Here is a 113,642-nt window from a genome sequence, read left to right on the forward strand (position 1 = left end):
CAAATGGTCAGGTCAGTCTGTCTCTCGGGTCATGCCGGGTACTTTTCCCATAGTTGTACTAGGTCCACAGGCAAGGGAAATGACAGATTTATCACTCGCACACCTGTGCTAGGCTGACAGTCCTTTAATTTGTGTGCCTGCATGGGCCAGAGGCCATTATTTCTGATTACCTTTTGTCCTCTGGCAGTTTATCTGTCTTTCACACACACAGCGAATCTAATCTTTGGGTAAAATGATCAGGTGGATTCTCCCTGAGTCGCCATTAGACTGTCTTGATAAACCTTAGTAAGGTAAGGGGAAAATTGCTGATGTCAGCAAAAGTTGAAAGTTGACGGGAGTACTTTAGTAACTCTAGGTAGGTTATCACAGGGTCTTTCCTGGGATTCTTCCAAACTAGGTCCTTCCATGATTCACTCCTTAAAATGTAGAAGTGGCTTCTTTCCTCATCACAAATGATATAATCATAACTTCTAGATTTAGGGGAAAGGAGGATGATGGGAATTGAACCCAGGAAGAGAGAGGAGAAGCTGGACACGGGTTAGCCCATCTATGGAGATGGGATTGAGGAGTATGGAATGGGGAACATGAAAAGCCAGGTTCAGTCTGCAGATGTGGCATTACACCATCCTGTGTCACCCACTGATTTTGGACAGGCCATGTGTTTCTCTTCTCAGACTCTTTGCTAAGCCATTGTGAACAGGAATACAAGAGCAGCAGAGGTATCGAGCTTCAGAGACGAGGCAAGCAAATGGTGTCTGTCTGTCTTTGTACCCATCATTTAGAGCCAGGGCCTAGCAGCTAACACTCTGGATAGAAGGATCCACAGATACACTTTGCTTCTCCCCACTGGGCTACTACTTCCATCCCCTGGATTCTACCTGTGTTCTCCTGCATATGGAGCCAGGGCTTGGAGATGAGGTGACAGGTGAGGCAGCATCCTTGGCCTAGTGCAGTGTGAACACAACAAACATGAAATGACAGCAGTAAGAAATGTCCCAAGGAAGGCAAGGATATGATCACAGATTGGGACTCAGCCTGGGAGACAAGAAAAAGCCATCGTGGGGACTCAAGGTCCAAAGAAAGAGATGGTGGAGGAAGGGTGTTCTGAGACAGAAGGCTCAGCCCCCAGAGATGGAGCAGGACATCTTACCATTCAAAGGAGGCCAGAGGATCAAGCCTTTCGTAAGAAATCTTTACTAGTTTTATCTCTTTGCAGTGTTCAGGCAAAAGCTGCTAACAGTTACAGCCTGAAAACAATGAAGGCAACCCCATCTGTGAGGGACCCGGAGAACAACACAGAGAACCACATCTGTGAGGGACCCTGAGGACAACACAGAGAATCACATCTGTGAGGGACCCTGAGAACAGCACAGACAACCACATACATGAGGGACCCTGAGAACAATACAGACAACCACATCTGTGGGGGACCCTGAGAACAATACAGACAACCACACATGTGAGGGACCCTGAGAACAGCGCAGACAACCACATACAGGAGGAACCCTGTGTTCTTGTGCACAGCATATGGCAGGTACAAAAGTGGGGAATTAATTTGCACAGTAGTCTGGTACCCTTTCCTCTCTCCTTTCTGTCTCTTCCTCACTTGTTTCCTCACTGTTTTCTTCCTTCTTCTCTCTCCTTTTATCTTTCTGTCTCTATTTTCTGTATGACACCTCTGACCTATGGCAGTAGGTGCTTCCAGGAGTCAGGTATTCAGTGTTATGGCTCTGCTGTGGAGAATCTGCCATCTTCAACACACTAGCTTCATTCTTATTCTAGAGAAAATAAATTACTTTATTTATTTACTTTGAGACAATGTTTCACTATGTAGCCTTTGCTGGCCTGGAACTTGTAGACTGGGTTGGCCTAATTTTATCATTTTATTTTTTACATGGAGGATTGAACCCAGGGCCTCATGATTAATGGATAAACTGTACCACCAAGGTATTCCAACTTATTTTTTAAAAGATGAATTATAAATTGTGCTCCAGTATAATATTTTAGTAAAGTGAAACAGCCCTCAAAAACATCAGTCTTTAATTGCTGGGATTTATGAACACTGCTGTCCTGAGTTTCTTTTCCAGTCACTGTGATAAAATACGAAAGCAGCTTAAGAGGAAAAGATTAGTTTTAGCTACTGTTCAATATTGGCAAGTCAAGGTGACTGGCGCCGGGGGCAGCTTGCCTCATGGCATTTACACTCAGAGAACAATGAATGCTGGCTGCTGCTCAGCACCCTTCTCCTTAGCCAGGGAATGGTGCTGCATAGTGGACAAGACTTTTCCTCTCATCATTAATGCAATCAAGATAATCAATGAGGTATGCCAAAGGCCCATCTCTCCATGATAATCAATGAGATATGCCCCGAGGCCCACCTCCCCAAGATAATCAATGAGGTATTACCTGAGGCTCACCTCTCCAAGATAATCAATGAGGTATGCCCGGAGGCCCACCTCCCCAAGATAATCAATGAGGTATCCCCTGAGGCCCACCTCCCCAAGAAAATCAATGAGGTATCCCCTGAGGCTCACCTCCCCAAGATAATCAATGAGGTATGCTCGAGGCCCATCTCCCCAAGGTAATCAATGAAATATCCCCCCACTCACCTTTCAGGTGATTCTAGATTCTATCAGAGTGACAATGAATACTAACGATCATAGTTACCATGTCAAATAAAGTGGGCTGCTTAAAGGATGTGATTGAATATTAGCATGAAGAAACCAGCCTGGATTATACAGGGAGCCATAACCCTAATCACAAGTGTCCCTGGGAGGAGAAAGGCCAGGGAAGTATTACATACTTCCAGGAAGAGAGCAATGAAGCCCTGAGGCAGCCACAGAAATGCAGCCACCAGAAGGGATGCGTGATCCACTAAGACCTCTGCCCGGTGCCAACCTTAATGGCAACCTTGCCTTTCAGAACCTCTCTCCAGACTCTTGGCCTCCAGAATGTGAGAGAAGAAACCTCTGCTGCTGTAAGCAACTGCTTACCTAAGATGACATATTAGTCATCTCAACTGCTGCTGTAGGGAGCTGAGACAGACTGTGAGGATTGGGGAAGATGAAGTGCAGGGTCCAGGGTGGTCCCCATGAGGACAAACATGGCTATCATGGTGACCATTCTGATTTATGAGCCAACCGAGGTGTATTAGTTAAGGTTTCTATTGCTGCAGATGAAACACCATGACCAAAAAGCCAGTTGGGGAAGAAAAGTTTATTCGGTTTATACTTCCAGATCATAGTTCATCACTGGAGAAAGTCAGCACAGGAACTCAAACAGGGCAGGAACCTGGAGTCTGGAGCTGATGCAGGAGCCATGGAGGGGTGCTGCTTACTGGTTTGCTCTACATGGCTTGCTCAGCCTGCTTTCTTATAGAACCCAGGACCACCAGCCAGAGATGGCAAACTCTTGTGCATATGGTAGGTGAGCTGGATGGAGCCTGGAGCCCATCCCCACCCGGGCTATTGGTTCTGAAGACCTCACTCATGCTCAACATGTGGTCTCCAGCCTACCTCATGCCTCCAGGGTGCTGCTGAAGACTCTAAGGTCTTCCGGACTTACTAGGCCTAGGAACCTGCACTTGAAGGTCTTCCTACATAGTTCTTGACCACTTCAAAGCAGAGAACAGAATTCTAAGGCCTTTCTGGAAGTGTGTGGGCTTCATGTCTGGACTCATGAGGAGAATGGTGTCAGCTTAGCTTTGTCTGGACTGTAATTAGAAAAATCAAATGAACAGTGACTGAAGCAGCAGAGCAGCAACTTCTGTCTTATCCACACAGGTAGCCACCTTTGGGCTTTGTCTTTTCTTCTTTCTGTCTTTGCATGGCTTCTTTTCTTTATGACATTCCATAGTCCAAGGAAGCATCTAGAAATCACCATCAAATCCACCTGCCAGTGAGCAGAAATGAGAGGGCTGAGTCAGGGCACACTCCATCTTTGGTTTGTTTTGTCAGGCTCATCTGTAGTCTGGGCTGAACTGGAACTCATCTTGTTCAAGGCCCACACAGCCTTGAACTTACAACAGTTGTGCCTCAGCCTCTGCTGACATATGGGCATGAGCTGATGTGTCCAGGCAGTTCACAGAAGTCCAGTGAGCTATTTCCCTTTCCCTTCACATGCCCAGAGGAAACGGAGGTCCCACTGCCCTCCTGCAAGGGACAGGGCCTCTAGCTTGGGCTGTGGTGTACCAAATTTAAACAAAGGGAGGTGGAAGAGAACATTATGGAGATGCCAGAGGCCTCTCGACCCCAGCAGCAATCCTGGATCCTGAGATTGGGTAGAGGGACAGAGCTGGAGAGAGTGAAGTGTCCATGTGGGAGGCTTGACCAAGGGTGGTCTGCTGGTCACCTATGGGCAGTGAGCACTAAGTTCGTGTCCTTAGAGAAAAGTGCAGAGGTGGACAAATGAGCCCTGTGGGCGTGGAAAAGTCAGGGAGGCAGGGAAAATGAACGCCATGCACTGAAAATGTGCATTGTCTTATTGTCTCAGATAAAGCGAGCACCCAGGGTGGGGGCGGGGGAGGTCTCACAACAAATGATTCCGAAATCTTTGCCATGAAGGAACAGTAGGGAATCAAAACATAGTCAGACATGGGGGGAGAAATGAACATCGTGACACTACATGTATTTCACCTCTGAGGACCAGGGTATACTTAGTAAAAACCCCTGTATGGATGTGGATACATTACTTAGAATCTTTGGAAGCTCAGTCTTATGACAGATAGTAGCATCTTACAAATACACTCTGAATCCTATGATCATCCAGTGATCCGCACAGTTGTTGCTCTGTCTGTCAGCTGTTCCCTTCCAGCTTCCTCGCCTTGCATCATCACTGCGCCTTTATCCCCAGGGCTGTAGACACCCCAGATTCACATCTTAGCAGGAAGAAGGCCTGATTTTAGTTTGAACTTCACAAATCTTTTGGACACAGTAATCTCATCACTGGCAGCTGTTTATGTCCTTTCCATGATGTTGAGTGTCTGAGTCTCTTTAAGTATGTGCCAACTCTTGGAACACTGACAGAACAGTTAGAAGGGTTGGCATGGGAGACCAATGACACAGGGACAGGAAGGGCCTCCTAGGACAGCTGTAACAGCTGATGTGGGCTGACTCATAGCTATGGCAGGCCCATGTAAACAAGATTTCTGACACAGGTGGACAACTTTGTCACAAGTGACAACTTTGGTCGACTATGACATGGTTAACGTGGCATGCTGTCCAGCTCTGACCATGAGGTCACCTGTCACTGTGGCTCAGAAAGCAAAAGTTGTGAATGCTACATTTGCAGATTCAAGACAAGTATGGAATGATTCGATGGCAACTTCCCTATTATCATGCTTCTGCATAAATCTTGGTCTATGTACACACTTATTCCTGAACTACTTTTCCAAGTCCACTCTGAATCCCTGAGTCTCCTGGTCCGTAAATGTATTTCTATTGCACTGCCGGTGCTCAAGACTCTGTGTGCTATTACAGCACTGAGGTCCTTGGTCATTAGCCATATAGATGATATGGATGTATCTGCTCTTCTCATCCATGGGCATCAATCAGATTTGGTAACTGTCTCAGAATTATTCTTAAAAAACACACAGCAAAATAAACATCTGTCATATCAAGTCATTGGAATTCTGCTATCTTACAGCTAGGCAATCTTACATCTAGACTTTTAATCTCAATCTTCCTACAAGTTTTAATCATTAGAATAATATGTTTATAATTGACAGTTTATGTTTGGAGCACTTTATGTTATTATTTAGGCTGAATGCAAAATGCTGTTTCTTTCAAACATATCTCTCTCTCTCCATGCTGGGATTATATACATATATTATATACATATTCTACCACATCTGGCTTTCAAATACTTTTCTTGAATTCTGACATGCATCATACATCTCAGCTACACAGCTGACGCACAATCTTCACAAATAAAAATGTCTCAGCTCAAGGTCCAGCTTCTGACAGAGTGCGTAGGCGGCTTATTGGAAATTGGAGTGGGTAGCAAAGGGAGTGAAGCAGCAGGAAGACAAGCTAGCACAGGCCTGGTGAAAGCACTGGTACCATGGCAACGGTGACTCAGTCCCACAGACCTTCAGAGAAGCTGCTGGAACACAGGAGAACTGTCAACTGGGGGATGAGGGGGGAGAGGGTACTTACCTACTGATAGTTGCCTATTTGGGGCTTTAGGTAGATCTGTAGGGGCTAACCCATTCCTTCTAGAATGGCTCCTGTATGGATCTATTTAAGGCTTGCACAGAACTGTTTGGGGCATCAGTACCTGAGATATGAGGGTGAAACAGAATGTGAAGCTGCCATGAGAGGTGCTGCACTAGAATATATGCTCAAACATGCACAGTGCATGCTGATAGATTGTGTTTTATCCAGTCTCATCCCTTCCCCCAGATCTATGGCCTAGAGTATATCAGAGGGTCCACAAGACCAAACCTATTTTCTAAATAATAGTAAGATACTGGTTCATCCTCATTCTCTGAGTGTGCAGTGTTTTCCAGAAGTTTCTCAATGTGTGCTAATGTACAGATTGACTGAAGGCACAGGCACAAGGCTGAGCTTCTCCCATAATCCAGGCGTTAAAGAGATTTGCAAAATTTGAAGATGATTCTATTTGAGCCACAAATTTTGTGCTTGAAAATACAGGTATTTTTCATAAAAGTAATTCATCTTCAGTTTCATTGTTTTTGACTAGGCTTATGATTATAACATTGTTTTGGGTTAAATTATGTAACATAGTTTTTTTTGTGTGTGCCCATATGTGTGTGTTGCATGTATATGTGTTTGTATATATATATATGGGCACATGAATGTGTGTGGGTGTGCATGAGGCCAGACGCTTATGTGGTAAAAGGTGATGATTGGCAAAACTAACTTTATAACCAAGAAGAGATTGGCTTATTTTTGGTGTGTACATGAGTACTCGGGACACTGCATGTGTGTGAAAGCCAGAAGACAACTTGAGGGAGTTAGTTCTCTCTTGGGGGTCAGACTCAGGTTGGTGGGTTTGCTGGCAATCATCCTCACTCAGCCAACCATCTCACTGCCCCACGACCATTAGTCATAACAATAATACATAAAGCACACAAGCTCTTTAGAAGCTCCCTCTTTGAAAAAATATCTGAAGGTCCTGAGATTATTTAAGAGAAGCCTCAAAGTTTATTGTAACCCTCAAAAGAAATACAGCCCATAGCATGAAAAGCCCTGGTCGCGGACAACCCCTTAGGAGACATAAAGACAATGCGTTTGAGGGACAGAATGAAAATCTAGTTTTGAGACTAATGTGCAGGGGAGTCCTAGGTTTTACTCCAAGTTATTTGAAAACCTTGCAGGCCCATCACTATCCTTCGATAGAACAAGGGTATTGCAGGAACCTTTCCTACCCTTTGTGTTTGCAGTGGAGCTCTGTGATTGGCCAGTAGAAGAGGAGATGGAGCTAGGAGTTGGGAGGAGAAAGGAATGGAAAAGGAAGGAGGATGAGGAGGAAGAAGAGGAGGAAAGATGGCAGGAAATGTTACCCTCATGTCTCTAGCAGTTATTCATATCAAGATTAGGAAACTGGGTTTACCATTCTAATTATGTGGGCATCTTGTGTATTGAGCATTTGCTAATATTTAAATCCACTGGATAATTTTTAAGCATTAAGAGACTTCATTCTACTGAGTACCGTGAGTGGCAGATATTTTCTGGGGTTGAGCTAAGCATTATGAGGGTGGCAGAGTTGGCCCAAGAGCCATGCTTAGAGCTGTAGATTCCACAGAGCTGACTGGCAGAGACAGCAACCACACTAATGGCTTGTGGGGCCAGGGCCACCAGGGAGCTAGCCGGAGCTAAGCTGTGCCTCAGCTTTTTCAAATACTTCCCGTTACACAAAGGAACACTGTGAACTGATTGGCAGCTCTGACTACTTCCTGCTCTTTCATAAACATTAGCCACAGTCTTGCTGGACCACCAGCTCAGCTAAGGACAAGCAGACAAGACAGTCATTTCCATTCTGGCTGCATGTTAGAAGACTTGGGAGACATCCATTCTTGGTTGCTTTATGTTAGGCTGGGAGATGGCTTAGCGGGTAAAGTATATACTGTAGAAGCACGAGGACCCAAGTTCAGATCTCTACACCCACACAAAAGTAAGGATGGGGTAGGAGGCAGACAGGTAGAGTCTGGAAGCTTGTGGGCCAACTAGCCTGGTGTAAGTGGCAAAGTGAGGCCAATGGGAAACCCTGTCTCAAACAAAGGGTGCCTGAAGAGAGACAACCTAAGTTGTCCTCTGAACTCTATGTACACTGTGCATTTGTGCATTCACACACCCATGAACACATGCATGTGTGCACACAGAGATCTACTCAAGGCTCATTATAGTATAATGTATTTTATTTATTGTTAATTAAAAACTCAGTTGAAAATATTTACAATATCAATTGAACTCAATGTAAGGAATCAACTTTCATGTTTTTGCATGTCAATATTGGGTATTAAAAGGATAGTCAATATAATTATGTTCAACATTTTTCAGCCCATAACTCTGAATGTTTGGTTTTAGGATGTTTATATACAGCTCAGTTTTAGGTATTGAGTTCTTTGGCGTCTAGGAAGAACATTTTGTTTACTTCACTAATGGGAACGTCTCTCAGCGCTGGGATGGCGTCCTCTTGGTAGTTTTTCCTCTGTTGGTTTTTAGCATAGTTATCTGCAGGAAAAGAAGAAAAGCTCTGCTGACCAAGCAATTTCTTTCTGTAATGTCTGTGGTTGGTTGAGACCTGTCGCACTGCGCAGCAGGCTGACGTGCAGATGGCAAACACCATGAGCTATTATTAGCTATTTATCTCATGCCACAACAAAGTCCCTAACAAATGCAACTTAAGGCTTAGTTGTATGGAGATAGTTCACCACGGAGGGGAAGGCATGTCAGTAGGAGCAGGAAGTGGAGGGTCACATGTGTCCACCATGTGTCCATTAGGAGGCAGGCAGGGATAAATGCTTATATTCAGTTTATCTTCTCCTTTTTATTCAGACCTAGAGTCCATGGAATGGTACATACCACATGTAAGGTATTTTCCCACCTCAAAAAGCCAAATCTAGATAAACCTCATAGAACGCTCAGTATTTGTTTCCATGATGTCTTTAAATCCCTTCGAGCTGCCAATCGAGATGAATCATCATGCCATGTTGAGCGTAACAGATGACTTTCTCCCAATGTGTTTCTGAGACCTATTCTTTATTGCTTTTTTTCTTCACTTTACAAGGTTTTGCTTTGTTTGACAGCAGTTATGGGTTGACGGGGCACACAGGCCTGACCCCCTGTTTTTTGCTTTTCTGATAAAAGTACTAATATCTCCTTCCTTTATGCCTCATCATTTTATTTCATATAAACGTACCTGTGATCGTATGGATGGAGTCAAGTGGAGAGGTACTCATCATGTTGATTCCAAACAAGAGCACATAACCAATTACAACCGTGATAAGGAGGTAGACAGGCAACGCAACCGCCCAGTATCTGCAGAGAATTCATGCATGTCAACAAACTTGTCAAGGAGTCATAATTCCCACAAATCAGTCCAAAACACACTTTAACAATGTAGAGTATTATTAAAGTAGCTGATGTATGCATGTAACAGATAGCGCTACAAGGGGTCAGTGAACAGCTGCAGACACCTGTCTCAGCCAGGCCATCCCAACCCTAGAGTTTTATTCTGCCCAAACAAGTCCTTCATATCTGAGCTGTTTCTTCTGGTATGTACATCCTCATTTCCATATAACATGCCTACATTATTTCTTGGTTTTCATCAGCTTCAGGCATTTTCTCTAGATGTTCTAATATGAAAATGAGATATTTACTTCTTCCTCACACTTTCTGCATATGCTCCATTCACTTTTATTATGCCGGCAGTTAAAAACAACTGGCTATGTCAGCAGTGTTTGCAACTGAGAACCTTAGTGTATTATGTTTTCTTGTGTTTTTTTTTTTCCTGAAATTATGCATTTCTGTCTACTGTTTTCCCAGTATCTAGTAATACTCCAGAATCAAATTCTTATATGCCGCTCAATTTTCCTCTCAATACAGTTAAGCTCACTAAGTGCTATCTTGCCAGGTCTTGTTAAATCATTTCCTCCCTACTGTTTTCCCTTGCTAGAACTTCTAATAGATTTTTGCACCATTATACATTTCTCTGTTTCCATCTCTGCTTTCTGTTCCACTGTCTCAACAGCCAACTTTCTAGATAACATTTTAATTACCATGCTTATAACTTTTCAATGGTAATTTAAAACAAATATCCCCTTGGACAGCATACCATTCAGGATTAAACCCTTTTCCCCTTCTGTAGATGACATTATCTCCATTTAAGTATCTTCTTTTCTTTTGTATTTAAGGACAGACTTTTCTTTTAGTGCTTGGTTTTTATGACAGTGTATTATATTTATGATCCAAGTGATAAGTTGACAGGAAGTAAGGTATGTAGCTGGGCAGAGATGGCAGAAAGGTTAGATTACAGATGCTGCCTTTTACCCTGGTCAGCTTCCTCAGAAAGGCACCTCCCACCTTTCTCTGGGAGAGGGCAAAGCCTGGTAAGAGAAGGCGCTGGGGAAGGACAGGACCTTAAGAAGCATAAGCTTCTTAATTATCATTCCCTGTGCTTCATTTTTACAGACAACCCTTGTAACTTCCAGACTACAGACTCTGCCTAATACTTTCCACAGGATGGAACTATTTTCTGAAGGTCAGGTCAGAGGTCTAATGCATTTGAAGCACACTTCCGGTTCAATGCAGAATTACCATTACCAAGAGATGCTGCTGCTTCTGAGGTCTGAGTCCTTTTTGGAATTCCAGGGCACAAATGTTCTTGATGGGTTCCCTTGTTCACCGCATGAAACAAAGAATTCTTCTATCTCAAAGAATGTGCTAAAATTTTGTTAATATCTTATCTGCTATCCTATTTTGTGTGCTTATACCTTTAAAAGGTTTTTCAGCAACAGTATGTATGATTTTAGCATGATTTTAGGAGGAAGCAGAGATAAACGTTTGCCCCACCACCTTTAATTAGTGATATGTTAACGACCTTTAAACCTTTCAGCTGCTGTTGGGGTATGGCTCACTGCTTGCAGCACCTGCCATCAAGTGTGAAGACCAGAGTTTGGATTCTCAGCCCTAGGTATGTGCTGGGCTTATGTGGCCGACCAGCCGTAAGTGTAGCACTCCGAGGCAGACACATGGGATTCTGGGGTGAGCTGCTAGTCAGACTACCTGTACTATAGAACTCTGGGTTCAGTGTCAGGAACTTGCCCCCAAGAAAGACCCCTGACATCAATTTTGAGTCACTACATGCACATGCAAATATGTTCACCTACACACACAACCTGGCCACACACATGTGAACAACCCCACTACCCTCCCATCCCCCAGCACAAAAATAAAAGCAACTTTCAATTTCAACACAGATACTCATGGATTTTAAAGCAATAATGATTTGAGGCTTGGGTTTTAGAGAAGAGTATTACCCTTCAAAACAGTATCAGTTTTACCCCCACTGAAGAAATAGTAAACTTACTTTTGAGGCCAGTAAGTTAAGCCTAAGGAGTGTAACCAAGATTCAGGAACGAAAGCCCATACAAGGTAAAGTACTGCAGGGTAAAGAGGGTAAGGGAAGAGAGAAGACATGTCAGTGAGGCATGATCCGGTCTGTAAGGTTCAAATGCAACAAAAACGCTCCCCAAAGGCATGCTTCACTCAGAGTTCAGGATCTGTAGCTCCTTACTTGTACCAGTCCTGTAACACTTACCACAATTGCCTACTAACACATTTTTAGTGCCTTAGCCCTTACACTGCACTTCAAAAAGCCTATGGATACCACCCAGAGCTCCCAGGGACTAAACCACCAACCAAAGAGTATACATGAAGCGATTCATAGCTCCAGATACACATCCAGCAGAGGATGGCCTTATCTGGCATCAATGGGAGGGGAGACTCTTGGTCCTTTGGAGGCTTGATGCCCCAGCATAGGGGGGATGCTAGAGAAGTAAGGAGGGAATAGGTGAGAGAGTGGGTGGAGGAGCACCGTCACAGAGGCAAAGGGGAGGAGGGATGGAATGGGAGGTTTGTGGATGGGTAACCAGGAAGGGGGATATCATTTGAAATGTAAACAAATAAATAAAATGATTAATAAAAAGTCTATGGACATATTTCTTAGCAACTTATTGTTAGAATTTGCTTTTGCATTCTACGTGTTCAGTATTTCTCCACAGGGAAGATATAATTGCATTTAGTTGCTTAAACGGGAACTTGTCCCCTCTGGTTCTGATTGTCCACATACAATCTTCTTTCTACCAACACCCAGTCTTTGTGGTCTCCTTTTCTGCTGTCGCCATGTGGTAACGATAGATAGGTTCTGGACTTTTCTACATGCACCAACTCCCTTAATCCTCAAAACAGTCCTGAGACATGCATGTATATCTTATACACGAGAAAGGACTCACTGTACAAGGGAAGTGGTGAAGACGGGTTTCAAGCTACATTAGCAGTGATAGGGTTGCTTTTTTTTTTTTTTTTTTTTCTTAAGAATGAAGTGTTACAGAGCTTTATATGTCAAGACTGGAAAACAGTAACTCCTGAAGAGATGGCTTGTGCTTTCTGTATGCTTCTGATGCTGAACAAAGATGGTTAAATAGATCTTTTCCCTTCTGCGTGGTAAGTTGTTGTATTAAAAGACAGCATACAGCAGCACACGAGGAGGGCTCCTCCTGCTCCTTAATCTCCTTCCCCACGGTTTTCCTTCCTGGATATGTTTTACTTATCTGCCATCTCCAACTATGCAGAAAGCTCAAATGAAAGCAGACAAGGCTTGGCTATTTTGCCTTTCCCTGGTCTGTAACACTGCCTGGTACATAGTAAGTGCTCAATAAATATTTCAATTAGTTTTTGGTTGTATCTAATATGCTTGTATAGTTTCTAATCCTTAAAATCCTCTTTGAATAGGAATTTACAGAAATAAGTGGCAGCTTCTTTGTATAAATCACCCGAGTTAATACAAGAGTCAGAGGACTTGAGTAGAGTGAAGCCAGTACACTGTTCTAACTCCAGTCCTGTTGCTTACTGGGTTTGATCAAGTTACTTAAATCCAGTATTCCCATCTTTAAACTGAGGAGGCAAGGCAGTACCTACTTCACAGGTTCACTTCAGGCAAAACAAAAACCTCTCAGGCCAAACAATGATTCCACGAAAGAGCCAGTAACTGTAGCTTCTTCATTCCACACACTCCGCTCCACTACAGCTAAGCTAGTACTTTTCACTTAAGAACTGGGAAGGACACCTCCTTATAGACACTCTGACTTCTATCGGGTACCAGAAGGTTGGATTGTGGGCATTCAATTTTTACCATTTGATTGCCTACCTTCCAAACTTTTTGAGGAGGGACTTTGGTCCTGCTTGTTGAGTTGGTCATAATAGGGTTTTTTTTTTTTTTTTCTGTTTTTTTGTTTGCTTGCTTGTAAGCCTCAGTGGCCTCATCTACAAAATGGAACATTATGGGGATCAATGCAGATCCAGGATGATATGGGTACATTCTTATACCTGACTTCTCCGGCCCATTATCTTCACTCTTCAACTTCAGCATGCTGCTCTGGAGCTATAAACGCCTCATTTCCAAACCTTCACAGGCCTTCATTCAGGGACTCTCCCCATGGTTCTTCCTGACTTATTCTGATATTATTGCCAGTGAGTGGCCTGGAGGAAGCTAACCCTGATTTCTAAACCTTGCAAGGCTCTTCCAGAGCTCTCATCATGCTCTCTGAACTGTGGCTTTACTATGTTTCTTCACAAGACCATGACCTCAAGGGTTGGGACCAGGTTTTATTCACATTAGCATCAAGCCTAGTGCTAAGTAAATATTAAGAGATTTAATCTAGTACTGGGTATATAAACCGAGCAAACAAACGGTACCCTTCAGGACTCCTTAAAAGACACAGGTAGAAAGAATCAACAGTTCATGTGTGTACGTTCTAAGGACAAACGCATTATTTCCTGGTCCTCGAATACCATTAAAGGCCCTGGCCATTCATCATCCCAGTACTTACTGAAGCCAAACTGTGAGCTTAGGAAAAGAACAAAGCCATAAATCGCTCTTTCTGGCAATGGCGACGGTGAATTTTCCACCATTTTCCCTGTGGCTTTAGACAATCTGTGGAAAAGGAACACAATCGTGGTCAGACATCCCCTCCTCCCTTCAGCATTGGTCTGTTACATAATCTCATCACTTGCTGCTGCGGACACAGCCACTGCGAATGCTCGAGCGCGCCCGCCCCAAACAAGGACCCCTTCGCGTGCGCGCGCCTCTGCAGCTGAGGGGGCGGCGGGAGCGCGCGCTGCGGGGGAAAATGCGCACCTCGGACCCTCTGAGGCGAGGAAGGAGCCTGGGCCCGACCGAGGTCCCGAGTCCTGCCCTCTCACGAAGGGTCCTGTCCCCGCCTGCGTGAGGATCAGAGAAAACCGGAGGTGCTGGACCTAGAGTCTTTCGAGCACCAACGCCCACCGTCCCCACCCCTCAGCCCCTCCGCACTGTCCATTGCGCAGGCGCGGCCTAGACTCCCGCAGTGGGGGCGGAAAGAAAAAAAAATTTAAAAACCTGAGGAAAAGCAGGGGCTGTCAGGCGCCCCCGCCGCTTCGCGCAGGCGCACCGCGACCGCAGCGCGGGGGGCTAGCGCGATCTCACCACCCACCCCGCCGAGCTGAGGGGGCGGTGCGGCGACTGCGCATGCGCACCTCCAAGCCACGTGACCCGCCCGCCTCCGAAGCGGCTGAGAGCTCGCTCTGCGGGTCTGGTTGACGTAGAGGGCCGGAGGCGTCGGCAGCCCGTGTCTGAGGCTCGCGGGCTGCGGGCCCGGGTGAGTGCAGACCCTGCGCGCGGCGGGGCTCACGGAAGCGTCTGCGCGTCCCGCCGCAGCTGAGATGCCCGGGCATCGGGGCGCTCCACACCTCCCTCCGTGGGTGTGTGGTGAGTGTGGGTGTGCGCGTGGCCGCGCGTCTCGCCGAGCGCCCGCGCGCCGAGGGGGTGTGGCCGCCCTTGCCCCAGTGGGTGTGTTCCCTTTGTCCCGGGTTCCTCCGGCGTCCTTAACGGTAGGAGGGGGCTTTTGTGTGCGCATCGCCTGGCGCGCGGGTGACAGCCCCGGCCAGGTGTCGGCTGCCGTGTCTGGAGCGCTCGGGCACGCGCCTCGGGGGTCTGCGGCTGGCCCGCTTTGTTCCTATGCTCGCCCTTCCCTGGGATGCGCGCCCTTCCCTGCGACGGCGTCCTCATCTTCTGGTGATGGTTCCCCCCCCCCCCCATCTTTGTGACTGTCTTCCCTGTGGTGTGCGCGCCCCCTCCTCAGCGCTCGCGCCCGCCACTGCGGCAGTCTGCAGTGGCGGGCGGGCGTGCGCGCGGGTGCGTCATCGCGGGTCCCCAAAGGTGCGCGGTGCAGGGGGCCTGCGGCGTGCGCGGGGTTGGGCTCTTGAGCGCGCGCGCGCGCGCGGCCCCTGATCTGTGTGTGTGCGCGCGTCTCCGCCTCCCTCCACCCCCGTTTCTGGGAGGGTCCGAGAGGGATGCAGAGCTGCTCCCCCACCCCACCTGCAGCCTTTTCCTACGCCTGCGCAGGGCTGCTGCCCCAGTGCTAGCGACATCAATAAGGCCTGGGCCGCCATCCCCTAGTGGGGAGGGGGCCTAGGGGGACAAAGGACCAAAATGAAGCCGAGGGTGTGTCCGAACCACTGCACGGTACCTTTTCCAGAAGCTTGTAGTTTTTTGACGTCCTTCAGCTTGCAAATTCTTCCCACCGTCTGTGCTTGCGCCTTTCACCAGGCGATGGCTAACACTGGTTATTGCAGGGTGTTTTATAGCAGCCATAGAAAGCTCTGGATTCTGGCGAGGAAACAGGGTTCAGGGAACCAGGGTTGAAATCATACAGGTTTTACTGCTCTCTCCAGGGCAGTTTTCTCAGAACCACAGCTCTAGTTAGAACACTTATTTCAAGAAATTTGTAATTTATTTTAAGGAAATTGTGTTGATTATAAGGTAAAACTCCCCTAGGGATTCAAGTGCCACTACTGTGCTTGTCAGGGGTTTGTGCTTTGCGCTCAAGGGCTGCGGATTCTTTCTCTCCTGCTCAGTTTCTTTATTGTTGCCTAATTTTCCGTTTTTCTCTTTTAATTTCTGGAATACTTAGACGTTAAACACAAGTAGATCTAACCAAACCAGGCCATTTTGTTTATTATTTACTTATTTATTTATTGCCAAATTTACTTCAGACTCTCCAAAACAAAACCAAAAAACAAACAAACAAAAAAGGTTAAAAACATTTTGGAGATGCTGAGAGTTTGACCCCCTCCTTACCTAGAGATAGCCACTGTGTTCAGGTTTTTGTGTATCATTTCCTCGCGTAATTTATAATTCGGTAATGGTGAATATATAAATAATACGTAGTATTGGTTTTTAACTAAAGTGATACAAAATTGTATCTTTTTGCAACTTGCTTTTTCACTCAGCATCACATTTTGAGATTTATATATGAATAAATCGAATAACTGTGCTTTTTTGAATTATTATAATTGTTGGTATAGCACTCATTGTATGAATATACGGTTATTTATTTTTATACTCCTTATGATGGATTTCGGAATTGTTTATAGTCTTTACTCTTTAAAACAGTCCTGCAATAAATATCTTTGTACCTGCTTACTGTGCACACTTTTGGAATTTCTCTAGGAAGTACCCTTAAGCATAATTTTGCTGGGTAATAGAATATATACATCTTCCACTTAACCAGATATGATTGAAGCTCTCAAAGTGGTTGTACCAGTTTAACAGTCACTAGTATCAAGAACACCCATTTCCTCACATGCTTGCTAACAAACTGGTTTTTTTCCCTCTCTTTACTGACCGTCTTCTTTATGACTTCGGCTTTCTGCTAAATTTGCTTATAGACTGGCTTTTGTCTAGCCATGTGACAGCAAATGGGTTAATCTCTGACAGCTGATTGGTTTGGTCTTCATTAAATTTGGTCCTCATAACATTAATTACAATGAACAGTTATGTTATCTAATGTTGCTGTGGTGGATGTAAAGATAAGATTTCATGGTATGCTATATGTACCTCTCACATAGCAAGTGAACTAATTGAATTAAAAGCATTTTAAAGGTATGATGTTTTTCTTTAAATCCTTTCCTCTTGGGTGTAGTATTTGATATATTCAGGATACATGTAACATATTTATTTACAAGCTGTGAAGTAAAACAAATGAACACTTATAAGTCTACCAGTGGAACCAAAAATCAACCTAACCAGTATTGAATATGTTCACTTTCAGAGGTGATTATCCTAAGTTCATGTTATTATTGTATTTTACACATTTTTAATCAGATTTTTGTGTATCATTTAATGTTGAATTGTGTGTATGGCTTCTATGTTTGAGTAAAACACATGAATTATTCTCGGTATAGTCTTCTGAAACTTGCTTTCACTAAATGTTGTGTTTCTAAGTAACTAATACTTCATAGAGATGTAAGCCATTAATTCTTTACTGCTTGTGTAATGGTGGATGAATATAATGCAATTTACTTGTGTTTCTGTTGGTGGGCATTTTGACTGCTATGTTTTCCCATAAGAAATGTAACCAGCACACCCACTTGGAATAACTATGGTATAGCTGCATGTAGGAAAGCGAAAGAATAGTTTAAAATGCTGTGTACAATGCTGGAAAGGCCTCTTTTAATTCCAGCACTTCCTCTGTTCGCTTATTTAGAAAATGGAATCATTTGTTATTTCTGTTAATTATTAGTCTTAATAATTTTATTCAATTCAATTGTTTGATGAAACTAGCTATAATACCTACTACGGTTTGACACCTATTTATGTGTGTGGGTATATGTGCCATGACACATGTAGGGAGCCCACCTGGAGGATGCGTGGATGGGGGATTGGGCTCTGGTGGTCAGGCTTGGTGGCAAGCACTTCTACAAACTGAGCCAACCTGCCGACCTAGTTATATATTTGGAAGAATCATAGTTTTACTTTAAAATGTCTTTATGGTATTCTAGAAATTTATGCTTTGAAATGCTGAACTCTTTTAGACATCATTAGTAGCTCATGGAAAGTACAGAAGTTTCAAAAGCATTTTTAGTGCTTTGTGAATAGGTTGGAGTACCCAGTATCATGAGCTATTCACTAGGTGTGGAACTGCTGGTATTTAGGGGTATGAATGTTCAACTTTATGAAATGATTTCAAATTGGTTCTGAAGTGCTTGTACCAACTTGTGTTTTAGTTAATAGTTTTGTCAATTTACGTACCTAGATTAGTTTTATATGAGAGTTATAGGCAACCTACAACCTGTTCAATACTTGTTATCTTAGATTTTTTTTATATTTGCCAGTAGTATATCATTGTGGTTTTAAATTTGCATTTATTAATGAGATTGAGAATCTTCATATAGCATCAGGTGCTTCCTTGTGTGGAAAACATGACTTTGTTTTTTCACCTAGTTTTAAAGAATACTGAGTTGTCTTTTAAAGCTGACAAACTGGTAGCACTTTTTATTAAATGTGCAGTGAAAAGACTCAGAGCATGTGACACGAGTTTTCTACCACCAAACTACATCATACAACCCAATTCTTAATTTTAATATAATCTCATGGAAATGTCCCCTGCTCTGGACTTATTAAGATGTCCACTGTGTTTCTTTTTAGAGATTTTTAAATGATGAATTTCTCATTTAAATTCATAATCCACCTGTAATCAGTTTCTGTGTGTGATGTGAGCTAGTGACTCATATTCATCTTGTCCTGTGTGGCTCACCTTGTCTATTCTACATACTGAATTTGACTTCTGTTTACCAGAGGTGCAGCATCTCACTTGCCTGCTGAGTGTTTCTGTGTATGGATCTGTTTCTGGTTTGTCTTTTTGTCACCTCATCTTTATCTCTATTGGTACCTACTCTTTCTTAGTTATCACCACTGTAGCTTTACCTGAAACCTGGTATGTTTGTTTTGGTTTGTTTTTTGGACGTAGATAGGATCATATCAGTATTTGTTAAGTGGTGCTGTGATTCAACCCAGGGCCTTGTGCTTGCTGTACCATTGAGCGGCATTCTTAGCCCTTCAGTATTCGTGCTCAGGAAACTCTTGAGTCTCACCTGTTCCTGGACCTTTGACCTTTAAGAATCAGTTTTGAAAAACCCTTTGGGGCTTAATGAACTCAATCCAATCAGTTTTTGGAGAATTAAATTGGTTGCTGTTATAAATAGTACTTTTTTCCTCATATTTTGGAACGCCATCTTTTTTTCTCATTTGCAGTGGTAATGTTTAGGGTTTTTTTTCCTTTTCACTTTATTGTGTGTGTTTTCATGTTCTGGCATACTTTTAAATGTGCTCAATTGAAGTTGTTATGGTTGTTCATTAGAAGTGATTACAGTAGTGCACATGCTCATTTCCAACTTCAGAGAAAGGGATTAACTGTTAACAGCATTTGTGGGAGGTTTTGTACATTTCTTGTAATGTTAGGGGAGGCTTTCCTATTTTGTCATATGCTTTTTGCATCTTCTGAGATTGTTTCATCTTTTCTCCAGTCCATCAAATGAAATTAATTACAAATTACATTTTTAAAAAAATATTTTTATTTTATATGTATGGTTGTATTACTTACATATGTCTTGTGTACCACTGATATGCCTGGTGCCCACAAAAGCCGAAAGCGGGCATTGGAGTTATAGGCAGTTGTGAACCACTGTGTGGGTGCTGGGAATTGAACCCAGGTCCTCAGCAAAAGCAGCCAGAGCGTTTCACTGCTGAGCTATCTCTCTGGCCCTTCAAATTACAGATTTTAGTTACATTTTTATCTTTTTATTTTTCTAGAGAGAGATCCAAATTGGCCTTAATATGTTATATTTTTAATGGTACTACTGTTTGATAATTGTTTTGTTTTGTTTGCGACAGTATTTCTTTGTATAGCTTGCCTGTCCTAGAACTAGTTTGGTAGACCAGGCTGGCCTCAAACTCACAGAGATCTGTCTGCCTCTGCCCCTCTGCCCCTCTGCCCCTCTGCCCCTCTGCCCCTCTGCCCCTCTGCCCCTCTGCCCCTCTGCCTCTGCCTCCCAAGTGCTGGGGTTAAAGGCGTGTGTCACCATCACCAGGCTTGGTCATATCTTATCCAGGATTTTGTACCTGGTTATAAACATACCCCTCCCCCATTTCTATTTTTGACACAGGATCTTGTTCTCTAGCTTGGGGTGGCCTGGAACTCTTGATATAGGTCAGGCTGGCATCAAACTCACAGAGATCCACTTGCCTCTGTTTTTTGAGTGCTGGGAGCAAAGATGCTTCTCTGCCCGCCCTCCCCCTCCCTCTCATTTTTCTGTTTTGACTGATTGATTTGGGTATTAAGGTTACAATAATCTACCAAGTGAGTTACTGAGTGGTTAGTTTGGATTAGAGTTTCTTAAAATTTTGGTGAATCTTGCATACAGAATGACTTGGATATATAGTCTTTTTGTATATGCACAGTTGGCAGCAATTGTACCGATGTAGAATTGTTCTGTTTTCTTTCAGTTCTCTTTTGATAGTTTCAGAAATTTGTTCATTAAAAGTTTAAATTTATCAAATTCATGCCATTTTAATGACTTATCAGTTTTTGTTTTGCATGCTCGACTTTTATTTTCTCTCTCCTTGTTTTGAATATTATTTATACTGCCCCTGTCTTTTTGTTTGTGACACTGGGGCTCATTCTGTAACCTGGTCAGTCTTGGAACTCAATCCAAGCTAGCTTCAAAAGCAGTGTAATCCTACTGTCTCAGCTTCCTGAGTGCTGAGACTACAGGCTTGTGTCACCATAACTGACTCTTTTTCTTGTTAAGTCTTGTCAGAAGTTTTTGTTTTATTAATATTGGCATAGTAGTAATTTTATCTTTGCTTTTTTTCATTGTTGTTAAATACACAGCTTTTTATTTCATTGTTTTGATTCTTAACCATGTTGTCAGAATGTGGTCTGCATTTCACTTTGTCCCTATGAAAACAGTTTTTACCCATGTTTTATGGCATTGTTCATATGAAATTTAATAGTTGCTCATGATGAATAATTTTAATGTTTTATGTGCATGTACGAAGTCTGTGTATTTGGTAATTGCTATATATCTGTTAGATAAAGAATAGAAATTGTATTGTTCAGTCTTTTTGGTTTTTTTTCTCTTTTTCATCCTACTTACCCAAGACTTCTCATGCCTCTTCAGTGGGCCAAACTAGAGTCAAGCTGAACAGGGTCATCTTGGCCTGCTCATTTGACCAAGCTGATAGTTACTTGGCTGAGGATCAGTGGATAGTAGTTAGGAGTTTGAGAATACTGTTAATCCCACAGGACTTGTTAATAGTTCGAGCAGTTTCTCTTGTTGTGTATGCTGAGACTCCTTTATTAGATGCATGCACGCTTAACATTGATGCTTAACGTTAACAGTTCTTAGTGAATTGGACCTGTGCCCTATTCTTGTCTATCCTAAACTGTCTAAAAGTCTCTCATTTGGTAGAAATTACCCAGAATATTTTTATGTATTTATTTATTTTATTTTTTTAACTTTGGCTGTTTTAATTTCTTTACAATTTAGGGGTTTCTTACAGATAATATATTTTTGGATTTTCTTTCTTGGTCCATCAGACAATATGTCTTTTAATTGTTAAGTTTAGAAATTCTTCTTTAATTCAGATATCTTGATTGATGGTCAACTCATTTTTTTCTAAAATCATTCTTATTTTACCCTTGAATTTGAAAAGTCATTTTGATATAGTTCAAGGCTCTTAAAATGTCTTTTCTGTTAGTATAGCAAATATATTCAGTCTTTTACCAGTTTTATTTATTTATTTTTTGAAGAAAATAATGTTTTACTTTAGCTACATTTGATTATCTCTGTCTTTGGGAGTGTCTCATTTTACTCCTAAGTTTAAATATACTATTTGTATTACTCAAGGTTCTCTCTCCCTCTTTTTAAAAAAGATTTATTTATTGTATGTATATGAGTACACTGTAGCTGTCTTCAGGCACACCAGAAGAGGCCATTGGATCCCATTACATATGGTTGTGAGCCATCACGTGGTTGCTGTGAATTGAACTCAGGACCTCTGGAAAAGCAGTCAGTGCTCTTAACCACTGAGCCATCTCTCCAGCCCTTACTCAAGGTTCTTTAAAGGGCCAGGAAAGCCTGCGTGCGCATGCGCATGCGCACACAGACACACAGACACACACACACACACACACACGGGGTGGGGGGGGAGAGTGTGTTAGAGTGGCTTACAGAGTATGGTCCAGGTAGCCAACAATAGCTGTCTCCCAGTTGAAACGCCAAGAGTGTAGTTGCTCAGTCCACATTCAGTGCTGGAAGTTTAAGCACTCTCTCTCTAGAGTAGTAGGAGTTCTGGATTCATAGAAACCTGCTGGTCTTTAGTCTACATTGGAATCCCAAGGGTGTAGGTTCTAATACCAGCAAAGGAAAGCCTCAGTAACAGGACAAATGAACTTGCCAGCTAGAGAACAAGTAGGCAAAAGCACAGGCTTCCATTTTCCATATCCTGGGCTGCCATTAGAAGGTATGGCCCGGATTTAGGGTTGGTCTTCTCACCTCAATTGATTCAGTCATAAAATCCCTCACAGATATGCCCAGATGCTTGAGTTTTAATTAATTCCAGATATAGTCAAGTTTACAACCAAAATTAGCCACCACTATTTTTTTTAAATATTTATTTAAAAGATTTTTTTACATGTATATGTTTGTGTGAATATATGCCACATGAATACAGGTGCCTCTGGAAGCTGGAACAGGGCATTAGAATCTCTGCAGCTGCTCTCTATTCAGCTGATGGATGCTGGGAACTGAATGCAGGTCCTCTGGAAAACGAAGTGCTCTTAACTGCTAAGCTGTCTTTCTAGCTCCAGCTTTTTTAATATAAATTTTTGATACATGGTCTTTCTTCAGTTTGAATTTTTCCTTTCATTAAATCTAGAAGATTGTAAGTCCTATGTTATTTAAATAATATCTAATTTTTATCTATTTTTATGAAATTTTATTCAGAAAACGTGTATTCATCTCTTTCTTTGTTACTTTTCCTCTTTCAAATTTCTCATGTCTTTGTTTCATCTCGGTGCAGGATAGTTTTAATGAGTTTGTCATCTAGTTAACCAGTTTTCCCTTTAACTGTGCTAGTCTTTTCAATTGGTTTTTTTTTTTTTTTTTTTTTAACTTTTAACACCTATCTACCTGTCAAACATTTATCTATCTGTATTTGTTGAGACAAGTTAACCTTGCATTTGTACATTTTTCCACCTCTCCTGAGTTGCTGAAATTACAGGCATGTACCACTACTCCTGGCTTATTTTTAAAAGTTCTATGTGGTTCCCTTTCCACCATATTTAGTCATCCTTTAGTGTGATGTTTGTGTTCATTTTTAAATCTGTAGCTGTTCTGTGTTCTGTATTCTGTGTTTGACCATCTCAGTGTCTGAAATTTGGGGTGGGGGTTTCTAACATAACTTCTTTTGTTGTCTCTGTCATGATGGGTTGTTACATCCTTGTTTGATGATGATTGGTTATGGATTGTTTTATTCATCTTTGTTAGAATTTGAGTTTAAAATTGGGAGCATTTTGTTTCTGAAAGCATTGTATCAGTTTTGTCTAGAGTCTGAGATGAACTGGAACCATTCTCAAGTTACATTTGGGCTCCTGGGGTGGGGTTTAACCACCCTGCTCCATTGTGGCTTTTGGTAGCACTGGCTCTAGCTCTTAGAAGTCAGTTTAGTTTCTAGCTTAGGTTTGTTGCTTTGGAGAGAGAGGGAGTAGCTTTAAGTGTTTTTCTCTATGAATGGAGAAAACATTTTTTAAAAGTTTAAAAAAAAACCCGTAATCTGCCTGACCCGAGGGCACACACCTTTAATCTCAGAATTTGGGAGGCAGAGATAGGTGGCTCTCTCTGAGTACAAGGGCATCCTTGTCTGGTCTTCATGGTGAGTTCCAAGCTATCTAGGGCTGCAGTAGTGAGACTGTCTTAAAACCTGTGCTCTATCCCTCACTACCCTTTATTGCTTGGGTTCTTCAGTATCTAGTAAGTACTTTGTTTTAATATGTAACTATGGTAGTTTTAGTTTGTATTAGAAAAAAATTTCATCAGATAGGATTTCTTATTAAGATATTTTATATTAAAACAAGTTTAAAATTAAGGCATAGGTTAATTTATTCTAAAGGAAAATATTAAGTAACTACACATGTTGAGTTTGTTAGCTTGTTAGATGATCAAATAGTGTGAAAACTGCTATCAGTGGTTTGGGCATGATGCTCTAAGCTTGCAGAGCTGCAGACATAAACTCAGTACATAGAGATGATCAGGGTTTGCTTCCTGAACTGAGCAGAACTGGTAAGCATTATGTGCTTGCAGAATGAGGTTGCTAGGGAATGACCCAACAGCCAGCTGTGACTGAATCTAGGCCATGTGTTGTGTAGTGGTGAGATAGAAGCAGCAGTGGTATTATAACAGGCCTTATCTGCATACTGTTGGAAGAGAGTGCTATTTTGATACCAACGAGAAGCTGTTGAGTGGATTTAATCAGTGGGATGATAGGCTGGGTTTCCGAGGATGCTGAGGTGAAAGCAAGCCACCACTTAGGAGACTGCTTATTGTATTACATTAGTTCAGAGGAGAAAAGGCATTGGTATTAGACAAGAAGTATCTGTGTGGTTTATTCACGTGGTTTTGTTTTTTTAGGGAAGTAGTGTAGGTAAATGGATGGAAGTGTTTAAGGAGAGTGGAAGTCAGTGTTGACCTGCATTTTTGGTTTCCTTCACATCTTTTAGTTTGGATTACCATTTGGTTTTTAGAGTAATAATTGATAAATAGTATACAGAAAGAAGAAAGGACTTGGCTTCTTTTGACAGTTTTTGTTTGAGGAAAAAAAAGTTTTGCTTCTGAACTTTCAGAATCTGAAGGGCTTGTGAGATATTTTGGTTAAGATCTAGTAGCAATTGATGTGGAAGTTCTAGAAGTTGAGAGATGTGGCCCAGCCTGGAGAGATTTGGGAGTCTTCAGCATTTGGGAATTTGGAATCCAATGTTTTCATCTGAGCTAATTTAAATGGTACATAGATAAATACCTGGAAGGTTTTAATAGTGACTTAATGTGCATGAAAAACTTGTATACCAAACCTGTGATGTCATGGACATTATTATTTAGGCAAAGTAAACATGAAAGGGAAATATTAAGTAAAAATTCATGCTATAAATGGAAACGGCAAAAATCATGGTGAAGCTGTGCACATGGTGAAAGTTCAGAAAGTACTGCTGTGAGCCATGGGTGTGTGGGTAAGGACACTCAGAGAGAGAGTAAGAGTGAGAAGAAAAGAGAGTTGACATTGAGTGGCAGGGAATGGACAAGAAGAGCCCATGAAGGAGACTGAGGAAGAGCAGCCAGACCAATAGGAGGAGAACCAGAAGATGGTCTTTGGAGTCCATATGAAGAGTCCTCAGGAGGAGGAAGTGGTCCACAGTGTCAAGTAAGTTGTAAGCTGAAAAGTCCTCTTTGGATTTAGCAATTAAGGTAGACTATTTAGCTGACATCGTCTAAAAACAGCAAATTTTAAAAATTCATCTCCAGTGCTAATAATAGCTAGTATTTATTGTATTTCTTAACATGCCTGGTACCTTGAAAGTACTTTGCATGTAATAGCTGATTAGTCAGGAAGGTAGTATTGTTAATCCCTCTTGGTATGTAAAAGAAACTGAAGCACAGAGAAGTAATTTGCCCTGGATTACACACTCAGGCAATGGGAGCATCAGAGTTCCAGCCCAGTTATTCTGGCCCCAGAATTCATGCTCGGAACCATTTTGCCACATTGCCTCTCTAGTTAAACAAAATGGAACATTAGAAACTTGCACCAGCATTGTTACCACAGTGCAGTTGTTGCTGTGTGTGGTGTCATGAGATCTGCTAGACTTGAATGACTAGCATCATGTTAGAGGGACTTGAGTCTGTCAATTGTATTGCAATTTTTATCATGGTGGTGATTTTGTGGGTTATGACAGATCTTGTCTTTTTCTGTATTTATAGTAAAAAAAATGTGAACTTAAAAGTGTACACACACACACACACACACACACACACTTATTCCTGAGGATAACATTTTCCATATTATGTGCCTTATTTTGGCTGCTGTGGTGTTTTCAATTTTTCAGTTTTATAAATTTCTTACATTTTGGAACTATTTATTGTTCATGCAGAACAGGCAAACTTTTCAGATATAGATGACCAGTCTATTGTAGATGGCCTTCTTAAAAGTAGTTTCCCTCAAAAGGTAGAAATGGAACCAAATTGTAGGAAGCCAAGAGGGGATGAAAATAGAGGACTCAGTAGGAAAAGGAAGAAAATTCTTGATTAGGTTGACGAGCAGGAGGTGATGGAAAAGAAGACAGCTATAATGATTGTTGGGGTAGTCAGAGAGGACTTGCTCAGAGTGAAGGACTTAAAAACAGTAGATATGGTGTGAGAAGTGGCCCTGGGAAAGAGGACCCTAGTGAAGTAGGCAGTACATTTATGTTGGTTGAGAAGGGCATCATCAGCATAGGCCTTCATATGGCTGGCATGGTGGACTTGGAAGAGAGAAAACTGATCGCCAGTGTTCTTAAATTTGAAAACAGTTAAGAGCGAAGTAGGTGGCTGTGATAGGGAAAAGTAGCTGTGGTGAGTTACGGTGTGTGAGAGATCGTGAGGCCAGAGCACTGGGTTTGAATACTTGGTGACTAGGAGCAAATTATTATACTGAAATGGTTTCAAAATACATTTGTACAGGAGAGATGGTGGCCTGAGTCTACTGTTAACAGTTACTGTGAGGATTAGTGAGAAGATGGCTTGTAGAAGCACTCAGCACAGTGTGTGACCTGTAGTGTGAATAGTTTGTGAGAAGGCTGGCTCTTCACTTTTATTTTGTCAGATTTTCACACATCAAATTGAACATACTGTTTGATTGAAGAAATAGGTGTATATTCTAAGAACTGGTGGTGGTCTATTTAAAGATGATCTTGACCTAACAACAGTAAGGTTTGAAGAGATGGAGGGAATTAATGGTAGCACTGGTGATGGAAAGACAAGACTGTGACTATTTGGCAAGAGCTAGAAGTAATGAGATGCTGAGTTCTAAGTGATACTTAGTGTACTGCTCTGAAAAAAAAAATTCATTATTGAACTTTCTTTAGGGAAAATCAGAAGCCAAAACTTGACAATAGTTTTCCTCTTTCTCCACTGAAATAGATATTAAAAATATTTTTTGATAAAATAAAGATGTTTTTTCACTTGCAGTCTAGCAGCACAGGGTATGTTTGTAGTAGTTGGGAGAGTAACAAGCAGGGATGATTAGGGTGGTAAGTCTGGATGTAGCCATGGAGAGCAGAGCGTTACAGTGAACCACTCCAACTTTGCACCTCTGTCTTAGAGAGAGACTTATAGAGAGATAAACAGAACTAGGAAAATATGAGCAGCTAACAGGAAGTGATTGTTCAGTAGAGGCAGGATGGTTGAGAGTATAGCAGTTTGTATGCTGTGAAATGGTATATTTTATGGTATGTCATATAGCAGGTAGAGAAGTACACAGTAGGAGAATGTCTTTTCTACATTCAGCAAACACTTTCTGAAGATGTATCTTGCTAGGTACATAGAGAGTCAGATCCTCTTAGTTATTTATATTCTACCCACGGGAGACACATATCTGTTGAGTTCAGAGTAGAACTGGTGCATATGTGAACTTAAAAGAAAAAACAGATTAAGCTCTTTGGAAAGAGCCTAGGAAAAAGAATAGTGGATTAGGTATGAGAATATGCAGACTTCAGTGGTTGGAGTTCCTTCCTTAGGATACAGGACCCAACATGGTTCTAATATACCGTAGGGAAAAGTGCTGCTGCTCCATTACCTCAGGTGATGTCACTGCTGACTAGAATGTCGCTGTCTCCTTAGGATTGTGCAGCATGGATGACTTTGCTGAGGGAGGTCTCAGTTTGGCAGATGATATCTTACTGGAAGATTACCCTTATGAGGATGACTGTATCTGTACTCCTGACTTTACCACTGACGATTATGTTCGAGTAACCCAGCTTTACTATGAAGGCGTGGTGAGTAGGCTTGCTAACTCTACTTTAGAGCAGTTTTTGTGGCATGTGTATTGACAGGACAGTACCCATGCTTCTGAAGAGATGAAGGGAAGGGCTGTGTCACCAGAGTGGTGAACAGTAGTTACTTTGACTGGAAATCAACCAGGCTCCTGAGGAAAAAGAACAAACGCAGAGCAACCCAGTGAGAAGGCCCAAGATGAGTTCAGAAACCACAAATCATACATACTTTCACATTTTACCAGATAAAAATCAGAATAATTTTCTTCTTTTAGGGTATGCAATATAAAGATTATGCCCAAAGTGAGAAAAATTTAGGTGAGTATATTAATACTTTAATGCTAATTTGTTACAAGACTATTAAGGGAGGTCTGTCCATCCAGTCATACCAACATAACAGATTTATCCTTTAAAGTATATCTTTAGCTTGATTTGGTTATATAGGCCTGTAATTCCAGCACTTGGGAAGGAGGCTGAGGCAAAAGGATTAGAAGCTCAAGACCAGCTTTGATCAGCATGCTGAGACTCTTGTCTCAGACTAGAAACTAATCTTTTGTAAAGCTACAGCCAATACCTAAATTTTCTTAATATCTAATAGTTGAATATTTTATCCCTTCAATTTTTACCCTTTTATACTTGTTACTTTTCCTCTATTAATGATGTAGATTCATTTGAAAATGCTAATTTTAAACTTTTTAATTTAATTAAGAATATGACATCTGCAATATATGGTGCAGTAAGCCACTCTCCATCCTGCAAGATTACTGTGATGCAATTAAGCTGTACATCTTCTGGCCACTTCTTTTTCAACATCAACACAGTTCTATAATATCAAGATTGCACCCCTGTGTAGAAGCCATGTAAGTTACTATGTGATAATAATTGTTTAAGAACTGTGTTAGCATGTTGTACAGTCCTGAGGATACCAAGTACAGTGGGAGGCCCATGCCTCTTTCTGGAATGTTATTTATCTTTGCTTAATCAGATAGAAAAAGTAAAGACTTGGAATTTGAGTATAAATGAGTAATTATAACATTTTAATGAATTCCCTTAATAGTAGTAGATTGTAAACTTAAAAGCTGAGTGCTACAGAAAGGAGGAAAAGATAGCACTGTCTGGTTTGCTTATTGAGTACCTGATAAAGAAAAAAAGAACTTTCCACATAGTTTAAGTAGACCTATAAATATAAAGTTCATATAAATGTAACATTCAGTAAATAATTACATTTGGGATCCTAATCTTAAAAAAACATTGTCTTTAAGCCGTTCTCGTGCTGCTGAGATAAGTTTGAAGAAATTACAACATCTTGAGTTGATGGAAGACATTGTGGATTTGGCAAAGAAAGTTGCAGTAAGTGGTAGAATGTGGGTCCCACTCATTTGAATGTAAATGAACAGGATCTGGAGAGAGGGCTCAGTGGGTAAGAGTGCTTGCTGTGCGGACATGGGGGCCTGAATTTGGATCCTGGCCTTGTAACCCAACACTGGTAAGGGGGTGAAGACAGGAGGATCTCTGGACTTCTGGCCACCAACCTAGCTCCAGAATCAATGAGAGACTATCTCAAAGATGGAAGGTGTTAGAGAGCAGTCTGATGCCCTCCTCTGGCCTCAGCATGTGTGTATGCATAAACCGTAGGTATATGGCTCATCACACATGTTCATATGTCAGTTCATAGACTATTACTGTGTTCCCATCCATCCCACATACAAAAGAAAAAAAAAGAGCAAACATTCAAATAAAAATAAAGTTAATTCATTAATTAAATGTAAATAGATGGCATTTACCTTGTAGTTCCAGCTTATAGCAGTTAGCAGACAGTGCTTTTATTTGTGTTTCATCTATGGACATGCTTAGTATTGAAGTGACAAGGCCAATATACTGGTTCTCTGTGCCAGAGTGTGTGTGCGCGGTGGTGGGGCATGTCAGGATTGCATCTTGCTAAGGAATAGAAGCTGGAATTGATCATAAATGAAAGCAAACCCTGGTTTGTGAAAGCTCCTGTCACAGGCTCTTAGAGTGATGGGTTACCTTTTGTTGTACAACACCACCATTAACAAGTAACTTGTACTTGGGTAGAATTTGTCATGAAAGAGTTGATGGGGTGTTTTGTACTGTGTTGTGGATCTTTATATGATTTTTTAATTTGTGTCAGTGTTTGGTACTGTTCTAGTTGAAATTTACATTTGGTAAAGGTGCTTTCTGCTGAAATCAGCTGTAAGTTATTACAAATGATGCATATGCCTTTATTAAAAGACTAGGTGTAATGGACTTAAAAAAATCTCTACATTTAAAAGTTATACAGTATAACTTTTAACTTGACCTGTATGAAAGACCATTTCTGAATTATATTAGGATGCTAAAGGGACAAATGAACCCTATCAATACTGTGGGGAGGACACTGCTAGTCATGTAGAGTAGTGTAGTTAGACATCAGTGACTGGGACACATTCTGAGGACTGAGTTGGTAGCTAGTTTCCCTGTTGTCTGAATCTTTTAGATCTAATGTCGAGCCAAGATGATAGTGGCCAATCTCTTGATGAAACAAGAGACATCTGAAACTGCAGCCAGTACAGCATGACATGCTGTTCTACTGTTCTCTCTCTCTCTCTCTCTCTCTCTCTCTCTCTCTCTCTCTCTCTCTCTCTCCCTCCCTCCCTCCCTCCCTCCCTCCCTCCCTCCCTCTCTCTCTCTCTCTTTCTCTCTCCTACAATGAGTAGTCTAAAATAATGGTAGGAAGTGTGCTGCAGTAAATACTCGGCCTATAGCATGGCTGTTTATTGTAGCCAAGTACTGCATCACTTATTTGATTATGCGCACTACACCTGCATAACTCGTATGCATGGGCACAGACTTGGGAGTGCTGTCTTGGGAAATCACAGTAGCTGGAATGTAATGTGGGTGATAAGCTTTCAGGTTTCTTACCCTATCAGGACTTTTGTCCTGGCTGTGGTTTCCTGTTAACTGAGATGTCATTGTGTAGCTCACAACTTTTTCTAAACTAGAGGCATTCAGTTAAAAGGCTAGGAAGATGCCAGGCCAGAGTGAGGCTTGAAGTTTAGATCTTCAGCACTCATGTAAGTGCTGGGTAGACGTGGTGGCCAGCTTTTGTATTCTTAGCACTTCAGAAGGCAGAGACTGGATTATCTAGCTGGCTGGCTAGATTAGTGAAGTAGTGAGCTCTGGGTTCAACTAAGAGACTTTCCTTCCATATTAAAGGTGGATAGTGATTAAGACATCTGTGGTCAACTTGTGGCCTTCACACACATACAAGTGCACATACACATGTGTACACCCCATACACACATGCCACCCCATCCAATCCTCCAAAAAGAAAAGAATTCAAACAAAATTGACAGAATAAGGAAAAATGTGTGGTTTTTGTTCTTTTTTTTTATTTTGCAGAATGATTCATTCCTTATTGAAGGCTTATTGAAAATTGGTTATAAAATAGAAAATGTAAGTGTTAAACATGAGAACCCAGCATACACACTGCAAATGATCGATAGTCAATCTCACTGCATGTTTCTCAGATAATGACTCCATATACCCAACCTTTTACATGTAGTATTTGGTAATACTGATTTCTATATAATAACTGTATTTTATAGATTAGCCTCATTTTTAAGATCATATATGTAGTATAGTTTTAAGCCTTTGCAAGTTACTCATTCCGTCTGTAGATTATTTGCCTCACATATATTCCTCCAATAGGATTAAGTCCTTGGTATGATTGATAAATATATTGGTAATACTCATGTGCAAAGATAAGTTTTTTTGTAATGTTAGTGGAGACAGAAATAACTGTATTTCCTTTAAACCTAATAATAAGCATTGGCAATTCAACTATTCAGATTCTTAAAAATAAAATAAAGTAAAAAGAATATTTTGCGAACTCTTGATGAGTACCATTGGACTGATTGCCCTTTGCCAGCCATATGCTACAGATCATGTGACCCTGTTCTGAACCTTGATCTGTGCCTTTACACCTGGTGGTCAGGTTAGATCCCTAGTCAACATGTGACCTGAGAATCCTCATCTGCCTTTATATTACTGTATTTTCCTGCTACCTCAAAAACCCAGGGTTATAGCCCTCAACTTCCATGTCTGTAATCATTGCAGAAACACTCTTCATCTGTGAGATGTCCTATGGTCACATGAAGATGTGAGTCCACAGTGACCGATCTTAACTTGTATGTAGGCGTCCAGCTGTTCTCCATTGCATGATGGAGTAATGAAAGTCAGTGTATGAGATGCGTAGTAATGGTCTGACATGCTACAGAAGGCAAGCGCACAGCGCTACATACATTAGACTTAAACTTAGATCCCCCTTTTCATTCCTCTTTTGAAACAGAAAATCTTGGCAATGGAAGATGCTTTAAATTGGATAAAATACACGGGTGATGTAACAATTCTACCTAAATTAGGATCAGTTGACAGTTGCTGGCCCATGCTAAGTATTTTCTTTACTGAATGTAAGTATAAGTGCTTTAAATGTTGTTTTGTTTAAAGAATATTATTTGGGAAGATGGGATATGTTCATAAATGATATTCAGTTTATCTTAGGAATGGTTAACAGTGTCTTTCTTCAGGTATAATGCTCAAACAAGATAATTTTTTTAACACCGCAGTTAGTTTATTCTCTATTTCTTGTCTCACTGGTGCTGTGGCATTATAGTCTTAAAGCTACTGATGATCTGCTCTTTGATTGAGATGGAACTGCCTTCTGTGCTTCACTTTAAAAAGTGTTTTACTTTAAAGCATTTGAATATTAGTGTTTTTATGGTACACTTACAGTCTTAAGACAGGAAATACTTGGCCCTATAATAGATGATGAGAGTAGAAATTTGTCATCATGGTTGAGAAGAATGTGTATTTTGTCAGTTGGTTTAGATGCTTATAAGTAAATAGAGACAGAACTTTGTGTTAGGATTGTTGAACACTGGGGTGTGTTGCAGCTAGATAATGTGGATTTTGTTTTTATTGCTGTTTTGAAGACCTGTAATAACAGTGGAAGAGCAGAGAAACAGCTTATCATAGGCACTGATGTGGGCTCATTTCTGATCCTTCTCCTGTAATTGTTTTGTTTTCAGGGGGAAAGTCATAATTTTAGGGTTTAGAACAGTGGTTTGTCAGTTGCCTAAGACCATCCGCATATCAGATACTTATGATTCATAAGAATAACAGAATTGCAGTTATGAAATAGCAACAAAAATAACTATAGCTGGGGTCACCATACAACATGAAGAACTGTATTAAGGGGTTGCAGCATTAGGAAGGTTGAGAACCACTGGGTTAGATAATTTTCCTCAGTCTTGTAAGTACTAGAGCCTAGACGAGAACTCACTCATGTTCTCTGAAGTAAGGACACAGACTTTTTTTCCAAAACTTAACTCTTTGTCTTAATACTCTTGTCTGGTGACCATCCCAGAGTTTGCTCAACTCTTAAATATTCCTTTAATCTTGGAAATGAATGATTGGCTACATAGAAGCTTAACTATAATTTTGTTGTAAGTTTTTAAATCAAACTTTTAAAATCCTTTTTATATCATAGCTTAAAGTGCAGAAAATGAGGCTTGATAACCTTTGGATACCAAGTTTATCTGCTTAATTTTTATTAGTTTACTAACTTTTCTATTAGAATAATATTTCAAATAACTTCTCACTAACTTTTGTGAAGCCAGATATTAAAACCTCTTAAATACTTTTATTACAGTAAGTACATTTTAGAAAATAGTTTTTCAGGGTTTTGTTTTTACACATTTTTATTGAACATTCTAGTATGTTGAATACTTGATATTGTTTGTTGAATTGGCTTTGGTAATTAAGAGCCCTAATCACAGTGTATTATGAAAGAAGGAAAAAATAACACTCCAGTGATAATGTAACAAATTTAATTGCTAGAAATAAAAACATTTTATTCACAAAAGCAATGAAGTGGTTTTCTGTTACTTTTTACCATGTTGATTGAGATCGCAAGGATAAACCCAGGATCTTAAACGTGTTAGGTAATTGCTCTTATCACTGAACTGCATTCTCAGCTCCAAGTTTCTACTCTTTCACTATTTAATGTACATGTAACATTACAAAAACATACAAATTACTCAAAAACATTTAATAGTAAAACGAACATCATAATAGACTTGCCTGTTTAAACCAAGAATTAGAATATTATCATTACCGTTTTAAAACTAATACTTGCTTTCACCTTCTTCTAATACAAATTTCAGATAAGTACCATATTACTAAAGTTGTTACTGAAAATTGCAACTTGCTAGAAGAATTTAGAAGGCATAGTTGCATGCAGTGTGTGAAGGTAAGGATACTTACCTGTAAATGTATTTTACGATTTGTCTGTTAAACTTTTCATAGGCTTGAGTAATAAAATAATGGAACTACTGTAAAGTAACATAGTAACATTCTTAAGGGGAAATGTTGAGGAATTCTGATTTAGGATTTTTTTTTTTTTTTTAAGAAGAAATGCTATCTTAGTCAAAATTTCTAATGATTTAAAAGTTAGTATTTTTTTCAATCAGGCTTGTACTATATTGAGCAAATATGATTTTCTTTGGTAACAGCCTTACTGGGATGTAGACCTTGTGCCACAATTCACTCAGGAAGTGCTAACTCCTAGCTTAGTTTTAAAGAGAATATTTAGAGATATTAATTTCTATAGAGTTTTGTAATTAAAGCCATTGATAATCATTTTTATTAATTGAAAAATGTGAGTATGAAGTGAAAAATTCAGTTATACGTGTAGCATTTTTTATGTATATGCTTACTAACCTGCTACATATTTTTAGCAGTCAAATTGCCTGTGAGTCAATGATTCATGTGTATATGAGATACCCAGGACTATTGGATACTACTACACTTGCTAATAACTCAAAGCTACAATTTTACCATTCATCTCATTTTTATTTATTTTTAACTTTTATTTAATTTCTGGCTTTTCAAAACAGAGTTTCTCTGTTTAGCCTTGGATTTCCTAGAACTCACTCTGTAGACCAGGCTGGCAAGAATTCACAGAGATCCACCTGCCTCTACTTCCCAAGTGCTGGAATTAAAGACATGCACTACCACTGCTAGATACATCTCATTTTTACACAACTATACATGAATAAATTTTATTTAAAAGTGTGCCTACAAAATACTATACACAACAGAAGGTTGTTTTAGTAATTTATGTGTATTTATAAAGTATACATTAATTAAATTATTAACTAAATTAAAAATAATTTAGTAGTTATAATGTGTTGGTTCAGTGAATTGTTTGCTTCAGGGTCAGTGAGAGACCGTGTCTCAAGGGAATAAGTTGGAATGACATAGAGGAGAGCATGTATGAACCTTCCTACACACACACACACACACACACACACACACACACACACACACACACACACACAAATACATGTACCTGTTCTCTCTAGATTCCTTCCCCTGACCTATATATGCATGCCACGTACAAGGGCATGTGCATACACTTCTCCCAGCATATGTTCATGAAGGCATATACTACACACAAGATAACAAAACAGAGAAACCCTGTTTTGAAAAGCCAGAAATTAAATAAAAATTAAAAATTTTTTAATGACAAAAATGTACATGTTTAGTATACTTTTTTCCAGATCTTTTTTTAAATCTGTATGGGTTTCTGCATCTACAGATACAAGAAGCCATGGATATGTTTTCAGTTCTAATTGAATGTATCAAAATACTAGAGATTACATTCTTATTTTCTATGTAAATAACCCCCATGTTACTTTGGTAGCAAGGGTAGAAACCAAGATGTTTCTTCTGGGAGTTGGCTTCTTGATTGTCTTTGGAGGTAATTGATGGGTGTTCTTTTACTTTGGTTTCTCAGCAAGGAGAACTAATGAAAATGAGAGGAAATGAAGAGTTTTCAAAGGAAAAGTTTGAAATAGCTGTTATTTATTACACCAGAGCCATTGAATATAGGTAAGAGAAAGTAGAAAAATGAAATCCTTTTTATGTGGCAGATCAGGCTAAAGTCTTAGGAGAAGTAGAAGCAGATGGATTATAGAATATCTTCATTTGCCATGCAGAATAGGTTTCCTCATCTGTAAGTATTAGGAGCAGTGCTGGTAGCCTGGATACATGAACAAGCCAGGCATCTTAAGCACACCAGGCAAGACCATGAATCTTCTCCACTCTGCCCTGTTTCCATGGACTTCAGAGACATCTGTCTTCTTTCTTTTCTCTATCAACTGTTCCTTTCATACTATTAACTGATTATGAGGATGTAGTTCCCCATACTGCAGGTGTTCTCGTTGAGGAAGCTCTGCTTTCTTGGGGAACTTTTAAGGGAAGTAGTTGTAGTTGTTGAGAGGATGGGTATATGTACTCTGTCCACACCTCACTCAGATGTTGCATCTTCATAGCTCCCTTTCAGGTGTGCCTTGCTATGTTTATTCTACTTGTCTGAGCTGGGTGCTGTGTAGACTGCCCCCTTTCCTACCTTCTTCACAGGGATTGAGAGAATCCAGTTGGATAGCATACCTAAAGCATACCACTCCCTACTCTGTTAAGGAAGAAATAGGGTTTGACAACCCAGAATCGGATAATGAAAATTAATAAAATTTGAAAAAATCTACCTGTTAACTACTGTTGCATTTGCAAGTTTCTTTTGTCTTTGTCAAAGTGCCCAGCTTGACTTACACAAGTACTCTTGTGATGGACAGTTATATACTTCGTAGTATTTAATAATAGTTCTCACAGTGGTACTATGAACTAGAGACATTAGTGATTACCTTTTCAACAGTGTACTGAGAATGTCAAAAACATGAATTTCAGTCAGTAAGACTCTAAATCCTTTATTTTTTCTGCTCTGCCACATAGTTGTAAAGTTCTAAAATTTTTAAAAATTTCTCATGTTTTCAATATGATTTTTGTTCGTTTCAGATATAATGTGTTTTACTGACTAAATGTTACTTCTTTTTAAGACCTGAAAATCATCTTCTTTATGGTAACCGAGCTCTCTGTTTTCTTCGTATGGGGCAGTTTAGGTAAGTTGGTTAATTACTAATTGCTGAATTATTATGCCTAATACTTATCTTAGGGAAACATTTATCTGTCTTGCAGGTATGCAAGAAAAACCCTGAATAGTTTTTTGAAATAGTTAAATGGGTAAAAAAGGTTTTATTTATGCCTGCAGCAGAATAATGTCTGTCATACATTATTTTAGACACTTGACATGTTATTTAAGTCTCACAGCTCCCTTCCTTACTAGGCGTGTTATGTTGTGTTCCACATTTTACTCGTGGACAGTTCCTACAGCTAGCGAGTGGTGATGATGAGATTAAACGTAGGCCATGCTGACAGTTCCAACATTGTAACATCTATAATATATTCCGTCCTATTCCTCCATCTAACCTGTATAGTGTACTTTTGCTGTTTATTTTGTCTTGTTACACAGAATTAGGTAAAAATTTTCATAAGTGAAAGAATGCATAGAAAATTAATAGTATTAATGGAATAGAATCATAACTTAGTTCCTTATGTTGAATTTGAACTTTGCTTTTATGAGTTGAGAAAGACTAAAAAACTACTGCCTTTTTATTGCCCTTCATTTAAAAAACTTTAGTATATAAATTGTGTTAATATTAAACAATATAGATTGTTGTATTCAATTATGCCGTGCCTTAATGTAAAAGAATGGGTCTAAAATTACATCCTTGCTGAGAGAAATACTCAGAACACATCAAGCTAGAAAACCAAGTTAGAACCTGGGACTCCCAGAACAAGGCTGCCTGGCCCAAGGTCTTGTGTAGATACTAGTTAAAGCTCATTTTTGCCCTGATTTTCTGTTGCCTAAAATAAAGAAGGAAACTTTGAAAAGTCATGAAATTCTCATTTCTAAAGAAACATTTATGGTAATTGGTTGAAGGTGGTTCCTTGTGATTAACTTAGAAATTACTTAGGTGGGTCAATAATTATGTTAATTAAGTGATAGAGAAAAATTCCAGAAACGATAGGAAAAACTCTGAAGAATGCAGTTTGGAGTTTCACCATAGGTTTCTTTGTGAAGTCATGAAAGCTCAGAGAACCTGTACTAGCTGTTTCTTAGTGAAAACACTTTTACCTGGGGATGGTGGGAGAATGGGAGTGGGGAAAGGTGTAGTATCTTCCAAGTGTGTAGCTTTTAAAAAGTAACATTTATTGTGTTTCTCTTTTATTGTAAACAGAATACATTCTCATGGTAGAAAATTTGGAAAACACAAGAGTTTAAAAAGAAGAAAATAAATATCACCAGTAATCCAACCACCTTGGAGAATACCGCTGTATTAACGTTATGCAGCTGTTAGATGGCTTAAGCCGTGGATAATCCGAGGCTATCTAGACTAGAGGAATGGATGGGCTTGACACAGTCTTCCATCAATACCACTGTTCTCAACTGGTTCTGACAAGAAATGAGCTACAAATGTCTAGGTTATTGTTTCTGGCTAGGTCCAGAATTAACAGATAATCTGTACTGTTTAAAGGTGAATTTGTGCGCTTTCAAGATCAGTTAAATAGGTTTATGACATGACTAGCCTCTTGTGAAAACTGAAATCTAACTGAAATCTTGGCAGGCAGAGGGTCATCTATTCTCCAGCTCTGAAAGCTGAGAGATAAACCAGGGTGATTCTGCTTTTATGAGTATTTGAAAGATAGACACATGAGAAGGATTTTCCTAAACCCCCGCTACAAGAGGTGGCAGTAGAAACAGCCTCTAGATAGCATGAGGCGAGAGCCAAGTGTAGAGCAGCCCCCTGTCCATGTACCTCGCTCATATCCCAGCTTGTAGTTGAATACATCTGGTAACAGGCAGCTTAGATTGTGGCAGAGCCACTGGTTCTTACCAGGTAGTCACCAGCATGGATCTGATACTCCTTTAACATGCAGAACTATTCTACACTGCTTTTGCTATTGCCTCCTGCCTTCTCACATACTGCTTATGTGATTTTGCTCAGTAATGCAGGAATGAAGTTTCCAGGTCTTTACCTGCGATGCAGTGACTAGATGATACGACATAGGAACATGCTGCCAGTGATTGGCATGTGACTGGATACAGGAGGACTCTTGCTCTGAGAAGAACCTTTTAAAGCTGAATAACCAAGGTTGAGACATTGTGAAATTCTCACATCACATGGATCCCAGCTAGACTTGTTATGGGAATCTGGCCAAGCAGCTGCAGGGACAGCGGGAGATAGAGTATCTACCTACTGAGCCTGGGAGACGCTGTCATCCCCAGTCAGTCACAAGGCCAGGCTAACTATTTGTTGTTATAAAAGCAGTCGTCAAACTACAAAAGAACTGAAATGGAAAATGATTAAAGACTTGGATGAATGCTCAAATGCAAAAGTGATCATGAAATATTTTAATTCTAAAATAGTAAAAACACATTTCATTTTAAAAATAATTTCAGCAATATTATGCTCTAAAAAGGTAAAAATGCATACATTGACTCATGACAGGCTCTGTCCTTTACGCATATGCCTAAAAACCTTTACAACCTTGGGGAGCAGCTGCTGCTGTCTCTTTCAGATGAGAAAACCGAGGTACAGTGAGGCCCAGCAGTGTCCGGGCATGCTTAGGTGGGTGTGATGCAACCAGAAGTTGAGCCCAGTGGACCTGGATGTGTCCTCTATTGTTAATCACCTTGGAAAGGTGACAGTAGAATACATGGGAATGTGAACGTTGAAAACATTTAAAAACTAATGATCCGAATAGTCACACACTTATGAGGACCTGCTTATCCTTACATAACATGCAGATTAAAAACTACAAGTTTCTCTTTCATACCCAAAAGCTTCATAATACCAAGTGTTTCCGAGGATGTGGAACAAAGGAAACTTTCATACTCGTCTGGAGAAAATATAAATTGGTACATTCCCTGTGGAGAGCAGTCTGACAAGTGAAGATATGCACACTCTGCAGTCCACATCTAGGGTCATCCCTTCCCAGCTGTCAAGTGTACTCAAGAAGACATGTACAAGCCTTCATTGTAGCATTGTTTGTACGATTAAAGATGTGCACCAACGTAAATGTCCATCAGGAGAGGATGGATAAATGAATTATGGTATATTCATACAAAGATGTTTTAAACAGCACTTAAAATGAGTGCAATGTTGAGTGTCAAGCAAGTTGCAGAATGATTTGTACAGTGTGATGCCATTTATATACTGTTAAAAGATACAGTGTGCATATTTATATTATGACATGAATTTCAAGTGTTTTTAGAATGTATGGACATGTTATAAACTAAATGAGTGGCTATCTCTGGGGAGAGAAGGAGGAGAAAGGGTTTTGAGATGGGAGAGGTGGTACACAGTGGACGTCAACTATAACAAATCTGCAAAAAAGAGTCGGAGTAAATATGGCAAATTGTTAATTTTTTGCTAAGTTGGTACATGAGTGTTCTACCTGTTAATATTATGTTTTTTGAATTGTGTGTACTTGAATTATTTGATAAAAAGCAAAATAAGTATATAATTTAAAATACACATGGGGGGGCCCACTGAAAACATTGAGGTTAAAATGAGAAATGATCCTGAAAAGAGAGAAACCATGATATTATGGTTAGTGGTGCAAGGAAGAAAGCCAAAGATGGAGGGATATAGTCTGGGAAACAGAAGCTTCATCCTGAAGTGATCTGTGGTGATTATAAACTAAAATAAACAGACTCACTGGAGACCTTTGAGAGGACGTGGGTGAGGCCGAGAGCCAGCGTGTGCCCCTCTTGGGCTGGATGTTGTGCTTGTGAGGTAGAGAGCCAAGCATCGAGTCACTGCTGCTTCATCTTCTCCTGTGGAACCCTTGAGTCTGAGGATGTGTTTCATGGACCCCAGGACTCCTGGCTTGGATGAGATTCTTCTTTGTCGTGGCCTTCTAGAAGCACACTTTTCAATACAGTTGTAACCATAGGCCATTCTTAGAATAACAGTTATAATTGAAGTAACCAGAACATTTCAGTTTCATACACAGGAAAAAGAATTAAGACATGTCTAGGTGCTTATAAAAACTTATGTAATGTACTGAGTAAATTTACCCATTCTGATTCGTTTTTTTAGAACTCATTTGGGAAATTAGTATTCTTCTGGGGGAAGAATGAACATTTCTAGGGGGAAATGTAATCGGAGATGAGGACATATATTCCCGAGTATTCTAATTTGCTCTGAGAAATCTTTAGCCTTCTAATATTTGTTTACCTATCTTGCAATGTTCCTTTCTATTAGACTCCAGATATGATTTGTATAGCAGAGACTTTTAAGTCCTGTTGATCTCTTTTCTGAATTTCTGAGATCAAAGGTATAGCAACCTAACCATGCTTCTGTGATAATTATTTCCTCCTGTGAGTAAGTACGACACACACACACACACACACACACACACACAGAGACAGAGAGAGAGAGAGGGAGGGAGAGAGGGGGGGTACAGGGAGGGAGGGAGGGAGATAGAGAGAGAGAGAGATAGAACACATTTCTGTAAGCCCACAGGTTTAGGTTTAGTCTGTACTGTTTGAATTATTCCTCCTAGTTTTCTCTTAATCGTATGGTCTGTTGTTATTTAGAAGCATTGAATATGCTCTTGAAGAGAACATAATTGCTGGTCTTTTTGTGGGGGTAGGGTAAAGGGTGTAATTCTTTAAAAAAAAAAAATGGGTTCTGGGAACTGAACCCAGGTCCTCTGCAAGAGCAACATGTATGCTTAACCACTGAGTTACCCTTCAATCCCATACGCCCCTTTTTTAAAAAGAACAAATAAGTGCATGTGATAAAATTTAGAACTGAAAAGATCCACTGACATCTCTTGTGTGGTTCTTCATTTCCTACTCTCTTCAGATTCTGTGTGTTTACATGATACCTCATGTCTGTAGATGTTCTATATATAGTTCTATATACTCGCAGAGTTCTCATATACTCCACATATACATACATGTTGTAGTTTAAGAATGTTGAACCAAGTGGATTGCCATTTTATGAATCAGAACATAGCCAATTCAAGATTGAGTGAGACACACCCTTTAAAAACCATGAGTAGAAAACATACTGTACTGCACATGCTACCGTACAATTTGTTTTTTTTTTATATGCAAGTCTTAGAACTTGTGTATCCATGTGTATCAAGGTCTTATTTTTGTTTTGTGGGCAGCATTTTATTGGCTGTATACTCAAGTGATCCATCAGATTATGTCAATATATGGTTTGAATAGGCCACTTGAATTGGTCTGTAGATTACTTACAATTAGGATATAGATATTTTCAGGTAAGGTAATTAAATACAGGTTTTTAACAACTATTGGTTTAATTTTATTCAGTATTCAGGTACTAAGGTATCTATAGGATAAATTCATGATAAGCTTTTTTTGTTCTGTTAGATGAAGGAGCATGAACAGTTTTAAATCTAGGTTCTTTGATTGAAAACATCCTGCTTCTGTTGATGGTTGTTAGTCACTTATATTTGCCAATAGCTGAGTGAGATTTGTTGGTAGTTTAATAGTAACATTAAGCTACTTGGGAAATAGTTAATTGTTTCTTTGTTAATGTAGTCAGACCTTGAAAGTAATTACTTGATAATAATGAGAGAAGATCCTTGATAGCAGAGTTCTCACATACTCCACGTACATACCTGTTGTAGTTTAAGAATGTCACTAAATAGTCATCTTCCATGTCCTGTTAAGAGATAGTGCAGAATGCATGCTACCAGTGACCAAGTGCACCTGCATCATTGGTGCAGATACTGGGACTGGAGACTTTAATCTGATTGCTAAATGGTTCATACCCATTCAGCCATAGTCACAGGCAGAACCAGCTAGCAAGGTCCTGTGAACTTAAAGTCTGGAAGAAAAGGTAATCTAATGTTCAATGTGTGTTTAAGGTCCTAGAATAAGAAATAAAAACAAAACAAATTATATGTAAAGTGTTAGATTAGAGCATGTCTGGGCAAATAAACATGCTTTTGTGATAAATATAATAATTTGGAACATTTGGGCTAGAATACAGTTCTCAGTGGTTAATAGTAGTTGACACTGCAAGTCTTCCATTGTCACAGACGTGTGTGTACAATGTCCATCCCACTTTCTTGACTTCAGTGGTCTGGATTAGCAGGGTTGCACCTACTCTGCTCACATGTTGTAGTTATAAGATCTGGTCATGTGCTGGGAAATTTAGTGTAATTTACACTCACACATTGCCAGGTGGGTTATTTATAATATGTGTTGTTAGAACAACTGATACACTGTTATGGTACCTCAGTAATCCCAGTCAATAGATGTTATAACAACCGATACACTGTTATAGTACCTCAGTAATCCCAATCAATAGATGTCATAACAACTGATACACTGTTATAGTACCTCAGTAATACCATTCAGTAGATGTTATAACAACCGATACACTGTTAGGGTACCTCAGTAATACCATTCAGCCCAACTTAACAGCTAATGCCAGGGTTCTAGTTATAGCTGATGACAGAAGTGAGCAAAGATAGATACAATCCCTGTGGTCTAGCCAGTGAGCCAGCAGTGTGAAGCCTGAAATTGGAAGTGGTATATTGTATTCAAGAAACTGCTGGTGTGCCACATGACCTGAATTACAGAAGGGAAGTTAGGGTCTAGGCTTCATAGGTTATATAATAGCTGTTGGCTGTTAAGAGGGGTGGTAAGATGCCAAAAATTTCAAAAGAGTTGAATGTTATCCATAAGTAGTGCCCTTAAAAGCTTACGCAGGACACAGAAAATTGCTTTGGAGAACCTGCACCAAGGCTGAGAATGCCAGGCTGGAGGAAGGCAGCTAGAGTAGGCATAGGACAGTGGGAGGAGTCAGGATATTTAGAGGTGATGTTGACAGAATGGCCCATGGTTTGGTTCTTAGATGTGACTATGACTGCTTTGTGCTCTTACCAGATTCTTCGATTTTGGCCTGCTTATTAGCAGTGTGATCCATTGGAAGAGGAATAAACTTTTAGGGGGTGGAATCTGACTTTCTCTATAGGGAAGGAAATGACATGTTTGGGATAGATGTCCAAGAAGATTGAAGTTAGAGATGCATTTGATATTATTGCTTAGGAAAGTAGGTTTCACCGTTGACTGAATATTGGAATCATTTGAACTTTGAATCCCAGACGTTCTGGTTTAACTGATACAGGGTAGAGCTTCCAGAGTAGGCTTTGTGAAGCTTCCCCAGTAATTAATATTACTGTTTGTGCAAGATTGAAAACCTTACAGCCCTTTAGGTGAGGAAGAACTTCACCTAAAGGTAGAGAAAGAGGAGCCAACTTGAACCTTGAATATCTATTAGGGAAGGGTGATACCTGGCCTGGAAACTATTTACAAGTGTCCAGAAAGGCAGGAAATAGTTGTATGGAAAGAAGTGAGAGGTCACAAGTGTCTGGCTGCCAAAATGTGTGAGACCGTTTGGATTTAGAAATTTAGACTTCATCCAGTAACCAAAGGAGCTGTCAGTGGAAGGCTTAGAGCAGAAGATAGTTGGTGTGAGCTGAGAACTGTGAGGAGCTTGAAACAGTATCTGTATGTAGACAACTTCTAAAAGTGCTCGGGCCAAGAGACTTAATGCACACAAGGCTGGGTCTAGCTAACAGATTGACCTGGCCTAAAATGATGAAGAAACAGAATCCTCAGGCTCCAGAAGAAGGTGTTTCTGAGGTGTACAGTGGCTCTGCACTGTCATCTAAGGCCTCAGTTTTCGGCCTGAATGACTTGGTCAGAAAGCTGCCACCTCACCTCCATGGTGGTAGGGTGACTCCTGTGATTCTGCTGTCAGGCCATCTGTTACATTCTCCAACAGAATAAAAAAGCCAGGTGTTTCTTGTGATCCTTTCAAAAGTCGTACACATCCTAGGAAATACATATATCACAAGAGAATAGACAGGATTTTCCAAAGTGGACAACTTGAAAACAACATCCAAATCACAGCAGCAGCCAAACAACGCTTGCTGGCTCTCCCAGTCACTGCCCCCTCTCTCCCCACACGTCTGCCTGGAGCTCCATCGAGCAGTTTTATTTTTTATGCCATGTAAATGTGTGTGGCTTTCAAAACTGTTCTCGGGGGTTTATGTTGTTGCATGGACTTGCATTTACCTACTGCATGAATATACCATGTTTTATCCATTGTGGACATTTTGCTAAGTTTCTAGTATTTGGCTGTCAGTGGTATCAAATTCTGTTGAGTGTACAATCAAGGAGAGTGGGCATACTTGTGTTTTGCTACAGTTTGTAAGTTTCCTGTGATTATCATTTTAGTCTACTGCAGAGTATGAGAGTTTCAGTCATGTTCTCACTGACACCTAGTTTCATTTTAGCTGGGTATGGAGTAGTATAAGCCTAGTCTTAGTCTAGCATTTTTGTATGCTGGTTAAGGATAGTTGAATATTTCCTCATATCCTTATTGTTTATTTGGATATCTTCTTTTGTGAAATGCTTTGTTGGTCATTTGTTCTCCCTTTGCCCCTGAGCTGAATGTCTGACACTTTGACTTTTGAATGTGAGTCACTGAGATAGAAGTTTTCCAAGTATCTTCATACTCTGAGTGGCTTTTCCCTTCAGTACTTGGTCTTTGTTTTCTTGGCACCAACAGCTGTTCATTTTAGGGATAATGAAATGGTCCAGTGAGTAGAGGCACTGACACTGAGCTGGGAGATACAGGTTCGATACCCAGGTTGCACATGGTAGAACAGTTCTCTAAGTTTTCTTCTGACCTCTATCTACTCTTGACCTTTCTACAACATAGAAACATACACAGACACACTTAATTTTAATATAATGAAGTTTACCAGTTTTTCTTATGGTGAGCACTTGTTTCGTATTCATAATCTTTATCAGGCTTTAAGCTTTAAGGGCTTGGCTTTGCCGTTGAGCCCGAGGCAGTGTCTGGCATTCGTGTGAGCGTGTAAGTGGGTCAGCACCACTTATTAAGTCTGTTTGCCCCATGCACTGTGCTATCACTCTTGTTATAGATTGATGGGTGTAGACTCTCCTGCCTGTTCCTCCGTCTTTCTCTGCTAACCTAATTGTCTGTCTTTAAGAAATTTTGTTATTTTGGTTTTTCTTCTCTAATAGTTTGTTATGTACCTTTAGTCTGTGTTACTGTCTGATGTTACCTCATTTTCTTCTTCAAAATTTTTTTGTAAGTACAGTGCATTGATGTGTGTGACTTTGAGATGAACCAGTAATTTTACACAAGACATTTAAACTAGAAAAACAACAAAACCCCATAGTGAGTTGATCACTGAGAAGATAAAATACTAAAGCCAGTGAGAAGGGGGTATGTGAGCTCACAGGAAAGAATAGGATATGTGAGCTAGTGCTTTAGGCATTTGAACATTTTTGAGTGGCTCTAGGTGTCTGTGTGCATGTAGTGAGGACTTGTGAAACAGGCTGTTAGAAATGTTACTGCAGACACATGCCAGGCCACAAACTAAGGTGTGGACCTTCTAGTGCCTGTCAGTGTAACACTTTGTAACGTAGCATGTACCTCAGCTGAGCAGCTAGCTACAGGTGAAAAAGTGGACCCAGAGCCAGTGACATCCTTCAGGGCCCAGGAGAAGCTGCAGTCTAGTTAGATTACCGAGGACTCATTCTAGAGCAGTAGTTCTCAATCTTTGGGTTATGACCCCTTTGGGGCAGTGGAACATTTTCATAGACCTTCAGAAAACATATTTATATTATAATTCATAACAGTAAAATTACAGTTATGAAGTAGCAATGAAAATAATTTTATAGTTGGGGGTCACCGCAATATGAGGAAGATTAAAAGTCTTTGTTCTGGTGTCTGTGCTCCGTTGAGTGTAGCTGAACCCATCTGTTGTGTGAAAAGCTGGGGAGTTACAGTGTTGAGAATCAGTTTTGTTAAAAGACAAAAATAGTGTGTAAAACCATATGAATAATAAGTCAAATGTAGATATTGGAAAGCTATATAAGGAACTCTCTAGAAACACTAAATGTAATTTCTGAGTAGTTATGGGGTTCTGGGTGACTTCTCCCTTTTGTTTTATTTTTCTGCATTTTCTAACTTTACAGTAGTGGAAATTTGTTATATGGCTTATTTTTTTTTAACTAGGCTATATTCATGTAAAATTCACAACATACAAGGAGATACACGATATATAGTACTTTAAAAGTAAAATCATGAAATTCTTAAATATTTTATTTCTTGTTTTTCTTTTTAGAAATGCACTTAGTGATGGGAAGAGGGCCATTGTTTTGAAGAACACCTGGCCAAAGGTAGGCTTCTTTTATATTCTACAATGAGCAAGTCCTTGAAACTTACTGTGAGAATCAGTGTGTGGGATAATGTATTTGTATGTAAAAATGCTGGGTGACATTACAGAGAACTCAAGGACAGGAAATGGGTTGAAGAGCTTAGTCAGTTCCAGGACTTTGTATGAGAGGCTGGCTATAAGAGGTAAAGAGCATCCTAGCTAGTTAGACACCTCAGGGTTAGTGGACTAAGGAAGTAAGGGCCTGGAGGGGAGGAGGGAGGAACACAGGAGAGACTTACTTGCCTCGCTGTTAGATATTCTGAGTTCTTCCCAAGTGTTCATTTTACTTTTATTGAGGCACATTCATCAGTGCGTAAGCATTTCCTTTCACTCCAGCCCCAAGGTTTTCTGAGTAACACAGGGCACAAAATCAACAGCAGAAAAATGTCTACTTTGTCACAGCTCACTGTGTCAAGCTTAAGACTTGTGTATGTCAAGACATTGAATGTACTCAAAGGCTAGGGTGAGGTCGTTTGTTATATAGATCCCATACATAGCTGATGGGTTATATAGACTGAAAATGCAGAGTACTCTGAAGGTGAGTGAGAAGCTCAGTAAGACAGTGGGCTAATAAAGTCAGTAAGTTTTCACAGAAAACTAACTCTGAATGGCTAATAGAAGTGAGAGAGAATGGAACTGAGTCCTTTGTTCTATGTCAGGTGTCTCACAACTGCTTCTGACTCTAGCTTTAGAGGATCCAGTACTCTCTTCTGGTCTCCCAGCCACCCACACAAACACCCCTTTACACACATACATATACAAAAACTTCAAATGTAAACAATTTTTTTTGAAAATGAAGAACTCTATTTCTCTGTTTGTAGTAAAGTTTTAGGGCATAAAAACAGAAGGAAAAAAAAACTGAATGGAACAGAGCGGAGGACCTCAGGACAGCCCCAGCAGATAAGGGGATGTGATGGTCTTGAAGTAGTTTAGGTTGGCAAAAATTGAAGAGACAGAGGGTCCTGAGTGCTGTCACTGATGGGTGTGTGAATTCCTTAAAACTTGGAAAGAAATATGATATACACACCCCATAATACTGGGTTCTGTATGGGTATGCCTTAGAAGATTATGATCCTTTGTGTAAGTACCCTGATAGTTATTTGGTTTATATACACGCACCCTAAAAACCTTTTTGCACATCTACACTTGGTAAAATGCACAAAGTAATTGAAGCATTTTTTATTTTTTATTTTTTGGTTTATATATTGATTGATTGATTGATTGAGGTAATGGGCATTGGACCTTGGGGCTCACATGTTGATAAAGTCCCCACCCCTGAGCTCTCCCTTTGAAGCCTTCTCCTTTTTTGAGATAGTGGTTTTACTAAGTTGCCCTGGATGCCCTTGAACTCATTTTGTGGTCCAGGCAAGGCCTTGAAGTTGTCATCTTCCTACTTTCTCCTGAGCTGCTGAGGTGACTGGTCTCTGTCAGCAGCCTGTCTCACAGCATTCTTCTTGCCTAATAGTCTAGTGATAAAGCAGTAGGTGGGTGCGGCAGTTTTACTTGGTCATAGTTATCATTGTGATTCTCCCCCCCACCCCCGCCCTGTTCTCCTGTCTTGAGCACACTCGTTCTCCCCACCTCACTCTGTCACTCTTTCTCTGGTTCACTCGGTCTCCTCACTTTCCTCAAATGTGCAGGACCAAGTTCACTATGTTGTTTTCCTTTCATCTTGAATGCTTTTCCCTCAGCATTGGCTAGCTCTTTTATTTCTGGTCATTCTTTACTCAGTGTCCCCAAGTCCACTTTTCCTGTTTACATCAAAACACCAATCCTGACTTGTAGGTATGTCCTATTCTTTTTTCCTCTTTCTCCCCTTTTTTTACCATTTTTAAAATACACCATGTGTCCAGTTAAGTAACATTCTAAGGCAAAGTGTTTGTGAATTACTCTAGAATCCAAACTTACTGACACTAGAACTAAAGTTGTAGAGAGCAGTAGACAGATTAGAAATGACACCAGCTGAAAGAGAACCTCCATGACACAGAGCCACAGTCACAGCTGGCTCTAGTGACATAAGCAAATACACAGTTGTGTTGGTGACTTCATGGATAAATTACCAAATACTACATTAGAAATGAGTTGACTGCTTCATTAATATTTATGGAATTTAAAAAGAGTATTGAAGGGCTGGAGAGATGGCTCAGCAGTTAAGAGCACTGACTTCTTCTACAGGTCCTGAGTTCAATTTCCAGGACCACATGGTGGCTAGCAACTATCTGTAATGGGCTTCAATGCCCACTTGGTGTGTCTGAAGACATCAACAGTATACTCATATGTAGCAGAGGTATTAGAAAAATCGGTGGCATGGTCCTGCTAGCTCCTGGCCACCATGTTCCTTCTCTAAGTTCCCACACAGAGGTGCCAGCCTGGGACCCATGAGACATTGGTGTGGCTGCTGCCTCTGCCGGTCAGCTCCATGGACTCCAACTCTAAGTATGGCTCTTGGGCCAACTCCGCCACCCTCATAGTGCTCTCTCTACTCAACCCCAGACAATAACTGACATCCTTGCGGTACCTGGTAGAAAGAAGACTCTTAATGCTTAAAGATTAACCAATGGATTTATATATTAGCAAATACTCAATACACAAGATGCCTACACAATTAGAATTGTTAATCCAATTACCTAACCTTAATAAGAGTAACTACCCTAGACTGCTAGAGACACGTGGACATCTGCAGCTATCTTCTCTCCTCCTCTCTCTAGTTCCTTCTCCTCACAGCTCCTAGCTCCACCTACCTCTTCTCTAGCCAATGACTGAGATCCACTGCAAATACTATAGGCAGGAAGAATCCTGCCACACTCATATACATTAAATAAATAAATAAATAAATAAATAAATAAATAAATATTTTTTAATAAAGCTGTATTGAGCAAAATGAATCAATAAAGGCAAACATAACAGGTCCAGAGAACACTTACACTGTTGATAGTCTTTGCTTCTGAGTAAGAAAGGGAAAGAGTCAGCAAGTTACTTAGAAGGTTGCGGAGAATCTGAAACGTACATATATTGAAACATAGTTTTCTCTGTATGTTACATTAGTCTTTGTTTTCCTAAATCATAAATTTATTTATGTATTTATTTTAAATGGGGTTTTAAGGCAGGTGAGATGGACCGTCAGGTAAAGGCACTTTCCCTATAAGCCTGATGACTTGAGTTTTTATTGTTGACGAAGAGAACTAACTCCTGAAAGTTGTCCTCTGGCTTCCATTTGTGCACTATGGCATGTGTGGACGTGTCCGCGCGCGCGCACGCACGCACGCACGCACGCACGCACGCACGCACGCACGCACACGCAGTAAGTGTTCCAGATAGATAAGATTGTTCAGCACTAGTTGCTCCCTTGTTTTGAGGCTGCTCAGCATCTGCTCTTTTAATATTGATCACTCTCTTGCTTGAAATCAAATTTTGTTGATCACTAAAACTTGGATTTCACGAGTATTTAATAAGTATTTTGTAAAAGAAGTGAGAGATAGAATTCTTAGTACTAAAACCCAGATCAATTTAGTTGTCTAAAGATCTCTTGTCATATTTTAGGAGTATTAAAGCTTCCTTCCTTCATTTATTTTTATTTGTTTGTTTGTTTGTTGTTTATTTATTTATGGTAACTGAGCTAAAACTTCTCTCTGTAGGTGGCTTTTTTCTCTTCAGACTCCTGCCGTTCCTGTTTCTGTGCTGAGTTTTAGACATACTCCTCAGTAAGCTGAAGCAGGCTTAGGCTTGCCTGCTCCTCTTCTATTTTCGATCATTTTATTCTGTTGCCCACAGTCACGTGTCCTTTCTAAGCCACAATTTCTTATCTTTTTATCTCTGTTATTCCCTCTTAGCTAAAACTATAAATTAGATCCTACGTTTCTTGGTTTTAAAGACCTTTTCCATGCAGAAAGAGCCTTAAAACGTACAGTGTAGTCCAGGGAACAAGAGCCCTCAGTTGTCTCTCATTAACCTGAGGGGGTGGCCTCAGAGTCCTGACATATTAGGTGCCTGCCTGTCTGTAGATGAATCACAGCTGTCCCTCAACTGCATTGTCAGGGTAGAATACTAGAATTGATGGTTCTGCCATGACAGAAAAGTTAGAAATAATGGCTTCTAGTTGAAGGAAGGAGAGATAGGCAAACAGTGGGGAATTTCTTCTTAATGCCATAGATAGGCAGAATGTCAAAGGAAGAACAGAACTATAATAATTGGTTGTGAGAAAGAGACACTTTTAACCTTAATTCAAAAAGATCTGAGAAAACTCCTGTAAATCATTACGAGTTAAACTGAATTGTATAGAAGTTCTGGATAAGGACTGGATAGAAGTGAGAATCGGAGGAAAGGGGAATGAGGGGAAACGGTCAGTGAAAGTATAGTCTGAGGTCTGTTGTCTTCTGTGCCAGCTGCGTCCTCCTCTCTTAAAGGCATCGTCTAAACACTGTAGTTGATCAACGTCTAGAGGTAGGATTCTGACCTTGTAGCATGCCCGAGGGATCTCAGATGTCAAGAATAGAGCATCCACCCTTGGGGACAAGTAGAGTTCAGCAAGGTACAAAATTAGTATCTCTGATCTAAGACTAGACATTCTGGCTAAAACTTCTTGGAACTCATAGACAGGTCCCCTGGACATAGCACAAAATCTTCATACACACATATCACATACACATGCTACTGACTTCTCTTAATAAAACTGAGGTTCTCTCACTGAACACTTGGATTCTTGCTAAAACAAATGTTCTCAGTAAAATAAATTTTAAATAAGGAGATGTAGACAAGGTCATGACATCAGGTTCTTTGCTTTGCTCATGTGATATGCTGTAGGTTCTATTGCTGGTAAATCATCTTGTAGTAGATTTGTGCCTAAAATGGGAGTTTGGTGTGTAAGTAGCGTGGATAGGGCTGTAGTTGAGCTTTAGGTTTCTAGAATAAAAAGTTAATTTTGGAGCCTGCAAAGATCTTTGGTTTTGTAACAATTAGAATCCTTAACATTGGAATTAAGAGTAAACAAAAGCAATGGCTTTCAGACTCTTCTTATGGAAACCGTGTTTAGAGATAAAGCATAAGCAGCTCAGAGGGAGGAACCCTGCGCAGAGGTGGCCCAGCCACAGTCCTCATTGGTTTCTGTGTCCTGGGATGTGATGGCAAAATGACACGCATCCTGGTGGCTCCTTGCAGGAATGTTTTGACTTCAAAGTGTAGGGGATGTCGTGACTTAGAGACATACTGCATTCAAATATTTTGAAAGAATTAAGTTATTTACTTATAACTAATCACTGCTATACTTCATTTAATAAAATAATTATTTTGTTCCTTAATAGTAAACCTTAACAAAAGCTAGACTCTTCTGGGGGTTCAAAAGTCTCTTAAAAATGGTTTCTAGTTATTAAAAATTACTTGCTTATTTATAACTTTTTACTTAGTTCATTAGCCACTTTGTTTTCTAGGATATTAATATTTTTATTTTTTATTGATAGGCCTAAACTAATCCATTTCAACCAAATATTTTTCCTTATCTATCTATTTTAAGCATTTTTTTGAGAAAAAAATTAAATTTATTTTTTTGGAACAGGGTCATTATCGTTATTGTGATGCTCTTTGTATGCTGGGGGAATATGACTGGGCCCTGCAAGCAAACATAAAAGCTCAAAAACTCTGTAAAAATGACCCTGAGGGAATCAAGGATCTAATTCAGCAGCATGTAAAGTTACAAAAACAAATAGAAGACCTACAAGGTATTTCACCTAAGATTCTTTTGGTTACAGTGGAATTCCCTTTAAGACTTTTGAGAGTGGATTTCGTGGATTACTAAGGACCACACCAGGTCTCGGGTGGTTTGTACTTGTGCTTTGCTTGGTCAAGTCACTCAAGTGTTCTGCTCCTGTCTGTGTGCAGCTATGATAGTGTTATGTTCAACTAGGTAATTGAAAGTGATTTGGTAATTTGAAACACAGTAGTCAAAGTTTTATTTGTTCTGTAGAGAAATCCCCCTCCCTGCACTTTCTGATAACTTTATAAAGTAAAATTTTTTTTGTTAATTTCCTAAGAAAAGGCCCTTAAGTGTTGCTTGATGTTTTTGCACCAACTTTACAACTAATTATGTAGTATGCTAAGTATCCATCTGTCCGTCCGTTTGTCCATCCATCCACCCACCCATCCATCCATCCATCTCAGAATTTGGCTGTGATGGTCAGGAATTGAAAGGTCTCACTTAATAGTTACTCCTGCCCGTTTTCTTTTCTTCCTCATTTTTCTTTCTCTAGCACTTAGAGTTCCTTATGCCCCACTTCCAGCATGTAGATCTTCCTTCTGTTGGGTTTTTCTTTGGGTGTTTAGTGTCTGTGTAGCTGAGTTGAGAGGTTCTTTTATCATCCAGCATCACATGATTCTAAGATTGTGAGCTCCTTGCAGACAGGTACTGCCTGGTTCACGTTTATGTGTAGCTGGCATCTTACCATTGATCACATGTAATGGGATATCTGATGAGATTATGTAGCAGTTTGTTGATACCCTGAAATTAAAAGCATCTAGAATTGTAAAAGTGCTAGGATTTATTCCTCAGCTTTTAAACTTTATGTTTTCAACGATCAGCTGAAAGAAATTTGAAAATCTTTTTCAAGTCTTTGTTGCCAGTCCATTGATCACTGTGTGTGTGGTTGGCTTTTGTAGGTCGGACATCAAATAAGAATCCAATTAAAGCTTTTTATGAAAGCAGGTGAGTTAATACCAGGTCAGTGGCTGCTGCTTGGAAAGGCTTTGCCTCATGAATTTAAGGATCAGTGTGCTTGTCAATTTAAGAGCTAATAGCAGCTTTAAGTGATGCTAGGAATCAGACCTAGGGCCATGTGTGTACTGACCAGGTGCTGTATCTACCTCTGAGCTGTGTACCTGGTTCCATAGTGGGAGCTTCTCATTAGGGTGGAAAAGAGGCTTGTTTTTTTTGTTTGTTTGTTTGTTTGTTTGTTTTGTTTTTTTTTAAGCTTTTTGTTATGTTTGGTATGTGTGCATGTGTTTGTGTGAGTGAGAGAGTATGTATCTGTGTGTGTGTGTGTTTGTTTTAGTGTATGTGTGTGAGAGTATGTATGAGGGTTTATGTGTGTGTGCATGTGCATGTGTGTCAATGCATGTGTGAAGAGTTAGTGTGTGTGACTGTGTAGGTGTGTGTACATTTGTATTGGTGTCTTAAAAGTAGGTGGCTTGGGAGTTGGTTCATTATTTTACTATTTTCCTGAACCTTCTGGGAAAAAAAGTATTACTAATGTACACATATGGGCAAGAATAAAATGCGATTTTAAAGTTACCAGACTTGAATGGGGACCAGTATGGCCGTGGGTCCTAGCCAAGGAGTTGCTGGGATGGAGCTTGTGCCTAGTGCCCTTCCTGTCTTGGACACATGACTTCTGGCTTCCCAATGACTTTCAAAGGCTACAGAAAGACTTGAGTGTGCTTACAGGTAAAGATAGAGTAGCCAGTGTTCTACATTTGATAATTTGACAGTTAAAATAGATTGGGGAGAGGAAAAAATATGATCAAAATATACTGTTTGAAAATTTAAACAGAATGGGAAATGTAATAAAAACTAAAACAGATAAAGCTTTTTCTGAGGCTTTGTTTAGAGGCACTGGATATCAAAGCTGTTAAAACAGGAAGCTGTAGTTACTTTATCATTAGAGTCAGAAACTGTTGAACCACTTGTCACTTTAGGTTAACTAGGTTAAAGAACTATTCACGTGTAAAGCCTCTTGTAGTACTGTGAGTGTGTAAAGCCTGCCATAGTGGTACAGACCTTCTCAGAGTGATTCTTGGGTTTCAAGAGCCAGGGGCTGTGTGCTGCGGCCTGTCTGAAGAAGGCCTGCGGCTGTGCGTCAGCGTGGGCATGGCGTGCGTGCGTGGGCATGGCGTGATGGCTCCTGTTGTTTATCACCTCCAGGGCTTACATACCTAGAAACTCATCAGCACCTGCTTTTAGAACATCACTTAACTTTGTGGAAACAGAAAGATGTTTCAGAAAAACTAAGTACAAAATGGCAAATGGTGGCAATCAGAATCAAAAGGTAAGCTTAGCTAAAAACTGATGATTTCTGGTACGAACAGGCTCACTGTTCACAGTGATGCTTGGATATTAGATGTTTTGGTCATATGTGCCTTTTTTTTTTTTTCTATTGATATCAAGAAAATAATTCTCCCACATCAGGCAAGCTGGCCATCTCATAAGCTACATAAAGATAATGTTTAAATTTCACAGGATTTGCCCTGAAGTCATAGTTATTTGTCTTAAAAATAATTTTCCACATACTATTTTGCCACTTAGTTCTGTCTGTATGTCCTCTGTTTCTGTCTCTCAACCAGTCTCTTTGGGACAAGTGACAGTATAGTCTAGTAGCTGGGTCTCCACTGCTCCTTTTTCTTAGTGCTGTAGGTTGCCTTTTCTTATCTCTTATCTGTGGGATAATGGTTCCTTGGTGTTCTGCCAGCCTACCACCCAACTGCTGTTGTTTCGGTCCCAAGGTATTTCTGTCATTTTGTTGCCCTTGGAAGCCATGATTTTAGCCCTTAGCTGTGTTCAGTAAGTGTCTTAGTTTAATGTTTTGGGTTTTTTCCCAAATATCATAAGTTCTCTAGCCTGACTCTGATCAGATGCCTCAGATACATGTGTCTGAGCCTTCTCAGACTTGTAGTATACAAACCTGGATTTATATTTATGTTTAGCTTCCAGATTTGAGAAAGGAAATAAAGAGGGAGGGATTGATGTTGGGTGGGTGATAGGCAGAAAAGGGAATTTTTCTAAATCCTATATGTACTCATTTTGTAGATAATATAGAAAATGCCCACAAAGTTTCATTCCAGTTAGCTGGGGAAGCACACAGGCCTTATTCAACAACCTCTCCATCAGGCACCATGCCACGTGCCTCAGAAAGAGGACTGTTGTTCTAGAATTTGCCATTTCTCTTGGGTTCTTATTGTTAGTTATCATTATGTTTGCTTGTTTGTATAGTTAGGAGTCATAACCAGCCGTGATTTTTAGGTCTTGAGTAAATTCTATCCTATTCTAGTTAAATTCTATGTGATTGATTGCTAATTCTTTGGCTGTATTGACTTTAAAAACCTCACTAGTTTTATTTTCACGGGCAGGTGGCAGATGAGGCTTTGAAGGGGGACGATTGTGACTGTCATCCTGAATTTCTGCCACCTCCAAGTGAGTAGTCTTTTACTCATTGTTGCTGCCCAAACCTCTGTCTGAAAGTTTATGCAAGCCTCAGTTGGTTTTATTGTAGCTCTTTTACATGGTGGTACTTCTAGTAGTATTTAATACAAAAAGTAGTAACAATACTTTCAGTCACCTTTTCACCACTCCAGTGAAATACCTGACGAAGATTAGTGATTTGGTAAAAGCCCTGTCTGTCTGCTCGAGATTCTGGAGGTTCATAAAGCAAGTGGCCTGTGTTGGCTTAGTTGTGCTGAGAGCTGTAGATGACATCAGAAGTGTGTATAAAAGCAAACTGCTCATATTGCAGACCAGGAAACACAAGAGAGACACAAAGCTGAAGCCCAGAGCTCCTCTAGGAGTTTCCTCATCCACGGTGACAAAGGTTTCCCTGGGTCACTCTCAGAACTTTCACAGCGTCCCCATCCTGCCACCCTGTGGACTTTGTGAAAGTAAACTACAGCAGTTTGTGTTTCAGGAAAGCATGGACGGCGCTGGTGAGAATGCTCAGCGGTCAAGAGCACTTCTTGTTCTTGGGGAGCACTTAGATTTGGTTCCCAGCTCCCTTCAGTGAATTCAGTTCCAGGGGACCACGCCTTTTTCTGACCATGGTCAGGCAGTAGGTACTCAGATGGTGCACAGACATGTGTGCAGCATGAGTGTATGCACAGACGTATATTCATGTTAGTGAACAGTACTAGTATTAGCAGCATTGGTGGCAACAGTGAGGTAGTAGAAGTTGCCAGCTTGGCAGTAAGCAAGCAGCAAAAAACAAAAAAAAAAAAAAAAAAAATGTTTTTTTTTTTTCTTTCTTTCTTTTTTTTGGTCTGCCTCAGGAAGGAGATGCCCATGGTTAGGGTAGGTCTTCTCACTTTATATAATTTGATCAAGAAAGTCTTTTACAAGTATCCCTAGTTGATTCCAGATCCAGTCAGGTTGACAGCCAAAGACAACTGTCAGATTGGTAAGGTGGTTCTTGAACAAGCATAAGGACCTGAGTCTGATCCGTAGCACCTGTTGGAAAACCAGTTATAGTGACACATGCCTATAGTACTGCCACTTGCTGTGGAGGGACAGAGACAGCAGTTCAGCTGGATCTACAAGGTCCATGTTTGGTGAGAGATTCTGTCTCAGACAGTGCTGGAACATGATTGAAGAAGACAACCAGAGTTGATAGCTCACCTCCACACACATGAACCCACTAACAAAAAGAACACATTAGATATTTATTTCAGATGAGTTATGGCATTTCATACTTAAATAAGTTTAATTTTGTAAATCCAGTAAATATTACATAAAGATAAGACAAATTGCTTGTGCTTGTCCTTCAAGCATTGTCTCTCACTAGTGTCTGATCTAACTACAGGAGTCCTCTGTCAGTGTTTCTTTTTTAATTGACCTCCCTCATAAGGTTTTAATACCACAGGAATGCCTGTTGAGTTTTTGAGAAATAGTCTTAGTTTGTAACCAAGGTTGGCCTCACCCTCTTACATGCTAGGGTTATAGTGGTGAGCCACCTCACCAGGTTTTGATTTGTTTTTTTATACATAAAAGGTACTGTTTGTTGGTTTCCTATCAGAACATATATCTACTTTTGGGTGTGTCTAGGGATGATTTTACCTTGTTGAAAAAAGATGTTCGTTTGAAGTACTATAACAAAAATTCCACAAACTGGGTAGTTTATTTCTGTATGTAAGAAGCCCAGTGCCCTGGTTCTAGCAGATTTAGTGTTTAATGAAGCGCTTGTCATGATCATAGATAGCTGTGTTCTTGTTGTATGCTCACATGGTAGAAGGGGGAAGGCATCCGTCCAGGGCATCCTGAGAAGGTGTGATGTCATCTGTAGCCTGATCAATACCTGGAAGGGTCAACCTTCCAACGCTGAGTTTTCAGCACTTGACTTGCAGGGAGCAGGGTGTTCAGATCATACCGGTTCTTTCACTTTTGGGTCACTTGGCTCGGTTTAAGTGTGTCCACTAACTGCATGTGCTCGTCTGTGGATAAGATGTGGATATGCATGCTTTGTGTCTTTCTGGGTCTCTCTTTGTATTGTATTTTGATGAAAATCTTCTAAAGCAGAGTGTACATTTCTGCTTTTTACAACTGAGAACATACAGATTTCATGATGGTTGAAGGTTACTTCACGCAACAGTTACTTACCTCAAGCTTTTGTGGTGTTCCTTTCAGGGTTCTTGACATGGAATTGTTGGCCTTCCTGTTACTGATATCCCATCATTCCCCTTTCTTTCCCTTGTTTGTTGGTTTTTCTTTTCAGTGGTTTGGCTGGCTTCTTTCATCCATTTGTCTTTCCTGCCTGCAGTTCTGTCTTCTCTTGGGCTCCATTTCTGTATATCTACACACTTAGTGATAGCAGTTTCCATATGGTTAACATGTTAAACACAAGGTTTGGAATTCAGGCTATTGTCTTACCTAATGCAATCTAACAGTATGTGAAACAACTTTAAGGACAACACTTTAAAAGTTGTATTAAGTTATTATTAGGTAACATGCATAAATAGTTTAAATCTTTTCTATCCATTGGCATTTATATTCAGGGAAAGAACTTGAGGCCACAGAATTACACTTTGATAGCTTTGTCCATGCCCACACAGCAGAAATCAAGTTCCCAGTACCCATAACCATTGGTAACTCCACTTCCAAGAATGTCAACATCTTCTGACAACCACTGACACTAGGCACACATGGTGCACAGGCAAAACACACATAAAATGAAAAGAAGTAAATTGTAGCATTTAAAAAAACAAATGAAGCCAGAATTCTGCTTTTTCAGGTTTTTACCCTTGAAGACATCGAAGTTCTCTTTATTTGACATGTTTGTTGCCATCTCTCCACCTTCTATCACATACACCCTGTCCTTCTTGCTGTACTATCTTCTAACACAGCCGTGAGACCTCCAAACCCCCCACCCCCCAAGAATCAGTAACTTTTTTCTCTTGCCAATGGAATAAAGACTGACTTATAGAGCAGGGATCTGCAGTGATCTGTAACTTGCCCTAATGTCTACCTTTGTAGCCCGTTTCTGCACTCATGGGTCTCTTTGGATAGCATATCTACTTAGTAGTTCTGAAATGAATGCCAGTCTTGGGTTGAATAGTTTCAAAATCCTGATTATTCTCAAAACCAAACAGCTTTTCCAGTATATTCCAGCTAATGAGATTTTTCTCTCTTATAGGATTTAGAAGGGGATTAATTATATCAGCGGCAACTTTTTTTTTTGTAATGGTTTGCTTACTAAATTTATTTGTGTTTCTTCCAGTCTAGTTGTAAACTGCCTAAGAACAGGAACTCTTGCCCATGTCTCTTTTCTGTAGACCCAGAGAGTAACCATACTAATTTTAATACATCCTTACAGCCTTGCACTGTCACCAGCTTGTCCTGACTTACTTGAAGTTGTAGCATCTCTGAGTGTCTTATTCCAGTTTGTGTGTTGTTTTCTTGCAGTCCGGTTAATATACACATTTATCTTTTTACTTGTAGTCTTGGAGGTTTTATGTGCAGGTTTCAGAAACAAATACTTTTATGTTCACAGGTCAGCCTCCAAAACATAAAGGAAAACAAAAATCACGAAACAATGAATCAGAAAAGCCCAGGTTGGTTCTTCTCCAATTTTGTAGGGAATTAATGGCAACTACCTTGGATATACAGTTACAGTTGGGGAGGATGGCAACTAACTGCCTTGGATTTATACTTATAATTCGGGGTAGAACCAGCATGTTGAATATTTCTGTTGAGAAAATGGGATGATTCCCTTTTTACTCAGTATTTGAAGTGACATCTGTCAGTGCACTCATTTCTTTATGTGAGTAGAACTGCTGTATTTTGACAATGTTTTACAATGCATGCTTTTTTTTCTCCTTCAGTTCTGATTCACAAGTGACTTTACAAGTAGATTTGAAAAGCATTTTGGAGAAACAGTTTTCAAAATCTTCTAGAGCTGCACACCAGGTAAGAGAGAAGGCTTTTTCTGTAGAAAGAGCAAATTGTTTCCCCAAGATTTAATAATAATACTAGCTTCAAATATTTTTTAAGTATTTAATAAGATAGGTAATTACTTACAATTTCATTTTGCCTACTGTAAAATCATTAGAGTTACCTCTTCTGATTGATTTAGCATGAGTCAGATAAATGTCCTCTATAAACAGTATAAACTTTGTATACAAATTCTTTTAAGTTATATAGTGATAAAATAAGTAAGTGGGATATAAAGTGAACAAATAAGAAAAAAAAATAATAAATTTTTTAAAAATGGCATTTTAAAGTGGCTAAAGCTATTTTTTTCTCAATATGTCAGTTAAAAATTGGTTACTTTAGATCTACATAACAAATCTTATAAATGACTAAAACAAGTTTCTAATTGTTTATATACAAGGCAAGTTTAGAACTTCTAACAGACTTTAGTTATATGCTAATTGATCTTACTGAGTCTAAAACCATGGAGGACTTGAAACAGGCAGTAACTTTTGAAGATTCAAAGATTGTTTAAATATTCACTGTAGCTATTGAAGCCTAGGTTGTTCATCCAGCATGCTTGTGGTAGATCTCTTCTCTGTGATGAGAAATTTGGGTCTGTAGTAAGAAGGTTCAGCCTCCTCATTGGAAACGTTCAGTCCAAAGAATCTAATTTGGGCTATATTGAGGGAAATAATTTCCAATAAAATGGTATTGCTCTATTGATCTGTTTCCTCAAGTAACAGAGCAGTTAAAATTGGGTCAGTTCCTACAAAACAAATGAAGGATATTTTTGGCAGAACACCGTATTTTATACTGTTAAGTTCATATCTTAAATATGGTTTTACATTGTATCTTAAATAGTGTTAACAGATATCAAGTTAACAGATAAAAGAACAAAAGCTGTTCTTTTCCTTGGGTATTTCAAGAGCGGGTTCTTCTACACTTGATTTATTGGGTAGAAATCACCAGGAAGCTTGTGTCACCACACCCTCCCTGAAAGAATGAGCTCTTTGGGATATTTGTTTGAAACGTCACACTAAAAATCTTGTCTTTTATCTCCCACTGATGAGCTCATTACATGCATGGCTTCCTGTAGTCCTTACTCCTCCCATCTCTATATGGGACTGTATATAAGCTTAAATATAATCTTACATGGTAACATGTACATATATATCATTAGAAAACTCACCTGTGGAAGTGGTGGTCTTGGTATGTTGTTAAAACTTCAAAATACAGTGCTGGGCCTGGAAAAATAAACAAGATCTATTAAAAATAAGCCGCCCTTGTGATGAACATCAGCTGACACAGATCAGGGTACTGTGCTGGCACGGCACCTTTGAAAACTATGTTGCTGAGAAAGGAATTTCATGACACAAGGGTGTTTTAGTATTTGCCTGTCATTTATAAAATATTACTGATCATACCAGCAGGGTAGCCCAGTGTATAGAGGAGTCACTCCTACAAGGTATCCTTTGATCTCTGCCTACATACAAAATAAATAAATTAATTCATTTCTTGAAAATTTTCTTATTACTGATCAACTTACTGTCTTAAGTTTTAAACTAACAAGATACAGGCTTGGACTCACGAATTTCCCCCACAGGATTTTGCTAACATCATGAAAATGTTAAGGAGCTTGATTCAGGATGGGTACACGGCCCTGTTGGAGCAGCGCTGCCGCAGCGCTGCCCAGGCCTTTACAGAGCTACTCAATGGTTTAGATCCTCAGAAAATAAAGGTAAGCTTGGTAGACGGTAACTTTTTACTTTTAGTAGTTTGTATTTATTTTGTGTATATTGCCATTATATGGATGTTTATATGAAGATGTCTGATCCTGGGAACAGAACTTACCGTTTTGAGCTGCCATGTGGATGCTGGAAATTGAACCTGGGTCCTCTGGTAGAGCATCCAGTGCTCCTAACTGCTGAGTATCTCTCCTGCTAGGACTGTAACTTCGTTAGTAACCGTAATATATCTCAGATGGGTTTAACTTGAGTAGTGTACCCTAGACCTGAGAGATGAGGTGACTCTGGTGGGGGAGGCAAGTTGCTCTCCCAGTTAGTGTGCAGTCCCTGCGGCTGCTCACTCCTTGGCCATGGTTTAGGTCTCTTAGAACCCCTGACCTTTGCCAAGTTCAGGATTTAGACTCGTGTCAATCTCAAGCAAGGCTGTAAGAGCAGACACCTCAGTCTAACTCCAGGCCCTATTACATGCAAAAGAATGTAGCCTTGCTAGTCCATTATGAACTGTGCCCCATGACACTCTGATAGCCTGAATCTGAGTGGTAAATGGTTAAAAGCCATAGTAAAGCTTATTCTGCTAATTTACCTGTTCTGTCAGTAAGATGTCATCATATGCCTGTTGTGTTGTAGCTGGGAAGTTACTATGATGTTGAGTGGACCAGATTGTGTTCAGGTTACTAACTAGTGCATTTTTATTGACAGCAATTGAACCTGGCCATGATTAATTATGTATTAGTAGTCTATGGACTTGCTGTTTCTCTCCTTGGAATAGGACGACCTGAGGTAAGCGGCTAACAGAGATAACTGAAATACGCTATTGAATGTGGAAGGTATTTTGAAATTGTTCTCTTATTTTTGGCTCATTTCTTTCTTGAAAGACTTAGTTCTTTTTTGGGGAGGGTCGGTGTTGTGGGCGTTGAACGAGGTCTTGCTGTCTTCCTAGTTTGGTTTCAAGCGTACCACCCTCCTTCGTCATGCTGCTAAACACCAATGTCAGTTGATGGATGGAATGTTTTAGAGTTAAGTTTGACAGGAACAATACCAGGAGAGACATAAGTTTGAGACCTGCCTGGACCAAGACCTGGTCTTCAAAGAAGAACATTTTCTTTGCATTACTAGTAGAAAAAAGCTAGACGTGGCAGTTTCTAGGAGTCTACATTTTATACACAGAAGAGGTAGATTTCAAAAATGTAATGTCAAGGGAAAGGGCAAGTTGGAGCAAACCATCATTGAGTCTGTTGTTCTATGTGTTTCTGTAAACAATAGTACATTACTTAAGGATATCTAAGTATGTAATGTGTAATAGTAAAAATACCCCAGACCATCTTCACATCACACAAAATAACCATTGTGTACAGTGATAGAAGGTGGAGTGGGCCTGTGGTGGTAGTGTACGTCTTTGATCCCAGCACTTGGGAGGCAGAGAGGCAGGTGGATCTGTGAGTTCAAGGCTAGCTTGGTCTACAGAGTGAGTCTCAGAACAGCCAGGGCTACACAGAGAAACCCTGTCTTGAAAAAAAAAGAAAGAAAGAAAGAAAAGAAAGCAAAACAAAACCAAAAGAAAGTAGAATAGGCCTGGGGAACTTGTTAGTATTGTAGTGTGATGTTTCATTAGAAAAGTCAAACATGAAAATGACCTTGCTGACTGTGCAGTGGGCCCATGATTATGGGATGGCTTCTTGAATTGAGCTTCGAATAACTACCTGTGATGTATGAGGTGTGACTTCTGTGCTTCCCTAGCAGGCTTACTCAGAGTGTTACTTGGTTTCATAGTCTCAGTTTCCATGGTTTGTATTATTTTATGTGAGGCTGAAAGGCTTGCAAGTGTGTCCAGCTTTTTTCTTTTCTTTTCTTTTTCTTTTTTTCTTTTCCTTTCTTTTTTTTTTTTTTTTTTTTTTTTTTTTTTTTTTTTTTTTTTTTTTTTTTTTTTTTGACATTGCAGCAAGAAGTCAAGTTTTTAAAAATCTCATATTTTGGGACTGGGGAGATGGCTCAGTGGTTAACTTTACAATTTTATATGTGGGTGTATTTTTAGCTGTCCTTATTTGCGTGTGGCCTGAGGGTTCTACATAGGTCATGCCTCCGAGAATGACCTCATATACCAGCCCATGTAATATACTTTTCCTGCCAACCCAGCCCCTAAGTTTCCCTAGTTACATACAAGCTTAAATTACCACTTAATTAAAATCAGAATTCATCATTCCCTTCCCAGGGTTCATGGTGCCTTACGCCGTTTTCCTTTTTCTTAACACGACAGCAAGCTTGCCGCCCATTAATTCCTGTCTGATTCCACTAATAGATAGTTGGAGTCAAGACTTTAGAGTTGAAGTTGCATCTATGATTTACTGTAAAAATAGTGAAAGTGGTAAAACAAAACAAAACAAAACTGATACTAGAACTTACACATTCACATGATTTTCACCAGACTAGCATCTCTCATCTCCCTTTTCAAAAAATTAAATGTAATATTTTAATTCTTTAGGATTTTCATGCACATGTGCCCTATATTTTGCTCATACCACACACCCTTGTCCATAACTCCCCCTGGAGCTGCCTTGCCTACCTTGGAAGCCTCCTTGGGAAAGGCCTCAAAGCAGCAGAAACCCCATTTGTCCTCATTTTCTCTTCAGTCACAGAGGTTGCTGTTACTTCTCACAGCTACAAATCTTTTTTTTTTTTTTTAATAGAATGTGTCTAAAGCACAAAGGTGCCCCTTGTTGAGAATGCTAAACATAGACTCTTAAGTTCTGTTAAGTTTTATCACTGAACAGTGTTTGACACAAGTGCCTTTCTCAGCCCATAAAGCCTAATGCCAATGGCACTGGAATGGCAGTTCTTCCGGGGAGCAGCACTTACTTCCATATGTGTTATGCTGTCCTTTACCCCAATCAGCTGTTTTTACACCATGAATCCACAGATGTTATATTGAAAGCAGATCTGTGCATGTTAGTAAATATTTGTTGATTGCCAGTCTGTTTTTAGCAGAATTGCTTTTGTTGTTTTCCTTGAATTTCCCTGAGTAACACATATAAGTTATAAGAAAATGAAATAAAAAGTAAAATTTACAATAGGAGTTTTTTGATACATAGATATTTTTGTAAATAGTAGACAAGAGTCAACTTTAAGATAGTCTGTTTCAACTTTTCTCTCATGTAAGTGACTGTTCTTGCTGCTTTTGAAGGAGCTGTCTGAAGCTGAAAACCAGTTTAAGAGGATTATCGAACACTATCCCAATGAGGGGCTTGACTGCTTGGCCTACTGTGGAATAGGAAAAGTGTATTTGAAAAAAAACAGGTTAGTAGAAACCATGGGAAGCACAAAGTTGATGGTCTCTGTGATGATTAATTAATTTTATACAAGGGATTTTGGCCAGGCCTTGGTTGGGATATTTTGCTGAGCATGCATGTGCATGTATGCAGGCGAGAGATAAATGTTTCTTCTCTTCCTCACTATAGATTGTTGTTGTTGTTGCTTTGAAATATGGTCTCCCTATGTAACTCTAGCTGGCCTGGAACTCAAAGAGATATGCCTTTCTCTGCTTCTCAAGTGCTATGATTTAAGTATGTGTACCATCACATGGGCTAAAGATGTATTATTTTACATATATCAATGTTCTGCGTGCATGTGATTCAGTGCATCTCATGCATGCAATGTCCGAGGAGACCAGAAGAGCGTGTCAGACCCTCTGCAATTGTAGTTGATTGTGAGCTGCCACTTGGATGCTGGGAACCAAACTGTGGCCCTCTGCAAGAGCAACAAATATTCTTAACCACTGTCTCTACACACACACACACACACACACACACACACATACACACCCTTCCTTTTTTTATATATGTTTTTACAGTCTCAATATATAGTCCCAGAACTTGATTTGTAAATCCGGCAGGATTTGAACTCAGCTCCACCATATTTTTTTAATTAACTGTTATTGTGTGGGCCGGGCGGTGGTGGTGCACACCTTTAATCCCAGCACTTAGGAGGCAGAGGCAGTCGGATTTCTAAGTTCAAGGCCAGCCTGGTCTACAGAGTGAGTTCCAGAACAGCCAGGGCTACACAGAGAAACCCTGTCTTGAAAAAAAAAACAACAAAAAACAACAAAAAAAAACCTGTTATTGTGTGTTTGTGCAGACTGTTACAGCACCTCCTGTGACCTCAGGGCACACCTTGTTACACTCTACACATCCACACATTCACATGGGTTCCAGGTGTAAGACTTTGTGTTAGGTGCCTTTATCCTCCAAGCCATACTCTCTCTGGCCCTTCCACTCCAGTGTCTGACCTGGAGCTTGCTGGTTCAGCTAATCTGGGCTGACCAATCATCCCCAGGGTCTGCCGACTCCCTCCACTCCCTAACACAGGGTTCCAGGCTTGTGCTGCTGCACTAGACACGTGCTGGGAATCTGAACGCAGGTCTTTGCTGTGCTGTCTGTCCAGATCCTGAGGTTGCCTTGCTATCTTAGATGTGGCTTATTTTTGTAGTTGTGATTTGCTTTAGGAGCTGCCTTCTCAAATAGCGTAGGGCATGAGGAATTCACATGTTCATAGACTACAAGTTAAGCTAAGGCCTATTCTCTAAACCTTCCTGTGGTTGAAATACTTGCTCTAAGTTTACTTTATTGTTCTGGAAGTGTTTCCTGCTCCTCAGTCTTGTCTCCCTAAATGGGCTGTGTGGGCTGAGGAAATGTATTGGCTTAGGATTTAAGACAAGTCTGTTTGGACCCTTGAATTATTTTAGATTATTTTATAGAAGAAAAATTCTTGATAATTGAGTATCATTTATAATACTTAATTAACCTTAAATCTTTTTTCTACTTTTTAGAAGAACTTTTATGGTATTAGGTTCTCTAATATAGTTTGTCCCTACATCTTCTTTGCAGATTTTTAAGACTAAAGAAAGTCCTTTTAGTTTCTACTTACTGGGATCAAGGATGTAGGCGATTCCAGGACAGAGATATGCTTCGTTTATATTTCTGTAACAAGAAGCAATAATGTGTTAATTACTTAAAAAGAAAATATATTACATTGGATAATTATGTCTATTGATGTATCATATGTGGTCTTTTCAGCAGCTTGAGGTCTTGATGAATTACTGTGGAATAAAATATTATGCCACATCTTAATATCTTCTTTCTTCCCAATTACGTCTTTAGATTTCTTGAAGCTCTTAATCACTTTGAAAAAGCAAAAACTTTAATTTATCGTCTCCCTGGAATTCTAACATGGCCCACAAGTAATGTGATTATTGAAGAATCTAAGCCAGAAAAAGTCAAGGTAACGTTATTTGTTCAAGTATTCCATTCTGGCTTGAGAGCCCATCCCCATGAAGACGTGGGACTAGAAGATGGAGGTAGCAGCACTCCGTGCTCCACGCCTCCCTGGGTGCTCCTGGGTGCTCGTCTTAGGCCTTTTGCTCATTGTCAGGTTTCCTTAAGGTAGTCCTGCAACTAGTAAATCATGATCGTTCCTGTTCACACCTGAGGAAGATGAAGGATAGGAGTTCAGGTGATGAGCACAAGGGTGAGTTCAAGGAAGCAATAGGTTGGACACACTGAAGCAGTGTGTATTGCTGTGTCATTATGGCAGTGGAATTTCATTATAGCCACTATAGTTATTGATTCAGTACTTAACTTAGAAAACAGGAAATCAGTGTTGTGTCGAGGGCCACAAGGATTCATTACTGGGTCCAGAAAGACTGAACCATTTGTGCATTTTGTGAGCAAGGGCATGACCTGTAGTCATGGCTCTGACGCTCTTAGAACTTGATTGTGGGTGAATCACAGTTAAGTTTGAAAACTCAGTAAGAAGATAATTAAGAAGTAGATAGGATTTTAAGATCCATTTCTGCCCAGAAACTATAAATGTGACCAGTCAGCACACTACCAGTTTTAGGGACATACAAATGAAAGCCAGAGCAAAATGCTACTTTGCACCTACTGGGCTGTAGCATGGATATAGGACTAGCAGAGCCTTGATGCATTGCTGGTTCTAATGTAAAACAGTAAATTGGCTGTATAGAAATAGCCTGACAATTCCTTAAATATTTAAATACAGTTACTGGATGATATAGCTGTTTTATACCTCAATATATACAAAGGAAAGCATGTTCTCAAAAGAACTTGAGGTCTGAAAAAGCCATACCAGCCTAGTCTATAATAGCCTGAAGGGAGTGCTGTCTGGAGCCATGGCCCAGTAGGTAAGAGCATTTGTTGATTTTTGAAGGATTCAGGTTCAGTTCTCAGCCCCCACACGATAGTTTACAACCACCCATAACTCCAGTCCCAGGTATCTAATGATCACTTCTGATTTGTGCAGTACCAGGCATACATGGTGCATGTACAGAGTCACATAACAAAAGCACAGAGACAGATTGGGGGTGGGGGGTGGGAGGCGTTTGAGACAGGGTTTCTCTGTTTAGCCCTGGCTGTCCTGAAACTCACTCTGTAGACCAGGCTGCCTTTGATCTTAAAAATCAGCCTGCCTCTGCCTCCCAAGTGCTGGGATTAAAGGCATGTGCCACCTCTGCCCTGTGACAGATTTTTAAAAAACTGAATATTTTAGAATAGCCTGAAGGGAGAAATGACTATAGTGTGTCACGGTGAACAGATAAGTAAAAAGTACTGTGCATGTCACAGGAGGATGAACCTTGGAAACAGGATAAGACACATGAATTTGAATATATTACTGTACTCTTGTGCAAATTGTCAGGTGTAGGCTGTTAGTGAAGAACAAAGCCAAGATTGTCAAGTGTTCATACAAGCCTGGAATAGAGACATAGAGGCGGTGTAAACAGATCTAGCACTGCACAGCATGGCCTGGGTCTATCTCGCGGAGCTTCAGTGCACTAGATCACTTCTTCAGAGGATAAATAGTAAGTCCCCTTCAGAGGGCGGACTAGGAGTGTCGAGTGTAGATGAAGTGACGTGCTGCAGAGGGCCACCCTGAGCCCGCTCTACCTCTGTAAATCCTCTTCATCCTGAAGGAGATTTTTAAGAGCTGTAAATTGTAAAGTGACAGTCCATTTGTAAAGTTCTCTACAAACCTGTATTGATGTTTTTTAAAGAAAAAACTTAACAAAAATTTACCGTTTGCTCTTAGGCTGTCCATATCTGGTGGCAGGTTTTTGAAATCACAGGCAGTTTTGTTGGTACATAGTGTTGTGACATTATTTGTCATTTTTCTTTGTCGTGTTACAGATGATGTTAGAGAAGTTTGTTGAAGAGTGTAAGTTTCCCCCGGTGCCGGACGCTGTTTGTTGCTATCAGAAGTGCCGTGGATATTCCAAAATTCAGATTTACCTAACTGACCCAGACTTTAAGGTAAATAATGAACTTACTATTTTCCAAAAGCATCTCAAAATGAATTCAGAATTAGTTCTCTGTGTGGAGGCTCACAGGTTCTCTTGGTTGGCTGCACTTTTGTGTCCTCTCTCCTCCCATTGCCCTATACTTGTTTGTTACCATACATGGAAACCACAGGAACCAAAGCAATGGTGGGAGTTGTCTGGTGACCCGAGACAGCCGAGCTGGCTAACTGGCTCCATTTTCTCCTTAAGCCACTGAAACACAGGAAACAAAATGACTTGTTTCCTCTGGTTTGTTACATTTCATTTGTGTTGTAAAAGTGGAATATGAGAATTTAAAGGCCATTGAAGCCTGAATTATCCTGTAGATAATTATCCTGTAGAGACTTGAGGACAAATCTGTCATGTAACTGAATGATTTATGACTTTACTTAAGAAGATAGTAGCTAGAGCTGGAGAGATGGCTCAGTGGTTAAAAGCACTGACTGCTCTTCCAGGGGTCCTATGTTCAATTCCCAGGCCCCATATGGTGGCTCACAACCATCTGTAACGAGATCCAATGCCCTTTTCTGGTGTGTCTGAAGAGAGCCATAGTGTAGTCACATACATAAAAAGAAGAAGAGGAAGAGGAAGGGGAGGAAGTAGTAGCTATAGGTCAGATGAAACGATGTTTATCCAATGTTTGGTATATTAGGAAGGGCAGCTAGGTTCCTGCTGTAAAAGTAAAAGTCAAATTTAGCGCAGCCAGACGTTTGAGGAGTAGAAGTGTATCACACCATACAGAAATAATATGTCTCATTATTTCTGTTACTGAATATAAGATTTCTATTTATTTCAGTGATGCTGTTATGAATGTATTGGTATAGACATTTTTTTAATGTATATGTTTTTTTGAACCCCAGGGTTTTATACGAATTAGCTGTTGCCAATATTGTAAAGTGGAATTTCATATGAACTGCTGGAAAAAGTTAAAAACAACAACTTTTAATGATAAAATTGACAAGGTAAGGCATAAGGTTAGATTTTTGCAAAGTCTCAACATTTAAAATGTACGCTGTTGTTTCTCATGTGGGGGTGCTTGCAATTATTGAGAACACTTGAAAAGTATAATTTTATTGTCTAATTTACATTAATAAATTATACATCTGGTCTGTATAATCTGTAGACTTAAGGAAATCTTTCCAAATCTCTCTTTTGGAGAAAAAAAGATTATTATAACTTAGCAGTGGGAATTACTCAAGTTAGGTGAGACAGTTTGTATGTAACTAGAAGAACGCTGTGACTCAGAAACTGCCATGAAGTCTAAATGCCCTCCACCGACTGTCCCCTTACTGTGTCTTGCAATGAGAAATTTAATCTCTTGATTATATGCTTCAAGGTTTTCAGTTGTTGATCAGGGTTGAGTGATGGCAGCTCTGTTCTGTGTGCCAGATTCTCTGTTTCTGAAAGCAAGTTGAGCAGTGGCCTTTTCTGGAACATGCTCCTGTCTCAGAAGGGAGGGACGAGGCTGGGGCTTAAACATGGCTCATGTCATGTGAGCTCACTTTGCTTTGACCAAAGCAAATCACACACAGAATATATATTTTTTGCATGAGAACCTTAGGGCTTACTGAAGGAGGCTATAGTATATTTTAACAATTCTTTGTGGATATAATGGTATTTATATGTATTTATATATATATATATATATATATATATATATATATATACACACACACACATACATATATATATATTTATATTTATTTATCTACTGTAAACATAATCTTTTTCTTTTAAATCAAAAAGGATTTTTTACAAGGAATTTGTCTCACCCCTGACTGTGAAGGAATCATTTCTAAGATTATCATTTTTAGCAGTGGTGGTCAAGTTAAATGTGAAGTAAGTATCTAGTCAAGGTTGCTTGAGAACGCTGATAAGACATGGCTGAGGAGTGTGGACGTGTGTTGTGTGGGTCCTGTCTTTGAGAATGCAGGGGTGTTACAGTGTGCATTGCAGTGAGGCTTTCTCAGTCAGTCACACTGGGAGGAGTGGTTTACATTCTAGTTCTATTAGTTTTGCTCTTTGATTTAAGCCCTTCAAACTTTTGGGTATTAGTGGGGATGTGGGCTTTTAGGGAGCAATAAGTGTACCTTAGGTTATTTTGAACATTGCAGCCTGGGGGTGACAGCACTGAGTAGCTGTGATAATACTCAAGAGTTTATTGGGGTTTCTGCTTGGTTGTAATTTTTTAAACTTCTTCCTAAAGCGTCTCCTCTCCTGTTCCTCTTTTCAGTAAATTAATTTGTTAAAGCTTCCTAGGCTTCTGTGTGGGTGAGAGTCTCTCTACTGTTCTGTCAGTTATCATTGGCAATGTGTGCTTCTGAAATGCTTATTACCTGTGCTTTTGTGTTTTGTATCATGGGAAGATGAGAAACATCTTAGATATCTTTGTTTTATTTTAAGTTTGAACACAAGGTCGTAAAAGAAAAGGTTCCTTCAAGACCTGTTCTGAAACAAAAATGTTCTAGGTAAGACTTAAAGTCAAACAGTAATTTTATGGTGTTTTGTAGAATACAATTATAGTAAATTTAAGTTTCTAAATTATGCTGTTATTTAAAGTTGTGCATACAAAGCAAATATTTGAAAATGATTTTATGTATTCTTAAAACTGAAAGAACTAGGCTAAACTTAAGCCAGAATCATTTAGTGATTGATGCTTGAATTTAAGACATTTCATGTTGTGATGTTATGTTTGGTAAACAGATTTGGCACTTGGGTAGAAATGGTCTATTTCATTCTTGGACATTTTACCTTTAATTCCAAAGCATTTTAAAAATTCTTTTATCTTTTCAGCAAACATTTTGAACCAATAACTAGTTCTTACCTTGAAATTCTCAATATATGGTCTAAATTACTCACCTCTATGCATCTTTGTTCAGTCCAAATAAATGCCAGTCCTTTTTTCTTTTTCTTTCTGGTCCTGCTTCTTTTCATTCTAAAGAGTGATTCTTCTTTCTTTTATTAGTATTATTTGTGACCAAAAGCAAAAGAAAAGGTGAACAGAATTACTTGCTGGAATATTTTCACTGTAACTACATCAACCAGATTATAATGTTGTGGGGCATAACTGGTTTCCTATGAGACCTGGCTTTGAGATGAGAAGTTAAACACTTGGTCTTGTAGCAGACTCTTCCTTTCACATTAACTGTGCTGTAGTCTGTATACCTGGACATAGATAGCATCTGTGTGGTTTTACGCATGGCACCCTTAGTTAGGTGTCACTTAATAATTGAGGTACTGTTCTCATGAAATAAGTTCCTTATTTTGACTGAATTGATGTTATAGATCAGTACATTTTGGGTTGAATGGAAGTTATAGAACAGATTCTGATTATTTAAAAGTGTCTTATTTGGAGAATATTTCTCTACTAGACAAAGAAAATATTGTGTAGTGCTTAACACAAAGATAAATTGTCACTAATTGTAACTTTCTATCAGCCTAGAGAAGTTAAGACTGAAAGAAGACAAAAAATTGAAGAGAAAGATCCAAAGACAAGAGGCCAAAAAATTAGCACAAGAAAGAATGGAAGAGGACTTAAGAGAAAGTAATCTACCTAAAAATGAGGAGCCAGGAGGTAATTAAAGTGCAAATTGTGTAAATAGTATATACCTGTTTTAAAGTACAAATATGCACATTCATTTTATATGGTTTCATACTGGTTTTTACTGAATCAATTATCACTTGTAGTTAACTATTTGAATACCTAAAAACCAGATTTCTCTCCCAATCTTAATATTGCCTAATAACCTGGATGTGGTTAGTCCTAGCACTTAGGAAGGTAAGGCAGGAGGTTGCCATGACTGTGAGGTTATCTTTGAATACATAGCAAGGCTGTGTTCCAAAAAAGCAAAGCCTAAAACCACATACAGTTTCTGTTATTTATTCTGAGACAAGTAGGTTGGTATGGAGAACTTTTACTCTAGTGCAAACCCCTGGAGCTTGCTCTAGGCAAACCTTTTCTCCAGTGATGGCAGCTTGCCTGACAGGGTACTGTAAGTTGTGCTAAAGGGTCTATGTTCTAGTGCTGTGAACGAACGCAGAAATGATCTGGAATAATGTGAGGCAGCATTGAGTTCTGACAGTCAGTTTGTTAAAAGTCAGAGTCTGACCTGTGAACCTGCCAATGTAGCTCACATTTATTTTCAGCTGTGGGTTGAAATAACGTTTGCATGTTCCTCAGATGAAGTATTTCCCATTTGCTGTTTAGTTATCAGCAAATGTGTTAATTTTGCATGCTTCCAGACTAAGAATATTGCATATTGTTTAGTTGGTGAGGCTAGGGAAGAATATTTGAGAGAAGAAAGCTTATTTTAGAGGAAAAATGATTTTAAAACAATTTTAAATGCTCTTATATAAGTGATCTGAAAATAAGATTATAAATTACTTGCTCTGTGATGTGGGTGGGGATTGAACCCATGAACCTGGCGAGTGCAGTGACTGGAACTAGCCCCGCTTTCCTCATCTTGGAGGCCTTTCACTCAGTTGCTCAGATTGGCCCTTACACCCAGAGTGGGCCTCAAACTTGTAATCGTCCTGCCTCAGCCTTCCAAATAGTTTTTTTGTTTTTTTGTTGGTTTTTTTTTCTCTCAATTTTTGGCTTAATTTGAACTTTCTGGCCTATTTAAGGTAACTATTAAATCTGCATATTCCAAATTTAAAATTTCCTGAGTGGTTTATGTAAGTCAAACCAGAGTCAGGTAGTTACTTGGCAGGGGAGATGCTGTGGTCACAAACATTGGTTTTCCTTGGTGTGGCTGACTCACTGCATCTGGATGTGCTAACCCCTGCAGTTTCACCAAATGCGTGAAACTTACTATATGATTTGTGGTAGTGGGGAACTGTGTTCATGTTCTCCTCTGTAGAATATAATTTAAAAACAGGAAGCAGCCATGCTTTATGTTACTGTGCATGCTGCATTATCTCCTTCCAAGTTTGTATAATTGCAGACTAGTTTTACTTATCCCTTTAACCTTTCTCTTTTTCCTTAGAAACTGTGGACAGTGCTCAGAGTTGTCAGTTTCTTGACGACAGAATCCTGCAGTGCATAAAGCAGAATGCCGACAAGATTAAATCTGTTGTCTTGAATACTTCCACACTTCTCAAAGAGCTGCTCTCTTGGAAAGTTCTGAGCACGGAAGACTACACAACATGTTTTTCTAACAAAAATTTTGTCCATGAAGCAGTGGACTATGTTATCGGCCACTTGATTCAAGAAAAGAACAGAGTAAAGACACGGATATTTCTGCATGTTTTGAGTGAACTTAAAGAGTTAGACCCCAAGTTGGCTCCCTGGATCCAGAGACTGAACAGTTTTGGTATGTACCTTTAAATTCTAGAGTGGTGGTGTTTAGGAGGAAGGGTCTCTGAATCCTTTTTACTTTGCTGTTTTATTATTTGTGATATCTTAAATGCATGACTACGTTTTCATATGGTTAAAGATACTCTCTTTCTCCCTACACATGTGGTTTTAGGCTACACTAGGATAGGTTATAGTTAGGTTACACTATGGACAGGTTATAAGACACTTTCAAAAGATGAAGACACAGGAAAGGTCATTCTGTAAGAAGCTCAGACCTAACTGCACTGAGCTACCTGAGTGTATAAACTAATTCAGAAGTAGCTGTACACTTGTGGTGCGGGTGTTTGTGCTAAAAAACAAAACCAGGAAATCTGAATTCTGTGGATAACTGTTTAACAGGACCAGCAGGTGGGGCTAATTGTGGAGTACGTTGGGGGATTGAACTTGGCTGTTACGAATGGCAGTTTACAAATATTACAGCTGCTTTTGTTCTGTTCGGATTTTGCTGATTTGACTTCGAGAAGGAAAGATTAAGAAAACATCTTACATGCAAGCTCCGTGTTGAAGGCCTGCAAGAACTAGAGATGCCATGGTTGTGTCACTGGTGAGGGCGGGTGCCTGTGGCACTTAGGAGGCTGTGTTGTGATAATGACTGGAATGGCAGCTGGCCTGGCATTATGTGTGCCTCAGTTAGCAGCTGGTGATAAAGGGAGGAAATCCACAGAAGAGGGAACAGCACCTTTCCAGTCAGTCCAGGGCTGTGGGGCTGATGATATAAGAAGGTATCAAGCTTGGCAGACTTAGAGAGGTAGACACCTGGGTCTCCATGGGCCTTTATTGGTTTTTGGTCCTAGAAAATTACTCAAAAAATGATAAGATTGTTTATCAGATGAGAGAATTAAAAGGTTAATGCTTAGATTTTTTGCTATAGAGGATAGACTGAAGCAGGAGAAGTAGGCATACTGGGTTGTGCTGCAGGTGCTAGAGGACCCAGGACTGTCTGTAGTAGTAAATGCATCGTTGGTGCTTGCAGCTCCTCACTAGCAGGATGGTGCAATTCATGTTCATTCTAAAGACAGTAAGTAAGTTTGTATACCCACTGTCTCAATATAAAAGGAGCTTAGGCTTTTAATCTAACCTGAATTAAAACAGATTTATTTAATAAAGGAAATAATTTTCAATTTATGGGATTTTATTTTCTTCTCACAAAAGGCTATATAGTGGAATCACTCCTGTGTATGTGTAATTTAGAAGCCATTATATTTGTTCGGTATAAAAGGAGGAAAGAAACAGATTTGAAGAGAGAGAAAATTAACATTAGAAACTCATCACTGTTTGTTTACATTCCTTGTGGAGCACACGATGTGGTCAGGCCCAGCTAGGAAATGTGAGTGGATCTCTTCACTGGCAGGTCTCTTAAACTTAATTAAAAGTATAGTTTATGTTACTATGGATTCTTTAAAGATACAGATTTCTCATACCATGTGACTTCTACAAGCTAAGTATTTTTGTCTGGAGGAATCAGCCATCCAGGAGTGTTCTCTTGCTGACTTGACACCTAGGGTGCCTGTGAGGCATGATGGGAAGGCAAACCAGTTTTGAATAGCACTTTAGAGTCTAGTAGGAAGTGAGGCTTCCCTGTCACGACATGGGGTATATAGGGTTGCACCACCCTGGGAAGATAAGAAACAATTCTTTTAGATGTTTGAGGAGTTTGTCTAGCCTAATTCTTTTCAAGGCGTTTGGAAAGATTTAGGTATTACCGATGTTTTGCTGGAATAGAATGCATATAGAAAAATGTAAAATCTTGGTAATTCAATCAGAAACGAAAGTCAAGAAGTAATAGAAAATAATGTTATGTTTTTAAGGGAATTTAGTGTCATTTTAATAATAGAACTATTGGAATTATAATTGTCACCTCAGTGTTAAATCTGGTTTGTGAAATGCACTATATTTTTGACTAATGTATTATTTAAATATTTTCACTGAAAATATAAGCAGAGACTGTACATAGAATTATTTCCAAAAGATATGATGGTTGGAGAGTGTGCTGAAGTAAATACCTGGGCTCCTGTGGTTTGGGCTTTGCTCTGTTGCAGGATTAGATGCCACAGGACCCTTTTTCACTCGGTACGGAGCATCTCTCAAGGAGCTGGATTTTAACGTCGTGGCTTTCCTCTGGAATGAGAAGTATGGCCATAAACTGGGTTCTATAGAAGGAAAGCAACTTGACTATTTCTGTGAGCCAGCATCAGTGATGGAAGCACGCTGTTTAATATGGCTGCTGGAGGAGCACAGGGACAAGTTCCCAGCCTTGCACAGTGCTTTAGACGAGTTCTTTGATATAATGGGTATGTGAAACAAAGCTAATTGTGTAGTATGTCAGATGTTACAGGTCAAGGAAAACCTTTAAAGGACCTAGCATATCTCAAGATCTAATGACAAAGTAGTCATGTTTTTATGTCTTTTATGTTTTTATGTTTTTATGTTTCGTGGGAGGCGGGGGGGGGGGGATGATAGGGTGGAGAGTGTTTGAGTCTTGATGAATGGAAATGCAGGAAATGAAGAATGAGGAGGACTTGAAAGAAAGGTCTCAGCCTTTGATTCTTTGTCTGAGAGGAAATCTGAGGAACGGGGTTGGCCTTAGGGAGATGCAGATGTGTATGGAAGTGCAGCTGGACGGTTCGTGTGGAACTGAGAGAATAGGGTGGAAGGAAATGCCAGAAGTCAGATAGGCCAAACAGCACCTGATTAAGTTAGCATCTCTTGGACTTTCTTCACTGTTATAATGAACTGATTTGATCTGTGTCATTCTGTTTTCCATCAAAATCATCCTGTGCTAACTGCTTCATCCTCCCTTCTCTCTCAGCATCAGCCTATGTCAAAGGCACACTAGGAGGTCTGGCCTTGGAACATTGTCATGGCTCAGAAGGTTGAGTGCAGTTGAAGAAACTTGCTTTTGTGTGGTGTTAGAAAGGGTGCCCCTTGCAACTTACACTGTTTGTCTAGCCATCATTGCTGCCTGTTCACTTCAAGCCTGACCTACATGTCCTACTTTCTTTAGGGCCTCCCTAGTCCTCCTTAGGCTTCTTCCCAAGGACTTTATTAGTGCTTCAGCTTCATTGCTGCTTTATTTCACTGTAGCAACAGTGAGTTACATGAGTTACAGGGATTTGGGGAGGGGGAGTTGAACTTGGAGTCATTGGCAGCCGTCACCTCTGTGTTACCACCTCCTTGCCTGAGTGGCACTGAGAATGGTGATGTGGATGGACGCTGGGTGCTTCTCTGTTGATTTCTCATTTAGTTAGTTATCTTGCCCTTGATTTCTAAACTGAATTGTCAGAGCCAGGTGAAGAGAGGGCACAGGCTTGCAGACAGTCCCAGTGTAGTTTCATAAGGCTTCAGTCTGTGATACGAAAGTACAGGAGATTGAGTCGCCTCACAGAGACTCCTGTTCTTCCTGCAGATAGCCGATGTACTGTGCTGAGGAAGCAAGACAGTGATGAAATGCCGGTAAGTTCTTGAATCCTTGGTGGTTTTTATATTACACAGAGGTGCAGAGGAGAAGCCAGGCCAGAGCTTGCCTGCTTCACAGACAGATCACATGCTCGACTGAAACAGAAGCTGTACCATTGGAGGGACTGGAGATGCAGTTCAGTTGATAGAGGTACCCAGAGTGCACAAAGCCCTGAGTTGCATCCCTAGCAGTCCAGAACTGTACACAGTGGCATGGGCCTTTAATTTCACCACTCAAGAAGTAGAAATAGATGTTCAAGAGCATCCTCACTGCATAGTGAGTTCAGTGCCGGTCGAGGCTACATGAGAGAGACCTGTTAATAAATGCTCGCTTTAGAAAGGAGAAAGGGAGAATTCTAGAGTCAAGAAAGATGATAATTAGGCCGGGCAGTGGTGGCGCACGCCTTTAATCCCAGCACTTGGGAGGCAGAGGCAGGCGGATTTCTGAGTTCGAGGACAGCCTGGTCTACAAAGTGAGTTCCAGGACAGCCAGGACTACACAGAAAATCCCTGTCTCAAAAAACCAAAAAAAAAGAAAGATGATAATTTTGTTCTTGAAGGAGTTCCTGTTGGTTTAACTGAGATGCTTCAGAGTGGCCTTTCCTTGTGGACTATGGCTCTTTCTGCTCTCCAGCAGGTTAGGAACTCTCCAGTTAAAGCACATGATAGTGAAGAGAAACAGGCATGTTTGCCAGTGTTGAGGATCATCTGTCCTTGAAACATGTCTTAAACTTCTAGTAGATATGTTTTGCCAAATGTGGAAAAACAGTGAGCAAACCTTGTGGGAAGGTGAATCTCTTCATTCACTGTTTTTGTCCAGTGTCTGATCACAAACAGGATGTTCGTTTATTACTATAAAGAGTGTCTGTAAAATGCTATTATGGTACACATCAGAATTACCTAAAAGTTAGATTATTTATTTGAAATTACATCAGCCCTGTTGAAGTTGAGGTTAGAATGTTGGAGCAGTGTTATTTTCGTTGTAACATGAAGTGTTGTTAGGTTCTTAGTGGTACCTGGAGGACTGCTCACTGTGTGACTGCTTTTGCTAAACACTGTATATTTAATGTATGACTAGTCAAGGAAAGTGAATGTGGTTGCTTTTGTTGCGATTTATGATTCTACTATATGAGGATTTATTGATACTCTTTTTCATCTTTTTAGTTTGGTTGTATCAAGGTAAAAAACAAAGGCAAGAAAAAGAAGCCAAAAGATTCAAAGGTAAGAATACTTCCTGTGGTGACTTTGCCGTCTCTGTAACTGTCTTGAGTATTAGTGAGAAGGAAGCCTCTCTGGGAACATGTGAGACCGCTTGTAAATTGGCTTTAAGACGTTAAAGATACTTAGGTTCTCCTTTAATCTTCATTGCCCTTTATTTTCTAGATTCTTCTGTATGAACACTATGAACACATGAAGGGACAGTAGAACAGTAGGCGGGAAGGCTGGGGTCAGGCAGTCTGGGTCTCTGTCTTAGCTTCAGCACCTGTAATAAACAGCCAGGTGCAGCTGGTTCCCTGAAACTTGCTGGTCAGCAATTCTCCCCTAATTGGGTGTTCCAGGCTAAGTGAGACACTGAGCTGGTGAAGATACCTGATAACAACCTATGTGCCAGGCACCTACACAACCCATACAATGCATACACCATGGAATTCATGCACATACAGGAAAAAAGTTAATGGTTTATATAGCTAGTACACGCTTAGCAATTATATCACGTAACTGACTTTTATGAGCAAATAGAAGGTATTTGTTTTTATGGTGTTCAGAACTTCTTTGACAGTTATTTCTGTTCAGATGTTTGTCTAAAATCATCAAAAGTGATGACTTCCAGTCATCCTAATAACCTTGTGAAGATTGCCAGGAGCTTTTCCTCCTTTTCACTTTTAACTCCAAGCACAGGAGACAGAAGAGCATTATTTTTAATGAGAGCAGATCTTCATGGATCTAGCTAGAAGGGAGGGTCATGTGCGAGACAAGAAAGAGTGAGCAAAGGGCGAAAACAACTTGAAAGTTTCCACACACTCCTTTGTGTCTTTCCTTTGTGTCTTTGATGAAAATGAGAGTTTTATTTACATTAAGTTACAGTCACATTTACATTTTTTTGAAATATTGAAAACTACCCAAAGTTTTAATTTCAATGTATTTCTGGCTGTTAAAATTTATAATACTGTTTTGTTTTTTTGTTTTTTGTTTTGGTTTTTCGAGACAGGGTTTCTCTGTATAGCCTTTGACTGGTCTCGAACTCACTCGGTAGACCAGGCTGGCCTCGAACTCAGAAATCCGCCTGCCTCTGCCTCCCATAATACTGTATTCTGTTTATAAGAAACATGGAGTAGACTTTTCAGTGTTGACAGTTGACATGTATGTGTTTATGTAAATTCTTACTAACTCCAATGGAATTAAATCTTCCATGGAATTTTACGATTATTTTTAAGATAGAGTATTTTTGTTATTTATGGTAGAATCTCATCGTTTTTAGGGTAAAATATTATTCTCATTTGTTTTCTTTTAAACCAGCCAATGTTAGTGGGATCTGGAACCACGTCGGTCACACCAGGTAGTGAGACGGTCACTCCAGAAGACCATGAGTAAGTATAGGCTGGCTTGCCTCCCTGCAGCTCACCTGTCTCTGTGAGAAGTCACGCCTGCTTACCTCAGGCCTGTTTCTTCCCCTCCCCTCCCCCCTTTACTTTCCCTCCTCTCCCCTCTCCCCTTCACTTTCCCTCCCTTTGCCTTCTCTGAATTCATTATGATAGTCCATCTTGAGTCAGTGCCATGGCTATAGGAATTACAGCCTTAAGAATTCATTTCAGCTGTGTTAAAGTCACAGGAGTAGGGGAAGGAGAGACTAGAGTAAAATAGTAAGACAGATAAGACCAAAATATGTGATATGAATGTGTGAAAATGTCACAGCGAAACCCATTATTTTGCATAATTAGTGGGGCTCAGTGCTTTCTGTGTGAATAAGCAAGAAGACATTTTTTAAGTGGGGGAATTCTTCTAATTTGAACTAATAAGAACCTGTTTTGGTCTACTTGGGCTGTCCAAGACGAGATGTCCTGAAAAACTTAAAATGTACTTAAAAACTGTAGAAATCTGAGCTGGAGGGATGGCTCAGAGGTTAAGAATGCTTATTTTTGCAGAGGACTTGGATTTGATTCCCAGAACCCAAATGGTGTTTCACAGCCATCCATACTCCAGTTGTAATGCATCTGAAGCTCTCTCTCTATTGCTTAGAGTGCTAGGCACACACATAGTACCATACATATGCCGACAAAACATTAATATACGTAAATAAACTTTAAAAAATTAGTTAATTAAAAAACAAGAAACTAGAAATTTATCAAAACAATATACTCCAAATAAAATAGCTGAAAAGTAATGGAGTATTCATTATAGTTCTGGAGCCTGAAGTCTGGTGTCAAAGAGGCCACATGTTTCCTGGTGCATTCATAGATGGCACCATCTTACTATGTTCTCATATGTTGGAAGAGTAACATAGCCCCATAAATTCAACATAAGAATTCCGTGCTGGCAGCTGTCTCCCACATACATTTAGATCATAACATAGCCCTCACTGAAACTGACATGTGCCAGTTGCTGTTCGTGGACTTTGACATAGGACTTATTTATTAATTCACTCATCTCCAGAGGACAGGTAACGTTTCTGTGTCACATGTATAGATATGGAGACTGAGACATAGTACAGTGCGTGACATGCCCAGCATTAAAACTTACATTCTGGTTTTGAAGCCCACACTCAAACTGTTTTGTCCTTTTAAAGTGTTGAAATCTAAACCAGAATCTAAACCTAAAGGCCCCTGCAAAGAAAGAAGAGTACATACTGAAGGAACAATACAGAGCACATGCTGCCAAGAATGGAAATACTATAGAAAGCAGAATTTCAGATGCAGACCAGGCGGCCGACCGAGATCATGCTGGAGATGTGTGTGCATCCTCACCTGGAGTGCTGGTCCTACTGCACTGAGGCTTGATGCTAGTGCTCTTAGTTCCTGGACCAAACTCTGCAGCTTTGTTAAAGATGCTTTTCACCAACGGCCATTGTGTTTCAGGAAGGACATTATATAACTTTCAAACTCCCTTCCGGGGTGGCCTGCCAAAATCAGAAAAATCAGAAAGCCATTGTAATACCACATGAATAAACTGGACATGGTAGTATTAGCTCTCAGGAGGGTGAGGCAGAAGGTGAAGCTAGATTGAGTAACATAATGAAATAAGTTCTAAGCCATCCGGAGCCACACAGTTAGACTCTGTCTTAAAGACACATGCATGCGTACAACTCTGTACTCATTAGGTGCTCTGAATGGGGAAAGGCTAGTAGGATTTTCATGACTCAGTCCTGAAGATGAAAGGAAAACAGAATTATGAATCTGAAAATCTACACTCTGAATGAACCACTGCTGTTTTGACGATGACCATCTTTTGTTTGTTTATTTCTTTGTTTGTTGTATTTTTGAGACAAGTTCTCTCTGCATAGCGTTGGTTGTCCTGGAACTCCATGTACAACAGACTGGAGGATGACTATCTTGATATCTCTGCAAAAGGCACATTGCCTGACATTCAGGCAAAACTAGTTTTGTGGGGCCAGGTCCCAACAGACCTTAGGTTTTAAGGGAGTTTAAGTTTATGCATGTGGTTGAAAGAGAAAAGAAGGTATGAAAATCAATATGTTATTCCATGCCAAGGAAACTGTACCAAGGTGTCTCCACTTGTCAGTATCCTTGTTCTCTTAGAACTGTCAAGGAAATGTGGTTTTTCTTTACACCTGTCCAGCATTGGAGACATTCTGTTAGTGATATGTGTTCTTTGCCCATAAAACAGAAGAATTATTGTATTAATAGTATGGCTTTAAGACTGGTTAGAGCTGGCCAGAAGTGGGCGCATGCACCTTTAGTCCCAGTTCTTGGGAGGCAAAGGTAGGTAGAGTTTGAGGATAGCCTGGTCTACAAAGTAAGTTTTAAGACAGCCAGAGCTACACAGAGAAACCAACTTGAAAAACAATAATATATTTATATAATATATATTTAAAAGCCTTCTTAGTGCCATGTGTTAGCTAAACAGAGCTTAGTAGACTGGGGCAGGATTGTCAAAAATTTGAGGTCACTCTGGGCTGCAGAATAAGATCCTGTCTCAAGAGCAAGAAGTTTTTGATGAAAAATGCTTTAGTCTGTAATGACATAACTGTAAGCAAAACTTTCCACACGTCTTGGCCTCCAGCACTGTGAATGCTCTGCCAGGCCTTTTCTGCATTTGTGTTGGTTGCTGGTTCCTTTTTCCTCAGGGCCTCTGTTCTTCAAAGGAGCCTTTTTAGGCTCAGGTTCTGGGCCCTGGAGGAGTCGATGAGGAAAACCTGGGACGGTTCTCTGTGACTGGTCTTTACCTTGACCCTATTTCTTTGCGCATCCTTTGCAGCCTGTCTTTAGCCCGTAGGCTGTCACTGCAGGATGTAGGCCCTGAATTCTCATTAAGTATTGTTTGGTTTGGATTGGTTCTGGTATCTCCTGTTCTTCATGCTGCTGTTACACATGTTTTAAAGAAATGTTTTTATTACTAGTCTTCTGTTAGCCCCTAAGTGATTATCAGCTATAATTCTAAGCCTGCGTTTGTCTCTAACTCTTCAGTAAGTTACGATGAATGCAGCGTTGAATTTTGTCTGTTTCTTTTTTCTTTTTTGAGACAGAGTTTTTCTCCATAGTTTAAGCTGTCCTGAAACTTGATGGCCACACTTCAAACTCCCAGACATCCCCCTGCTTCTGCCTCTTGAGTGTTGGGATTAAAAGCATGCACCACCTTGCTGGCCTTGATTTTTATGTTTTAAATATGGAATTTGAAAAAAATGTTCTCTTACTAAATAGAAGTGTTTACTAGACATGTGATCCACAGTGTCTCTTGACTTAACTGTAGGGTTGTTTCTAAGTTTTATTTATTTTATTTGTTGTACTAGTGTTTTGCCAACCTGTATGTCTGTGTCCTACTGGTGCCTGTAGCAATCAGAAGAGGCTATCAGCTCCTCTAGACCTGGAGTTATGAATGGTTGTAAAGCACCACATAGGTGCTGGAAACTGAACCTGGGTCATCCGCAACATCAACAAGTGCTCTTAACCACTGAGCCACTGAGCCAACTCTCCAGCCTGTTAATTTTAGCTTTTCTGTAAATTCTCTAGTAATAAATTTTTGTAGTACAAAACTGAGATTATTAATTTTACTTCAGTTACTTAATTTTAATCTAATTACATATTTTTCTATAGTTTATTTGATATCCCTGTCTTCTAGTCTCTTCATGTGCAATATAAATATTCCTTCCCAAAAGTTTATGTACAAAATTGTTTTTAACACAGCAGGCGCAATTCAGATTCTGCAGGGCCATTTGCAGTACCTGACCACCTTCGGCAAGATGTGGAAGAATTTGAGGCTCTTTATGACCAGCATAGCAGCGAGTATGTTGTCCGAAATAAGAAGCTGTGGGATATTAACCCCAAACAGAAATGTTCAACTCTGTATGAGTAAGTAGCTTAGTGTTCCTATAGCTCACTTGGGAGCATTGTATTTATTAAAATGCATACCATTTCACTCACAACATCTGGGGAAAATGTTCAGAACTTTAGCCATGTATTTCACAAAGTTTATTGAGGCGTTTTTTGTTTTTAAAGATTTATTGTTTAATTTTAGCTTAAGTTTTGGCTAAAGACATTGTTTTTAAAGAATTATTTATTTATCTTATGTATAGAAGTTCAATTATAGCTGCCTTCAGACACCCCAGAAGAGGGCATCAGATCCCATCACAGATGGTTGTGAGCCACCATGTGGGTGCTGAGAATGAACTCTAGACCCCTGGAAGAAGTCAGTGCTCTTAACCACTGAGCCATCTCTCCATCCCTTATTGGGGGTTTTTAATTGCTAAATTTGGAGTACAGATCATAGCTGGTTTGTCAGTTTGAGCTGCTGCTACTGACACTTTGAACCAAACCTTTAGCCATGGTTTGAGGATTCTGAGACAGCATTTCACTGCGTAACTCAGCAGACATTGACCTTGCAACACTCTTGACTTAGCCGCCAAGAAACCAGAGTTTCAAGTGAAGATGCCCCTCTACCAGTCAGTCATAGTCTTGTTGTCATGAATTCCAAGTACTCGATTAACAAAGAACACTATCACTGTTATATGTCATCCTTGTATTGACAGGTTGTCTGCCATCTTACAACAGCAGTGACAGGTTATGTAGGTTAGTGAAGGGCTGCCTTTTTATTGAAAAATGCTTCCTGTATGCTGTGACAATTCAGCTCTGATTGTGATTATTCAGCTAGAATGATAGAATCCGGAGCGCTGTACCACTGCTTTTGTGTTGGTCAGAAAAAAAAAAAAAGAATGTGCTTTTCTTAAGTAACTTTAGATATGAGGTACTTCAGGATTTAAAGTATGAATGTTCTGATGGTCTGTATATGTTCGGCCCAGAGAAAGGCACTATTAAAGAGGTATAGCCTCGTTGGAGTAGGCGTGACCTTGTGGGTATTGGCTTTAATAAACCCTAGTCTTAGCTATCTGGAAGCCAATCTTCTGCTAGCAGCCTTCAGATGAAGATGTAGAACTATCAGCTCCTCCTGCACCATGCCTGCCTGGACGCTGCCATGTTCCCAACCTTGATGATAATAGACTGAACTTCTGAACCTATAAACCAGCCCCAATTAGATGTTGTCCTTGTAAGAGTTGCCTTGGTCATGGTGTCTGTTCACAGAAATAAAACCCTAAGATAAATGTGAACTTTAATAGTCAAATATGAGTGACATGAGTAACTAACGTGGTAAATAGCTCAGTAAGCTTACAAATACCTGGCCATTTCAAACTTCACATTAATAAGTTTTATAGTACTTGATTCTTTAAGGAAAGAAATCACAGAATAAAATCTAGTGGAAATTAATGCAAAAGCTAACTTCTGAAAACCCCGTCATTTACGTATAGTATCCTGAGAGACTAGTCAGTCTTAGGTCTCACTTGATGATGATGATGATGATGATGATGATGATGATGATGATGCTTCTGCTGCTGCTGCTGTTTCTTTTTTCTTCTTCTTCTTCTTCTTCTTCTTCTTCTTCTTCTTCTTCTTCTTCTTCTTCTTCTCCTCTTCCTCCTCCTCCTCCTCCTCCTCCTCTTCCTCTTCCTCCTCCTCCTCCTTCTTCTTCTTTCTTCTTGAATTGAAATATTGATCAATTTTCTTAGGAGAACTCTTGAGTGGCAATTTAGAAATAGCTACATAGTTGATTCTTCCTAAAATACTCTATAATTTGCTTCAGGCTTCCATAGACCAAAGCTTAAGGGTATCACTTTCAGTAATTCTTTTCTTAAAGAATTCCTACTATGCCGGGCTGTGGTGGCTCAGAGGCAGGCGGATTTCTGAGTTCAAGGCCAGCCTGGTCTACAAAGTGAGTTCCAGGACAGCCAGGGCTACACAGAGAAACCCTGTCTCAAAGAAACAAACAAACAAACAAACAAAGAATTCCTACTACAACTGGGAAGAAATTAAATAAATTTATGAAGAAGATTGGGCTGATCTGTTTTTACCTTTAGGTAGAGTGTATATCTTATTATGCTACGAACAAGTTTTAGGAAGACATATCACAAAGTGTAGTTCTCTGTATGTTAGAAGGAGACACATAACAGCCTGAGAAGGCAGTCTCTTTCGTTGTTCAATGTGTGATTTGAAAACAAACACCGAACTCCTCTGAATGAGAAGAATAGAAAAATGTCAAAGAGAAATACTGAGAGAATTACTACAAATTAACCTTTTCTAGGCTTTAAATTTTCACCTAAAAAGAGGAAAGTGACCTAATTTAATTTTACTATTCTCTTCAGTTTCCAATGTTTTATGATTTAGGTAGTTTAGTCAAATTATTCCTAATACAATTTTTCCTAATACTAGTTAGTGGTGTTAATTACTCAAAGACTTAGTAGTCATATATAACTTTGTAGTTTGCAACATAGCAGAAAAACTGAGGTGATCATTCTAGGATTGCAGTCAGAAAAATGAACCATGGACATTTACAAAATGAGTTTTTAAGGAGCACTTCTGGGATGGAGCACTGCCTAGTGCTGGCATCAGCTGCAGTGGCATCTTTTAAATCCATCTGCAAACACTGCAGATTAAGAAATGTTGCACATGTGGGCAGCAGATGTTGGTAGCTTTGGTATAATTAACTTTATCAGTATTACTTTTTATACTGTCCTATGTAGTGTGCTCAGTTCTTTGCCTCTAGTTAAATACAGGAATATTTGTCTTGTTTACAATCTAAGACTTTGAAGAGGTCATATTTGGAGATCAGAAAACTTTCCAAATCCAGCAAAAATGGAAATGGGTGGCCCCGGTCGGTTGCTCTTAGCTTCTATCTCTCCTAAATAGCCTCATTAACTGATCCTAGACTGTGAAACACTAAGGTATGAAGAAATTCTGTTTTGTCACTTTGGATATGTACACACTTCCTAAGAATACTTTTCAGTACCTAAGAAACATGAAGTGCATTTGTGTCACATTTCAGATAGTGGATTAACATTCCTCCATAGTATAAGATGATACTGTTTCTCTCTTTTTGCTAAGAGCTCTTGAGTTAAATGGTGTCCTCTTTCGGCTGTGAAATGTCGACTGCTCCTTCTGCTTAATAGAACAGGAAATGTGGAGGGTCTCTTTGAAGACATGTTTTTTCTAAACATTATACAACATGTTAAACACAGAGCTGGACAGTTGCTCAGTCTGTGAAAAGTGTGCCTAGTGTGCAGGCGGTCGTCCGTCCCCACTGAGCTCTCGGGCAAGTGAGCTTCTGAGTGTTGTAGCACTGACTGCAGTCAGGCCTGTGTTTCCTCTGGATTAGATTGTTGGGAGGGTTTGGTATCAGAAGTAAAACATTTGCCTTGGGAGGAAAAAACTAAAACAAGTACTTTCTGTTGTAACCCAATGTAAACATGTTTTTTCAAGTTACTTCTCTCAGTTGTTGGAAGAGCATGGCCCCTTGGATATGAGTGACAGGATGTTCTCTGAGGAATATGAGTTCTTTCCTGAAGAAACTCGACAGATACTGGAGAAGGCAGGAGGGCTGAAGTCGTTCCTCCTGGGCTGTCCTCGCTTTGTTGTGATTGACAACTGCATTGCATTGAGAAAAGTTGCCTCAAGACTCAAGAAAAAAAGAAAGAAGAAAAACATTAAATCTAAAGTTGAAGAAATTTCAAAAACGGGAGAATATTTACGAGTTAAGCTACCACTAAATCCAACTGCTAGGGAATTTCAACCAGATGTAAAGTCTGAAGCAGCGTCTGAGGATGTGAAGTCCACACCAGGACTTGCTGACTCTTCAACACTAGCTGCCGAGGATCTGAAGCCTCAGCTGGACTCTGATAGCTCTTCTGGGTCAGCTTCGGAAGACAGCAGACTAGAAGTGGTCTCTCCCGACTCTCCTACACCACTCTGTGAGGATGCTTCTCCTTCCCCTACACCAGCTCCTGAAGATGCCAAACCAACGTACTGGACTCAATCACACTTGGTCACAGGATTCTGCACATACCTTCCTTTTCAAGGATTTGGCATCACCCAGTCGCGGCCAGCGTACATTAACATGGTACCGAGCCTGACCCAGTTCACTAGCATTTACACACCTTTGGCCACCATTTCTTCTGAGTATCCGATGCAAAGATCCATGCCGGTACTACCATCTTTTGTAGCCAGCAACAGAGCAGATGAAAATGCCGCTGCATACTTTGAGAGTCATAATTTGAATACTGAGAATGACTTCGCTGACCACATTGCCTCTGAAACACAGATCCTGGAGGATTCTTTGGGAATGTGTGTAAAGTCCCAGAGCAACACAGCTGATGCAGATACAGCTCTAAGTGAGCCTGAAGAGAACAGCAGACACAGTGGGAGCTCTGACAGCCTGTGGGAAGCTTCTCTAGAAAGTGTCAGTGGAATAACAGATTCTACACCTGCTCTATCAGTTGCCATACAGGTGAGGCTTAAAGAGAAAACGGTATTTTTAAAACTTATTAGTCTTTTGTGCATATGTGTATGATGTGTGGCTGATAAAGGTACACACATGCACATCACACATGGGGGCCTTAAAGGACAACTTTAAGGAGTTCATTCCCTTCTACTGTGCTTTTAGGTACTAAGACAACTCAATGGCTTGAAAAAGGTGTTGGTACAAAAGCTAAATTTGCCTTTTCATTACCATTATTTTTACTAAAAGAAGTAGGCTTCATAGTGAAATTTTCTCCACCTGTAAATACGAACACTTCTGTAAGCATCACAAGTGCTTATGTTCTCAGGAGGAAGTTTGGGTGAGGTATTACATAATAGTCTGTGTCCCTACCACAGTCTATACTGGTAAGAAATAAGGTAACAGAGTCAGCAGTGAAGCCAAAACATCATTTCTGTGCTTAATAAACAAACGAGGATAGGAATATTGTGGCTACTTTATAGGGAGGTACATGCACGCCAACCACAGTGGCTTCATCACATTGGCTGATGCAGCATTCATAGCAAAATCAGAAGATAGGGCCCCAGTCTGAGCTGACTGCTGTCTCCCCAGAAAATAAAAAGAGAGTGAAGCTCGGTGGGAGAGCACTTGCTTAGCATGTGCAGAGCTCTGGGCTCCAGGCAAGTCACTGAAGAAGTAACGGGGCATAAGGTAAAGGGGAAGAATTTAGGCTACACAGAGCCCAGGCTGTGAAACCCGGGAGAATGAGAGTTGTGAGATAGACAACCAGATGGGGAGAAATGAGTGGTCTATGTAAGTGCTTTCCTAATAAGTGTGCAAGTACATCAGGGTTCTCTGTAGTTGTCCTTTTGTTGTGAGTTCAGGAAAATCCTTATTCAATTTTGCTCCTCTTAACTTTTCTGTTTTTTAGCAAACTTTGAAGAAAAAAATGTTAAGACTAATATTAAATGTTAAAAAATGTTAAAACGTAAAAAAGCAAAAAAATGTTAAGTGCTAGTATTTATTTTTGTAATATTCTAGATAGTGTTTTCTGAATAAAGTTTTTATATAAAAAAATATAATCTAAATAGAAAAAAGGGTCCTTAGAAAAACTGTGGGCATGTTTTAAACTATTACACAGTGAGCTTCTTTAACTAATGTTATTGTGGTTGATTAAGTTTTAAGCAGTTGTTTTATTCCGTAGGTGTCTAGGAACATGATACATCAGGAAGTCAATACTGAGCCATATGAACCTTTCGAAACACAACAGGTGAGTCAAAAGTACATTAACTTATGTACATCAATTTTATTGATATATATATTTGAATTGGATCCAGCTAGTTCCAAAATGGAATAGCTTTAGACTACAACAAAAAAACTTTTTTTGTTGAAATTTGAGGAGACAAAGTTAATTCAAAGGATACCTACTGCTTTTTTTTTTAAACTTACGTGGTGATCATGTATTAACTTATAAATAAGATTATTTCTATGAATAACATCAGAAGATAAAAAGACCTGAGCCACTTTAAAAAAGGTTCAGTTACAGAATTTATTAAAATACTATAAAAGTTATTTAACCAGCTATGTAGTTTCAGAATGGTACTAGATAAACTTCCAGTACCTTTTTACTTAAAAATGCTAATAAAATAGGAGTGGCTGTATCTCAGCATGCTAACAGTGTTCTTCAACAATAAATGCCATTATCTTGTTTAAAGATAAAATATTAGTACTAGTATTTATTATTGTTCTGGAACTATCAACTAATAGAATTTAGGAATGAGAAAGAAAAGGAGGAGGTATAAGTATCATAATTTACAGAAATTAAGGCCAGAATAATTGAAAGGCAATTGCATAGAAGATAAATATTTTCCAAATACTAAGACCAACTTATTAAGAGAAAATATGCCATTCTTAGTGGCAAAAATTGATATTGAGATAGCTAGACTGTTGTTGAGAGCCCAAACAAGAGATGGCATGCCCATGTACTTGGTTGGATAGTATGATAATGAAAAGATTGATTTTTTTTTTCTAATTTTGCTTTTTAATTCAAGACAGCCCTATTACACTTGTGAATCTAAACCAAGTTTAATAGTTCTCTATTGTAACACAACAAATTACCTCAAAATCTGTTGGCTTAAAATAGCAAAAAAAAAAAACATTTGCTCTGTCAGTTCCTCTTGGTCAGAAACCCAGGAGCAGGTCAGGCCTGGAACTCAGTATGTAGACCAGGCTGGCCTCAAATTCCTAAAGATCCAGCTGCCTCTGCCTCCTTAGTGCTAGGATTTAAGATCTACACCACCATGATGTCTTACTTGTTGAACACATAGACTGTCTGCTATGCAGATAGTGCTGTAGTGTGTAGATCTCTGTTTATTTAATGCACCATATACTGAGTAGATAGGCTCTTATTATGTTCTTAGTTTGTACTTAGCTCTAAATCAGGTAGGCTCTGTTGATTAGTAAGTCATTGTTCAAAACCTTAGTCAGCCTTGGGAGTATTCACAAATGCTGTGTTAAAGTAGTTCTTAGTTTCAAGGCTTTGAGACAAGTCAAGGTGGTTGGTAGCTTTTCAGCTATTGAGATTTGCATTTGAATTTTAGGACTACAGTTTTCTCCAGGGCTTTGAGAAGTTGCCTCACACCTCTCACCCTTGGTTGGTTTTTTGTTTTTTGTTTTTTCCTATAAAAGGCAAAAATTACATATTTCATACGAAAATGTAATGTGTAAATGTAATAGGATAAAACTACTATTTAATGTTCCAGCTATCTCTGTTGGTGACTTGGGATGTAGAAGTTATCTATAATGCCATATTTGCTGTGATTCTTTTGCCAAATTGAGAATGAAAACAGAGGTAATTGAAGTTTTTACCATCAAGTCTTGCTTGTGTGTCATAGTAGGTTTGTTTCATTTATACATGGGCTACATCAATAGTGCTAAAGCCTCAGTCTGGACAGACATAAGCTGAAGTCCTCCCACCAAAGCACTCTGCTTTGTCTGCTGTGCTGCTGGTATTCACAGTGCTCTGAATGAGTTGCATAATTTCAGTTACTTGATTCCCTGCCTTTTTAGTTGCAGATGCTTAAGTGCTGGGGGAGGGGACAGGGCAGAGAACTTTATCAGGATGGCCCAAGTTTGTGCCTGTGGAACTGATTTCTGCAGCATGACTGCCGCAGGCATGCGTTCTCTGAACCAGGAGGTTTCCCATACCCCACGGTACTGTGTGATTCAACAGTTCTAGCTGAATGAGAGCTTTTGAAAAAGCTTTACATAAAGTGATATGTGTATATGCAACCTTTAAAACCTAACAGTAGTCCCTAGTGTTAATTACAGAAAATAATGTTTGGTCTGCCATTATGTACTTAGGAAACAACCTTTGAGAACTAATTAGTGTACAGGTTGAAAAGCTAAATTACAAGCTGGCCCTGGGGTCATGAGAGCAGGAGATACGGTCCTGCTTATCACTGGCTATAACAATCAGAAAAGCCGACCCTTCGTCTCACCTGGGCAGCACAGTGGAGCTGGCTTTGCCCCTTGCTGGATGCAGCATTGGGTGAGCTAACCAGAGCGGTGCTAGAGAGCTTGCCCTGGTGGTATGGGTGTGGGAGAGCTGGTAGGCTGACTAGCTCAGCTATCACCCAGGCCCAGATCCGTAGCTTTGAACTGACTCACCCACCTATGAACTGCTGGAGTAAATGAAGGAGCCAGTCCTGCAGCCCCAAAGATGCAGGATCTCCACGACACAGGGCGACAACAGGGTATCTGAGAGGAGTCCTGGTGATAGTGTAACAGAAGCCAGAGGCCTTGAAGCATGAACACTTGCTAGTAAAGCTGTTTGGACAAAAGGGTAAACTATGACACCCTGCAATTTTCAGGGTAAGTACAAAAGGACAGGAAGATGAGTGGGATGGGGGTACATGAGGTGAAATTCACGAATCAATAAAAAGTTAAGAGTTTTATTACAAATTCAGTAGTAAAATAATAGTGTTAAAAAGAGCTGGCTGTGCTGAACAATAAAGGTTTTAATTTCTGGATTATTACATTTTCCCATATGAATTTTGCTTTTTCTGTTATTCTCCTTTGAGACAGTTTAGAACAGATCATAATTTCTAGTAGTTATTAATTGATGCTTTTGTGGTTTACTCTTAGGGGGACCTTTCCCAGAAGGAGAAGGAGTGCCGCCTGCTCAGAGAGCAGCTCAAGGGGGCATGTGAGAACTTCGAGCAGACAGAACTTAGGAGCTCACAAGAGACCAGGGACCTGGAGGAAAAGCTGCAAAGGCACACGGAGGAGAACAAGGTAAACCTGCCTGAGACTCCTTGATCACATGCGGTGAGTGTGAGTGCTTGTCAGCTTCAGTCAGCAGAAGTGCACCAGTGGCCAGTCACACAAGGAATTCTTTTCACTTCTCTCTGCAGCATACCCAAGCGGCAGTCTTTCTCATAGTGATAGAGCGCTTTTTCCAATCTTTAATTCACTTGTCTGGTTGACTGAAACTTTTCTGTGTTTAATTCCAAGTTAAATTCCTGTCTGCCTTGCAAGGCACTGTCAGAGGAGAGGTCACAAACGTGAGCCCTGCAGCCTCCTCGGTTCCACTCCAGTAGTTCCACTTAGAACTCTTCTGATGGAGCAGCTGGGTTTCTTAAGTCCACTGAACTTTAGTTTGCTTATCTGGAATATTTGGAGTAAAACTCTCTGGTAAACAGTGAGGGGTACTAGTATTGGCTCTTCTCCCTGAGGAAATGTCAGAATCACCCATGGAGCCCGTGCTGTAGGACGTCATCTGGAGCATCTGGTTTGAATACATACAGTGAAGTGGTACCAGATGGCAAAAAAACAGGTTGCTTTAGTGGCGAGGAGATTACAGGTGTGAGAAAATGATGTTCCTATTCATAAAGGGAATAGAGATACCTGTTTAAAAAGGAAAAGACTGGTTTGAGAAGTCTCAATTAACATCTGGTATAATACGTTACATAGTAGGAAATTAGCTTAATGTGACCTTAATTAGGAAACTCATTTATTGAAATTGGAGTATACCTGGAAGAAAGGAGATGGTTATAAAGAAAAGTGTGGTAACACTCCCAGGACCTGTTCACAGAGATCAGACTAGGGACTAGGATCAGCTGTCTGTCTGGGAAAAATAACAATAAAAGAAAAAAAATTAAAGTCCGCTTAGCATATAATACATGGAATACAAACCTGAATAAACTACTTGAGAGATTTAATAAAATAAAATAATGATATGAATGTGGTATTGCCTCAGGAAGATTTGAACAGTAATCCATGTGGCCTCCTGTCTGAGTGACAGACAGATTTGGGCACATAGTTCTTGACGTAGTCATTTGGTGAGTGAAGTTTGTGGTAGAGACTTCTCTAGCCTCACAAACTGGTGGTCAGACGTAGTAGGACTTCATTCATACAGTCCATCAGGCCTGATGTTTGTACAGACGGTCTCTGCTTTGTACCCAAGAGGAAGACTGACAGAGCGACAGCTCTGACTGCTGTTCTCTGTGTAGCTCCCATGCCTTTGAGGTGTCAGGCTTTTGAGAATGGGTCTAACTGTGTAATCTAGGTTGGGCTCAAAGTTCAGGTCCTTTTGCCTTGTACATGTTGGGAGCATAGGCAGGCAGCCCATACCAGGTTCTTATAGTGCCTTTTGCTATTTTGTGTTGTTTGGATCTGATGTCAAGATTGTGTTCAAGAATATAGTGAGTCCAGTTATTCCATTCCTCAAACAACAGGTTTGTTCAGGTACTAGACTTATTTGGTGAACTTAATTTGGTGAACTTAAATTCTGAATCTGAGTTTCTTTGTGTGTGTCTACACAAGAGTGGATGTGATCCTTTTCTCTTACGAAGCTGCTGAGTGGTGAGTGCAAGCAGCACATGAGCTCAGGTCATGTTTTCACTGTGAGCATTGGGCAAACCACACATGATTATAATTCTTTATGTTTTCGTTAACTGATTTCCTATAGGCAGTTTTGCCAAGTAGGTTCTCATGCTGTTGCATAACCATCTCCCTTTCAAAAGCCAGATCAAAGGTGAGATCATTGGCCCAGAGTGTAAACAGAGATAGCCTGGCTTCCAGAGGCACAGCAAGCAAATTTACATTGATCTTGAACATAAAAATGACCATGTAGGACACAGGAGCTTATAAGTATGGTAGGCATAGGGTCATCTAAGTCACAGAAGTGACGTGACATGTTTGGAATCAGCATGAAGGGAAAATGTGGACAAGACCAGCCTAAGGAGACACCACAGAACTTCTGTTCCAAGAGTCCATGTATCACATCCCTCCAGACTGTTCTCTGACGTGGGACTCATGCTTGCAGGAAGTAGACTAGTAGACTGGTTAGCAGGGCCATCGTCAAAAGCATGAACCCCTGGGAGTCCAAGGCATAAGAGAAAAGGGAGAACTGGCCTCTTGGGTCTGTATCGTTTTTTACTTCAATGCCATTACTTCCTGTTATATTTGAGTTGTTCAATGTAGGGTGCAGTAGTCATTTGAGGGAGAAAGCCAGTGTTTTTGTAGCTGAATCCTTGTTCTCAGTGTGTTCTGAACCTAAGCAGGAAACAGGATCAAAGACCTTAAGTGAGAATTAAGAAATTAATTTTTCTCTAGCAAATAGGAGTACAGAGTTTTATTAAGCATCTGTTGGTAGCTGTGGAATTTGAGACTGGACAGTGTTTAACATTTACATGTTTACATATTTCAAAAGCTAGCAGCTGCATAAGGAGCTGAGGAATAGGTCTGAGAGTGCACTGACCCTCACCCTCCAGGGGAAGGGAACCAGCTTTGCCTCTGGAGTTTCTCTGCCACACTGCCTGAAATTCAGGCAGGTATTCAATCCAGATGTCTTTAATGGCTAGCTCAGGCATCTCATTTGTATTTCTAGAAACAAAGAAAAACTATTGGACTTGCCTGCTAAAACATGTGCAGATTACCTGTATGTAGGGAGCTGTCAGCCCTGTGGTACACAGAGTTCTTCAGAGTACCTTTTTGCAGGGAGTGCGCTTGTTACCTCTGGCTGTGCTGTGTTGACGGTGTCCTGGGGCTGGAAGTGGTAGTGTGCCTGCCCCAGGATGCTGGGCCCTGGACTGGAGGTGCTGCGCACGCTGAGACACTGTCAGGTTCTTTTTTTTCCTACAGAGTATTGCCATGATTATTCAAACATTTTCTAAAATGTTTTTAGATCTCAAAGACAGAACTAGACTGGTTCCACCAAGATTTGGACAGAGAGATTAAAAAGTGGCAGCAAGAGAAAAAAGAAATCCAAGAAAGATTAAAAGCCCTGAAGAAAAAAATTAAAAAGGTTCTCAATACCAGTGAAACGTAAGTAACATTTTAAAGGGTGGATGACATTATTTTAATATTCTGGGGTTTCTGATTCTTTCGTTTCTAGTTTGTATTTAATTTTATAAGTAAAGACCTTAGTAGGGGCTGGAGAGATGACTTGGTGTTAAGAACATTGGATGCTCCTCCAGAGGACCCAAGTTCAATTCCCAGCAGCCATGTGGCAGCAAAACACCAGTGCAAATAAAATATGAATAAATAAATCAATTTTAAAGACCTTTGTAGATACTATTTTCACAGTGGTTGTATATCATTTAAAAAACAATCATTGAAAAGTTCTCTGGCCTAGAACTTTGTCTAAGCTGGCATGTTTTCAGGTAAATTACATAAAAGTCAGAGTAGCCTAAAACCAAGTCAGGAGAGGCCCAGCTGCTGTTGAGATGCGCACTACTGTAAACACGAGCTTGTTCCTTCTTACTGACCACTGAGGGAGAAGTCTGCATCTAAAGCTCTGCCCAGTATGAAGGTTCAGTGATAATGATTTTATTCTTACTTTTTAATCCTAAATCTTCAGATTATTAGCATTTGGTCTTGTGATATGCAGAGTTTGTTAATAACTGAAGGTCTTGGGCATAATTGTCATAGAGACTGTATCTGAGGCAGTCTCAGGATTGTCCATTGCCTAGATCAGAGTGACCTGTGTCCCATGTCTGTGAGGCATTGTCTTGGTTGCTGACTGCCTTCCCACCCTACTCTGAGTAGCACCATCCCTAAGTACTCAGGCCTGGACTGTGTAATGAATATAGCTCAGCATGAGCCAGAGATGTGGTGAGCCGTAGAGTGAGGCAGCAAGCAGCTTTCTGTGGTTTCTGTCTGCTCATGTTTGAGGCCCTGCCTTGACTTCCCTCTGTGATAGACTCTTACATAGAAGTGGGAGCTGACATAAACCCTTTCCCCTAAGTTTGGTCTGGTTATGATGGATATCTCAGTGTTTTAATCACTGTTGTATTGCTGTTGTCATGAAGAAACCATGACGACAGCAACTCTTAAGAAAGTAAGCCTTTAATTGGGGCGTGCTTTCTGTTTCAGAGGCTTAGTCTATTATTAGCATGGTGGGGAGCATGAGGAGGTAGGTGCTTAGAGCTGCATCCTATCTGGGCCTTGCATGAGCTTTCAAAACCCCAAGGCCAACCCCCAGTGACACCATTCCTCCAACAAGGTCACACTTACTCAAAGAAGGCCATGCATCGTAACCCTTGTGATTCTTTCAAATAGTTCCACTCCCTGGTGACAATACAATCAAATATATGAGTCTATGGTGGCCATTCTTACTCAAAGCTTCGTACACAACAATAGAAAATAATCTAAAACAAAGCCAGCACTCTCTGTGACCCATTCCTAATCTCCTGCTGTTCAGCATAATTCCACAGATCCCTTAGTTTAGTTTCTGCTGCTGTACCAAGATGCCAAGCTCAGGAACTTAACAGCTGTTGTGTTTGCTCCTGATCTAGCAATCTGGACTGGGAGCCTGCTGAACCATGCTTTTGTTCTTGCCAGTAGCCCTGTATGTTACTGTTCAGCTGAAGGTTGACTGTGTGTAACAGCAGCACCAGAATTATGTCATTTGATTACAGACAAAGTAATTTGATTGGTGTACCGTGTTTATGGAAAAATAAGTAAAACTTGCTCTGAAGGGGTGGTCTGAGTTCACAGAGTACTTTTGTAGATGTGAGTGCAGTTTACTGTGGGAATGTGTACCAAAAACCCCTGAGAGGTAAGAAAGCATTTCTGACTGCTTTTACAGGTCTGCCCAGAAAAGTGAAGGAGTAGATAAGGAATGCGAACCACATCTGGACCAGTCCCTTGGAATCAGGCAACCAAGCTTTAATTATTATTCTCTCTCTCTCTCTCTTTTTTTTTTTTTTTTTTTTTTTGTCTTTTTTGAGACAGGGTTTCTCTGTGTAGTTCTGGCTGTCCTGATACTCAGTCTGTAGACCAGGCTGGCCTTGAACTCAGAAATCCGCCTGCCTCTGCCTCCCAAGTGCTAATTATTCTTAATTAGTCTGGTCTCACTAGACTTCTAAGTATATTGTTGTTTATCTGTTTCTCCCAAGTACTTCTCAACATTTGAATATGTATTTCAGGTTTCTACTTTTATATCCCATTGTCAGTATAAAAATGCCTAGACTTATTACTATCATTTATTCTTTTTTTTTGTCTATTGGTTTTAAGTAGGGTCTCAACTGTGTAGCCCTGGCTGTCCTAGAACTCACTGTGTATGCCGTCTGCATACTCTGCTCTGTTCTCATCATCTTTGTGCCTTTCTTAGTGTAATAGTGTATGGCCATGACGGAGCTGGAAGTCTCAGTAAGCAGACATGGCAGACTCATAGACACCTCTGCAGTGCTTTCTTTTGTGCAGATCGTAGACTTTAGTTTTTATGCGCGTACGTCATGACACTAGAGAGGGACTGTGGGAGAGAAGAAAGAGCTTATAGGTTGAAGAGTAAAGTGTGTTTGAAATGAAAACAAAAGCAGAGTGTTGGTGGGAAGGGTGGGCCATTTGGAGAAGGTCAGAGGCCAGGGAGGAGCATGAGAGAAGGATGGAACACTGGATAACCACAGTGAAACTCAGGACTCTGTATGCTAGTTTCAGAACATGTGGTCATGAATAGTGTTGAACAGGCCACTGGTTCCGTTTCTTATAGTTGTTTCATAATGTAATTTCTTGCATAAAAGACAGCATTTGAGAACAATTACACTCCTGAGGAATCACACTCAAAGTTTAACCTCTGGTAAACCACAGACATACGTTCACACACAGTCACACAAGTAAACTGGTGTGGTGCCTGCATGTGTTCCTCTGCTCCAGAGACACCCCTTTGATTCCTTATCTCCCTTTGATCACTTGTAATGTGCAGGGAGCACAGCGAGTCAGAATTGAGACAGGAAGTTGGTCTAGAAATCGTGATTTGATTTTAAAGCTGACCTGGCATGTGACATCCTTGTGATCTCCATGGCTGGATTGTTTCTAAGGTTTTTTTTTTCTTTATTCTTCACAGCAGTGCGCTTGCAGATGAGAAGACAAAAGTAGAAGAGTCTGTCAGGAAAGGGAAAGAGCTCTATGAAGAGAGTCACCAGAGAGCTGTGGCTGCAGAGGTGAGTCCAGGACGTGGGGCAGCAGCAAGGGTAGAGGGCCTTTGTTAGGATAATGCTGTTACAGAAGCTAGGATGGTAGAAGTGGGCTGTCACCCATAATCTCATTTCTAAGTAAGATAATGGTTATTTTTCTTTGCCCAAGGATTTTTAGTTTTTATTCCTTTTCAGTACTATGCTCTCATGCTTGCCAGGCAAGCACACCACTGAGTTATATTCCTAAACCCAAAATTTTATACTTGTTTCAGAGTTGTGCCCAAAAAGATATATTAAATTTTATAACATTTTTATTTAACATAATAATTTAGTTATGTCTCATGCTTTCCATGGGATGTCTTTATCATATTTAATCAGGTAACATACCATGAGATATATCAGTATTTACTAATCCTTCAAGAGCAAATGAAAAGAACCCCCTGGGCTAGGCTGAGAGATGTCTCTCTATTGGCAAAGTGCTTGTGGTTGCTGAACAACCATGAGGACCTTCGGTCATCCCTAGAATTTGTATTTTTTAATAAGCTGCCATTGAGGAAACAAACAGATCCCTGAGGCTCAGCAAGTTGCTGAGCAAGTTGCAGGCTAATGAGAAGCCTCGTCTTAAACAAACACACAAAAAAAGTAGATGTCACATGAGAAATGTGGACCAGGGACCAGAGATTATCCTCTGACCTCTATATTTGTGCACATGTGTGTGTGCACACACACATACCCCAGAACATACTTAATAAAATATATTCCTGACTCGGGTAATGACTTAAAATTCTAATCTCAGATACACCAAGAAACACAGATGGGGAAATGACAAGTCTAAGGGCAACCTATCTCTAAATATTAAAAAAAAAAAAAAAAAACTATATTTGTAAATTTAGGTGTCTGCTTGAGTATTCCTCCATCCCCTAGAGAAATACTCATTAATATTGGTATACTATTTGAAAAACTGAAGCCAAGGAAGTGGTATTCTGTGTCTCCCACAGTGTTAACAGCCAGTTAGTTACCTTACAGGGAAAGCAAAAAGCGTGCCCCAGATGTTAGTGCTACAGATTCCTCTTGGGAGCCGTTGGCCTCTGGGTCCTGGATGTGGCAGGAAGGTGGGTAATGTAGTCTGCCAGTACCGCCATAAGCTGGCGCTGTGCTTGTATACGGCTTAGGCAGAAAGTCGTGATGTCCTGTCATTTTCAAATTCTCAAGTTCTCGTTCCCGACCAGTCACCTGGTAAAACGACAACATAGTCATGTTCTAATGAGCTTGTCATCATAATTTATTTAAGTAGCTACACATCTTCATTGTAAAACATTTATCCTCTAATGTGTGGACAGGTATCTGTACTTGAAAACTGGAAGGAACGAGAAGTGTGCAGACTACAGGGCGTGGCGTCACAGTCGGAGGCCTGTCTTAAAAGTCTCAAAGTGATGAGCAGGTACACGGCCCCTCAGTATTCTTTCCGATGAAGCTAGAAACACTTGAAGGAGTGAATGTGTTTACAGTGTCCTCCCTAAGTTCTGTCAGCTGTGCTCCATTCCTGCTTTATGTTTGCCCCTGCCACCAGCACACACACAGAAATTAAGATAAACAAGCAGGTAAGAGCCCACTATGACAAAGAAATAGCAATTTCCTATTTTAAAATTTTCCAGTGACACTGCAGCGTATCCTGATGTGGAGTTCGATATACTTTCATGGGAAACATTTCTTTCTACTGTAAGGGAAGAAATTGAGAATACAAAGGTAAGTCAGAAAACATCATAAATGTACTAAAATCATTGATTCTTTTAATCCTCAGGAGACTGTCATTTAAAATATTCCTTTTTTTTTTTTTTTTAGTGTTGTCAATTATTTTTGTTGAACTATTAGGAATTTTTCATGAAATTGGTAATTTTTTTTTTTAATTATCTTAGAACATGTGCTTAGCATGCACAAGGCCCAGGGTTCAGTTCTGAGCACTAAGAAAAGGAAAAGCAGGAATAATCAAGAGTCTTCCAGTATTCAGAGGGTGAGGTCTTTCCCCCAAACTCACTCTTAGGAGAAACCTGTCTTGCTTTAGTGGCCATGGGGCTGGGAGGTCTGCTCTGCTCTCCTTTGCAGCCTCTCCCTCCCTTTAAAAGTCTGTGCTTTAAAGGGTTTTTATTTGTTTGTTTTTGGAAAGATTATCGTAAAGTTTCATCATAATCTTAGTCATGTCAATTATCTGGTAAGAAAAAATATTAACTGCAAATAGTGGTTTTCTTTTGGAAATTTTTAGATACTTAACATTTTTCCTTCTACCCACAGTGTCAGTTTGAAGACCAAATTAAGGCCATTAAGAATGGCTGTCGGCTCAGTGACCTTTCCAGTGTGCAGGTTTCTGAGCTTTCATTTCCTGCTTGTGGGACGGTGAGTTGATCAGTGTGAAGAAGTGCGTATCCACAGTGTCTTCCTAAACAGTCCAAAGTCATTTGATTTGACTGTTTTTTTGAAAACAGGAATGGGTTAGTCTTAATGTTTCCATGTTGGTGTTGTGTGTAGCTTTCAAACTTTAAACATTCTACTGTAAATGGGTCAGTGTTTCTACAGTCAGGCACAAGAACAGGACTAAGATATGCTATGGTCACTTTCGTGTACCATAGTGTCTGTCTTTTCTTTTCTTGATGCAGCGTGTGTGTGTGTGTGTGTGTGTGTGTGTGTGTGTCAGACAGACAGACAGACAGACAGACAGAGAACTATGTGTAGTCTAGGATGTAAAATACCAGCATGAGTAACAGGTAACAGATGTGTGTAGTTGAAGCCCCAGAATCTATCGCCATCAGAAACTAAACTTTTAGATACTTGGTGGCATAAAAGTCTTAAGTCTGTTTCCTCGTCAGATACAAAGCAAACAGTGCTACATGTAAGACATGTGGGACTTTATTGGACTTTTTATAATTTTGTAAATATTCAAAAATTTTTCATGTTCAAAATTCTGAGACCTCTCAGTGTATCAGGTACTTGTGTAAAAAGTATCCTTGAAACTATTTTGTGCCTCGTATTTCCCTCATTTGTTCACTGGGTATTTGATAGTGATTAAGATTAAATGTGTGCTGGGCTCTCAGAGTTCTACAGGCTTGTGAAAAGACAGACCAAAACCACAGTCACAAAGAAAACATGCTGATGTTTTCCAGCCACTAATGGGAATGCTCTGGTGACATGAGTCCTCTTCTAGGGTAGGACAGGGTTGAGAGGCTAGTGTTTGGAGAAGTGTTGCAGTGAACAGAGAACCTGTTGGGAGCTAGAAATAAAAGGGACACACAGTCTGTTCTTTGGGAAGGACATGAAGAACACTGCAGGGCCAGGTAGGACCCAAGTGTGGGTCCTGTTCTTTAGGTCGTTAGGCAGGCTGTGGTTAGGTTTCTAGTCAGGTTGTGATCAGATCAATGCTTAACAAAGATGAACTCTAGGGAGGAGTGAATGGGAAGACAAGGCTAGGTGACTTCTCCTTGGCTCATAACCCTCTGCAGTGCATGGAAGAGGGGAGATTATAGCTGGGAGCAATACAGAGGAAGACCTGTGCTGCTCCCACAGACTGGAGCAGTGTGGCTATATGAGAGATCTGGGTTGAGGTTGGGATGAGAGACTGCTGCTGAGCCTGGTTTTGAGCACGTTGAACTTGGTTTCCCAGATCACCCAAATGGATGTGCAGAGAAGAACTCTGGTCTAGAAAGTAAGAGGTGGCCTGGGGAGAGGGAGTCTAGGGTTGAGATCTGAGCCTCCAGCAGAAGACAGAAGGTAAAAACTACAGGGGCCTGCAGGATGGAGCCACAGAGACCACACTTTTGAGGAGGATGTGACCCTCACTGCAGAGCCTTTCTGTCTTAGATGGGTGGACACAGCTTTGAGGATGTTAGGGCAATCATTCTGATCAGTTAGCAGGAGCTCAGCTGCCAGGTTGAGTAGAGGGAGAGCTGGCAAGTAGGCACTTTCCTGATTTCACAGAGAAAATAACCGTTGTTTAAAAGTCACACATCTCTGTTTTCTGATGAGAATTTATGATTGCTGATTCTTTAAAAATTAATTCACTGTATTCAGGTTTGTTGAGTGAGCGCTGTGTTGTGGGCATGCATGCTCGGAGTTCGTTTTCCTCCCTGTCACTACAAGGTAAGTGATCCAGCTGTTTTGGTCTTTACTTCACAGATCCATCCTCAGTTACTTTCTGAGTCTTCGGGCCATGAGGATCAGGGGCTGGTGGCTTGTGTAGACAGCTTGACTGGAGCAGTCCTCAACGATCCTTTCATGGAGCCTGCCAGTGGCTGCCCAGAGGTTCCGGAACTGTCACTGGGATCGCCCAGCCATCAGCCAGAGGTTGTTCAACAGCTAGAGCTCAAGAGGGCTAGCCAGGTGTCTCCATCAGAGCAGAGCCCTGAGGCTGATGAGAAACTATCTGGACAGGCCACTCGGTCAAGCCAGTCTCCAAAAAAACCTTCCAACAGTATTATTGAACACCTGTCAGTGATATTCCCAAGTTATGCCAGGTATAATTGTGACTATTAAATTCTTTATTAACTGTTTCTTTGAAGTTGGTTGCTACTGTCCTGTGGAGACGGGTTTCATCTCTGTACTCTGGCTGACCTAGAATTCACTATGTAGACCAGTCTGAACTTGGTCTTAAAGAGATCCACCTTCCTCTCCAAGTCCTGACTGCTTCAATGAAAGGTGTATGCTACCATGCCTGGCCATTGAACTGTTTCTTGGTCAGTAATAGTGAAGGTCTGGTGTTGTCGTCCATGCCTTTAATCATGGCACTTGGGAGGGAGGCAGAGGCAGCCAGATCTCTCTTACGAGGTTGAGTCCAGCCTGGTCTACATAGTGACTTCCAGGCCTGCTAGGGCTCCACAATGAGACCCTGTTGCAAAAAAAAAAAAAAAAAAAAAAAAAAAAAAAAAAAAAAAAAAAACCCAGGAAATGTAATATTGAAATGTTTCAAAGTTTTGTTTGTTGAATTTTTAAAAAAATTACTTATTTTATGTGTGTGAGTACACAGTCTCAATCTTCAGACATATCAGCAGAGGGCACTGGATCTCATTACTGATGGTTGTGAGCCACAATGTAGTTGCTGGGAATTGAACTCAGGGCCTATGGAAGAGCAGTCAGTGCTCGTAACCACTGAACCCTCTTTCCAGCCCCTGTTTAATTTTTTTTAGTTACACATGTCTGGTGTGGTATGCATGAGTGTAGGTGCTCATGGAGGCTGAAAGAGGGTACTGGATACCGAGAGCTACAGTTACTGGTGTTTGTGGGCCTCTGGATAACTGCTGGGAACTGAAATGGGCCCTCTATAAGTGCAGTATGCACTCTTAACTGCTGAATTACTTTAATAAAATACTGAAATTTTGTTACCCACATGGGAAGAGTCATTCTGCCTTAAAACAGTTCTCTCTCTTTACTGTCATCACAGTTAACTGTGGTCCATGGATTAATTTTTGGTGGGTGTTGATATTGATACTGAGTTGATACTGTTATTTATCATATATAAATAACTTTTCCCTTTCAGCACTGAGCTTGCTGGTTTTATTAAAAAAGTTAGAAACAAAAGCAAGAACTCATTCTCGGGATTAAGTATTGAGGAGATTGTTGAGAGAGTGACAGAACACATTCTCGATGAACAAAAGAAGAAAAAGGTAAGATGTTCATCCTCATGTTTATTTATAAAATGTGAGAATAAAAAGCTTCAAACCAAACCACAATGTGGAGAGCAGCAGACTGGAGACAGTAGCCAGACTCAGTAACTCACTTCATCTCCTCTTTCCTACCTCATCACTCGGCAGCCAAATCCAGGAAAAGACAAGAAGACATCTGAGGCTCATTCTGCTGCCCCTGTGGCCAGGTCCTCCCAGAGTCCTCCATTGGCAGCTGCTGGACCATCAGCTAAAACCAAAGGCCAGAAAAAAGATGATGTTCCTGTGAGTATCGTCTATGTGAGTGCATAGCTCATGTTCTTCTTGAACGGGACAGGAAGGGAACAAAATTTTTAATCCATGAGTTAGCCCTTTTCATTTTGAAGCTTGTTATATTTGAGACTAAAATTAGGAAGCAGATTTTGCTGTATTTGAACATACATCCATATATGGTACCCAGGGCAAAGACCCTGCATTCAAGTGACAGCACTTACTGTCCTGGGCATAACCCAGCTTTGTACTGTGTCTGCATTCCTGCAAGTGGCCAAGTGTGTTGATTTTGTAAATCACATGGGAAAACAGTTTTTGGATAATTTTATTCTGTGTAAGCAAGGACTTTGTATTTAAGAGTGGCTTGTGTCACTCAACACTGCAGTGATCCTGGGTAGTGTGGAATAGCCATTCCAGTGCTACCCTCTGCCCCTCTCCTGAGTGCCTGAAGGAGATGATGACATGGCCTATGTGTACCTAAAATTTGACATGGCTGTTTAAGTCTTGTTTTCTTTTAAGTAAAGAAGAAATTTTTTGTTTACATACCACATGTGTTCAATTGTTATTGTAGCTATATATAAATTGACACAGTTCTATAATTGTTCATATCTTACAGTAAAACATCCCAGGCATGGATATTTCTGACCCTGTTAGCATTCACCTGTGTGAATGCCTACAGAAAATGTTGTGTGCTCACCAGTCTGAACACAGGAGCCAGAGACCTGTTGGTCTCCATGTGCAGTGCTGCACAATCTCTCCTGGGTTAGCCACCAGTATGTTCTATTTCGATTACTAAGGATCTATGCTTAGAGAAACCTCTGAAAAAAATGAAACCTGTCTTAGCCAGGGGTAACCCTCTTAACATTTTACATATCTGAATTGTTTCTAGGTACGTCTGTAGATACATGGTCTCTTTGCTTATTTTTTAAAAATAATTACATAATAAATACTGCCATCATCTGTATTTATCTGGTGGTCTGTTAAGACCTACTTTCTGTGTCACCATTTATCAACTTCAAATATTATAATTGGCCATAAGATAGTGTCTTAATTAGGGTCTCATTGCTGTGATCAGACACCATGACCAAGGCAGCTCTTATAAAGGCAACATTTAATTGGAGCTGGCTTACAGGTTCAGAGGTTCAGTTCGTTATCCTCATGGCGGGAACATGGCACCATGCAGGCAGGCCTGGTGCTAGAGGAGCTTGAAGAGTTCTTGATCTGAAGGCAGCCAGGAGAAGACTCACATTCCACATTGGGTGGAGCCTGATCCTAGGAGCCTCACAGTGCACCTCACAGTGACACACGTTCTTCAACAAGGCCACACCTCCTAATAGTGCCACTCCCAAGGCCAGGCATATTCAACAGATAGTGTATTGGATATGGATATGTTATATTTCAAGTCCCTGACTGATTTGTATCACTAAGCTATTTTTACTGCCACCACATTTTAAGTACGGGGTGGGAGATGGTCGATACAGTATTTTTTAGGCACTCTGTTAGCTTTTGAAATGGTTCCCTCTGAGAAAATTAGAACTTTGTATTTTGCTGTCTCCCAAATGCTAGGAATAAAGGTGTGTTTACTTTTTATTTGTTATTTTTCTGCTTTTTTTTTCTTAGAAACTATTTAAAAACAAGCTGTTTTTTACTCTGTTCAAGCACAATTGAAAAACAGTCTGCCACCCTTTGTGGCAAAAACATTTTTAGGCCACTTTTGGCCATGTACTAAGTCATGAGAGCTTGTGTCGTAAAACGTTGGTTTATTATTTGAACATGTTTGTTTCCACAGGCACCAGATGGAAACTCCTGTGAGATATGCCATGAAATATTCAAGTCAAAAAACATGCGTGTGCTAAAATGTGGGCACAAGTTTCACAAAGGGGTAAGAATTACCTTTGGCTGCCTTTATAGCAAGCATTTTGAACATAAAAATGTATTTTTTTATAGGAATCTATATTTGTGTTTGCAAAAACATTTTTAGTTTGTAAATCTCCGCGTGAAGTGTTCATATGACTATGTAAAAATAGGTGTTTTGTTGGGGAAGGGGTAGGGTTCTCGGCCAGGGGTGTCTGTAGCTCTGTAGATGTCTCTTTCTGTCCATCATGCCATGGGCAGAGAATTATAGTTAACTGCATAGCTGTATCGACTCTGAGACTCAGAATTAATTCTTTGAAAAGTGGTTTCTTATATGACTAAAAAAATTGTACCTCGTGTCTGCTCCATGTAGTATATGAAGCTGGGGTTACATGCTAAAGGCAGCTTCTGGCTAGACGTTTGGCGTATCTTTCCAGGACTAATCATCTCCATATCCTGGCACTGCTGGGTTAGGACAGATCAGGTTAAACGTAAAGTACTCACCAGAAGGAATTGAAAAGTTTACAGAGCCTCCTTCGGATATGGCACCACATGCTTAGGCCTTCTGGCTTTCTATGCCTGCCCAGCCATGTGACAGCAGTCTGCCAGCCAGGAGCAGCAACATGGAATGTGGCACACAGGCTGGTGAGGAACAGCATTGAGTGATTTTGTGGCCACAAAACTGACAACTTGTACAAATCAATGAAGGACGCTAGAAGAGCTTAGACTGAGGCCAGGGTGTAAAGGAGGACAAGACCCTTAGTGAGATCATGAATCTAGTTCTGGAGCCTTGGCCTGAGCAGACAGTGATGTCTTAAGTATTGGCAACACCAGACTTGGAGGTAACATTAGCCGTATTCGTGCCAGAGTCCAGTGATTTGAGAGAGCCAAGGCACTAGCTGACTTTGCTTTCTCGCTTTCAGTGCTTTAAGCAGTGGCTGAAAGGGCAGAGCACATGCCCCACCTGTGGCAGCAGTGACCTGCTGTCAGAAGAGTAACCTGTTGTACCATCGTCACAGACCCAGCCCAGGAGAAGACGGGAACCTCCTTCCTGTTGCTGTAGGTAGTCACTCCTCACTAATGCCCCATGCACTTCATGAGTTACAGTACAACAGTGTCCTGTTACCAGTGTAAAAACAGCAAACATGGAAGCTCTCACACTGTGCATCACAAAGCTAACAAATGGAAATCTTGAATGTGGTCTGTCCCAAGTTCCAGGCAAGTGACAGCCATGTGTGTCTGCAATGCTGTGTCACCATTGTCCTGCATTGTTGAGGCTGCTGCAGGGATATTCCAAGATGAGCAGGTTCTTTGGAAAGAACTTTTGAGCTCCTCAAAGCAGTGTTCAGATTGCAAAGGTTCTTAGCCTCCTCAGTTCCTTACATGGAACCGTTGAATCCCCTTCATAAATTTTTTAAGTGCTTATGATCCAATTGATCTACATTTTGGTAATCAATTATAAAATACTTTTTAAATTAGTATCAGCTAAGATTTTTTTTTTACCCTGGGAAGATGCTGTCTGTTCACTGGAGTCCCACACTTGACACTTACACTAAGGTTACCATGTAAGTCTTGAGTCACCATTGCTTGGAAATGCACAGCTAGCTAGTGCTGAGCACAGGATGTAGTGCTGAGCACACGACAGTCACCCTCACCCTCCTTCCTTACTCTTCCACTGGAAGAGAAATGTCCTGACATGTTGGTGTTAACATTGTTCTGTTTGACTTTTGTGTAAAGTAATGCATGCAGTCTTGTAATGTGGCCTGAAAACAAACTAACTGTATTAGAAACTATTAAAAAACTAGGTATTTTTTAGTGACCTATAGGCAGTGGCAAATACAGACACATGAATCCTGGATACATTACATTTCTCTGAAACACGAAGGAACAACAACAAAAAAAAATGTTTTCCATCGTGTTCTCTGCTGCCCTAGAGACGCTGTCACCTTCCACCTGTGTGCCTGTGAGTTGTGGTGTCTTAGTGACTTAGTCTGTAGCTCACTCCTTATTCTGAGACATTGTCTGTGGTGTTCCTGAAACATGGTGTACATGCTGTAACAGTTGAGTGCAGTACATACTAAAGTCCACACAGCAGCTTATAGTATCTATCACATACTAAGAACAGTAGCTGTTGAGACAGTGAGCTGTGCTTCATGTCAGAGCCTGTGAACATGCCTTACACTTGTCCAGTAACTGTCAATAAAGAACATTGTGAAAGATCAGCTGTTCACTGTCGTTCTTGCCTCAGTAATTTAGAATTGCATTCTGCTTGGAAATTCAGGGTTCTGTTTTGTCAAATATTGAGAAACTGACTTTATTTGGGAAGAACAGGCAAGCTGTATCTGATGATGAATCTTAACCAAGGATTCTGGGTTATTTTAGAGCCTGGATCAAAATATTCCTTTGTGCCTAAATACAGCTTGCCAAACTCAAGTTCCTAAGACTGACTATGTAAATTTGTGAGTCGAATGTTTATGCAGAAATGATAGTCAACTGTCCAGGCCCAGTGAAGACCTTTCTCATGTGGGCACATGCAAACGTGCTGAGGATGCCTCCCATTTCGTGCGGGCTTGTTTTTGACGCACTTGTGTTCATAGACTGCTAAGCTGATCAATAGTGTCATTTTAAAGACTCTCTTGGGTATGCTGAGCACTAATAAAGGAAACACAGTATATTCATATATTTTATTGGGTATAGACAGGCTAATGTTACCAATTGGGCTTGTCCTAAAGCAAAGTTGTCAGACACGTTCTTTGGATTGTCTTCATATAAGAGATTGCTTTCACAATTTTGACTTGGTGGCACGGTACTGATACTTGGGATTCATCACCCTCTGGGTATGTGGCCTCCTCCTGAGCTGTCACTGCTGCTACTGCTGCCAACTCAGACTGCATTCCAGTACTCAGTTCTCAAAACCTGAAGGAATAGATAAGATGAGGTGCACATCTCCCTCCGCTCTTAATTCCTAACCTTATGGTGGGATGCCACTCCTATTCATCATTCCACCAGTCTGCAGCTCCACGACAGCCATAGTGAGAAGCAAGCACAATTTTAAACTATTATACAACTGTATTTCGAGAGTAGTAGTTAATTCAGATGATACATAACTCTAAGCAATAGTCATACCTTAAAATTACATTCTTTCCTCTCAGAAGTGATCAATCTGTGTTACGGATAATGGATGATTAACACAAACCTCAGGTGGAGCCCTGGCAATGCAAGATGTGTTTGTAAGGTGATGTGAAGGACTATATAGTGAAAGCAGATGTCGGGGATCTCACCCCACAGGTCAAGCAGCAACACTAGTCATTCCTCTCATAACCCTCTCTGGAGAGTTGACTCTAGAACACAAGAGAATGACAGAGGTGGATGCCCCTTTCATCATGAGGTGTGTACTGTGCGGCTCAGGCAGCACAGCGACAGGATAGTTGCTAAGGATAAGGGCCAGGACAGCTCCTGTAGAGAGTTGTGAGAAAGAAACAGGCAGAGTTTCTGTCTTCTTAATGCAACAGTCTAGATTAAACTGCCAGTGGAGGGAAGGCCTGACATTCATGCCTGGAGCCTTTTTCCTCACACAATGGCCTACATGCCAACCTTCATGCAGTCACCTGCCCTCAGTGTCTGTGGACAGGCAATACCAGGAATGGAAATCCATGGAAAATGGGACCAGTCTCTTCAGTGACTTCAACACCTGCGTGCATGTCACCAGACTAGACATTCTGATGTAGTTGTAAACAAGAGGTGGCCGCCCCTGAGAGTATGAGCAAAAGCAGGGTATGTGCACATAAGAAAATGTCATGACACATCATTCTTTACAGTCTGCATCTACTAGTGATATATGTACTACAAGAGATGGCCTGGAGCAGCTCGTCTTCCCATTGCATCTAAGCCACATAAACCTTTGGTAAAGGGGAACTGAGTGTTTGAGGTGAAAGCCTGTGAGTTACATAGGACGGACTTGGTCCTCCAGAAAGGATTCATAGTCTGAACTAGATGAGATGTCTCAGGGTCACTTTGAAAAACGTTTTGCAGTCCTGATCCCAAGGACACTGTGATCCTTACCTTTTCTGTAACAGAGGATAACTTTACCTATAGTTGTCCCAAAGTGTTCCTGTGAGTGCTGTTTACTTGTTCGGAATGAGGAAGCATGTGCACCGCTGCCTTGGAAGGGCCCAGGCAAGGCTGGTCTAAGTGGAGAAGGCTCTTTGGCTTAGAGTAAAAGCTATTCATCCTGCCATTGCCTCTGCCTTACATGGTCTCACTTTAAAGAGAGAAAACGAAATAGCAGAAGTACAGAACTTCTAGTCAACTAAAAAATCCCAGTGAGTGGACTGTCAGTCAAGGCAGACTGGTTATCACGTCAGAAAAAGATTTTTGGCTACATTAAGAATAATGATGTTGCCTATCCCCATGGGAAATCTTTAACCCATCACAATACAGACAGATGCTAATTCCAGATGGACCAGTCCTGAATGTGAACAGTAAGATAATGTTTTCCTACAAGACAACAGATTCTTGGAAAACCATCAAGTTGGATCTTACTTCGGGGTTGAGCTCCTCAGTAAATTCCCACTAAAAAGTGAAAAGACAAGCCAGGTAGTTGAAGAGGCAAAGACTGAACAGCTATTCCACAAACAGGTGGTTCATACACATCCTGACACAAAATAATACCTGACTAGGATGATGCTGTACAATGTCCTGAGCTTGCTGGATACCAGCTTGAGGACCTTTGTGAGGGAAAAGGTCTAACACTCTGGAGCCCACTCCATCTGACCTAACCAACAAGGTCAATTAGTATGTTTTCAGAGGTTCTGTGAACCAGTCTTTGGGTTGTTAGATGGATATACTACACAATGAGTTCTATGTGGTATGCAGTATCACATTGGGAGTGCAGTCATCAATGGATGGGAGAAATAACCAGATAACCTCAGGGCCTTTCCTGCTGAAGGAAACAGCTGGTTCATGGGACTTCCACATTTAAAATGGTAAGGTCTCCCAGCACTGCTTAGGTGATTTTCTGCTGAATGAACTTCTTTCCAGCACCCTCTGGCTGAGAACCTCACCCTTGCTGTCCTGAAAGGACAAGGTCCACTAGTCTCTGAGCTAGGAACACAGAGAGCCTTGTTGAGACAGGCTCTAGGGAGCCTCTGTATTTTGGCATGAAGCAAGAAGTTTTTATGAGTCCATGATGTTGACTCCATGCTGGAGTAACTCTTGTCCCCTGAGCAGGTTATGGGGCAGGCCCTGGGCCTTGTCAAGAGCCTTCGAAGCAGAGTGGAAATTACCATCTTCTATGGCACAGGGCACTTCAAAGAGAAGCTTGTGTTTTCTAATGTGCTTCTGTGTCAAATAGTGTCATTGTTTTCAGCAAATACCTTGAGGCTCTGATGAATAAATACCAGTCTGCTTCCTAAGGCCGTCTTCCTCTGTATTTAAAAAATTATGTATGAAGGCATTCTGCTGAATTCCTTTAGTCTCTATTTCAGCTTCTATTTACTTGGTGTGATAGAAAGGTCTTAATTTAGATCTTCCTGCCACCGGTTCCAAGAAATCTGCCACCAGCTCTAAGTTTCGTGTCCTGAAGTGCCACCCCATTCCAGTGGGGTGAGCCAGCAGCCTCCGAAAAGAGAAAGCAGTGAAACAGATGGGCATTGTACTTGCAGACGCTGGCTGCCACCCAGCGCCAGCAGGACTCCAGCTTTCTTCTATCCTCTGGGGAGGCCACATTGCTTTTGCTTCCAGAGACACAACTACCACAGTCTCTAACCTGCCAGACAGAAAGAAAACTGAAGCCAAGCCCTCCCTACTTCCTGGGCTTTCAGGCAGTGAGGAACAATGTCCTTCACACTCATCCCACTGTACATCTGACAGGTCCTGGGTCCTTCACCTTGCATGTGCCTTGCAGGAGCCTTGGAATTCCCTAGCTGGCCCCTCTGGGAGCAAACCAAGTGGCCCTGGCCTCTTGATGGCTACATAACATTGACCTGCCATAATTCATTCAACC

The 113,642-nt window shown here is 40.3% G+C and overlaps 2 protein-coding genes and 1 non-coding gene across 11 annotated transcripts; 2 read left to right on the plus strand and 1 right to left on the minus strand.

Moving 5' to 3' along the window:
* Positions 1-8,362: 8,362 nt before the first annotated feature.
* Positions 8,363-14,879, minus strand: Pigp (phosphatidylinositol glycan anchor biosynthesis class P). 3 transcript variants are annotated; one of them, XM_076943188.1, is made up of 6 exons: positions 14,623-14,734; positions 14,383-14,465; positions 14,075-14,178; positions 11,554-11,626; positions 9,385-9,503; positions 8,363-8,696 (listed from the first exon to the last, which is right to left on the minus strand). In XM_076943188.1, exons 3-6 carry the CDS (start codon positions 14,154-14,156, stop codon positions 8,572-8,574), a joined length of 399 nt encoding a protein of 132 aa, XP_076799303.1. In that variant the 5' UTR covers positions 14,157-14,178; positions 14,383-14,465; positions 14,623-14,734; the 3' UTR covers positions 8,363-8,571. The 3 variants fall into 3 exon arrangements, with proteins under 3 accessions (XP_076799303.1, XP_076799302.1, XP_034371013.1); XM_076943187.1 differs by lacking the exons at positions 14,383-14,465; positions 14,623-14,734 and adding an exon at positions 14,760-14,879; XM_034515122.2 differs by lacking the exon at positions 14,383-14,465 and having other exon boundaries at positions 14,623-14,760.
* Ttc3 (tetratricopeptide repeat domain 3) lies at positions 14,770-109,860 on the plus strand. Of its 7 annotated transcripts, none has more exons than XM_034515118.2 (46): positions 14,770-14,881; positions 27,990-28,144; positions 28,417-28,459; positions 28,851-29,001; positions 29,404-29,491; positions 31,544-31,597; positions 32,493-32,613; positions 34,369-34,454; positions 36,003-36,097; positions 37,102-37,164; positions 47,327-47,381; positions 52,968-53,130; positions 54,065-54,110; positions 55,326-55,449; positions 56,528-56,591; positions 60,151-60,211; positions 60,482-60,566; positions 62,176-62,310; positions 63,017-63,097; positions 65,496-65,608; positions 67,468-67,588; positions 69,511-69,633; positions 70,520-70,621; positions 71,406-71,498; positions 72,063-72,127; positions 73,097-73,233; positions 74,648-74,974; positions 77,058-77,309; positions 78,425-78,471; positions 79,639-79,695; positions 80,992-81,062; positions 84,834-84,998; positions 88,455-89,478; positions 90,653-90,718; positions 93,595-93,744; positions 96,638-96,777; positions 98,543-98,611; positions 99,800-99,896; positions 101,210-101,310; positions 101,525-101,615; positions 102,159-102,260; positions 104,034-104,371; positions 105,391-105,517; positions 105,665-105,799; positions 107,574-107,666; positions 108,562-109,860. In XM_034515118.2, the coding sequence occupies exons 2-46, from the start codon at positions 28,001-28,003 to the stop codon at positions 108,634-108,636; spliced, it is 5,940 nt and encodes a 1,979-aa protein (XP_034371009.1). In that variant the 5' UTR covers positions 14,770-14,881; positions 27,990-28,000; the 3' UTR covers positions 108,637-109,860. The 7 variants fall into 7 exon arrangements, with proteins under 7 accessions (XP_034371009.1, XP_034371010.1, XP_034371006.1 ...); XM_034515115.2 differs by having other exon boundaries at positions 14,822-14,991; XM_034515116.2 differs by having other exon boundaries at positions 14,822-14,991; positions 99,803-99,896.
* On the plus strand, positions 74,357-74,516 carry LOC117718333 (U1 spliceosomal RNA). Its single transcript, XR_004608029.2, has one exon. It is a non-coding gene; the product is annotated as a U1 spliceosomal RNA (small nuclear RNA).
* Positions 109,861-113,642: the final 3,782 nt, after the last annotated feature.

This window comes from Arvicanthis niloticus, chromosome 12, assembly GCF_011762505.2.
Source record: "Arvicanthis niloticus isolate mArvNil1 chromosome 12, mArvNil1.pat.X, whole genome shotgun sequence".
Taxonomy (NCBI): Eukaryota; Metazoa; Chordata; class Mammalia; order Rodentia; family Muridae; genus Arvicanthis; species Arvicanthis niloticus.

What these genes read in the sequence shown, in the direction of transcription:
- Pigp (XM_076943187.1), bottom strand. Translation starts at nt 14,156, where the DNA reads ATGGTGGAAAATTCACCGTCGCCATTGCCAGAAAGAGCGATTTATGGC. An exon ending in TTAACTTACTGGCCTCAAAA is followed by an intron (nt 9,504 to 11,553) that starts GTAAGTTTACTA and finishes AATTCTCTGCAG; the next exon opens with ATACTGGGCGGTTGCGTTGC. An exon ending in CTCCATCCATACGATCACAG is followed by an intron (nt 8,697 to 9,384) that starts GTACGTTTATAT and finishes CTTTTCCTGCAG; the next exon opens with ATAACTATGCTAAAAACCAA.
- Ttc3 (XM_034515115.2), top strand. Translation starts at nt 14,946, where the DNA reads ATGCCCGGGCATCGGGGCGCTCCACACCTCCCTCCGTGGGTGTGTG. An exon ending in GTGTATTTGAAAAAAAACAG is followed by an intron (nt 65,609 to 67,467) that starts GTTAGTAGAAAC and finishes TTACGTCTTTAG; the next exon opens with ATTTCTTGAAGCTCTTAATC. An exon ending in TTAATGATAAAATTGACAAG is followed by an intron (nt 70,622 to 71,405) that starts GTAAGGCATAAG and finishes TAAATCAAAAAG; the next exon opens with GATTTTTTACAAGGAATTTG.